This window comes from Rousettus aegyptiacus, unplaced genomic scaffold (assembly GCF_014176215.1).
Source record: "Rousettus aegyptiacus isolate mRouAeg1 unplaced genomic scaffold, mRouAeg1.p scaffold_m13_p_5, whole genome shotgun sequence".
Classification (NCBI taxonomy): domain Eukaryota; kingdom Metazoa; phylum Chordata; class Mammalia; order Chiroptera; family Pteropodidae; genus Rousettus; species Rousettus aegyptiacus.
The window spans coordinates 3,165,364-3,277,793 of record NW_023416308.1 but is presented as its reverse complement, the minus strand read 5'-3'; the positions used below and the strand labels follow the sequence as shown (position 1 = coordinate 3,277,793).

General features: G+C 50.8%; 6 protein-coding genes, 1 long non-coding RNA gene, 1 other non-coding gene and 2 pseudogenes across 15 annotated transcripts; 5 read left to right on the top strand and 5 right to left on the bottom strand.

Moving 5' to 3' along the window:
- The first annotated feature begins 9,019 nt into the window (after positions 1 to 9,019).
- SNRNP35 (small nuclear ribonucleoprotein U11/U12 subunit 35) lies at positions 9,020 to 14,689 on the top strand. Of its 2 annotated transcripts, none has more exons than XM_016153737.2 (2): positions 9,020 to 9,160; positions 12,908 to 14,689. In XM_016153737.2, exon 2 carries the CDS (start codon positions 12,911 to 12,913, stop codon positions 13,649 to 13,651), a length of 741 nt encoding a protein of 246 aa, XP_016009223.1. In that variant the 5' UTR covers positions 9,020 to 9,160; positions 12,908 to 12,910; the 3' UTR covers positions 13,652 to 14,689. The 2 variants fall into 2 exon arrangements, with proteins under 2 accessions (XP_016009223.1, XP_016009222.1); XM_016153736.2 differs by having other exon boundaries at positions 9,028 to 9,643.
- A 1,971-nt stretch (positions 14,690 to 16,660) lies between these two features.
- Positions 16,661 to 47,824, bottom strand: RILPL1 (Rab interacting lysosomal protein like 1). 3 transcript variants are annotated; one of them, XM_016153734.2, is made up of 8 exons: positions 47,367 to 47,824; positions 41,089 to 41,239; positions 35,208 to 35,326; positions 34,320 to 34,541; positions 26,033 to 26,205; positions 24,534 to 24,626; positions 19,080 to 19,167; positions 16,983 to 17,121 (listed from the first exon to the last, which is right to left on the bottom strand). In XM_016153734.2, the coding sequence occupies exons 1-8, from the start codon at positions 47,673 to 47,675 to the stop codon at positions 17,116 to 17,118; spliced, it is 1,161 nt and encodes a 386-aa protein (XP_016009220.2). In that variant the 5' UTR covers positions 47,676 to 47,824; the 3' UTR covers positions 16,983 to 17,115. The 3 variants fall into 3 exon arrangements, with proteins under 3 accessions (XP_016009219.2, XP_016009220.2, XP_016009221.2); XM_016153735.2 differs by lacking the exon at positions 19,080 to 19,167 and adding an exon at positions 18,781 to 18,796 and having other exon boundaries at positions 17,013 to 17,121; positions 47,367 to 47,818; XM_016153733.2 differs by lacking the exon at positions 19,080 to 19,167 and having other exon boundaries at positions 16,661 to 17,121; positions 47,367 to 47,814.
- LOC118603171 lies at positions 43,665 to 43,780 on the bottom strand (annotated as a pseudogene).
- Positions 43,783 to 43,855, bottom strand: TRNAG-CCC. Its single transcript has one exon. It is a non-coding gene; the product is annotated as a tRNA-Gly (tRNA).
- Positions 47,825 to 52,076: 4,252 nt separating the features above from the next.
- On the top strand, positions 52,077 to 52,195 carry LOC118603671 (annotated as a pseudogene).
- Positions 52,196 to 56,902: 4,707 nt separating this feature from the next.
- LOC107515205 lies at positions 56,903 to 61,115 on the bottom strand. The gene is made up of 3 exons (XR_001597965.2): positions 60,877 to 61,115; positions 59,200 to 59,258; positions 56,903 to 57,960 (listed from the first exon to the last, which is right to left on the bottom strand). It is a non-coding gene; the product is annotated as an uncharacterized LOC107515205 (long non-coding RNA).
- A 134-nt stretch (positions 61,116 to 61,249) lies between these two features.
- Positions 61,250 to 70,111, top strand: TMED2 (transmembrane p24 trafficking protein 2). The gene is made up of 4 exons (XM_016153731.2): positions 61,250 to 61,530; positions 62,967 to 63,159; positions 65,698 to 65,805; positions 68,601 to 70,111. Exons 1-4 carry the CDS (start codon positions 61,351 to 61,353, stop codon positions 68,723 to 68,725), a joined length of 606 nt encoding a protein of 201 aa, XP_016009217.1. The 5' UTR covers positions 61,250 to 61,350; the 3' UTR covers positions 68,726 to 70,111.
- A 1,504-nt stretch (positions 70,112 to 71,615) lies between these two features.
- On the top strand, positions 71,616 to 84,935 carry DDX55 (DEAD-box helicase 55). Its single transcript, XM_016153729.2, has 14 exons — positions 71,616 to 71,781; positions 73,821 to 73,871; positions 73,963 to 74,049; positions 74,951 to 75,042; positions 75,122 to 75,184; positions 77,110 to 77,259; positions 77,818 to 78,007; positions 79,641 to 79,723; positions 81,030 to 81,161; positions 81,951 to 82,043; positions 82,663 to 82,777; positions 83,226 to 83,394; positions 83,708 to 84,000; positions 84,222 to 84,935. Exons 1-14 carry the CDS (start codon positions 71,674 to 71,676, stop codon positions 84,384 to 84,386), a joined length of 1,791 nt encoding a protein of 596 aa, XP_016009215.2. The 5' UTR covers positions 71,616 to 71,673; the 3' UTR covers positions 84,387 to 84,935.
- On the bottom strand, positions 83,615 to 93,674 carry EIF2B1 (eukaryotic translation initiation factor 2B subunit alpha). Of its 2 annotated transcripts, XR_004950815.1 has the most exons (10): positions 93,524 to 93,674; positions 92,665 to 92,766; positions 91,444 to 91,580; positions 91,206 to 91,322; positions 89,517 to 89,629; positions 88,920 to 88,988; positions 87,994 to 88,069; positions 86,598 to 86,723; positions 84,027 to 85,943; positions 83,615 to 83,800 (listed from the first exon to the last, which is right to left on the bottom strand). XR_004950815.1 is itself a non-coding variant. In XM_016153730.2 (9 exons), exons 1-9 carry the CDS (start codon positions 93,534 to 93,536, stop codon positions 85,779 to 85,781), a joined length of 918 nt encoding a protein of 305 aa, XP_016009216.2. In that variant the 5' UTR covers positions 93,537 to 93,674; the 3' UTR covers positions 84,002 to 85,778. The 2 variants fall into 2 exon arrangements, 1 of the variants encoding a protein (XP_016009216.2); XM_016153730.2 differs by lacking the exon at positions 83,615 to 83,800 and having other exon boundaries at positions 84,002 to 85,943.
- A 71-nt stretch (positions 93,675 to 93,745) lies between these two features.
- Positions 93,746 to 110,420, top strand: GTF2H3 (general transcription factor IIH subunit 3). Of its 4 annotated transcripts, none has more exons than XM_016153724.2 (13): positions 93,746 to 93,827; positions 96,355 to 96,434; positions 98,611 to 98,717; positions 100,056 to 100,222; positions 103,138 to 103,200; positions 103,994 to 104,023; positions 104,164 to 104,192; positions 105,889 to 105,963; positions 106,718 to 106,771; positions 108,647 to 108,715; positions 109,086 to 109,221; positions 109,324 to 109,360; positions 109,445 to 110,420. In XM_016153724.2, the coding sequence occupies exons 1-13, from the start codon at positions 93,815 to 93,817 to the stop codon at positions 109,512 to 109,514; spliced, it is 930 nt and encodes a 309-aa protein (XP_016009210.2). In that variant the 5' UTR covers positions 93,746 to 93,814; the 3' UTR covers positions 109,515 to 110,420. The 4 variants fall into 4 exon arrangements, with proteins under 4 accessions (XP_016009210.2, XP_016009213.2, XP_016009212.2 ...); XM_016153727.2 differs by lacking the exon at positions 93,746 to 93,827 and adding an exon at positions 93,926 to 93,944; XM_016153726.2 differs by lacking the exon at positions 93,746 to 93,827 and adding an exon at positions 94,004 to 95,485.
- Positions 110,421 to 112,430: the final 2,010 nt, after the last annotated feature.

The window sequence follows — 112,430 nt, the reverse complement described above, 5'->3', positions numbered from 1 at the left end:
CAGCAAGGGTGCCAAGACCACTCATTGGGGGAAAGGACAGTCTTTTCAACAAATGGTATTGGAAAAATTGGATACCCACATGCAAAGGCATGAAGCTGGATCCTCATCTTACACCATATATACAAATCAACTCAAAATGGATCAAAGACCTAAACCTTAGAACTCTTAAACCTAAACTCTTAAAAATCTTAGAAGAAATATAAAGGGAGAGCTTTGTGTCATTGAGTTTGGCAATGATTTCTTCAAAAGCCAGGAAGCAAAAGTAAAGTAGATAAAACAGATAAACAAGATAGATCAACTAAGCAACATTTGAAACTGGTGTATCAAAAACCACAATTAGAGTGGAAAGGCAACCTACAGAATGATAGAAAATACTGGAAAACCACATCTGATAAGGGATTAATGTCCAGAATATATAAAGAACTCCTACAATGAAATAACAAAAAATATAAATAAACTGATTTAAAAAATGGGCAAAGTAAAAACAGATCCAAAATCTTTAGCATGATGTTAGAAACAGAATCTTGCACAACATAAAAAGTATTATATACTTATATTCCTGGGATGCAAGGCTGGTTAAAAAAATCAGTTTATGTAATCCATATATTAACAGGCTAAAGAATCCACACAAAAAAATATCAGAGCCAATAAATGAACTCAAGGTTGCAGGATACGATATCAATATACAAAAATCAATTGTGTCTTGTACATTTGCAAGGAATAATCTGAAAATGAAATTAAGAAAATGATTCCACTTGTAATGGCATCAAAAGGAATATAATACTTAGAAATAAATTTAACAAAAGAAGTGCAAGACGTCAGCACTGGAAACTATAAAACTTCATTGAGAGGAAAGACCTAAATAAATGGAAAGATCCCGTGTTCATCAGTTACATGCTTAATAGTGTTAAGATCGCAATACTCTCCATCCTACATCTCCAGCTGAGCTGCAGAATCAACACAATCCCTATCAAAATCTGTCCAGAAAGAGTTAACATAGCAGGCTTGAGAATGCTATCATCCGAAGGCCCTGCTTGCAGGGCTGGCCCTTGGCCAGGTCTTCGACCTCCGTCTGGGGAGGGTTCCCACCACCACAGCTGGCCAGAAGAGCTACTGAGCAAACACGGGGTTGATGGTGAACGCTGGCTCTCTCCCCTGGGAGACGGGGATTTTGGTATGTGTTGGGCAGAGGGTGCCTGCTGACCAGCCCCCAATAAACAAACACCTTTCCCATGGAGTCTCTAACAAGCTTCCCTCATAGACAGTATTTCATATGTGGTATGCTGAGTCAAAGCAGCCGGTCTTAAAAGACCTTGTCCTGTTTAAGTCCATTTACATGAAATGTCCAGAATAGGCAAATCCAAAGAGACAGAAAGTAGCTTAGGGGTTGCCTAAGGCTGGGAGGTACAGGGCTGGGGTAAGGGTAGGGGGCTGGGTGTGATAGCCAAACAGTATGGGATTTCTTTTTGGGGTGACGATAATGTTCTAAAATTGACTATGGTGATAATTCTGTGAATATACAAAAAAAAAGATTGAATTGTACACTTCAAATGAGGCAATTACATGGTACGTGAATTATATTTCAATAAAGCTGTTATTAAAAAATTAAAAAAAAATGGCAAGGGACTTAGACATTTCTCCAAAGAAGATACACAAGTGGCCAAATCACAGGAAAAGATTCTTGAAATCGCTAATCACTAGGGAAATGCAAATTAAAACCACGATTATCTCTTCACACCCATTAAGATGGTCACTATTTTAAAAAAAAAACGAAAATAACAGATGTTGGCAAGGATGTGTAAAACTCGGAACTCTTGTGCACTGTTGGTGGGAATGTAAAATGGTGACGCCACTGTGAGAAACGGTATGGCGGTTCCTCAAAAAGTTAAAAATAGAATCATCACATGATCCAGCAATAGTGCTTCTGAACATGCAGCCTAAAGAATTGAAAGCGATGTCTCAAAGAGATATTTGCGCAGCCATAAGTCACAGCAGCGTTACTCACAAGAGCCAAAAGATGGAAGTAACTCAAATGCCCATTCACGGATGAATGGATAAACGAAACGTGGTGTGTGTGTGTGTGTGTGTGTGTAACGGAATATTAATCAGTCTTAAAAAAGGAAGGAAATTCTGACACATGCTACCACACGGATGAATCTTGAGAACGTTATGCTAAGTGAAATAAGGCAGTCACAAAAAGATGAATAATATATGATTTCGTTTACAGGATTCTGGATACAAACTCATAGAATCAGAAAGTACAATTGTGGTTGCCGGGGGCTGGGGGGAGGGGGTCTGGGAAATTGATGTTTAGTGCATATAGAGTTTCAGTTTTGCGAGATGAAAAAGTTCTGGAAATTGACTGCACGGTAACGTGTATATATACATAACACTACCGAACTGTACACTTAAAAATGGTTAGGATGGTAAATTTCATCTTCCGTGTACTTGACCAAAAATAATTTTAAAGTACATAAGGAAGCTCTCTGGAGTGATAAAAATGTGCTACATCTTGATCTTGGTGGAGGTCACATGAGTTTATCCAGTTTGTAAAGAGCAGTGGAGCTGAACACTTCACCTTCGTGCCTTTCCTTTAGGTAAATTATTCTTTGATACAGCGCCGGGGGGTGGGGGTGGGGGGCGCGCAGGAACGCAGCACTGAGACACGCCACGGCGCGGATGAGGACGAGCGCTGGACACACTTTGCTAAGTGCAAAAGCTGGTCGCAGGAGGCCACGTACCGTATGATTCCATTTACATGAAATGTGCCGAACGGCAGATCTATTCTGCAGAGGCAGGAAGGAGATTAGTTATTGTCTAGCGCTGGGGGAGGATGGATGGCGAGTGACTGCTAGTGGGGACAGGGTTTCTTTTTGGGGTGATGAAAATGTTCTACGATTAGATTGTGGTGATGGCCGCACCACCGAATCGTGCACTTTAACTGGGTTAATTTTATAATATGTGAGTTACGTTTCAGTGCTGTAAAGTGGAAGCGGCCTTGCTGGGCAATGCTGCTATCACGAGGAATTTAATGGTGCTGAGTTTCTTTTTATCGCCTTCAGTATCCCCAGCCAGCACTGCTGGCGTGAATCTCTTCTGTACCATTGCATTTGTCAAAATTTCCTTCTGCCTTGAAATTTCCCTAGAAATTCACCCTCTAAAGCAACCTATCTTCCTTCCTCCCTCCTTTATATCTCTTTGCCACGTAGTGAAACCTAGTAATTCATGCCTTTGAAATGTCAAAAGGTCTTCCATTGTGTAGCTACGCTTTTGATATAAAAGATTCTTTACGCATTCATTGAATAATTTATTTACTGTGCATTTACTATGTGCAAAATCTACAACGTCATAATCAAAAGGGCTGTGGAATTCAGGTGGTCTCGACTTGAACCTCACAATTACTACTTGCCGGTACATAAATTGGATCAGATTCCCTAATCTCCTCAAATCCCCATATCCTCACTTTAAACTGGGGAAAATAAAAGTATTCCCCAAGACTGGTGTGAGGATGAGACGAGATAGTGCATGGAAGGTGTCTAGTCCAGCGTCTGGCTCATTGTATAAGAATCGATGGATGTCGGCTGGTATTATAAAGCGTTAATGATCTTGACTCTCAGATCCCTCATGCAATTCCATAATCTGTTGGCAGGGAGCAGGGACCCTTCTCTGCGTTGGGAAATCATGAAAACAATTAGAACTTACAGGAGAGGTTCTTAAGTGTGTTCCTCAGACCAGCTGCTTCCGCATCACCTGGAAACTTTTTAGAAATGCAAATCCTCGATCCGCTGAATCAGAAACTTGGGGGGTGGGCCCCAGCAAGCTGTTTCAAAGAGCCCTCTAGGTAACTCTGATGCACACTCAAGTTTGAAAAGCGGTGAGTGATGATGGCGGTGTTCAAAAGGATGGGTTCTAGACCAGACCGAGAGTGCTCGAATCTTGATTGGCTGAGCCACTCAAAAGCTGTGTTAGGCAGTAAATTACGCCTCCACTCTGGGGCTCAGTCTACCCAGCTGTAAGATGGGGACAAGGACAGAATCCACTTCATTATGATTGTCGTGAAGTGCTTCAGGACAGTGTCTGGCTCAATAGTCGTCAGCTATTATCATAAACTACTTTTATCACCAAAATACATGTTTGTAAGAAATTTCCGAAGTTCGTATAATTATCTGGGAACAAGATATGGACAGTTGTATCAGTAACACACAGAATATGTCTATAACAAAGCTTTTTAAAAAGTCCCAATGGTGCTTCATTAGACGAAGTTTTAAAAATAATTCCAAAGAACACTCTTCCCCTGAGATTTAAGATGGGCACGCAGCAGCACGTGGCTGCGTAGAAACCAAAGCGATGGCCAAAGGGAGTATGCAGTCGGGCCATGCCTCGCTCACAGTTAAACAAAGGGAAGAGTGAGCAAGGAAGCAAAACTAAATGGGTGGGTAAAAAAAAAAAATAAGTGGGTGGGTCACACTTAATAAACATGGGACGATCAACGGTTGGGGGCTAAATTAGAATAGGAAAGTTCCATGAGCAAACATCTGGTGGCCTTATTTGTGTACTTCAGGCACAGTGAAGTCCCATGCTCCTCTGAGTATCTGTGGCACCGGGCGTTTCCTGAGTGGCACACTCACTACGCCTTTCATCCTGTTCTCTCGACTGTTTCCTGGTCTTGTTACCCTTACATGCTGCAGAAACAGCAAGGATTTTGGAGGCTTTCCCAGTTTGGCTTAAACGCCTGCAATGCTGGGTCAGTGACTTCGTCTCTCGGAGTTAAAGGTCTTTATAAAAGAATCTGGTTGCCGGAAGGGTGGTGCCCAGGGCACTTGTTTTGAGTAGGGTTTGTGTAAGAGCACACTTCAAAAAAAAAAAAAAAAAAGTAGGTGAAATATTTATTCAAGGTTCTAGGGTGGTGAGTAGGGGGAGCATTAAAGGAGGTTCGGGTGGGGGAGGGAGTAAGGTCCTCCATCCTGCACCCCAGGACTCCTGCTCCACCTTGGAAGGTATCATACACGCCTCAAGCTGTTGAGAGTGAAATGAATTTAGCTCCACGCCCAATGCTGTTTGCTTTAAGAATGTATTAGTGTGAAACTTCTGCACAGATTTCCAGTGGAGTAGTCCATGTTGCCCTCCAGATCTTCTGCTTGGTTTATAAAGTATTTTGTTCTATAATTAATTTTTAATTATGCAGATGTGGCAGTCATGGAGGTGCCTTCTAGACGACCCATCGAGAGAGGACAACGGCACCATAATTAGAGAATTGCGAATCAAAACCACAATGTGATATCACCTTGCACCCATCAGGATGGCTATTATTAAAAGGAAGATAACAAGAAGCAGACAATAACAAGTGTTGGTGAGGATGTATATGGAGAAATTGGAATCCTTGTGTATTGCTGGTAGAAATATAAAATGCACCGGCTGTGGAAAACATTGTGGTAGTTTCTCAGAAAATTAAAAATAGGACAATCGTATGATTCAGCATATGATTATAACCAAAAGGCTTGAAAGCAGAATCTGGAAAAGATATCTGTATGCCCATGTTCACTGCAGCACTATTCACAACAGCCAATGAGCACAGGCAACCCAAGTGCCCATCAACAGCTGAATGAATAAAGAAAATGTGATTTAGCCATACAATGGAATATCATGCAGCCTTGAAAAAGGAAATTCGGTCACATGCTACAACCTGGATGAACCCTGAGGACATTATGCTTAGAGTGATCAGCCAGTCACAGAAGGACAAAGACTGTATGACTCCACTCATAGAAAGCATCTAAAGTCGTCAAAATTGAAGAAACAGAAAATAGAATGGTAGCTACCAAGGGCAGGGGAGAGGGGTAGGGGGTTCGTGTTTAGTGTCGGAAGGGACTCAAACAGACACGTGTTCACCATGCTTGTAGCAGCATTAATCAGTGTAGACGTAAGGTGGAAAGCCCCAAGTGTCCATGGACAGATGAATGGATAAACGAGATGTGGTCCATCCATACAGTGGAGTATTATTCAGCCTTGAAGAGGAAGGGAACTCTGACACACGCCACACCGTGAGTGAGCCGGGAAGACGTTATGCCACGTGAAGGAAGCCAGACATAGACACGTGCTGTATGAGCCCATCTCCACGAGCTGCCTGGAGCCGTCAACCACAGACACACGAAGCAGAGTGGTGGTGTGGGGGGAGGCGGGCTGGGAGGTGGCGGAAGGGGACTCGGTTAATAGGTACAGTTTCAGTCTTGAAAGATAAAAAGATTTTGCGGATTGGGCGCACAACAGTGTGGACATACTTAACACCACTGGCTTGTACACTTAGCGATAATTAAGATGGTGAATTTTTTTTTTTTTAATCACAATTTATAACAAGGGAAGAACTTGCCAGGCAGTATGAGGGGTGCGGCAGCTCCGGATGCTGCCGCAGGAAGCCTTCGCGCTGAGGACGCACTTTTCCCAGGCGCCCTCGGGTGATGACCGAACACGACGGGGACCCTGGGACCGGCATGAATGTCCGACACGGGACAAGGCCAACAGGCGATCTTTGCTCTGGAGCAATGCGACAGGCCGGTCGGGCCGAGGCCCTGGTGTCGCCACGCCGCCCTCTCTGACCGTCCGTCCGCGGGGGTCAGACCCGCGTCCCGCTCTGGCGTTTTCCCTGCGCGGTCCTGCTCCCCGCTCCTCCAGGCGTCAAGCCTCCAATGGCCCAACTGGCGAAGAAAACACGTGACTAAGAGCCCACTGAGAAAAATTTCAAATGTTACTTAAGTTGACATAATTAAAAGCGAGACGCCCTCCTCCACAATCCCACCGGCATCCCCGGAAGCAACCACTCCTGCCGGTGTGGTGTGAGCTGTCAAACGCGGTAGCCACCAGCACGTGACTAGCAAGAGTGGCGATGTGGCTATTCCGAGGAGAAGTTGAGCTGTAAGTATAAAGCACACGCTGGATTTCCGAAAGGAATATTTTTGAACTACCTAACAATGTTTCTGTCGATTACACATTAAAATGATAGACTTAAAATATATTATTAAAATTAGCTTCACTGGTTTCTTGTCACTTTTGTTTAACGTGCTTACTATAAAATCTAAGATGACGTATGTGGTTAACATTCTGTTTCTGTGGAACACTGTTCTGGACCAGCGTTGTCTGACAGAGCTTTCTGCAATGATGGGAATGTTCTGTGATCAAGATTGTCCAATGTGGTAGCCATTAGCTACTACTACGTGTGGCCACTTAACACTTGAAATGTGGCTGATGTGACTGAGAAACTGAATGTTTAACTGTTTAAAACTTTAAGTTGAAATTTATTTGGCCACAAGTGGCTAGAGGCAGCATCCATGTTGGACAGCAACAGGGCAGGCTCCTCCTGGCTGTTTCTAGCTTTCTCTGTTTTTCGTGAATTTGGCAGTTTTGGGGAGTACTGGTCAGTTAGCCTGTAGAATGTTCCCTGGGATTTGCCTGATGTTTTTGGGAGGAAGGCCACAGAGGAAAAGTGCCATTTTCATCACATCGTATGATATTAACATGACATACTGTTGATGTTGACTTTGACCACCTGGCTGAGGTAGCGTTTCTCCACAGTAAAGTTACTCCTCTCTCTCCCAGTTTTCTGTACCATATTCTTTGCAAGAAGCCCTTGTGCCCAGCCCACACTCAGGGGTAGAGAGTTACACTCCATCTTCCTGAGAGAGGACTTACCTGCCTAAATTACTTGGAATTCTGCATGGCAGATTTGTCTCTTGTACCTAGTCTATTTATTTCATCATTTATTTATATCAGTGTAGACTCATGGATGTTTATTTTATATTTTGGGTTATAATACAACATTAGTTTGTTGGTCAAATTGTTTTGCTTTGGTCTTCAGGAGCCTTCAATTGGTTCCTGTGTCCCTTAGACATCATCATTACGGTGGGTTTGTTCGTTTTCAGTACTTCCTTTCGTTCCAACACTACCAGTTGCTCCAAACTCATCTTGAGTATTTCTTCCCCCAGTCTTAGAACCAGCTACAAGAAGCACTGGTTACTATTACTGGAGAATGACACTGGAAACCAAGGTCTAGGTGTTAGGTTGTGCTTGTTGATACTGGGGCACGCATGTATATTTAACGAATTTTTTTTTAAAGTATCGTGGTAAAACACATAACGGTTACCATTTTAACTATTCCTGAATGTATAGTACAGTGGCATTAAATACATTCACAATGTTGTATAACTTAACCATCGCTATCCACCTCTAGAACTTTTCCATCTTCCTAAATTAAATCTCTGTACTCATTAAACAGTAACCACCCCCACTTCGGCCCCCAAACCTCCAAACCCTGGGTAACCACCATTCTTTCTGTCTCTATGAATCTGACTACTGTAGGTCCCTCTCATAAACTGAATCATGCGTTCATCCACGCTGTTACAGTTATTAGAATTTCCTTCCTTTTTAAGGCTGAATAGAATTCCATTGTGTGTATATGCATCACACATCCTTTTAAACACAAAAACTTTAAACTATAGCTATTGTTCATTTTTTATTCAATATTATATTTTTATTAATATATTTTAAGACAATGTACTATAAAGAAAATTGTTGGTATTTAGAACCTATGTTTCAACTACGTTTCAATATGTTTCAATTGTTTCAATTAAATAAAGACCAAGGACAATAAATACATCCTTAGTAATCAGATAAGCTTACCTTCCAAGAATAAGATTAGAATGAAAATGAGATCACGTGTCTGCCGAAACAACGCTCTTGTAAGGATTTAATTAGAAAACGAGTGGCTTAGGGCACCCATCACCAAATTTAAGAAACAAGAAAGCACGATTGTATAAACGTATTTCAGGTTATGACACAATCAAGTCGGAATCCACTTGAATATCTTGACCTATCAAAAAAAGAAACAGCACAAGCGGAACGCATAATCCTTCCGTTCTACAAATATTTATCGACCGCGCGTTCTTTCCTCTCCCTCCCACGCCCTGGTTTTACAATCCGGGCTTCGGAACCGCGACTCTAACGGCCGGGGTCCTTCCGTACGCTTCGACAATCACCGGGGGACTTGGGAGAAGATGCAAATTTCTAGAGTCTGAGGTCACGGATTCGGGCGGGGCCCAGGAAACCGCAGTCAAACGAGTTCCCACGCGACCCTGAAGTCCAAGTCCCCAGGCTCAGAAGAACCGTTTCGCTGGTGCGTAAGGTGAATTTATTCTATCTACGGGCTAGGAAAATTCTGGGGGAAACGTATCGAACTTCATGGGAACCGGCATACGCACTTCCTGATGACACCATAACATAACCAGATCCGCAAAGTGAGTCTAAGACCAAACTCCCGCCGCGCGGGCCGAGCCCCAGGCCACGAAGGGAAATTCAGCGGCTCCCAACAACTGACCGAACATTCGCCACTCTTTCAACCCAGGGGTTCAATTCGGCATCTTGTCTTCGTAGGGGAAAAAAAAATTAGAAAAGTGAGAATTTCATACTCTTCGAAAACAACACGCCTTTAGTGCTCAATACATGTGGTTATAATTCTTAAGAGCAAAAACGAAAACAGCGCCCGTGACGAATCTGCTCCTTCCAATGCAAAGGTCCGGTCGAGCGGGCAAGGAGACCCTCCCATCGCTCCGAGCCGGGCGCGGCTTCTCGTGCGAAGGGGAGCCCGAGCTTTGCAGAGGTGAGCGGGAGCGGCTTGGCGCGGGCCGGGCCCACCTGGCGAGAAGGACGAAGTTAATTCGACCCGCGCGGTGTGTCCGCTCGTGTGTGGGCCGCCATGTTGAAACCTGGCAAAGCGGGAGACCTTTGGGGTTGTGTTTCGGGGAGCGGAGGCGATAGCTGGGTTAGAAGGACGGCCCCTTCCGCTCCGCGGCCAGCCAGAAAGTGAGGGGCCCGCCGCTAAGGCGAAGGCACTGGCGGGGTTTGGGGGTACAGGCTTTTCCACCCGGACTTCCGCCTTAGCGTCCCCGGCGCCACTGCGCATGCTCGGGAGGTCTCTGTGGGGCCCGCCTTCAGTTTATTTCTCACGGGAATGTTTTGCTCTGCAGACTCAATAAGGAGAGATGTGTTTTGTTTGTCTGCATAATAACTTTCATTCGTATAACAACTCATAATTATAAAGCACTTTCAGAGACACTTTCTTATGTAATCTGGACAAAAATTTAGTGAAGTGGCATTTAGCTACATTTTACAGATGATTTACATTTTGCCCCAAATAGATCTCTAGGTTTTCAACTTTGGTGTCCTGACTCCCAATCCAAGGTTCTTTTTCACTTTCCACACCTTTGTCTTTAATGGTTAATCGCCCCACCCACCTCCAACCCCCAACATCTCTCACATCTCATCCCCCTTTATGAAATAATGATGAGAACCTAAAACTCCAGAGAGATTGTGGTAGGGAATGTCAACGTAATTCTGCAACGGAGGAAATAACACCCAGAAAAGATGACTAAGCCGTAAAGCCGCTGTTCTCTTGATATTTGGTGTTGATTGGTGCATGTAGAATAAGGCAAAAACAAAATCCATGGTTATCCCTTTGTAATTCTCTCCAGATTTTAATGTGAAGAACTTTTAAAACTTTGAACCGGAGCTCTGTGTACAGTAATATTAGTTTCATTTCTTTGTGATCTTTTCTTGTAGAATGGGAAGAAGGTTCTTTCCCACTTAGGGGGTAGGACCTCAGCCTCAAAGAACCAGAATCCTGGTCTCTCTTTTTTCCTGTCCCTATCTCCAAAGGTTTATATTTTATGACAGCCATCTAAGGAAATAGTTAAGATCTCAAGCTCTGGGGTTGGAAAAGCCCTTGGCTCTAACTCCCAGTCTGGGCTACTCGTTAGCTTTGTGATTTGGGGCAAAAGAACCTTTTTGCATCTCACCTTCCACATTTGAAAGGGCAGTAAAGGTTGTACCTGTTTCCTGGTTTTGTTGAGAGGTGAGGAGAGTTAAGTGCTGAGGACAGTGCTGGCATCTTCTGAGTGTTCAATACAAGTTAACTGTAACTATTATGGTCTTTGATTATTTTTTCCTGCAACCCTGTGATGGTGGGAAGTAAGATTAGAATCTAAGAATTTTAGGGTCAGTAGAGTGGGATCGATAATAGAGAATACCAGAGCAGAGATGCAAACGACGTAGTGATTATCTATCCTTTCTTTCACGTGGAGAAATTCCAGCCGTGAGAGAGAAAAGGCACCAAATGCGTTAGAAGCATAGGCCAGACAGGGATGGGGACCGGAATTGTTTCGCTGTGTCCGGTGCTCCTTCCGTAGCTCCAGCTGTCCATCATGCTTTTACCGATGAGGGTTCCAGAGATGTGTCTTCTCCAAAGTTGCTTGTTAACGATGACAAATAGACATGTTCTCCTTTTACAAGTCGGCAGCAGACAGCGTAATGACCTGCCTCTCATTTCTCAATGAAGTGGGCCTTCTTGTCTGATTTAGAGCCCCCAGAAAAGCTCATTGAGTTTTGGCAGCAGTTGGCTCAGTTCCGCAGCATTTATCAGGAAGCGTCCTAGGATCTGGAGATGAAGTGAGGCAGATCGAAGAACGTTGATTGTGCGTTGGGTACAACGTGACCCACGTGACAGAAGAGGTACCCTGAGCCGTGGGAGAGACGAATTTGCTTCACGGGGAAGAGGCTAGAAACGACTCCACAGGTGGAGCGGTGTGAGGCAGAAGGAGGAGAATGTCCCCAGCAGAGGAAATTGCACAGGGGAAGACCCGGAGCTGGGGGACTGTGGCGCGCTCAGGGCGTGAGGAACAATCCTGGGTGGAAAAGGTTTCGTGATGGCATGCGGTAGGAGGCCGAGCGCCAGAGGTCTCGAGTCCACTGACTTTGGAGTTTATTCTTTAGGTGTTTGGCTTTTTCACTGGGAAAAAAAACTCCATTGTACCCCCAGTCACTCCCCTTACATAACCCATAAACTGAAAAACAAAACTAAAAAGATCCTTGAGGGAAATTTGAGAAAGATGGGGGGACATTATAGATGTTATTTTAACAAATATGGAAAGATGCCGTTAGCCGTGAGCATCACTATATGTATTCCAGAGCCCTGGTTTCTCGGTAGCGTGTTTCAGCATTGGCTCTAAAGATGTACAGAATTGGTCACGTGGTTATTAGCAGTGTCCGAAATGTTGGTAGGATTCATATGAATCAGTTATCACGTGCTAGACTTAAACTTAGCCGCCCTCTTTCAAAAAAAAATTACGTGATCAGAATGAATGACAATTGCAGTGTGTCTGCTGGACTAAAATTATCCCTGCACCCAATTCTCATGCTTCAAGGCATAAACGGACAGTCAGCTAGGGAATCGAGAAGGAATCTCATATTATTTTCAAACCACAGAGCCGACTGCTGGGTCGCTGTCATTTTAGCTTTGCTACGTTTACCGACAAATGCAAAACGCTGTGTTCAGAGCACCATCTTCCCTTGTAGTTTTGCTTTTGAAAAAGCCCCACCTTTTCGTGACTCATATGGAAACGGAAACGTTTACAGATGAGCCACGTGGTGCGTGAGCGGGGTCCCAGAGGAGCCGAGTGGCCACATGCTGGTCGTAGTTGCAGCCGGGTGAGGAATTCCTGGCGGGCCATGCCGTTCTGTCGGTATGTTTGAAATTCTTGGCAGAGTTTTTTAGAACACCGTTTTCCGTAGCGGTTCCCAGGCTGGTTTTCCTATGACCATTTTAACATCTCCAAAAGGCGAGCCTGGGTTCGACCCTGGATTTTGATCCATGTCGCCACGTTATAATGTAGTTGGGTGAGTTTCCTACCGTGGCTAAGCTGGAGGATGCTGTCCCCACCGCCTTTCTATCGGGGAAGCCTCTGGGAATCCACTCCCTTCCCTGCCAGAGAGGGCGTGAATGACGGGACCCACTTCCCGGGGCGGTCCTAGGGGTTACGTGAGTAGCGCGTGTAGGTGCGACGTAAACACTTGCTGTGGTCCTTCCTAGAACATGAACGACTGGATGCCCATCGCCAAGGAGTATGACCCGCTTAAAGCTGGCAGCATCGATGGCACCGATGAGGACCCCCACGATCGCGCTGTCTGGAGGGCGATGTTGGCCCGATACGCCCCCAACAAAGGCGTCACGGGAGACCCGCTGCTCACCCTGTTTGTGGCAAGGCTAAACTTGCAGACCAAAGAGGAGAAGTTAAAGGAAGTATTTTCCCGCTACGGGGACATCCGGCGGCTCCGGCTGGTGAGGGACTTGGTCACGGGCTTTTCAAAGGGCTACGCCTTCATCGAGTACAAGGAGGAGCGTTCCCTGCTCAAAGCTTACCGAGACGCAGACGGCCTGGTCATCGACCAGCACGAGATATTTGTGGACTACGAACTGGAAAGGACTCTCAAAGGCTGGATTCCTCGGCGCCTCGGAGGGGGTCTGGGCGGGAAGAAGGAATCGGGGCAGCTGAGGTTTGGGGGGCGGGATCGGCCTTTTCGAAAACCCATTAATTTGCCAGTTGTTAAAAACGACCAGTATAGAGAGGGAAAGAGGGACAAGAGGGAGCGATCGCGATCCCGAGAGAGGCACTGGGAGTCGAGGCCGAGGGAGCGGGATCATGACCGGGGCCGGGAGAAGAGGTGGCAGGAGAGAGAGCCACCCAGGACGTGGCCCGAAAGTGACTGGGAGAGAGAGAGGGACTTCCGAGATGACCGGGGCAAGGGCAGGGAGAAGAGGGACAGAAGTAAGTGAGGTTGCCGCCACCAGAACCGGGCGGAGACGCAGCGTCGGTAGGAGCACAGAGCTCTGTGTCGCTTGTGTACAGAGGACCGGTCCAGTGCTGAATGAAACACACTGATGGTAGTGGGGTTCAGGGTAGTTTTTTTCAACCTGGAACCCGGGTTTCAAGCTGAACACTCTTCTTCACCTTATAGTTCTAAAGACACGTGACTCAATAAGCTTGAGAAACGATTCTTTACTTGCCGGCCTCTGTACGGAGGGCGCCTACGAGGAGCCACCGTTCTCATTCGACTCGGCAGCAGAGAACTTGTTCTGAGAACTCCATTTTCTCCCATCTGTTGGAAATGAGCATTTCGAGGTCCGAGCGGAAAGAGCCGAGGGCTGGCAGTCGTTTGCATCGATCTCTACTCCTGGGAACCCGAATCCGGTCTGAGCAGGTTGTATCCGTTCCATCTCAATGTCCCCAGTGCAAGAGTTTGTGGAATCGAAATAAAGATGGGACGGAAAAGTGAATCCAGGGAGGATGTCCAGAGACCTAACACCGGAGCCAGTCTGGGCAGCGCTCCGGGTCAGCAGCCAGCCGCGCCTGAACGGACAGACGATCGCCCATTCTCGAGCCAAGGGCCAACTGCCTTTCCTTCTGTCTTTTTTTTTTTTTGGGGGGGGGGATGGGAGGCTGGCATTTACAGTGAAAAGCCAGCATTGCGGGGCTATGAGGCGAGGGTCTTCGGCATCCCTCCGAAAAGATGAAGCTCAGAGAGTGAGTGAAATGAAAATGGCAGGAAATCAGCGTGAGGTTTGTACCTGGTTCTGAGGGGTCGATCGGTCTTTTTCCCTGCCGGTCGCCCAGGGGCTGGTGTGTTTGGGAGCTGGGTATATATATAGCCCTTAGCTGCTTCCGGGGGCTTTGAGTAAGTGCCGTACCGTTCACGTGGTATTCAAAACAGTGACACGTAGCATTTTTGTCTCATCGCTGGCTGAACCTTTGAAAGTTCGGGTGCTTAAAACTCAAGATGTTTCGTGTAAAATAAATGCCTGATTTAATATCAAGACTCACACATTCATTACCAGGTTTTCGCCTCAGGAGCATGAATCTCATTTTTATGTAGGGAGCCTGCCATGTCTTAAAATTGCTCTCAGCTGTTAGAACCGTTTTAGAAAAACATGCTCTTTTCTTTGTGAATTTCCAGTGCAGGATTTTACCGTGTCCCGTCTCAGAAAAGAGCCTTGTAGGAATACCTTCCTGATTTCACCCACATTTTATTTAGAGTGCTCCCTTTTATAGCACCAAAAGTGTGCCATGGGCTGGAGTCGGCAGTAATGTTAGCTGAACGAGGCTACTCTGCATCAGGGAAGTGTGTGTCGGGAGACAGCGTCAGAAACAAATCCCGCTGAGCTGCTAGTGGTGACAACCCTGAGCGCCAGCACTTGGACGGATTTAAAAATCATGCGTACTCGGACCCCATCCCCGTTCACGTGGGCTTTGCCTTGTGTGGTCCCCTGGTAACTAAAACAACGGGTAGACGCTCCAAGGTGGGGACTTCAGCGTTAGCCATCAGTGTGACAGGCGTACAGCCCCTGACCCAGCGATTCTGCTTCTGGCTTATTCTGCAGACGGACGCACAGGTGTGGAAGTGTGCAACACTGTTTCAGACAGTAAAGGATCGGCAGGAAGCTATCTGTCCATCCGGGAGCCTGGAAAAACGTGAACAAATTATGCACATGTGTGTTAGACCAGGGTTCCATGCTGGTGACATTCAGGGCTGGATGGTCCTTTGTGGTGGGGCTGTCCTGGGCATCGTAGGACATCTGGCAGCGTCCCTGGAGCCTACTCGCTGGATGGCAGCACTTCCCTCACCCCAGCTGTGACAACCCAAACGTCCCCACACAGTGCCGCATGTCCCCGGGGCAAAATCGCCCCTGGCTGAGACCCACTGTCTGCGTCCTGATCCGGAGTCATGTCCACACCATCTCAGAAAAGAAAGGTACAGAACAGCACATACGTGGTGTGCTGCCGTTTACGTAAAAGCACGGAAACATACGTGGTTGCGTTTCTTTTACGTAATTGCGTGCATGTTTATAAACTGTCAGGAAAGACCTGAACTGCCAATACTGGTTACCCGTGGAAGGCTGGCAGGCAGGGTGACTCAGTGCACATGCTTTTCACCCTCTGAGAATAAACTCCTAATTCTAAGGGCAGTCGAGGTTTGGGAACTACCCCTCGAAATCAGCATCATCCTGTCCGATCATTCTTTTCGGCAATCCGGGAGCAGTCTACGAACTGTAACACCGACCTGCCGGTTTCTTAGGAAACCAGAGCAGAATGTGTAAAGGTGGCCCTGTCGCGAGCTTGAGTGCTGTTAGGAAAGGCCGCCTCTCTCAATCCACGAGCACCCAGCCTGGCGCCCTGGGTGCCCGGTGGGTGGAGAGACAAACCGCCCACCCACCGGTTGCAGACAGGACGTCCGGTTCTCCGTCTGCGTCAGCCAGACGTGGTCCCCAAACCATCTTCACCCTCTGCCCTGGCTCTGGCAAGTCCCCCACGCCCACCCCCTAGGCTCCCACACCCCATTCTCAGCCCTGGGGACATTTGTCTTTGCAGGACACTAAGTATTTGATACAGTGAAGGTGAAATGTTTAACGTCTCGTCCTTAGCCACTCTGTTGGGTCAGGGCTGCAGAACTCACGGCCAGTCCCGAGGCGCGGCTCGACGCCGCTGCGCACGCTAGGCACTGTCGGCTGCAAGGAGCGAGAGAGAAGCGTGGGCCCGGGCAGCGCTGTCTCCGGCTTCGGGGGGCGGGGGGTGTGCCCGCCGTCCGTGTTTTCTGTTGCTTTGTGTCTGAGCTGCTCCAGCACGCCTGGTTACCCCCGAGACCCCGCGCGCGTAAGGGACGCATCCCGTGGAGTGCGCTAGCTCCACGGCGACTTCCCGGACGGAACTCATGGACATCTACCGCTCCCCTGCCTCCCACTTTACTGTGACAGACCGGCAGAATTTCATACCAAGCAGCCAAACAGCAGTGACAGTGGCAAGGGGTGTATTTGGCTTAAAGAAGCTTGTGTTACTGAAGTTAATGCAAAAGTCTGGCCTCCGTACACTTCGTGTTAAATATATATCCTAAGGGGTCAGAGTCATCTATTACAAACGGTGAGAGCCCTGGGTATAAATAAACATTTCCTTAGAGTTTGGCGTCAGTTTTTCCATGTGCTTCCTCAAAGCGACAGTTCGTCTGAGGGGCCAGTTCTGAGGGCGTACAAGGCCGCGGCACCCGGGGCTGCCGGCGACTGCGGGCGCTGGCAGCGGGCAGTTCCGGCCCGAGGGCAGAGGTGGCCACGGTCACAGGTGCTGCAGGGCTTCCTGTCCTTGCTCCGTGTAGCCGTCGTCGCGGTGGGAGTTGGCCCACTGGCCACAGGACTCCTGGATGTGCACGATCCTCTGCGCGTTGGCCAGACGCTTCTTGTCGCGGGAGAAGAAGCTAAACCTTCGGGAAGGAAGGAGAGAAGTGAGCGCCCGCCCTTGGGCGCGCGGCGCGCTCCGGTTTCCGCGGTGCCGGGGACAAACAGCAGCAAACGTGGAGGGAGGGGAGCAAATCAAGTCAGGGCGTGAAAGAAAAAGTTGGGGGTGCGGGTCAAAGTTATTCTAGAAAGCAGCAGGGGGTTCTGCGGGTCACCGTCACGGTACCTTGGAGGTGACAGCATGAACGGGGTGTGCATGTATGTGACGTGTGATGTGATCTCATCTCCTGCCGTAAACGCTACCGAGGGCTTCTCATGACCAGGGGGAAGAAAAGCTACTAACACCACAAATGGCATGAATTGCTTTGCCCCTCACGATGCAGAGGAAGGAGTAACTTGAACGCCGTGTGGAATGTAAGATCCTGATGTAACAGATGGGTGTTTTTCAGTAGCTATGTATCTCTTTAATGAACCAAGAAGCTACGTGAGTAGCACGCCGAAGGCCAGATCGCGTGGCTGTTACTGCTCAGGACGAGGCAAAAGCAGGCACTGAGGAAACGTGAGACAATCAAAAAAACATGCGAAGAAACGGCACGCGCGGCTCTCTGAGGAACACGGCGCGTCTGGAACGTGCGCGCCATCCGGGAAACGCCGTTTTTGAGAGTCCAAACCTGATTCGTGGGGAAAGCCTGTAGAGCTTCTCCCGTCTCTCAGAAACAGCTAATGTCAACCAAGGGTCTTTCGAAAACAGCCGTGACTAGTGATCACTGATCACAGTTAACCGAACGCGGACTGGAACCCTGGCCGGCAAACTCGAGTCGACCCACCTCGAGTGTTTCCCCCAAACCCTTTCTAAGCGGCCGTCTTTCAATGTCCCCAGCCTCTGATAAGATCCCTTTTATTCTCACCGGGTTTTCCTTCTCTTGAATTCTGATTTCTGAACTCGGTGAGAGATATAATTGCTATGTTATGCTTCCCGCGGGCAGAAATAGGAACGAACCACTGAGACCTCTAAGCTCTGGATCAACTATTTTTAGTTCCCTCTTTCTGTTCACCTATTAGCTGTGTGTGTGTGTGTATGTGCGTATGTGTGTACGTGCACTGTGTGTGTGTGTGTGTGTGTGTGTGCGCGCGTGCTGTGGCCTGTCGAGTTCAGTTTCAATTACGTTTAGGTGAAAGCGATTTTACGATTCTGCAGTTACTGGATCCTGCAATCACTTCCTACCAGGAATAAAGTGGTCTTTAATCATAAAGCTGGGGCAAGCCGGATCTGTCTGGAGCAGCTCTCCCTACCCGCTTCAGTCTCTTCTCTCCACGACGTAATGTGTAGCGGCTAACGAAGGCACGGTTTTCACACTGGGTTATTTGTGAGCTCTTGGCAGGCAGGGTGTAATCGGGGCAATTAGTGGACCAAAAATACAGCGGCAGCTCATCACTGCTACTCCTCACCTCTGCCTGGCTCGCAAGCAGAAAAGCCACTCGCCGCGGCCTGTCTAAGGGGACGCAGAGAGAGGCAAACACGCTCTCCTCGCCGGCTCCTCCTTTTCTTTTTTAACAAGGTCGAATGGCTTACCGACCACAGCGCGGCAAAACAGAGCGGATCAGAAAGCCGAGGCGTGAAGACTAAAAACACAGCGTTAGTGTCACTCGGGGTGGGGGCGCCACCGTGGGCGGTGAGTACTGACCCGTCACTTAGGGGACCTTCTTTACCGGATCATGGACAAGGTGGTTTTAGAACAGAGACAAAAAGAAAAGACAGGAAGAATCGTCGGTGACAGAGCCGAGAATTCCAAGGCCTCATGCAGCTCGAGCGCCGTGAGCAGCGACGTTTGGAATCGCAAGCGACACCCGCTTCCCGTGGGAACGCACGGGTGGCGGCCATGCAGCGAAAGTGGCCAGAGGGTGACGGGCCAGCCCAGCGGCAGCCGCAGCAGACATTCCGAAGGCACAGCCCAAACCCAAACCAGAAGAACACAGTGCCTACGAGGGGGACAAGTCGTCGGACGGGCAGCAGAGAGGGGTCATCTATTATCAGTCCAGCTGCTACCATGGGCATTACGGCCGTAAAGATCCTGGTCAGGAAAATGCAGACAGACACAGAAAAGATAAAAACAGGGAGGCATGAACGTGGGCACGTCTCTCACGCACGGCAGCTGAAGGCTTCGCCTGCGGCACGTGCTGGGGGGAACAGTCGGTCTCCCCCCTTCATCTGTCGGGGTCCCAACCACCCCCCATCGCCTCAGGATGACCTTTTATGGAGATGGGGTTCTTGAAGGTGTTACAAGTTAAGGTGAGGTCATACTGAAATAATGTAGGTCCCCCTAAGTGGGGGAGATCTGGACACACACGTGCACAGGGGCACGCCACGTGAAGATGAAGGGAGAGACTAGCCGGGGGCGCCGGGGGTGGCCAGCAGCGGCCAGCGGCCAGGACAGCAGCCTGGAGCAGGCCCTCCTTCACGGCCTCGGGGGGAACCGACCCCGCCGGACCGCGATCCTGGAATTCTAGCCTCCAGCACTATGAGAACACATTTGTACTGTTTAAGCCACCCAGGTGGCATGCCCAGCCGAATGCCACTGCACGTGACAGCCAGTGAACAAGGACAGCGTGGGCCGCGTGGGCTGAAGACGCGGGCTGGGCATGCGGAAGGAAGGGGCCAAAGCCTGCCGTGAGAGGTCGTGGGGACACCCGAAGGTGGCCAGGAGCGACCCGGGGCAGCCAGCGTGGGCCAGGCAGGACCTGAGCGGAAGCAGGAAGCCGGCCTCATCACCAGCCTGGGCACGTCAGAGCCGGCCGGAGGCTTGTCAGCCCCTCGCCCAGGCCGCCCCAGCTCGTCCTGAACAGCTTTGGTTTCTTTTTTTAGAGGCTGGCTGGGAAAAGACACAAAATGATGGTGTGAAATGAGGTCTGTGCTTAGACCCCCTCTGGTGCACTCCGCAGACTACGAGCACCTTGGCGGAACCACCTGGCCGGCTTCCTGTGGTGACAGTGAGAAGAGGCGAGACCTTTTCCTCGATGCTTGGGCGCAGTCCCCAGGGGCCGGGCTGGAGGGCACAGGTAGCTTTCCGGGGGCTCCAAGCCACACGGTTCTGCAGCCACCTTGGCCGGGACCCCGCTCTTAGCACAGAGGGAGCCCCCCAGAGACGCAGTGGGGATGGCCACCCCGCGGGTGGGCGTTTCGCCTGGACTGACGTTTGCCCACCTACCTGGACGTGATACACTTCAGCTGGATCCGGTTGGGGCCAGACTGATATGCGGGGGTCCTTGGGACACCTGCGGGGGTCCAGCCAAGTTACTGGCTGTGACGCTCACTCGGGGGACAGCCCCCTGCCCTTCCGATGCCAGGTGCCTCCCTGCAAAAGCCACCTCCTCTAGAGACAGCTACTTCCATGAAAAATGCTGGCTTGTTTCGCTACATGCTGACGTCATGGATATGGCGTAGGTGGTTTTAACTGCCCCCCGCCCCCTCGCCGAATACTTCTAGAAGACGAACCGAGTGACGCTGAGTGGCATTTCGGGCGGTGGGACGGGCGGCTGTGAGGAGGACAGGGACAGAACGCACTGTTGCCGCCGCCGTTCGACGCCTGGGTGGCTGCCTGCTCCGAGACCCAGCGGTGCGGTGTGGGGGGCCAGCCGTCCCGACCTGCAGCTCCTCCGCCTGTCCCTCTGCCCCCACGGCCTGCGTCCCGCCTCCTGGGCTGGCCCCTCCGCCCTGCTCGACAGAGCGTGCGCCCCTGGGACCCTGACGGAGCGCCGAGGCCGCACGAAGGGGGCGCTGGTGCCTGGCGTCCCCTGGGGGTGAGGCTGGCGACGCTCGGGCGCTCCCTCGTGACCTGCCGGGCAGTGCCAAGCCGGACTCTCCGGCCAGCAGCTGCTCCATCACGAGCTGTCCCTGGACACACTGTTTTGACTGGCAGCACGGTTTCTGGTTCCCTTGGCCGGTCCAGCCCAGAATGCAGCCTCTGCTGTCTCTGGCTCATGGCACTTGAGAGATAAGGGAGCCGGGCAGTCAGCCCACGGCTGGTGACTCAGGGAGCGGAGCTGGGGGAAGGGGGGCGGGAGGCAGACAAAGGCATGAGTCAAACCCTGACTGCGGCCCTTCCCACCGGCAGGGTCCAAATGCAGGCCACGGGCTTCTCCAAGCCCCGGTTTCCACACCTGAGGAATGGGGCTCCATGTCCCGGCTCTGACTCTGCCTGGGTGAAAGACGCCTCGGTTCAGGAGCTCCGAGCTGGGAACCCCTTCGAGCCTCCACGGCAGTTACTGCTGACGTGGGGGCGGTGGGGGAAGCCGGCGAGGGCACGAGGCTGAGCTGGACAGCAGCCAGGAGCTGCACTCGGCAGGCCGTGTGACTCATGGACGAAGGGACCAAACACACCACACGGGTGCCAGAGGAGGGAAGGATGGAAGGGGACAGGGGGTAGAACAGTCACAGCGGCGGCCACGCCCTGCCTGGCGCCCAGGGAAGATGTGTCTGTCTGTCCCTCCCCCTGCTCCGGGCTCTCAGGCCACGCGGACACTGCAGCGTCCAGGCGGCAGCCGAGGTGGACGAAGGCGACCAGTGTCCTGCCTGGGCCGCTCAAAAGCCTTCTGCGCCAGTGTGACCTTCTAGTTACCCCCCAGAAGGCCGAGTGGCCACAGGACTGGCCACCTGTACCCTGTGGCCAAGAGGTTCTGAATTCTCCCTCCCTCCCTGTCTGTGTCTGTCTGTGTCTAGCTCCTCGATTCCAGATGCTTCTCCTGCCAGGCTCAGAGCCCCAGGTCCTGCCGAGCAAGCAGAGGCCATGCTCACCAGGAGAAGGGCTTTGAGAACGAGGCCCAGGGTCTTTTCTGGGACAATCTGAAAAAGAGGCTCAGACACCACAGCCTCGTCAGGTGTGGGTAGAAGAACTGAGGGGGTGGGGGGAAATAAAGCTCATTCTGCTGACTTTCCTCTGGATTTTACAAGTTTGAGATTTGCAAAGGCCAACTCTCGGCTACCTGCTTTAGAGAAAGGGGGCCAGGTCAGAAGGACCCAGCCTCAGAAGGAATTCAGAATTACACACGGCTTAGAGTCACGGTGCTGGGAGGACCCGGAACGCAGCCGTCTTGAAATGGAGGTGCCAGAAAGGTCTGGAAATGAAGAGCTGAAGGCAGCAGAAAGCTGGTCTCCAGGTCTCACCGCTCAGCCCGCGCAGGGGCTGTGTGGGGGGCAGAAAACTTTCGCAGCTTCCCGAGGTTTTAACCCAGAGCTGTAGCTTCGAAGCACAAGATCGATTCTGCTGACTCTTACCTGCAAGCGGGCCTGGCAGGTGGATCAAGGTGCAAGCAAAGTCCATCCCAGTTCTTACCAAGCACTGGACGGCAAACCTTACTTAGGATGACGGGTTTTCCTGGTCACAGCAGAGAGACCAAGGCTCCCTCTCCCCCCAGAGGAGGCCGCAGTGGACACCTGCTACTCCCGCCTGCCTAGCTCTCTGATCCTGCTCGGCGCCCATCCTTCAGTCCATGTGAAGCGGATGAGGTTAAAGCTACTCTTGATTGCAGACATGGGAATGAGACTCAAACCTGGCCGATCAATGCACTGCCCTCTGATGGGCTTAGACCCGCAATCACGTGACCCCAGTCAGAGCCCAAGAGGCTCGAGTCTGACTTCTGGGGACCATTCTCTCTCCCCATGGGGTTTTAGAAGAAAACAGAACCCCGAGCTGATAGCTGCCACGTTGTCACCGAGAGGGGAGAGTGTGCCCTACCGGGGACATGGGACAGGGCAGAGCCCTGACGACAAGGCCCGGGTCCAGCCGAGCCTGAAGCCGGGGCGACCTGGGAATTTCCGGTTACTTAGCCCACAGCTTTTCCTTCTTTTTCTGAAGTTACTCTGAGTCTGAGTTTCAATGGCCAATGGAAGACTGCTGATATATGGCCAAAATGGTATTGGCTGGTTTCAGCCTTTCTGGAAAGTTCCAGGCTTCGCCCCCCAGGAACCATTTATCACTAGTCAGAACTGGGGACCACCTACCCCCCCCCCCAAATCCAGCAGAGACTGGGGCCCAACCTGAAGCAGGCAAGAGAGTCCTGGAAGGGAGTCAGGTGCGCACCCACACTCTGGAGTGCGCCCCACCCCCCACCCACGGCCACCAGGGCCCAGAATCGAGCAAGGCGGCCCACAGTTTGCATTCCCCGCCCGTTCACCAACGTTCAGCTCTCTCGGTCAATCCACGGGATGAGAACCAGCCAAGACTTGCCAAACGTAACAAACTTAAAGGTGGGGGCCTCCGAAGGACACCCCAGGCCCAGCCCTCACCAGCTGCTGGTGGCTTTCCGACCCACAAAGCTTCTGCCAGGGCTTGGGGAGAGAGCTGAGGCCTCTGCTGTGCTAGACCCTGGGTACAGCTGGGAGGCTGACAGCCCGGAAGGCCCTCCCAGGGGAGGTGACGAGGCTGCAAGCGGCAGGGTCCACTGGCCGCTCTCCTCCCTGCAGTCTAAAATGTGGGCTCTGGGGCCAGAACGCCCAGAGGGAGCCACGCTCTGCCTCTCAGGAGCTGTCTGACCCCAGGCCGGTGGGTGACCTCGGCGCCGTGGTTTCCGACTTTAAACTGAGAATGGCAGTGCTGTCACCTCACTGGACAATGAGGACAAGATGAGGTGCTGTGTGAGAACCACGCCCCGCACACAGGGGGTTCTTGGTGGGCGTCAGCTAACCAGACCAGAGATTCTCACCCTGATCTGGAGGGCTGCAGGGGTCGGTAAGCCTGAAGTTCTTTGCAAAACTGAAATTCTTTGTAAACCTGAAATTCTTTGCAAAACTGTACGGGTTTCGCAGGGGACAAGGCCTGCCAACTCTCATCGGAATCTCAAAGGGGCCTTTGGATGCCAAGGGCCGCTGAAGCAGCTCTAAGTCTAGCTGAGGGCAAGGATGAAGGTGCTCCTTCTTGTGTGTCCCCCACAGCGACCAGGGCCTGACTCTGCGTGTATCGTGCACCGATGAATACTTAACAGAGAGACTGAACCACAGGTGGATGGGTCAGCAGAGAAGCGCAGGTGGGGTGGGCCCGGCCACCCTGGACCTCGCGGTGCTGGGGTTTTGAGCCCTTAAGATGCAGGAACCTCCCCCGCTAGCCTTATGAGTTGTCCTCAAAGACCCAGGGAGAGACCCCAACCCGATACACTCAAGCAAGCCCTGAGTGACAGCCACAGGCCCCGCCCCCTTCCCACCCGCCTCGGCCTCCCCTAACCAGCTCTGCCCAGAGCCACCCAGGATGAACTCAGCATTCAGGCAGAGAGGAAGTCAAAGTCAGGGGCCAGGCCCATCGCGCTCTGGGGTTAGGCGGGTCTCGGCGGGAGGCGGTTAGTGACAAGCCTGGCCCTGGAGCAGGTGCCCGGGAGAAGTGCGAGGCCGTGTGCACCGGCAGGCCAGCCTCGAGCGAGCAGTGCCTCACCCCACAAGGGCGTCACTTACAGTCGCTTGATCCCAGACTCCGGCTGGGGGGACAGTCGCGGGTGGGCCATAGGCGGAGGCTGCAGTATTCGACTTTCCTCTTCTATTTCTTCACTGGAAGGGTTGAGAGAGGTATGAGACAAGAGAGTCAAAAGTTCTGCGAGAGCTGGAATATTCCAGAAGGGGAATGTCTGCTGTTCTGGGAGAGTTTGTACTTGGAATAAGGGGACCCAGGAGGTCGGCGACAGTGGCCTCTGCCCGGGAGGCCCGGTTCAAATGTCACCTCCCACATGAAGCCTTCCTGATTCGCATCCCATCCCCAAGCCAGAAGTGATCTCTCACTTCTTTGAACAGCCGGTGCACACAGTTATCAGCAAAACTTTCTTATATGCCAAGCACACAGTAGGTTTTCAATAAAAACGTGTGGCATTGTATTGTCCATGCATCTCGAATCTTCCCTGATGGAGCATGGACCACGTCTGGTGCATGTCTTTCCTTCCTGCTTTCCATCCAAGACATATTTGTCGTGCACCTACTCTGCGCTCAGCTCCATTCTCAGTGTTGGGAACTCAGCCGTGAACAAGACAGACAAGGTTTCTGGTCTCACACTGTTACAGTGTCGTATGGAAACAAATACGACAAGGACATTCGTGAGCAGGATGAACGGGAGAGGGAGAAATGGGCCACGGAGAAAGTGACCGGGCAGGGCGGGGGGAAGGGAAGGGAGGCTTCTCTGAGGAGGTGACATCGGCCCCGAGGCCTGCACGACCAGGGTCGACCAGGGACAGGGCCGAGGGCAACGTTCTCTCAGCTGCGGGAGCAGCACGGGGGGGGGGGGGGGGGGGCAAAGGTGTGAGGCGGCGTGGCAGGAGACGGTGGTCTCCGTGGGGATGGCAGAGGTCAGCCACAGGCGCCGGCCGAGCCGCTGACGCGTGGCCAGCGCAATGGGGAGACTGCATTTCGACTGTTAACCGAGCTCATTTAAACAGCTGCGTGGCTGGGGGGGTTACCGCGGCCACCCTGAGCGAGGGGTCCGCCGACCACGGACGGGACGCTTAGCTGTACGGCTCCACCATCCTACGCCTGCACCTGTCAACGCCACGAAGCTCTAAGAAAACACCCGCCTTCACTTTCTGGCCACTCGTTTGGTGGCAAAACCTGAAATGAAGTCTCGTGAGGCTGTTGGTAATCTCTACGTGCCCCGCTTAGCATGGACGTTTCCACCTTTGCTGCGCCGACAGTTCCGTGTTTGGCGTGGGGGAGCCGTCCCTGACCTCGCTGGTGACGGACGGTGACACAGACCATGTGATAATACTCCTTCCTGACAACTGGCGAGCTCAATTATAAAATGTACCTGAGCGCATGAGTTTCAGAAAGGGGCTACAATCTTCACGTGCTCAGGCCAGGGAGGGTCTCCAGAATGTTTATAGATACAATCGGCATCTTCCAGGAGCTTGTTGCCCCCAAACTCTGCACGGCCCCCCGAGAGAAGCCAGCCCGGGGCTGCCAGGGACGCTCACCTCTTGTAGTATGCCAGCTCTTCCTGCAGCAGAAACACCTTGGACTTGAGCTCGTTCCTCTCATGCAGCACGTCCCGCAGCTCCTGCAGCGTGAACCGGGGGCGGTTGGGGTCCTTGGGGTCCATGGCCGCCTTGTCCGCCTCTGAGACACACTCCTCTCCGCCCGGCTCCGTCTGGAGGAGGCAGAGATGCTGCTGATGAATTCCCGGCCACCGCCGCCCACCCGCCCGCTCCGCATCCTGCCACGGCCCGAACTGCCCACCCTCCCGGGGCCTTAGCGGCTTGCTGAGGACGCTGGTTTAGGAACAGTGGCCGGGAGTCCCTCTGGAGATGGAAGCCTGTGGCCACCTCCTCATTGCTGGCCCTCGTGGTGGCCAGACCCACAGTCCTGGCGCCTCCCTGCTTGACTCAGGGTTTCATTGCAAATAACGTCGACGGGTCCAAGGGGGGGAAAAGGCATCCAGGGAGAACAGCATGCATCCCCCTCCCCCCCCGAAACCTGCCCGCTTTCCCTTGCCTGTCTTCTCGCCTGGTATTTTTCCCGAAACCACTGCTCATTCGGCCAACGCCGTTGGAATCAGAGCATATTCTCGCTACTGGCCTTCTGGTCAAGCCCTTTGCCCCCCAGTGGCTGTGGGCATTTTCTCTGGAGTTCCCTGGAAGCCCCGGGGTGAGGGCAGAGGGGTCACACGGCTGGACCTAGGCAGGCCAAGTCGCCTGCTCCAGGCCGGACCCAAACCCCATCCTCCCGCCCTATTCCATAGCAAAAAGCGTTTCTCTTCTTTGAATCGTGGTAAAATGCGTCTAACGTAAAACTTACCACTTATCAAACATACGATTCCGCGGTGCTGAGCACACTCGGGGTCGTGTGGCCACCACCTCCAACCCCAGATCGTTCTCCTCGCCCCGAACGGGGACCCTGCACTCGTCGGCGGTCACTCCCCACGCTGTCATCGCCCCAGCCCCGGGCACCCGCCACCCGCTTTCTGTCTCTGGCTATGGCTTCGCCTTTTCTGGATACTTCCCACAGATGGAATCATACCACGGGGCCTTTCGCGACTGGCTTTCTCTGCTCACGTCTGTAAGGTGCGTCCACACCGTGGCCTGTGTCACGGCACCGTGTCTTTTCACGGCTGAATAATACTCCACGGGACGGACAGACCACCTTTTGCTTCTCTTTTTCTCCACTGACGGGCACGTGGGTTGTTTCTACCTCTTGGCGATTATAAACCATGCCGCCATGAACGTCAGTGTGCAAGGATTTGTCTCAACACCCGTTCTCCATTCTTCTGGGGACACGCCTAGGTGTGGGACTGCTGGCTCGTGCGGTCGCTCTATGCTTAACCTTTTGAGGAGCCGCCACATTGTCTTCCACGGCGCCTGCCCCATTCACATTCCGGCCAACAGCGTCGGAGGGTCCCGCACCCCCCACATCCTCGCCGGCACTTACGTTTCCCATTTCTCTGAGAGCAAGGAAGTTTTTGCAAGCTCCCTCTAATCCAGCCGGCCAGATCTGCAGGGGGCCCATACTGAGCCAGCTGCAAACATCCCACGACTGACTAGGAAGAGTGGACAAAAGCTCAGGACAGCAGCGAGAAAGCTCTGGAACAGGAGAATGAAGGATCGAAATGGACGGGTGACGCGAGGTCAGGGTGCTGAAGGGCTCCAGAGGGGAGAGCCGAGGTGCCTCACATCCTGGGGCAGCTGGGACAGGCTGTTCTGGGAAAGGCCACTTGAAAGGAGACACCACCCACCGGGGCAGATCCGGTGACAGTGCGGCCACCTGGCAGGCGCGGGCGGAGGGAGCGGATATGACCGGGAGTCAGCGCGGGGACCGGGGGAGGCACCTCGCTGCGGCAGGAACCTGACACGCGCTGACCCCCAAGTCATCTGGGCAACAGAATACGGCCTCTTCCCTTCCAAGAGCTGGGGAGGGCATGGGGGAGGGTCTACCCCCCCAAGAAGGGACTCGAGGTGTCTGCTGATGCCACTGTGTCTGTCCGTGGGCTGTGCTGTCAGGGTACACCTTCGGTGTCCCACGCCTGTGAAGCCACGTACCTGGAGGGTATCTCCTACCCAAGAACACACGGAACGGGTGCTGGTACACAGCAGGCGCTCACTCGCGCCGGCTCCCTTTCCCTCTCCTGCCCACAGAACATCCCTGGGCACCTAACATTTGCTCAGCACGCGCCGTGCATCGACTCTGCGCCTGCTGGTCGCTGCACTAAGGAGCCGAATCGGACAGGTCGGGGCAGAGGGACGATGCACACAGAGAGAGACCGACGAGGGGCCACAGCGCAGCGGGGTGAGGACACTGAGCTCCGGCTGCGGAGGGTCGCAGAAGGCCCTGCCGCAGGCGCGGTCTCCGCGCGCGGGGCCTTGACGGGCGTGTAGGAGTTTGCTGGGAACGCGACCGCACGGCCCCGGGTCTGCTCGACCTTCGCTGTTGTGTTCTGCGACTTTTCAACCAGCAGCCAGCAAGTTTTGGTCAAGAAATTTCGCACTGATGCTTGGGGTGTGGGCTTCTTCCTGGAGAAAGGACTGGAAGCTCGGGCCACGCGGGGGCCATGTGGCGACGTGCGGCGGGGGCCGCTGCTCCCCGTGGCGTGCTCTTCCCACGGCTGCCCACTCCCTGCCCCGCTCTCCTCCCCTGCCCGGGCCCCGAAGGCACTGGTGAGCCCTGCTGCGGACCCGAACCCCATGCTCACTCTCCCTCCGGGGCTCCCTTTCCAGACAGCTCAGGCTCCGCCTTTCCGTGTGGCAAGGGGCCATCGCCACGTCCTCCTGCCCTAGGGCGGCGGAAGGCCCTTCCAGAGGCTTCCCTGACCCTCGGTTCCCCAGAGGCCTTCGGGCAGCTGGCTGCCTGCTCCTGTCTGGCCCGTGTTTCCCCATCTAGCCCTTGATACCCTAACGCTATCTCTAAGGGCCCCGCACATCAGGGGATCCCTACGCGCACTCGTTCTCCAGCCAGAGCTGTTCCCTGCACATTGTACTTGTCCCGAAAGATGCAGAAAGTTTCCTCAGAACCTGAGTTCTTTCCTCTGGAGAATGCACGGCTCTTTTATAAGGGTGCGACCTGATCCCCTTAGAGCTTGGGGGAGTGATTCCCACACACGTTTGCAAGAAAAGTCCTGGCTTCTGGGACCACTGCCTGGGAGCGCAGAAGGGGGAGAGCCTGGGACCCCGGCTGTTCCGGAGGCCACCAGGCGCTGACGCCTTGCCCGGGGCAGCCGGGGATCGCTCTGTGCAGACCCAGAGTGACCGCGAAGGCTCTTCCCAGGGCGGCATCAGGCCGGTCGGCAGCGGGCCTTCTAGGCTTACCCCACGAGGGACCGGGGAGGTGGCCTGGGTTATCGCGCCTTGTCCGCCGGTCCCCTGAGGCGCTTTGGGTGCAGCCTGAGGGAGATGCGCCGAGGCTCCTGCTGCTCCCTGGGGAGGCCCAAGGGACCAGCCGACGAGCAATGGGGATGGTGCAGAGAGGCCTTCGGGAGGCCACGTCCTCCGTCACGGCCTCCTGGGTGTGCTCCCCAGTCCCTGGGCACGTCAAGGCCACGTCCTGTGCCCCTGGCCCAGCTAAGGGGACTGACATGTCTGGCCATCCTCGCTACCTCCAGGCCCGCCGGGCACGAGGTCACCATGAAAACCCTGACTCACGTGCCAGCTGTCAGGCTACGTGCTTAAAAAAAAAGAACTTGCTAAGAAATCACAACTGTAAGGCAAAGACATCGAGGATAACTTGTAACTTTACAATTTTACATAAAGTCCTTTAGGCGGGAACCTACCTCGTCTTCTTAAAGGGTGACGTGCCTAACTGTGAAAACCTTCAGGGAAGACCTGAGGAGCTGGACGAACCGGGAAATGTGCCGAGTGGAGGGGCCATTCGAGACCGCGGGCCGTGTGCCCCCATCTGCAGGCAAATCCACAGAGACAGGAAGCCGACGGGCGGAGGCCAGGGGCTGGCGCGGACAGACGGGAGTGACGGCCAGCGAGCACGCCGCTTCTTTTTGGGATGATGGAAATGCTCCAGATGGCGGCGATGACCGCCACCGACATTCGACATACTCACATGTGACACAGTAAACATACTAAACCCCACTGAACCACACACTTTAAATGGCAGGATCGTATGGCGTGTGGATAACATCTCGATAAACATAAAACTACGTGAGGAGCCGTGCCCACTGGAGACCACGCCGAGACAGTGACGCAGCTCGGAGAGGATCACAGGGACGAATCGAGGGGGAGTCTGGGGTAACCGAGACGGCCGATGCCTCCCTGGCTGCCCCGCCACCCCGGCCACACCCCGCGCATGCTCCGGTCTGGCTCCCGCGCTCCCCCAGGCCTGGAACGGCCTGCCCCGCGTTCCCCCCCGGATGCCCTGCCACCCCACGAGCCACCGCATCTCGACGCCTGCACCGCCCTCGCCTCCTGACTCGGATCCCCCGTGCCCTCCCCCGATCCCGCAGCCTCCGGGACCCCGGCCACGCCCATGGAGCTACTGGATCCAGTGGCGTTCGCTCCCCTCACTCGTCAGACAGGAAACTGACCGCCAGAGAGATGGACGGACCCCAGGTCACTCGACGGCATCTGGTACAGCCAGCACCCCCACCTGTGGTGGCCCCGTTGGAGGGACAAGCACCCTGAACTCCACCCAGCTCCAAGGGACAGAGTCTAACCCAGCAAAGCTGCCGTGGCTCGGGGAGCAGGTGCTGTGAAGCTCGGCGGGTCAGTCCTAACCGCCACCTGACTTCACTCCCCGTTTCTGTCCCTCCCCGTCGAGGCCAGAGTGGGACCGGGAACCGACAGGCAGTGTGACGGGCTGAGGGCTGTGAAACGTCCCTGTCCTCGCTCTCTTTGCTGAAGACATCTGGAGCAGGCTTGGAGCCCGCAGCTGGGTTTGGACCGGGCCCCGCCTGCCCAGGAGGAGACGGGCCGAGCTCCCGCGGGGCCCAGGAGGCCGGAAGGGGCGCGCCGGGGGGAGGGGTGACCGCCCCAAGCTGCACAAGCCGCCATCGGCGGCGTCTGCCCGCTCCATCCCACGGCCACAGGTTTGGTCCGGCCCTCACACTCCTCACCTGGATCACGCGAAGGGCTCCTTCCCGGTCAACCTGCCCCCCCCCCCCCCGAACTCAGAGCTGAGTCCGTCACCCCTCCTTGAAACCCTGCGAAGGGCCCCACGGCCCCAGTGCTCAGAGCTCTGTGTGTGGCGTCCTCGGCCCTGACTCTGACACCAGCATCTCTGCCCAAACCGCACCTGCGCCCACACTTCTCCGGGCCGAGTCGCCACGACTTTCTTCTGCGGAAAACCCACTCTCCTTCCTTCCTCTTTTAAAAAAATTTTTTAAATTAAAAAAAATATATATATATATATTTTATTTTTAGGTGAGGCGACCCTTCGTTGACCTCACAGAGTGCGAGGACCTTGTCAGCTTACAATCCTTTATTTATTATTTATTTTTATTTTTTACGCCTACAGCACCCCGTCTTCCCAGGCGGTCTCCCATCCAAGTCCTCACCAGGCCCGACCCTGCTGAGCTTCCGCGATCAGACGGGGTCGGGCCCGTTCAGGGTGGCGTGGCCGTGGACCCCACTTTCAGAAAAACTGCCGGGGCCACCCATGTGACCAGGGAATGGACGACGTCCGTATTTTAGGGCTCAGGCCACAGTGGCGGGGTTCAGTGCTGGGCCGATGACAGGGTCCCCTGAGATTTCTGCTGGAAATTCGGGAAAGAGGTACTTCCTCTCCACCAGAGCTGCAGAGTTGGTAGAGCGCCCGGGGCCGCCACATGGCAAGGGCCTACCTGCAAGTAAGACCAACTCGGAGGAGAGCAAAGCCGAGAGAAGATACGAAACGAACTCCTGATAGCGCCATTTGGGCACCTGGAGACAGCTATGCCTGAAGCCATCCTTAACGCGCAGCTTTTAATTACACGGCCCCAAATTCCTTTTTTAAAAAAATCCTCACCCCTCTTTAATTTAGGCTTCTGTCACTTCTAGCCAGGAGAAGACCCTTTAAGACTCCTCTCTCTGACCTCCCTGTCTGTACCCCAGGTTACCGTCCTTCAGACAACCCGGCAGTGTCTGGCCTGAATTCACAAGACACTTAACGAATGTGCTGGGACTTGAGCCAGCCCGACAGCAAGCCGTCTGTCTTACCCTCCCCACCTGTAACCCAGGAAACGAGCGCGGTGCCTGCAAACCCGAAGCAATCAAGAACCACGCACCGGAAGAAAGAGCAAGCCCCGAGCTCTTCACCATGCTTCTCACTGTCCTTTCTGAGCACATCCACTGTCTGCATGCACCTGTCAAAATCGGCCGAGCCCGCCATCCCACTGAAGGAACAGCTCTTCCGTCAGGACGACCCGCCTGGCCCCCTCCGGGGCCGCATCTGCGTGGCGGACACCTGTGGTGGCCCGTGTCACAGCCCCGGGCCCACCTGGCTCTTGGCTGCAGCTGTGTGGTTCTATCCATGGGACGGGGCCCCACCTCAAGCGCACACTGTGTGCCTTTCCATTTCTGTCCCGGGATTCGCTCCAGACGTTCGGCCCAGCGTCCTGGGCAGAGAGCAGCCCCCGAGGCCACCCTTGGCTCCCTGGGGCCAGGAGCCTGTGGATAAACGTCCCGAGCCTTCCCTCCCCAGACAGACGGTTCCGGGAGGTCCCGGCGGGACGGAGCTCCCCCTGAGACATCGGCGACATGCCCTCAGACTCACTTTTCCTGCTCCCCTGCCCACTCCTCTGATCTCCTCCCAAACACAAGTCTTGCCCATACGCCTTTTCTCCGGCTCTGCTGCGGGGGACCCCAGACTGAGTCTGCCTCCCGCACTCGGGCGAAAGCCCGTGGACTCCCGCAGCTCCCAGGTACAAGACCAGGCCCAGAGCACGGCCGAGCTGGGCTGCAGGGCCGGCCCGCCCCTCGCCCTCGGGCCGCACGCCAGCCGCCCCGGTTGTCCGCGCTCGCTCTCCTCGCCTGGGCCTCTCCCGCCGCAGGCCCCGGCACGTGCCACGCGCCCGCCCGGAAGTCACCCCTCCTTCGCGTGGAGCACTCTCACTCGCTCCTTCGGTCGCCCCTTCGCGGAAGGCTTGCCGACTCCCCTAGGTTACTGTGGTTATCACGACAGCAGCTGAGGCTTTAGGCGAACTAACTTGTTTGATTCTTACCATGACAATCTGGCGTAAGTGCTATCATTATTGCCATTGGAGAGATGAGGAAACCGAGGCACACAGCGGCTAAACGTTTTATCCAAGGTCACGGAAGCAGTAAGTAACGGAGGCTCGATGTGAGGGGAGACAGACGGGCTCTCCAGTGCGCGCCATTAACCGCGCCTGATGCCCCCCGCCCCCCTCCCCGCCGCCGCAGTTACGGGGCCTCCCGGCACCATGCCTCTGCCGTAGCACGAGTCGCCTTTCTTTAAAAATTGAGATATAATGCACGTGCTGTCAAATCCACATTTGAAAAGTACAGACTCCAGTGGGTTTTAGTACGTCTGGCTGTGCAAACACGATCTAGACCCAGAACACGTTTGTCACCCCAAAAGGAACCCCGTACCCGTTAGCAGTCACTCCGCAGCCTCCGCCGGCCAGCGCGGTCCCTGCCACCACCACCCTGCTCTCTGTCTCTGCGGGCCTGCCTGGCCTGATGTTCTGTGTCGGTCGAGCCACCCCGCACGCGGCCCTCTGTGCTGGCCACTCGCACACAGCACGTTTCTGAGATTCGTGCGGCTGTGGTGTGAGTTGGCGCTTCATTCCGTTTTATGGCCGAGCGACAGTCCACGGTACGGACGGACCACGCTCGATCCATCATCGGCCGATGGACGCGCGGGCGGTTTCCCCCTTCCGGCTGTCGCGAACGGTGCTGCTGTGAACGTGCGTGCTCAGGTTTTTGCACAGAGACAGATCTTCCGTTTTCTCGGGTATACGCCCAGGAAGCGGCCTTCCTGGCTCACGTGCTACTTACCGTGTGTGGCTATGTGACGCACGGCTGCCTCCCATACTAAACCCTAAGCCCCGCGCAGACGGGACCAGGTCTGCGTTAGGCTCTCCACTTCACCCCCCCACGCCTGTGTCACAGTCGACGATTATTTGAACGAGGGAACGAACGAATGAATGGCCGGAGCTGAACACCCTGGGCTGGAAAGCTGAGCACACTGGGCTCCGGGCCCAGCTCGTCTCTGCCCGGACGGCGGTCCTCCGGCCTCCTGTTTCCTTCCTTAAGTGTGATGGGGAAAACGAGGCGGCCCCCGGCCCTGCCTCGCCCTCCCGGTCGCCGGCGGCCGCTTCCCGCTCACCTCGGGCTCCTCCTCGCCGTTCTCGCTGTGCCCCCGCGGCAGCCGCTCCCGAAGCTTGCCGAGCTCCGCCCGCAGGCTGCCCATCTCCTGCTCCCTGGTCTGCAGCTCGGCCTCCAGTTCCACCTTCTGTTCGATCAGGGACTTGCCCTGGGCCTCCACCACCGTGATGCGGTGCCGCAGGTCGTGGTTGATCTTCATCAGCCGCGTCTGCTGCTGCTGCAGCTGCGGGGAGAGAGGGAGAGAGAGAGGCCACTGAACGGGGCGGCCGCACGCGGGAGCTCGCGGGGCGCGCTGCCCAAGGGCGAGCCGCCTCCAGGGCTGCCATTCGGACCGGAGACGGCGGGGTTCGTTTGAAATCTGGTCGGATAAGTACGCAGGTGCCAGAGATGGCCAATTTGTACGTGTACTCTACTTTTATGGAAGGTTGGTGTCTTGTCAGTATGTTACGACAATTTCACAGCAAACGGAAGGAACGGGCTTTGTGAAGGGAGTAAGTGGTAATTTTTCTCATTCAGGCAGACTCACCGCGTGGGTTCCTGGAGCGGCCTGGAGCGGCCTGGACCAGGCCGGCCTGTTCGCATAGGGGCCTGAAGGGGGCCTGGGGGAAGCCTCAGGCCCAGAGCCAAGGCTGACGGGGCCTCGGGACCCCCGCTGGGTGTGGAGGGGCTCAGGTCCCTGCATGGTGTCCTGTGCCATGGTCCCTCTGCCATTCCGGTGGCGACTCGGCTGAGGGGCCCCCACGGCCGCTGTCTCAGGCTGGGCCCGCCAAGCCGCGGGCAGGATCCCCGCCCCTCGGAGCCCACAGAACGCGACCCGGGGAGCCGGGGAGCCTCCCGGGTGGAAGCCGCCGGCCGGGAGGGCGGGCGGGGCCGGGGGCTCGTCACTTACGGCCTCGATGTCCTCGTTCTTCAGCCCGAGCTCCCTGTCCTTGGCACGGATCTCGTCCCGCTGCTTGTCCACCACCTCCTTCAGCTTCTTCATCACCTGCCGCTCCCGCTCCGACATGCCTGGCCGGGGGAGCGAGACCCGCGGGTGAGCCACCTCCCTGCCCTGCTCGAACCGCCCAGCGGCTTCCTGCTCAGACGAAACCGGCCCCCGGGCTCCTCCTGGCTGCTTCTCTCCACCCGGCCGCCCCAAGCTCACGCCCACCCGGGGCGCCCACCACAGTTACCCTGGTGCCCCCAACGCCCTCCCTCCCAGCCCCCCGCCGCCGGCCCCCTCGCTTCTCAGGCTTCGCCTCCCCACGGAGGCCTTTCCCTCTCCCCCACCACCCCATCTGCCACCTTCGCCACACTGTTTACGGTTACTCAGTGACGCGTACGTTCGTTCCTTCGCCTAACGAAAGCCGAGGGCGTCTGTCACTCGCTCGTTGTTGGTCCCCCAGCCCTTTGCCCCTCAGGAACACCGCGGGGGGCCCCGCGAGGCGAGTCCTTCCCCGCGCTGCTCGCTGTGCATGCCCTGGGCTAGCACGGGCCCGGCACTCAGCTAGGAGGCGCTCGCTCACTCAGGGACTGGGTGGGGTGACAAACCGCCAGGGTGCGCGTCGTAACGGGGTCGTGCGGCGGCTGTAACAAAGGACCAGCAAAAACCTGGCAGCTTAGAACAGCGCAAATTTATTTTCTCATGGTCCTAGAAGCTGTAAGTTTCAGGCCAGTGCCAGGGCCGGGGCCCTGTGGAGGCTGCGAGGGGGCGGGGGTGGGGGGTGTCCTGCCTCTTCCAGCTTCGGCGGCTGCTGCTTCCTCGGCTCGTGGCCACCAGCACCCCGGCCCCTGCCTTCTCTGAGGTCCCGTCACCCTCTTCTGTCAGCGTGAGATCTCTCTGCCTCCCTCTTATGGGGGCACTGGTGCCGGCGTTTCAGGTCCACCCAAACAGTCCGGGGCAACGTCCTCATCTCAAGAGCCGGAACTAAACCACACCTGTGAAGAGTTTACCACGTACGGTAATACTCCCAGGTTCCGGGGCTTAGGAGCTGATATTTTGGGGGACCATTAGTCAGAGTCCCACAGGCGCTGGGGCCGACTCCCCGGGAGACCTGCACTGGGGCTGGTGACAGTCAGGCTCAACTGCGGATTCATAGGGGAGAAACACCCCCCCATTTCCCTCTCGCCTAGGTCTCGGGACAGGCGGCCAGCTCGCCCAGGCCCCCGAGACGCCGCTCGGCAATTCCTCAGCCCTTTTCCCCATGTGTGACTCCCTCCCCCAAGGTGCTCTGTCCCATCTGAGTCTTCTTCCACTGGCCTCCCCTCTCCTGTCTGAGACAGTCCCAAGCAGGCGGCCGCCACCATGACCAGGCATTCCCAACGCCCGTGAGCCGCCCTGCCAGGCGAGGCCTGGGACCAGAGGGCACGGCTCACGCCTCCCGACAGTGCTTCTCAGACACGGTGTGCGCACGCGTGTGGCAGGGCCGAGGGGGACCGTGCAAAAGCCAGCGACGTGTTTGCCGTTTGCTGACTGGGCACCTGTCCCTCCACAGGCTCCGGCTGGGGACACTAAGGGCTGAGCTCATTTAATCCTCACTGGGGGGCGGGTTCCGCTTCTGGGGAAATCAGGCAGGAAGGACAGCTAAGTGGGGGTGGGGGTGGGGGCGGCATGAATTAGAGAAAGACACCTGGCTCTGAATGCCCGCTACGTTGATCCCCTTTATGGGCTCAGTAGCTGTGAGACCGAGAGGCAGAAACCACATGGTCCAGGGCTTGGGGTCTGAGTCTAGAGTTCAAGGAATCAGTCCTGGCTTCACGAACCTGCTGTAGACCTCGGCCTGTTTTCTCATTTGCAAATGGGGGTCCTGTGAAGTCTCCACCTGGGAGGCTCTTGTGGCAGGGCAGGGGTTAATCGGTGAGAAGTGCTCACAACAGGCCTGGCCCCGAGTAAGAGTCTCTAAGTGTTAGCTGTCATTTTTTTTTCATCCATGAAATGGAAATACCAGTTCCCTGTCCAAGGGTGGTAACAAAAGTGCCTTGAAAAATGAAAGGAGGGTTCAGTGTGTTTAATAGATTCGCAGACCTGGTTAAAAGCTGGAAGACTTCTGAGCAATCATCCAGTCACCCAGCAATTCAGAATCCTGCCCGATATCCGGATTTAAAGAGACATTCGGGCAAATGCAAGAACAAGTCCAAGGTCAGTCTCCAAGGAGCCACGTGTTTGCAGTAGCAAAAAAAAATGGCAATAATCTAAATGTCTGCCAGCAAGGAAACAGTTAAATAAACAAGGACCTTCCACACACAATGGGACACTGTTGCCAGTTAAAAGACTGAGATACACTGTTAAGTGAAAAAAAAAAAAACCGAGAGACGAAGTCACAGCCGCACTATTCACAATGACCAAATGTTACAGGAACGTTGTAGAAAAAGACAGAAACAGGCCAAGTGTCCATCAGCGGGTGCATGGACGAGCAACAGCGGTCCAGCCGTACGACGGAACATCGCTCGGCTGTGAAAAGGAACGACGCACCAACGTGACAGAACTTGAAAACGTGACGCTGAGAGGAGCCAGACACAAAAGGCCCCAGAGCGCAGGACGCCACTGGGACGCGCCATCCGGAGCGAGCCAGTCCGCACACGGGACGGAGGGTGCCAGAGGCCTGGGGGGAGGGGCAGCGGGGGCTGCCCAGGGGCGCAGGGTTTCTTTTGGGGGGTGATGGAAACGTTCAATTTATTTATTTTCAATTAGGATTGACAGTCGATACTATTTCGTGTTAGTTTCAGGTGTATGGCAGAATGCGTAGACAGTCATATAAGGAAGTATTTTAAAATGAGATTGCCACCATGGTGGTACAACTCTATTTTTCTTTTTTTCTTTCATTAGTTATCTTTTTTTTTTTAGGCGAGGCGACCCTTGGTTGACCTCACAGATTGCAAGGACCTTGTCAGCTTACAATCCTTATTTGTTTTACTTTTTACGCCTGGACTTCCTTGGTGGTCTCCCATCCAAGTACTCACCAGGCCCGACCCTGCTCAGCTTCCGAGATCAGTGTACAACTCTAAAAATTGACTCAAAATCACTTTCTTTCCTTTCTACGAAAGGATAACACAGCCGATTTTTTAATTGAGCTGAAATTCCTGCCAACCGCTCCCACGTCAGGTCCCATGACGGTGAGACCCTGGGGACACCTCGTCTTGGAGAGCTCCGGGTCAGATGCTGCACACACTTTTTCTCGACTCTCCTGGGAGTCGGGAGCCGTGGGTTCCCGTTTCGCAGGTGAGGAAGCCGAGGATGGGACCACACGGTCACTCCCAGCTCAGTTTTCCTCCTCTCCTGGTGATGGCGTTGTGTGTCCAGAACCCGAGAATTCTTCCAGACCCTCGAGTGTGTCTCAGGACCCCCATACCCCAGCCCGACGGCTCTGACGCCCTTAACTCATTTCCACAGCTAACGAGCAGTTCCTATCGTTGCCCTCCCGCTAATGAGATGGTCTCCGCAATCGAGGGGCAGGAAAGTGCTTTTGAATCTGGGGAATTCCGGGGAGGAGGGGACGGGAGCCTGCCGAGGTGGCTCTGAGCGCAGGGCCCAGCATTAACTGCTGAGGAAGCAATGCTGGGCCACGCAGGGCCGCTCCCAGGTGCTCCCGCCCGCTCTCGCCCCGTCTGGCGAAGGCGCCCGAGTCCTCATCTCCTTCCGGCTCACAGTCTAACTCCGCAGGCTCCGCCTTCTCCCGCGGACCCCTCTGCCCAACGTCTGCTCCTCTTACAGGTGGAAGAAACGCTTTCGTCCTTGGGTTCCCATGGTTTCCGGTGCAAAATAAAAATAACCGTGAAAGGCATGCCTGGCATCTGCCCCCGCTCTCCGCCCGGTGGGGGCTGCTGCCGGGCTAACCCTTTGGGAACTGCAGCCATGCTAGATGCCAGTTAAGAGTGTCTCGAATCGTGCCATGTGGGCTGTTTCATGACAAGCTGAGCAAAGCTCTCCCACAGGGACAGTGCTGCGTGCACGCAGATGCGACAGTGTGCCAAGGAGTGGCCCAGGGTGTCCGTGCCTGGGGCGCCTGGCAGAAACGTCACAGACAGAAGGATGGCTATGGTTCCTCAGGAAGCTCGGCATAGCTCCCAGATGCCCCAGCGACTCCAGTCCTAGGTGTGGGCCCCAAAGCACTGACCACACACGTCCACACAAACACCTGCTCCACGATGTTCTCGGCAGCACTGTTCACAACAGCCAATGGCTGGAAAACAACCAGAAAGTCCACCAACAGGTGAATGAGCAAGCAAAATGTGGTCTACCCGCACAGTGGAATATTACTAAGCCATGAAAAAGGAATGATGTACTCGCTCAACCTCTGTTCTTCTCAGCTGTTCAATAAAGACTTTGGACCAGGTAACAAAAACTCGCAGTAATAACAGCTCACACTGGTGGAGCGCAGAGACCAAGTACTATCCTAAACAGTCGACACATATTAATTCATTTAATCCTCACAACGACCTTACAAGGGAGATATGATTATTTATTTCCCCTATTTTTACATGGGGCACTTCGGCACATGAAGGTCAAGTGACTTGATCAAGGTCACTTAGCAGGCCAAGTACTGAGATTAGGACTCACCTGTGGGCTGTCTGGTTCTAGCGCCCATGCTTACAACCACTAAGACTTCGTTCCCAGTGCATGGATCCCATCTCAACAAAGGCAAACCGAACAAGAGAGATTCCAGCGCCTGGATCAAACATTTCCTCTTTTCTTGTTCCCTACAGTCCTTATCAGCGCTTCCTTAGTCTCACGGCGTTCTAACTACAGGTTCCGAACTTGAGGCGCCCCACGGATGTCCATCCCATCAAACGTGAGGAGGGGGCCTACGCGGGGACCCGAGGTGTTTGCTCAGAGTAAAGCAATGGGTCTGAGATTCTGCGGGGATCAGAGGCAGCCTCTGATTAGGAAGGGGGCCGCAGGGGCGCACAGAGCTGGCCGAACCCCATTGTCTGTCTTTGCTTCCCCAGCACCAGAAGAGGGCCTGGGGCGAAGGTTCTAGGCAACCGTGCGATGAATAATGACAGCTGAGGGCCTCCGGTGCCACTCAGAGCATCCCGGGTTGTTCCTTGTTAAATGTTTGTTAAATCTATGATAAAAAGTCTCAAATCTTATCCCTGCGCACTTAGAACGAAGTCCGAACCGTGGCCTCGAAGGGGCCGTGTGCTCAGGCCATGGCCGAGCCTTTGACCCTTCTGACCTCATCTGTCACCGCCCTCGGCCTTGATCGTCATTCCCTATGACACTGTCTTTCTCATTCCCCCATAAACACGCACACCCCGGGGCCTTTGCACCTGCTCCGCTCCCAAGCTAGCTCGCATGGCCCCCTCCTTCGCGTCACGAGGGCGCCGATGCCACCGGGTCGGAGAGGCCTCCTTCGCCGCCGCGCCCTAAGACGCCCCTCGGCAAGTCGCCTCGACTGCATCCCCATTTTGGTGCTTCCGCGGCGCGGGAACGGTACCCTGGGTCCGTTCGTTTCCAGAGTCATCACCAACTCCTCCACGCGGGGAACAGGCCTCGTGAGGCTTGTCCAGTGTGTCTCCCCGGGGCCCAGGAAAGAGCCCGGGAGAGGGCGGAATCCGTAACGGCTTGCCGAATGCACCTCTCTGCTTCATCCTCTGTGAACCAGGCTCAACAATCGGTCTCAGGCAGAGGGACTGTGACGGCAGGAGACAGAGGCTTCGGTCGTCCCAGAGCGCCGCACCCTTCCTTGCTCGGGAACCGTGACCCTTGCTGCGGCGGCCCGTGTGGGTGAGGGCGGCGGGAACAGCCTTCTCCTGACCCCCACACCCCCCGCACGGCCTCCTCCCCGTACCTTCGTGCTTCTGGAACTCCTCCTCCGAGAAGCTGACATCCTTGTGGGAGAGGTTGGTCAGCAGCTGTTTGTTCTCCTCCTGCAGCTGGGCGATCTGGGAGAGGAGGTCCTGCGCTTCCCCTCGCCACACGTCCTCCACCAGCTCCAGCTCCTGCGGAGGCGACCGGCCTGGGTGGGACCGCAGCCTGCCCGGGGCAGCGGCCTCACCCCCAGGCCCACACCCCCAACCCCCAGCTCGGGGTTGCCGGGGCTTCGGGGCTTCCCCTCTCCCCCAAGAACCCAGCATCGGGCAGGTAAGACACACGGTCACCCCTAGACCATACGGCAACTTTGCAAGTAAGAGAGGAGCCCTTCGTCTGTTAAGACCTGCCCAGGCTAGAGCTGCCCCCAGGACAACTACGGAGCTGGCGCTGCACCTGTTAGCTACCTAGACAGGAGACAGAGTGCATGAGTGGGGACCCCAACAGTCCCAAATTCTCCGGGGAGGTCACGTCCCTGATCTCTGGACAGACCCTCAGCCAAACAAACCTCCAAGAAAGAAAAAGGCTGCGAAGACCCCAGGAGTTGCCCTCTGGCCCCGGAATGCATCCTATGCCTGACACGGATGGGCAGCCCTTCGCGCGGCCTTGGGCACCTCACTCACGCTCTCGGCCTCAGTTTCCCGCAGCTGGGGAGCCCTCACACAAGGGCTCACAAGGTGCAGGTGGCAGTCAACAGGATCAGTCTACTGAAATGGTTCTGTGGGTGGCGGTAATCAAAGACTCCAGTGACGAGCACTGGCCCGGATGCGGAGAGGCCGGAACGCCCGTGCACTGCGGGTGGCCGCGCAACCCCGTGCAGCTGCTGCAGAGGCCAGGCCGCCAGGTCCTCGGCGAGCGAAAGGGCCGCCGTGGGACCCGGCGCTTCCGCTCCTGCGATCGGCCCAGGGGGGGTGAAAACACGTGTCCACACGAAGGCGTGCGCGTGCACGGCCGCGAGATTCACAACCGCCGAGAGGGCGGGAGCGGGTGTCCCACGGGCTGACGGAACGGGGCACATCCGGACAACGGCGTACAACCCCGCTTCGGGCGGGAACGACGCGCGGACACGGATGAACCTCGGACACGTCTCACGAAGCGGAGGCGGCCGGACACAAGGGCACGCGGGGCGTGTGGCTCCACTAACGTGCAGATCCAGAGGCAGAGGGCAGGGGGGCCGCTGTCGAGGGCCGCGGGAGTGCCTGTTAGCGGGGCTGGGCTGTCTTTTCCAAGTGATGAAAATGTTCTAAAATTGACTGCCGCGATGGTCGTACAATGCTGTGACGACACTGGGAACGCTGAACTGTAGACTTTAAATGGATGGATTGTACAGCCCGTAAATTATACCGATAAAGCCGTTACCAAAAAAAAAAATTTTTTTTCTAAAACCATAAACTAGGCAGAGTGCTATCACTGTTGCCGATGCAGAACGCGGGTTTAGAGCATAGACATTGGGACCCGCTGATCCCAGTCTGCATAGCCTTTTCCGCTGACCCCAGTTTGGAGCCTGTTTGCACCCCTTACTGGCTGATCTTGGACAAGTTATTCCATCTTTGGGTGTCCCGGAAATGAGGAAAATAGCGCCACATCCACCTCTGTGGGTCGTTTGTGGGGGGAGAATGGTTAATATATGCAAATCATCTGGAATCGGGCCCAGCACCCAGAAAGGGCCAAGGATGAGTGCAGACTTCCTCCTACAGCCTGCCACACGCCGGCCCGGGTGGCTGGATGTCAGCGTGATCCCCGTCCGACTCCTAAATGAGTTCCCAAGTCCCACCTCCCTGATCAGGAAGCTCGCAGCACTGGGGAAATGAGAGGCAATAAAGGTCTCGCACGGCTGGCTCGAGGTCACCGGGAGAGGCGCTGGGCAGCGCCGGTGGCTGAAGTGGCGGTGGGAAGATGGAGCGGGCTTGCGACCGAGTCACACACGGCGGCGGGCTGGGCGCACCAGCGGGCTCTCCCCACCCCAGGAGCCGCTCTGCTCCGGCCTGGCTCTGTCTGAGCACACCCAGGGCCCACGCCTAACTGGCTGGGGTGGGCAGAACGGCGGCCCCCAAAGAGATCCACGCCCTCGCCCCTGGAACCCGAGAACATGTGACCTGACGTGGCAAAAGGGACTCTGCGGATGTGTTTCAGCTGAGGCTCCTGAGATGGGGAGATTATTCTGGGTCATTCGGGTGGGCCCCATGGCGTCACAGGCGTCCTCGTAAGTGAAAAGAGGAAGGGAAGAGGGTCAGAGTTCAGGACGAAGTGGCGACAGCAGAAGTCCGAGCCGGAGAGGGCGGTGGAGGTGCTGCTGGCTGAGGCTGGAGAGGGGGCCACACGCGAGGAAACGGGCTCCTCCCTCGAGCCGCCAGGAGTGCAGCGCTTCTGACACCCCGATTTTAACCCAGGGAGACCGGTCCTGACCTTCGACCTCCAGGATTCCTTCTAGCGTTATCCATATTGATAGTATTCATAATATTCTATCACTCAGTATAACTGAATTTGCCATTAAGTCTGCGTACTTTGTTATATATCTGAAAGAGGAGATGAATACAGACTTTTTATTATTTTTTACGCCTGCAGCACCTGGTCTTCCTAGGTGGCCCCCCATCCAAGTACTAACCAGGCCCGACCCTGCTTAGCTTCCGAGATCAGACGCCGGGCTTGTTCAGGGTGGCGTGGCCGTGGACCGTGGCTCCACTGGGGCGCGAACCCAGGACCTCCTGCGTGGGAAGCAGACGTGCTCACCGCTGCACTATGGAACCACGCCCTGAATGCAGACTTTGACCCTCAGTTCCCTTCTTCCCTTCTCTCAGTGACCCAAAGCCGATGCTGGGGGGAGCTGCTGCTTGCCTCTGAGCTGGCCACAGAGAATTTTATCCCGACTCCACGCCAGCTGAAGAGGCCCTTCCAGGAGGCCTTCTTTGCCTTCTCTCGGCACTAATAGTCCTCAAACTCCTGATGCCGGCGGGTGAGGCCCGGCACGATCAGATCCCCTCACGCCCCTGACCTCATCTCCTGCCCCTGTTCCTCACTCACTCTGCACTAGCCACACTGGCCTTCTTCGCGTGCTCCTTGAACACGCCAAGTTCATTCCTACCTCAGGGCCTTTGCACGTGCCGCGGCTGCTGCCTAGGAGCGCCCCTCCCCCGGACCCTTTTGTGGCTGGCACCCACACTTCGGATCTCAGCTCAGATGCCACCTCCTTGGGGAAGCCTTCCTGACTGCCCCACCGATTAGATCTCCACCCTGGCTAGTCTCTTTGGACTTCCTTTGTGGCACTGATAAGCTGAAATTTTTAAAGCATAAAAAAAAAAGTACCTCTTTCACACTAGGATTGCACCATCCCACGGGACAGCCACAAGGCATACGTGGCTGCCGAGCCCTCGAAATGTGACAGGTCTGAATGAAAACGTGTAGTTAAGAGTTAAACACCCACTGGATTTAGAAGACATAGCACGAAACAAAAGAACGCGAAATAGCTAATCCATAATATTTCTGTAATCTCTTCTCAGCCTTTTGGCTAAGATCAAGTGTAATAATTTTTTTTTGTAACTATGTGAGATGATGAATGTTAACTACTGTGATTATTTTATCATACATGTATCATTATAATTAACGTACATTGAAACTAATACAATGTTACATGTCAATTATCCCTCGATACAATAATGTGTTGCACTGATCACAATTTGAAATAATTTTCTGGGTAGACTGGATTTGATATGTTGTTAAAATTAACCTAGTCGGTATCTTTTTATTAATGGGACAAGCGACATTAGATTTCTCTGGGATGGCACTGCATTAGAAAGTTGGGTCCATGAGGGCTCGGCCCTCATCTGCGGTGGTCACCGCTGTCCCCCAGAACAGTGCCAGGCACACAGTAGGTACTCAATAAATGTATGTGCGGAATAAGTGAACAACGTACGCTGTTTACATTACGTGCAACCGTCATCTGCACGGCCGCCTCTTTCTACGACCTATGCGTGTGCTTTTCCCGTCTCCCCCCCGTCACCCGCCCACTGCCTGAGCTGAGCACATGGCTTCCCTTTCCTCTTCACCGCACATGTCACCTGGGAGGGCACTCTGCGTGCTGTGGCTTGTTGACGAGGCCGCAGACCGGGGAACCAAGTAGAACAGGGAGGGAAAGAAGAAAGAAAAGAAGGGAGGGAGGCAAGAAAAGGCGGACGGATAAGATCAAGGACAAGCTAAGGTTTTCGTGGAAGTAACATTTTTAAAAGAGCCTTCGAGATCACAGGGGGTGAAAATCAGACCGCTACCCTCTCCGGATCCCAAGAGTATGGAGTGAAGGGGTCTGGGACCGTGATGAGGAAGCGGATGTTGGATGTTGTCCTTTGATTTGTGAGAGCCCCTCCCCCTCAGTGTTTACAAACAAGCCCTGCCTCTGAGCGCGCTGGTGTTGACTTCCTAGCTGAGAGCTTTCCAGAGGCGACAAGTGCAGCTGGCTGGGAATTCCACCCGACTCCAGCCAGGCCCAGTGGCCTCCAACGTCTCCCAGGGGTGCCTCTCAGCCCGGCTGCAGCAGAGTTAAAACGCCAGGGGTGGGGCCAGGGGTGCCAGGACTTCTGTGTGACCTGAGCTAAGCGCCTTGGTCCTTGTTGATACAAATCATAGTAAGCTTTCAAAGGTCCCTTCCCTCCCTGACTCTCTCGGAGAGGTGGAGGGGTCTGGGATAGGAGGAGGGGTGCCTGGGATGGGTGTGGGGTCCCCCATACCGGCCTGTAGACAGCTCAGTGAAAGCCTCTCCAGGCCTGAACACAGTAGTTCACACTTGTAAGGCCTCACGACAGGCAGGCTCTGCCCCAGGGGAACTCTTCCTTCTAATCGCCACCCTACCAGACGGGCAATTATCAGGCTGGGGTGACTTGCCCAATATCACACAGGCCAGACTGTGAGCCGCAGGGTTTGAAACCAGGCTGACTAGCTCCGAAGTCCCAGCTCCTGGGAGTCCTGACATTAATTACCCGGCTAGGGCTGGGGCTTTTTTAAGCTCCCCGGATGATCTTGGAAATGTTGCCTAGCTGGGGAGCTTGAGGTCCCTTCCTGGCCCCAGGGCGTTGGTACTTAGGGGGACAAACACAGTCCTACCACACAAACACTGGTCGCCCTTAACCCGCCCGGGGATCTGCCCTCAGGTTAAGACTGCAGACACAGCCATCAGACACAACAGGTGATGGCCTGCCAGGGAGGTTCAGAGAGGCCGAGTCTATTTCCTGAGGCCACACAGCAAGCCAGAGCCTGTCTGGCACCTGATCCTCCAAGGAAAGGCGTTTCCTTCTGTTCTCGGCTGGAAGGTCTGACAGAGGCTTCCCTGGGCTGAGGCTGGGGCAGGAAACCACTCGTCTCCCACTTCCTTTTCCCCAGGCACCTCGTCTGGACTCCCGGCCCAGCGGGGAGCCCAGATCCCTGCCTCCAGAGGATTCACGATCACAGAGCAGACGCTTAGCTCTAGGGCTGACCCGAATCATCTCCTTCCCCCAGTTTACACAGGGTGGGGAGAGACTGGCCGGGTTGGGGCTCTCTCAGCGCTACCTTGGGAGAAACCCCCACTCCCCGTACACGCCCTAACGCTGGGTTTCTTCGTCTGTAAAATGAAGACAGTAATTCCTACCTCGCAGAGTTCTGTGAGGACTGAAGATAACATCAAGGCGGGAGTGGGGGGAAGCACCTCAGAGCACAGGTTAGCACACCAGAAGGAACCCTGAGACGCGATTTGCAAAAAGGAACCCAGAGACTGGAGATCAGGGAGCTCGGGGGCTGGAGGGCACACCCCTTTGGCTCCCCGTGGGAGTTCTGAGGTAGGATGGAAAAAGAGGCCTGGTACCAGGTCTTGGATGACGCTGAAGGGCAGGAAGCTTATTAGATTTCTAGAAAAAAAAAAGTCCTACTATCTAAGTAAGCACTTCGGCTAAGGGCCCATTTAATTCTCATGAGGCGGGTCCTATCGCTGCCACCGTTTGACATGTGAGGAAATAAAAGCACAGAGAGGCTAAGTAACTCGCCCAAGGTCACACAGCCATTAAGTGGCAAAGGTGGCCCTGGAACTCAGGTCTGACTCCAAAGAGCGGCCCTTAATCTCGGGCCGGTATGTGCCGGGTGGCCCTGGCTGCTTACAAGAGGCCGAGGGCCTCCCCCGCCCCATCCGGCCGGCTCTCCGCTTGTCTCGGCCCCCCACACGCACGCACACGCGTGCCCGGCGCCCTCCGGCCCCGGCGGCCCCGCGGCCTGGCCCAGCCGGCGGCGGCCCGCGCCCACCTTCTGGTGCTTGCGCTCCTTCTCGATGCGGTCCATCCTCTCCAGGCGCAGGCGGTCCAGCTCGAGGCGCAGCTCGTCCAGCTCGGGCGCGACGTGGTGGCGGCTGACCAGCACCTCCAGGATCTCCAGGACGCGCACGACCTTGGGCATGAGGCGCGCGATGGCCTCGCAGCCGTGCTGGTCGATGACCCGCTCGAACTCGTGGCCCACCAGCGACGCGATGTCGTACACGTCCATGACGGTCAGCTCCGCCACGTTCTTCTCCAGCGCCGACTCGGCCGGCAGCGCCGGCCCGCGGTCCTCCTCCATGGCCCCCCGGCAAACTCGTGCAACTCCCAAACTTGACGCGGCGGCGGGCGGCGCGGGGTCGGGCCCAGGTCCGGCCGCGCCGCCGGCCGGCGCTCAGCGGGGCTCGGGCGAGGGCGCGCCGGGCGGGCGGCCGGCCTGGGCGGGGGCGGAGCCGCGGCCCCGGCGCGGGCCGGCGCGTCGGGCGCGGGTCTCGGCGCCCGCTCGGCCCCGAGCCTGCTCCCAGGCGGGGGGAGGACGAGGCGGCGGCGGCGGCGGCGGGGAAGGGCGCGTGCGCAGGCCCGCGGCGCCTCCCAAGTTGGGAATCCGAGTTGGGCGCAATGGAGGCGCGGGGTCTGGCTGGAGAGGGGGGCCCGGCGGCCCTCGGAAACGCTCCCCGCTCGAGGGTCGCCCCCGCGCCCGGGGCCTGGGCAGGAAAGGCGGCCGCCGCTGCTCCGGGAAACTTTGGCGGCGGCGGCGGCGGCGGCGGCGAGGCCGGGGGACCCGACCCCCCCGCGGGGATGCCGCGCGCCCCGCCCCGATCCCGGCCTGGCGGGGGGCGCGCCGGGCTTCCGCCGCCCGAGGGCGCACTGGGGTCCCCGCGGGCGCCGCCCCCGCCCGCCGGCTCCGCAGCCCCGCGCCTCCGGCTCCACCCGCCCGCGCCCCCCGCGCGCCCGGACGCGCCGCCCCCCGCTCCGGCCCGGTCCAGGCTCCTCCTCGCCCACTCTGCCCGCGAGGAGAGGGGGCGGCGGCAGCGGCGATGGGGGCGCTGGTCTCTGGACGCTTCGCAGCGTCAGGGGGCGGCCCCTGAGCTGGAGAGGAACGGAGGGGCAGGCAGGTGGGGGCTCCGGGATGGGGTTCGCCCTGGGAAGGAAGCGAGGACCCCCCCGCCCCGGCCCGCAGACGCCGCCCGCCAAGCCGGCCACGGGCGGACCTGGCGGCACCGGGCCCTGCGCTCCGGTAGAGGAGTCCCGCACGGAGCGGGGCGCAGGGGGCGAGGGGTCCTCTACGCCCGAGGCCGCCCGCTGAGCCTCCTCCGCCCCCTCCCCGGCCTCGTCACCGGGCTAATCCCACTCCTCATCGCCCCCGCCCCTCGCGAGAGCCTTTCCTGCCCCCGCGACCGCGCCCTTCCCCGCAGCCGGCGTTGGGGACCCCCCTGCGCTTTCCCCCACAAAACTGCGCCTAGCACAATTCCAAACGGTGCGGCCGCACGTAATGCCTCCCCAGGGAAGCTGGGAGCGCCTGGGAGGCCGAAAACACCTTCCCGCCGCTGCAGCCATACAGCCCACGCGACCTGGCACAGGATGAAAACTTTAAAAATATTTTCAGAAAAACGTATGGGGCATTTGCTTCGTATTTAGCGTAAATATATATAATGCTCACCCTCACTCGCCCTGTGCCAGGCATTCTTCTAAATAAATGCTTTACCAATATTTCCTCATTTAATCCTCACTCCGTGGGTTCTCAAAGTGTGGCTTGCCGGTCCCTGGGGTTCCCCAACACCCGAAAGGGCTCTGCGAGCGCGTCCCTCGTGCCCGCTGCGTGTGAGTGACAGGCTAGGTGCTGCACGCACTTGAAACAGCATTCCGCAGCAGGCTGAACGGGCAGAAGCAGATCTGAGGGTCCACCTCTCACCATGGGCATTGGAGAGACTTGCGGAAGTACAAGCCATGCTGCTCTTCTCCTTTGGTTCGGAGGCAGGATTATTTCTACTAAAAATAGTTAAAAATGTAATGCGTATTTTTAAATTGATTTTTTTTTCAAAACGTGATTTTAACTTTCTAGTTACAGTAGGCACTCATCGATCTAAACCATCAAACGAAATCCCTTTAGGGTCTTCCATAGTCAAGTGCCCTTGGAAAAGGGTTCTCGAGACCAAAAGGTTTGAGAACAGCTGCTTACGCTATCCTAATAAGTATTATTATCTCTGTTTTCCAAATGAGGAAACTGAGGCACAGAAAAGGCCACATAACTCGCTGAAGGCCAGGCAACCTAAGGGCTAACACCTAGGTCAGACGTGTGCCCAGCAAGCCTGTGCAGTAGGCCTCTCCCCACCCTGGATCTGGGCCCGCGAGGAATCCCCCGGGGGGCTTTGGCATCTTGTAGCCACCGTAACAAACTGCCCAGACTTGGTGACTTAAACCAACAGAAACTTATTCTCTGAGAGTTCTGGAGGCTGGAAGTCCGAAATCAGGGTGTCGGCAGGGCCCCGCTCCCTCTGAAGGGGCCCGCGGAGGCTCCTGCCTTGATTCTCCCCGCTTTTCGCTTCCTTGGCTGTGGCCGCATTGCTCCGATCTCTGCCTCTGTCTTCACGGGCCTCTTCCCCTGTGTGTTTGTCTGCGCTGTATCTTTTACAGGGACACTTGTCTTTAGAATTAGGGCCTACCCTCACAATCTAGGATAATCTCATTTCAAGATCCTTAATTTAATCATACCTGCAAAGACCCTTCGAATAAGGGCACATGCACAGATTGCAGGGATTAGGATGTGGACATGGCTTTGAGGGGTGGCTCCCTTCAACCCACTACAGGAGATTCAATAACTTGCTTAGGGTCCTACAGCTGGGAGGGATGGAGCTGAACCCACTGGGTACCTGTGGTGAAGACAGCAATAAATAATGACAAGTCAGGGCAGCTTTGCCCTGGAGGCAGCAAAGATGACCGAGAATCTGCTGGGAGGGGACAAAGGTCAAGGAGCCACAGCGCCAGCCTTGATGGCAGGAAAGGGATGGGAGGGTGGGGGGATGTAAATGACATTAGGGAGGGAACGGGGAGGCAGGAGTCTGAGGTGACCCCCAAACGGTGAGCTCGAGTGCTTAGGGGAATAGTTACAATCTTAAGAAAAGTAGGGAAAGGCAGTCAAGCCTGGTGGATAAGGGTCCAGAGCCTCTGTGTTCTAATCTTAGTGCAGTCACTGACCAAGTATGTGACCTTGGGCAAGTCATGTTACCTTTCAGGGCCTCAGCTTGCCTTCCTCTGTACAATGGGCTCACAGAGGGTAACTGTGATCATTAAATGAATCCACATACATGCTGGCCACACCAAGTGCTGCAGAAGAGTTAGCTTTATCGTTATTATTAAGGAAACCTGGAAGAGAGATCCTATCTGAGTGTCGATGTGGATGTCCAGCTGACAGCCAGAAATGCGGACGTGGAACTCGGGACTAGAGCGGTGGATGTGAAAAGACCAATACTGACATTCATCCATTCAGGAAATATTTAGCTTTTACTATATGCCAGGTACTCTGCTAAACCTGTGGGCTATGGCAATATACAATTACTGTTCTTGTGGGGAAGACAATAAACAAGTAAAACCTAAAGTAAGTCGATTTTAGAGAAAGCAGGAGGATTGAGACAGGAGTCCAGGAGTCAGAAACCAGGTGTGTCAGCAGTCTTCAACCGCGTTAAAAGTCCCGGACACATCTTCTCACTTATATTTTAAGATGTGTTTCTAAAACATATTGAAACTATGTTATCCACGGTACCATGATCACACTTGACAAAACTAAGATTTCTTCATGTTAGATATGCAAAATGTCAACTGTCTCATAATTTTGTTTTGTTTTACTCAAGATCCAAATATCTGTATATTGCGATTTGTTGATATGAAACTTCATCTCTTTTAATCCTCCATCTTCCCCTCCCCCTTTGTCTTTTTTTATTTTTATTTATTTATTTATTTATATTTATTTGCGGATAAAATGGGATTTTTTATCTTGTAGAAATTCTGTCTAGATTTCACTAATGTCACCACCGTAATGTCCTTTAACAACCTGTGTATAGTGTCTGTGTGTTCTGTTAACTGGTAGCTGGAGCAAGAGATTTGACCTTGTTTGAGTTCATTTATTTGGCAGTGGTGTGTTGTTCTAACATTTCTTCTTCCATTTTTGGAGGGGTTCGGTTTTTAATGTTTATTTAGACATGAATCACATGCAATAATAGCCGCCCTTTTAAAGTGTAAATTTAGTGGTTTTTAGTATTTTCACGGGTTGCGCAATCACCACTCGAGAGTCTCAGACCTTCTCATTAACCAAATTCAGAGAGGGCGTTCAGAGGCTGAGCAGAAAACCACACGCGGCCTGGGGAGGCGGCATGCAGAATCGGGCCTGAGCTGAAATGCCAGGACAAAGTGGATTAAAGGCCGCGCTGTTAGAGGGGGCCCCTCTCCTCCCCCATCTGCATCTTCAACCGATGGAGAGAGGACTCTGGGCTTCCTGAAATCTGTATGAACAAGATGACATGTTTGTGAATCGATTTCAAATAACCCACTTAGAGGGTGGGATGGTTGGGAACATGAATGAAATGGAGACTGGCCATTTCGTTAATAATTGTCGAAGCTGGTGATTGGGAATATGGAAGTTCATTATACTATTCTCCCTCCTTCTGTAATATTAGAAATTTTTCATAATAAAAAAAAATTTATTTTAGTCTACAGCCACGCCACCCTGAATGCGCCCGATCTTGTCTGATCTCGGAAGCTAACCAGTGTTGGGCCTGGTGAGCACTTGGATGGGAAACCACCTGGGAAGACCAGGTGCCTTAGGCATTAGCAAAAAAAAATGCACGAAATAACAACAACAGCAACAATTCTTTTTAAATAAAGGGTTCGAACTTGGAGGCGTGCCAGAGTAATAACTTGCCTGGGGATGACCACAAGTCTTGCTTCAGCCATGAATCAAAGAGGAGAGATCTGATGTCGCCAAGAGGAACAGCAGATCTGGAGTGGGCAGGGAGGAGAAGTGGGTGCTGGGGACCACCCACAATTATGGGCAGGAGGAAGAGCTGTGGGCAGATGACAGATGGTTCCTCACTCTGTGAGCAGTTGGGCTGGGCACGTGGCAGAGAGAGGCAGTGATTGTGTGCGAGAAGTCACCACTTCCTGGAAAATCAGGCCACAGGGGCCCAAGACCACACTGGACCTTGAGAGGCAACTTTGGGGCACTTGAATACAGCTTTCCTATGCTGTTGCCATAGACCGTGCGTGAACTGAATGCGTGCCCTCCCACATTCATAGGTTGAAATCTTGGTCCCCAATGTGGCAGTGTAGGAGGAGAGGCCTCTGGGAGGTAGCGAGGTAGTGAGGATGGAGTCTTCATCATGCATGGGATTGGTGCCCTTGTAAAAGAGACCCCAGAGGACTCCCTTGCCCCTCTGCCACGTGGGACCCAGTGGAAAGACAGCCAGCTACGATCCAGGAACAGGGCCGTCACCAGACACTGAATCTGCCAGTGCCTTGACCTTGGACTTCTAGGCCTCCAGAACCGTGAGAAATAAGTTTCTGAGTTCATAAGGGGCCTGGTCTGTGGTATTTTTGTTATAGCGGCCAGAGCTGATTAAGATAGACTATTTTATGAGCACCCCTACTTTTCAGGGTTCTGAGCAGTCTCTCCCCCAAGTCTGCATTACTCAGCCTGTGCCTTTGGCTTGATCCCAACAATTGACAACCCGAAACAGTCCTGGAGCCTCTCTGCTACCCAGGCCACCCTCCTGACTCCCTGCGATTGCTCTTCTGGCTTCTCATCCCTCCTCCTTCAATTTGACGGACTTGAGATGGCCATGGAGAATTGTGATGTCATGATTACATCCTTATTTTTTTTTAATTAAAAAAATTTTTTTTTTAGATGAGGCAACCTTTGGTTGACCTCACAGATTGCAAGAACCTTGTCAGCTTACAATTCCTTTTTTTTTTATTTTTTACGCCTACGGCACCTGGTCTTCCCATTCGAGTACTCATTATTACATCTTTAAAAACCAGAAATGTCACACAAGACTCCTGGTTTGTTCTGTACCGATCCTACTTGATAGTCACCCTCGCTCCAAAGAGATTGTACAGAAGACATGATCAGGCTCCCGAAATCTATCTTGGAAAACGGGAAGGTCAAACCTTAGCAGCCGGATTCTTCAAAGTGCATTGGGCGTGCTTGCTGAATGGCAAGGTCAGTTTCTACCGGATGAGCGTTTACCTGTAAATGCTCAGCTCTGGAGATGTTCCATTACGTTACGTGAACCTGGCAGTGCCTCTCTGCTTTGAGGGCCTCATCCACGCCAGGCTCTTGATTAAAGAAAATGTTTCAAAAAATATTTAAAAAGTAAAAAAATCACCCATTGCTTTTGCATGGGTCCCTCAAAAAAACTTCACGCGCTAACGCTTTATTAGAGAGAACGGTGCCAGGGGAGCAAGAACGAGAGGGAAGAAGAGAAGAGAAGAAAGGAGGAAGAGCGAATTCAAGGTGGCATGTTAGCAAAGCTGGCAGGAACCCTCGGCTGGTTGCTGGGGCCCGTGGGATGTGTCTGGGAGGATGTGCGAAACCACAGGATCTCAGAACCGGCCCGCAGCACGGAGTGGGCTGCTGGCTGGGGAGGGGGACATGGGGGAAGGCGGCAGTTTTTCTGCTCACAAGTGTCTCTCATTAGTCCTCCCCGTGGGCCGTTGACCTCCCCTCATTTCTAGGCGGACCCCCTCTTGCGGGGGTGGTCCCGGGTGCTGCAGCCCGGGCCCTTGTAGTCGTCTGAGAACGTCAGAAGTGTTAGGAGACGCGGTGACTGTGGCACTGTGCGGGGCTTGGCCGCCACGGGGACGGCGTGAGCTGGGGCTGATGGTGCTCGTGTTCCAGGTGGGGTTGGGGAGGGTGCGGGTGGGGTGAAGGGACCCAGGCCTGCCGTGCCCACGATCAGACCACTTACGAAACTGCGTATTTAGTAGCATGCCTCCCACCCCGTCTCCACTCCCAGCTAACTACCGTTGACGGTTTGGTCCGTGCTCTTCCTGATTTTTCCCTGAGAATAGGCATGTATATTGAAACACGCATTTATATCTTAAGCGGAAGCATGACATACATATTAGCATGCAATTAGCTTTTTTTCATTTAATATCTATAACCGTTTTCCAGCTCAGTATGTACAGACCAACCTCATTATTTTTTTTAAATAGATAATACCCGCCTCATTCTTTTAAACGACTGTGCGGTTGTTTCGTGGCTGTCATGTAATTTACCCGATCGTCTCTCCCTCGGTAGACATTCACGCTGTTTCCTGGTCTGGGCTATTTTAAACAATGTTGCTGTGCCAAGTGGCACTTAATTTTGGGTTCTTTCAACTTTATGAGAAGCGAGTGGCCAACACATGTTACATCCTCATCTGCCCAGCGCCTCTGTTCCTGTCTGTAAACCAGGCAGTAAGGAGAAGGCTGGGGGCCGCGGCGCACACCGCAGACAGCAGAGGCCCCACGGGGCCCATAGCCACGCATCCCTCTAAGGCACAGTTTTGCCCGTGCCCACGACCTGACTCAGATCCTTCCCATGGTTCCCAATGTTCTTCGGGGCCATGAGGAGGTGATCTGGTCCTTCCTTATTCTCCACACTTCAACCACGCTGGCCTTTTTTTTGGTTTTCAGACTTGCTAAGGCTGGAACCCTCGCACGATGCTTTAAGGGCTGTAATTGGTAAAAGCACTTTGGAAAATGGGCAGTTTTCCAAACCTAAACACACGCCTACCCTCTGACCCAGCCCATCTGCTCCTGAGTTTCCATCCAACATAAGTGAGATGAGAAAGTCTATAGCGGCTTCACTCAAATCATCCAAAACAGGAAATAAGCCGAATGTACTTTTTTTTTTTTTTAAATATGGCTTCTTTCACTCGATATCATGATTCTGATTTGTCCACATTGCTGTGTGTATAGCCCATTCTTTTTCATTACCGAGTAATATTCCACTGCATGGACGTGCCACAATTCGTTCATCCACTCACTTGTCGTTGAACATTCGGGTCGTACCTCGTTTTTGCCTAATTCGAACGCAGTGAACATTCATGTGCAAGTCATCGTATGCACAGGGGCTTCCCTTTCTTTGGCGTAAATGCCTAGACGTGGAATGACTGGGCAGCACGGGAAGTGGGTATGAACTTCTCAGGACAGTGCCAGACTGTTTTCCCAAGTGGGTGTGTCATCTTACAGTCCCAGTCTCAGCGGCGGAGCAGAGCGGCCGGCACCTTCCTGATTTTACCCGTGTCCCGGGGTGGTGCGACTGGTTACCCACGTTTGCGAGCCATTGGCTTAGACGGTGACGGACTGGTCGGGGCGGAGGGGGCTCTTCCTTCAGGAGGTGACACTGGAGCAGAGACTTGGGGAAGGTGAGGGAGCAGGCCACGAGGAAAACCGAGAGAAAAGGGTTCCAGGCCGGGGGACGCGCTGTGCAGAGCTGGAGTCGGGAGTGAGCCCGGCGTGGCAGGGTCAGCGAGGGGGTCCGTGGGGCTCGGGCGGGCAGGGAGGGTAGGCGAGGGAGGAGTCAGACAGTGCCCCGGGGGAGGGTACGTGCTGCGGCTCTAACTCTGAACGAGCGGGGAGCCACTCTGGGGTGCTAAGCAGGGGCACGACACGATTTCATAGCAGAGAGACCGAGGCTCAGAGAGGTAACTTAACTTGCCACAGGTCACACAGTAACTGGCTAAGCTGAGGTTCAACCCTGCTCTGTCCAAGGCCAGAGAGTGTGTTGCTGACCTCTATGCTCTCTTGGAGCTGGCTTTGGTGTCAAATAGATAAAAAGTGGGTGTTGGGGAGCTGTCGATGTCCCCCAAAGACCACCAAGAGCACACTGGTAGTGAAGCTGGGCAGGCTGGTTCCTCGCAGCCAGGGGAACACGTACTGTGGGGATGCATGTGGCGTCTCGGCGTCGGAGAGGAGCGATCGCAGGGTCTGGGCCGTGGTCGGGCGAGTCTGGGGAGGGTTTAAGGATCTGGGGGTGTGCTCTAGAGTGGGTGCTGTAGGAAGCAGGGATAATTCTGGGGCCTGGGGTCTGAGATGCGCTCTGCACAGAGGACGGGATGGAGCGAGGCCAGAGCTGTCGCCAGTCGGCCGTCACTCGCCTTAGTCCAGACAGGGAGGCGTTTGGTATTTTGTGTCCTGGACCATGTTTGTGTTTCATCGTGTTCCGCCACGGCCACAGGGCGGCCTTGCCTGGTGCTGATGTTCTGTGAAATCGTTATTTGGACGGGGAGATGCCAGAGGCAGGTGACAGAGCCAGGCCAGCGGACAGATGTCGGGCACCGCTCTGCTCTTTCTCGAAGACGTGACATCGCTTGGTATTCATGGTGGAAGTACGGCCCAGGCAAAAGCAAACCCGACCCCGACCGGCTCTGGCGCATGAGTGAACCCAAGACGCAGCCTCTCCGGCTGCCCTTTCTGCCGCCTCACTCCGGCTCTGCTCGGCTGGCCGTTCCTGGACTGTAGCTCGGACAATCGAAAACTCTTCCCCGTCGGTTTCTTTTAAACGGCTTTATTGAGTTATAGTTCACGTGCTACAGATTGTATGCGTTTAAAGGGTACAATCGGTGGCTTTCGGCATATTCACAGATACACGGAACCGTCACGACCACCTAGTCACAGAACGCGATACGCACTCTCAACAGAAACCCAATGAGGTCCCTCCCCGCCGCGCCCCTGCTCCCCGCCAGGGGTGGAGGCGACCACCGAGCTACTCTACGTCAATGGAAACGGACGACGCGTGGCCATTTTCTTGCACTCAGCATCGTGTCTTCGAGGTTCGTCCACGCTGTGGCGTGTCGGCGCTTATTCCTTTCTCACGGCCGAGTCGGACCCCGCCGTGTGAATGGACCACGTTTCGCTTATCTGGTCACCCACCCGTGTCGGACTCCGGGTCGTTTCCGCCCTCCCCGCCGTTCTGCCCGTGGTAACAGCAGTATCTGAAGCTCGGACCACCTCGGAGGAAGCTTTACGTCCTCACGGAGCTCCTTGTTCTGGGGAGATGAACCGGGCTCCAGAAGAGGGGGTGGGAAGGAAGAGGGGAAGGGTTCGCCCAGCCAGGAAGCGCCAGCCACCGAGTACCTGCGTGTGCCAGGTGGGGCTCTGGGACTGCAGAGCTGCGTGAGGCCGGAAGCCCCTGCAGTCCAGTGAGGAGAAGGGACATCTACTGTTCTGCCTGCTAAGATCCATCCCGTTGTTCTGATCTTCCCCAGGGGAACCACCTGTCCCCAGCTGCCTGGTTCCCGGGGAGGCCCAGGGCCTGGTGTTTGGCTCAGGGGTGGGTGCTGATCTCATTCAGTCCGATGCGAGTCCATGGGACTTCGCCTGGCCTCTTGGAAAAGGTTGTTATTTTGGTTGGCTGCTTTTTCCTAGCGGGTTGTTGAGAAAATCGGCTGGAAGCCCGGGGCTGCTGATGGCCACCTCGCCACTGTCTGGAGAGAGCCAGGCTGAGTAAGCAGGCGGGAGGGAGGAAGCAGGGCCACGATATGGGAACAACCGGATCGAGCTGTGCCTAATTTTCTGTCACCTCCAGGCTCTGTAGCTGACCCAATACTCTTTAAGATTAAAAAAAAAAAAAAAAAAAAGAATTATGGTGATATTTGCTGGTACCTCGGAGCTGGAGCCCTGAACATGCAGTCCCTAGAGGAGGTGCTTCCTAAAGCGGAGACCGGGACGAACGCCCTGGCTTCCTCCTCCTTCTAACTTCTGGTCCCCTGTTCGTACCTGCAACTGGCTGAACCTCCTGGAAGCAGAGAGCCAGGGAGCCTGCGATGCAGAGGGGAGCGGAAGAGGGCGGGGATGGGTCCCTCGAACGGGCAAAGGACTAGGATGGCTGAGCTGGTAATGTGGTGATACTGTGGTTAAATCTGTTTTGAATTTTGATTATTTTTCTATTTTAATGTTGTTCTCAATAAGGTGACACTTTCAAACTGAAAAATGAAAAACAAACAAACAAACAAAAAACAAATGGAAGAAAAAAATTCCCTAGTCTCCTTTAATCTTCCCTAATTTAGAAAAAGACTTCTGTGGGACCAGAAGGGAAGGGGAGGGCTAACACCCAGATCGCAGGAAGCTGGGGAGCCTTTCTGGGGAACGGCCTTTGTTATTCCCTTCGAAATTGTCAACCTCTGAGAACAGCACTATAGCCAAAAAGCAGAAACAACCCAAACGTCCATCAATGGGTGAATAATCAAAAGGTGGTACGTCCATACAATGGAATATTATTCAGCCACTAAAAGCAATGAAATACTGAAACAGGCTACAACGTGGATGAACCTTGAAAACATTGTGCTAAGTGAGAGAAGCTGGTCACATAAGGCCACATATTGTAGGATTCTATTTTAAATCCATAAAGACAGAAAGTAGACGGATAGTTGCCAGAGGCAGGGGGAACGGGGAATGCATGCTCACTGATACAAGGCTTCTTCTTGGGATGATGAAATGTTTTGGAATTAGATAGTGGGGATGGTTGAGCAACTTTATGAATATGCTTAAAACCACTGAATAGTTTTAAAGGGTGCGGTTTATAGTATGTGAATTATATCTCAAGAAGGAAGGATGGAAGGGAAAGGAGGAGGGGGGGGAAGGGAGGGAGAGAGGGTCCACTTTTGTTGCACCTCGCTGACCACCAATCGCCACCTGGCCAGACCTCAGTCGAGAGCGTCATTCATCATTCGACAAATATTTATTGAGTACCCACTATGCGCCAACTGTTTGTGTTGGAAGTATTCATGCACGCCATGACACACGAGCTCATGCCAATCTGTGCTGAGGACATGAAAGTGCGCACTTACTTTGGGTGACCTGGCAAGCCTTGAGAGCCTGTGCTGCTTTGAATTAATTTGTCTTCACTCTGAAATAATGTTGAGACAGCTGATGAGTAATTATGACAATGATGTTAAAAAGAAAAACCTGTACAAGGAAAGAACAATACCAAGAACTAATAGTGATTATTTTATGGTACTGCGATTAGAGTTACTTTGTCTCTTTCCCAATTATTAGGTAGTACATTGGCTTTTATAACATAAATTTACAGATGATTTCTGGTCGCATCTTTGATTTGGTCACCACTGTTTTCATAAATTGAGTTGAATGTATTTAGGTGGCGCATCTACGGGACAGTTTGCCGCAGTCCTCCCTACTCCCTATTGCCTTAAGCTGGTGCCGTCTCTCATTCACACATCTCTCAAAGTGCCTGATTCCTGAAGGCATTTGAATTCAGGTCCCTTGAATTATAAAATAAAACCCTCACGATATACAATGAATTAATTGTCCACACTTTAAATCCCTGATATGTGGAGTTAGAATACTATTTAATTAGTTAAAAAATAAAAATTAACATGTTTAATTTCTAGATAAAAACAGAATTGTTCTTGGCACTTTTCTACATTGTTGGGTTGCTTGGGAAGGTAAAAACCCTCGTCCATCAGTTTAATAGGAAACCTTTGTAGGTCTTTTAAGCAGAAAGAGATTTAATACAGGGAAATAGAAGCGTATAAATGAGTTGGTGAGTCTGGAGGAGCAGGGTCTGGGCTGAACCTCCCTCCGGTGATGGCTCCCAGAATAACCCTACAGAACTGACCTGCCAGGAGAAGCAGAGACATTGTCACAGTGTGGAAGGTGGGGAATCAGGAGACCATTGCTAGAACTCTTGGGGTCCATAACACATTGTCAGAGGCAGGAAACTTCCATCACTGTGGCTGTACCTGTTTCTTGACACCTGAAGTAAAAAGCTGGACATTGGGTCACTACTGCCCCCTATTGCCTGATGTCCTTAAGAGACAATATCTCAAACTTGCAGGCATAAGTCTCCACACATGGCTGTGATCTGATCCTTATGACTTTACCAGATAAACAAATCACACTGTTTGCCCCTATCTTTACAGAAAAGGAAAGAGGAGATATAACATAATTAAGATCACACAGCTATGTGCAAAACTGGAGTGACAACCTAGGTTTCCTCATCTCTTGGCCAGTTCAATGAACTCAACTAACAAGTCATGAGGTCTTTTGTGGCCGTGTAGCATGGCCGGAGAGTATGGTCGTGAGTGACAGACTGGTAAATAACTGTAACTCAGTAGGCATAAATCTCCATTGTAGGCACAGAGGACAGGGCTAGTATTTGGCACAAAGATGTTAAGGCGCATTTCAGAGAGGCGACAGGCAACCTCTGAGTTGGCTTTTCAGAGATGGGTAGGACTATGTCAAACGGCAAGGCAAAGGGCAGGGCGCGGGGGAAATCGTCCCGGCAGCCGGTAAGATCTAGGGGTGCCGTGTGGCAGCAGGGTTTGGGGAACTGAGAGGATTCTGATTTGGGAGGATTTGGACAAGGTGAAAACTTTTCTTTTTACAGTAAAATTAGGAGCATCAATCTTTATTCATCTTGATTAAAAAAATATATGTAAACACTCATGCACCCTTCATTCGGGTGAAGATATAAAGCCTCGTGTCCCCTCTCAGTCGGTACGTACCCGCCTCCATCTGTCCCCCTTTGGTTTTCGGGGGGTGACAGGTCAACAGGGGACCCCAAAGCTCTTGGCCCCGGCCCCCGTCTCCTACGGCTTCCGCTGCTGTTCCCTCCAAATCTTTCGCCATCTTTCTGAACGATCCTAAGCGGTTACCGCGGCCGGTCGGGGTGTCTTTCTCGGTAGCGTCGCTTTCGGCGCCGCGGAGCGGGGAACGGAGGCGCGGACGGCGCTTTCTGGCCCTTCGGGGCCACCGTCCGGGCCCCGGGCGCGCAGCCGCCGTGACCCTCGGCGGCCCCCGTGCGTCCGTTACGTGGCAGCTGGCGGCGCCCGCCAATCCGGGCCGCCCGCATCAGCCCCCGCGGGTGGCGCAGCCGGAACGGGCGGAGCTGAGGCGGCGGCGGCTGGGCTGGCAGCGGTGGCGGCGACGGCGGCGACGGAGGCCGCAGTCCCTGTCCTGGCCTCGGCCCCTGCCCCACCATGGTGACGCTCGCCGAGCTGCTGGTGCTCCTGGCCGCCCTCGTGGCCACGGCCTCAGGCTACTTCGTGAGCATCGACGCGCACGCCGAGGAGTGCTTCTTCGAGCGGGTCACCTCGGGCACCAAGATGGGCCTCATCTTCGAGGTGGCCGAGGGCGGCTTCTTGGACATCGACGTGGAGGTGCGGGCGCGCCGCCCGCGGCCGACGCGGGCTCTCGCGGCCGCCGGGGGGTTGGCGGGGCCCGCGGCGGGCGCGGGGCGTGGAGGCCGCTGTCCGGGTCCTGGCAGGGGCGCAGGCCGCCGCCCGGCCCCCGCCGCCGCGACCCGCCAACGGCCCTCGTCCCCGCGTCCCGCCGGGCTCCGGGCCCCGGGCCCCCCTCGGTTGCTTCGTGGCTTTGGGTCGGCAGCTTGCACGGCGGGTTCCCCTCGGAACCGTTCGCCGAGCTTTGTCGCCCGGGCGCCGCGTGTCAGCTCCGGGCCCGGAAGGCGCTTCTCTGTCGCGGCCGGCTGGTGGCGGGACTCCGGGCAGCTGCGTGCCTCCACGTTACGGATCGATGTCGGGACGTGGCATGAAAACTTTTGGAGAAGTAAATCAGAAGTTACCGAGTGATGCTAGGCAGACGGACGTTCGCGTTTGTTTTTCTTTGCTTATCATAGAAACGACCTGAGTGTTGTACCTGTTTTCCCACAAACCTCCGGATACGTCGTTTAGCCATCTGTGACTAGGGAGAGAGGTGGAGTCGGCTCATGCACTTGAGGAGTAATGAATGCAGTAAAATATCTGGAGAAAACGGAAATTTTTAAGAAACCAGCAGTCTCTAAATTTCGTCCTGTATCTCTTTTCTTTTTCTTTTTTTTAACCAAAGCAATGATTCATCTCATTTTTCTTTTTGGAAACTGTATGTAATTAATATTTAAGTTCATCTGTTAGCATGATTTATTGGGTTTAGGGATTTTCCACTTGATAGTGAACATTAGCAGACTTGGGCACAAATTACGCAGTACAAGTGAGGACCAGAAATAAGGGGATAATGGAAGGAGTGGCTAGTAAAATTAACTAAGGCCTTACTGATCAACTTTGCCATTGCCCATGTTTTACAGGTGGAGGGGCTTTAAAGCGGAAGCGACTAGAGCAAGGCCCAACAGCTGCTATGTAGCAGATGGGGCCAAGAACATGGGTCTGATTTCCAGTCCAGTCCTTTTCCTTAAGCTTCAGGCATCTCAGATAAAGCGAATTCCTTCACTGGTTGTCAGTAATCAGGAAAACCTAGAAAGGCACCTTGCTCAAAATTTTTAATTTTAAAGCGATTTCTCACTAATGTCAAAGGGCTACATGTTTGTGGGAGGTGTTAGGCTACTTGGAGACTGTGTATGTAAGGTGCAGGTTTTGTGTCTGAGTTTACATATTAGTTGAACAAATAAGACAGTTAGTTGAAAGATAGAGAGCCTCGTTTCATAGCCAGTGGGAGCCCAAAGAGGTTTCTGTCACTAACTGATGTGGAGCTCAGTGAAAATTACATTTTCTTAGCGAATGTCCTGCTGCCAATGAACATCACTTACAAAGTTTAGCATTTTAAATCTTTTGTGATATCTCATGCATTTCTCTTCTCCCTCCAGATTACAGGGCCTGATAATAAAGGAATTTATAAAGGAGACCGAGAGTCCAGTGGGAAATACACATTTGCTGCTCACATGGATGGAACATATAAGTTTTGTTTTAGCAATAGAATGTCCACCATGACTCCAAAGATAGTGATGTTCACCATTGACATTGGGGAAGCCCCAAAAGGACAGGACATGGAGACAGAAGGTGAGATGAACATTCGGAAGGTTTATATCACTTTCTAAGAGTTAATATTAATTCTGTACATTTTTAATCATCTGAATGCAGTATTTATTTTGATTTCTTATTCTGGGTTCACTCACTGTCTTTAAAATTAAAAACTTCTTGTGAAATGTGCTTTTTATCCAGATCGCCTAATTAACAAGTTTCTGGAAGTTCATGTTTATATTTCTTTATAATTATCCCTTCTGACAGCTTAGGCACTTTGTGCTCTTGTGAGCATGTAGATTACATGCGTCTTAGGTTATTTGTTCTGTTAATTTGCAAGTCTTGGTATATGTATCTTTATTGCTCATTTGTATACATGACTAGTTAAGCTAAACTTTTTATTTTGTGTGTGTGTTTAAATCTTAAACTTTCCTTCAGGTGGTGGAGATACCTGGGATGGTATGTGGATTGATTTTTGATAGCATCTTTTTGCATATTTTTGTTCGCTGTTACCTAATTTCTGCTTTCCTTTCTAATCTGTTTGTTAGCATGAGAGTGTTTTATATCTTAACTTTAAAAAACAGTCCTACAACTAATTCGAGTTTTAGAGTGATTGTTTTTGGGTGGTTTTTCTTTAGTCGATGGGAGGTACAGGTTAGGTCATTTTAAATTAATAGCACTGGGAACACAGCCCTTGACATTTTGATAGTACCTCTTAAGTGGATGTTGAAGGGTAGAAAGATTTAACCATTACTGGAAAGATAAAAGTCTTAATTAGACATAGCTAATAGCAAACGGTGCTGTTGACTTCGTAGGAAGTATTTTGTAGGTTTATTTTAACCATTATTTAAGTTTTCTAACCTGAAACTTGTTTGGGTATGAAATGTTTAGATATGGTGACAAAAATTCTTTCAGTCATATGTTACAGTTAGATTAATTTTTATTCCTCATCTCACCAGCACTGAACCCTGAATTGATTCTTCTGGATAAATTACCTACCAGGAGCCAGCACATTTGGATGCGTTGTGTGTGCGTGTTTGTGAAGGGCTATCACAGTTCACAGTAGGATTTAGGGAAAGTGGCAGTTAAACACATTTCATAGTGTTAACATTAACATGTCTTAGATCTTGAGCAATTAGTGGAATACTGAAATTATAAAGATGATGTGTTAGGTTATAGAATCTATAGAATTTGGAGAATCATACTACTTAGTATTCCGGTGCTTTCTTTTCAGGGTCATTTACAGTGTAGGACTTGGCTAATTTTCAAGGAGAAGTGGGAGTTTTGAAGGACCTTGTGTGTTTGTTCATTTTCTGGAAATTAGTCCTTCGTAAGAAGTTCAAAATGTTGGGTGATGAATGTGAATATTGAATCATTCTTACGTAATCCTTTAACACAATCTAAAATTCTTGCTTTTGCTTGTTAATGTCAGTGAATGGCAACTGTCAAGTCAGGCCTTCCTCTAAAGCAGTGGTTCTCATCAGGATGATTTTTGCCTCCCCAGCGGACATTTGGCAATGTCAGGAGACCTTTTGGACTCTCATGGCTTGGCGGGTGATCCTGTAGCGCATTAGATAGCTAGCTCCCCACGACACAGGATTACCTGGTCCAAATGTTAGCAGTGCCGCCCCCGGAAAATGCGATCTAAAGTTTCCACATAGTGCATGGTTCCTCCAAAATGAAGCCGGTGAGGGAGGGTTTGGGATTCCAGGCCCTTGGCTTCTCTCGAGAAATTTAGGATTATTTGGAATCCTAGATGAGGCCCAGTCTTGGGCAGAGATAAAGAGACTCCTCCTGTGGGAATCTTCCCTTGTGTTTTTTCCCTACCTGTTTCTTCATCGTCATCACATAGCACCACCTAGGAGCATACGCTGATTCTTCAGAACTGCTAGCTCATCTTGCATTCATGTTTGGCCGAGGAGAACACCTGGTGTTAGACCTGGCGCAGCCGAGAGCTTGTCCGTGCTTTCAATGCCTGCTGGTCCCCGCTGTAGTGAAGTCATTGCTTTGACGCGCATAGAAGAGTGTTTGAGTTGAATTTTCCTAAGAATGTCTTCATGTTTTTCTCTGCTTAGCGTCATAGAGATTAAAGGTCTTTTTGATACTGCTCCTCAATTAACATTAGAGTTACATGATTAAGAGTAGATTTTGATTTTAGTTTAAATGTTATTTATGAATTATTGTTAGGGTATTATTAAGGATTTTGTTTTTTCGGTATTTTGTGCTCTGTTTTTTCCTTCCCCCAGTTTTTCCCCCTTTTCTGGTTGGCGGACAGTATAGTGAACCTCACTCAGCTGCAGTTCATTAGGAATTCTTAGGGTTAATTGTTTTCCTTTAGTCAGTAAAAATTATATAGTGTGTTCTCTACCCCAAAAGAGATTTCTGTATTGAGAATGGACTTAAAAAAATGCTTTTGAGAATTAAATTGTCATCAGTAGTCCAAAATGATGCCTGACCCATTTCTAAAAAGTTACTCCTTTACATGCCTTCTCTAAGCAATGTTTTTATTGTTTTATGAGTACTTTTCAAAAAGAGATTCCCAAATATGTGCTAATTTGTTTGCAAATCCTTCCGTAGCTCACCAGAACAAGCTAGAAGAAATGATAAACGAGTTAGCAGTGGCGATGACGGCAGTGAAGCACGAGCAGGAATACATGGAAGTCCGAGAGAGAATACACAGAGCAAGTAAGTGGGCGAGCGGGCGGCCTGCGCAGCGCCGTCCGTGGCGGCCACCCAGTGCCGCGGGGTCTCACCCAACCGCTCGCTTCGAGTTTCCTCGTTGAGAAGTTTTGCAGACACAATCAGACTAAATCATTAACTTAAAAAAAGCACTCATGCAAGGGTATTTTATACATGTTCGTAGAGCTTTGTACTACACTAGTTTATCATTGGGACGTTCTTTCTAAACCACTAAACGGTATTAAGGTTCAGCACAGTACTAAGAGTTTTTAAAACATATGGTCAGCTATGGAATGAAGGAAATTATTTTCTTAAAGCAGAAAGGAAAAACACTGTAAAATGGCTATTGCATTGGTTTTTAATCACATGCCTAAAACTTTTTGTGTCAGTTTGATTAATAGTATATGCTAAGATTTAGCTTTTTTTTTTTTTTTTTTTTCTAAAACGGAATGTTTAGTTTAGTTAAAATAGCACAGAAATACAAACAAGGGCAGTCACCAAGTGAAGACCAGTTTGGATTTCCAAATTCGTAAACTAGAAACTGAGAACGTGTTTGTGGAAACAGTGATGATTGGAAGGCCATGTTCGATTGCAAAAGCCTGTTTAGCCCATGGTACAGCCTTAAGCATTCTGCTTTTGCATCTAAAATTAAGAGGTAGCATATGTTGACCCACAGACAAGATATCATATTTTAGATCCAGGTCCACACCTGTGGTTCAGTGTCTTCCATCCCCCAGGTAGTTCTGAGAGAGAGACCTCACCGGGAGCAGGCTCTTGTCCGTGACCACAGAGTGACCTGGGCCAGGCATCTTTGTGCTGGGGCGGAGTAGGGAGGGGAAGGAAGCGTGACCCTGAGAGGTCAGCATAGGTAAATTTCTTCAAGGTGTGGATTCTGTTCTTCCTGCCCCCTTACATCTGTACTTACCGCTGGGGGAAGGGAACCTGCAGGACCTGGAGCATGGACTTCCCCTCTCCATGGGAGAACGACTGAATATGGCAGATTAGAGAAGTGCCCCATTCTCGCTTTTTTGGGGTGGAGTGGGGCATGAGGTGGACCAACGCGTGTACACACACTCGTGCCTCTTACACCATGAGTCCTCCTCCTTGCCACCACTCCGGGATCTTTACCTTCTCTCCCTCACCTGGCAGGGACCTGTCTGTGGGCTACCTTCTCTCAGGTGAGGGCCAGCCCATTCTGGGATGAGAAGGGCACTGAACAGTGTGAAGGCCAAGATTTTCACTGTTTTGCAGGCCAGGTGGCTTTATAGGTATAAGAGGTTCTTGGGGAACATAGCAGCCAGAGAAAGTACCCGTCTTCCGGTCTCTGAGTGGCCAGCCTTATGCTTTCTCTGTTAATTTGACCAGAGAGACGTTCACAAACAAGTTGAATTTTAGGCATTTAGTTTAATTTTGCAAGTGAAATAGTTCCTCAATGCCGTTTGTTTTGTACATCCGCCTACAGCACCCTAAGACAGAGATGAACATAAGACTTCCTTTTACTGCAGTGTGATAATAACGCTGTGTTGCCTACAGGTCAGGCTGATAAGTGCGTGGCGTAACGACAGTGTCTGATAGGCACATGCTCTTCCGGGTGGCTGCTTCCTGTGCTAGTACGCTTCATTTAATCTTAAATGAAGTTTAAGCTTAAAGATACATTTTTCTATAAGTGAAGGGAGATAGAAATACTTCTTTTGACATGGTTACTCAATTTGAAGTATTTACTCAGCCATTCCCTTTCAGACACAATCTTAAAATGTGGGTCATTGGCGATTATGCTAGAAATTGGTTACAAAGTTTTCAGTAGAAGTAAATGTCAGGCCAGGGAATTAGCACTATAGTTTAAGTGTTGGTTTTTAGGGTTCTAGTCAAGGTCCTTGGGCACCTGCCTATTTTTACTCTGGGAAGGGATCCTTTTGGAAACAACGTTGCTTTCTTTTCATTTCTTTTTGAGTGATTATCAGTCCAATAGCTGTTACAATTCTAGTTAATCTTTTTACAAATTGTATACAAACTTTTTGTATGTAAAATATGGCACCTGTTTAGCTGATTACTATGTTACTGTATTGCTAATTATAATTATTTCGCATATTGGCTATTTGCAGAAAAATCAGTAATTTAAAAATGTTAAGTCGATAGAATTGGATCAGAAACTTGAAAGAAAGTGATATAAGTTGATCAGAATAAATTCATGTAGTTATAGCTGTTACTTTAAGGATCCGATGCTTAGTTTAAGAGTGGGATAAATCATGAGACTTACTCAAGTTTACTTGGTATAACTGCCATTTCTAGTCCTCGAAACTGAGAAAACTCCCCCCACCTAAAACAAAGGCTAAGTACATAGTAGGTGATCAGTAAATATTTGTCAGGTAACTGTTTAAAGAAAAAGACACTTTGCCACATTTTGACTTTGGAGTGCTTTTCGGGGAACTAATCTCTTAGTTTTTTAAAGTCTGTTTTCTAATTTGGCAAAAAGAATTATAATGTAGGACATTTCAACCTGAGGGAGAATGTTGGATTGGGTTTTAACCCTACAGGTGTGACCTTGGGCAATTCACTTTTCCTCTGTATTCCACATTCATAAGCAGAGTTTGCTTGACTATACTCCAAATTCATTTAAATATAGAATTCTCTGCATCTAAGTATGTTGGGGACAGAAATATTTAGACTACGATAAATAGTGTTTAAGTATTGCTTTCATACAGAGTAAGGCTAGGGGATAGTTTATGATGCCTTTGTGGGTTTTTTGTTTTTTGTTTTTTGTTCTTTTTGGTTGTTAAATTTTTTTTGTTTGTCCTCAACAGTCAATGACAACACAAACAGCAGAGTGGTCCTTTGGTCCTTCTTTGAAGCTCTTGTTCTAGTTGCCATGACATTGGGACAGATCTACTACCTGAAGAGATTTTTTGAAGTCCGGAGGGTTGTTTAAAAAGCCTTTTCCTGATGATCCGAAACTCATAATTCACTGTTTACCGACAAACATCTTGGTCATAATAATGTCATGAGTTTGTATGTTTTTATTTTCCGAATTGTACATTCACAGCTTATGTTTCTTTGTGATTAATAGATATTGAGGAAAAAACACCTGATTAGGAAAGTTACAATGAAAATATGACATTTGATCGGCACAATTTCTTATTCGCATTCTGCCTCCATTATACAGGTCCTTCCAGAGCTCAGACACTGTAAGTGAAACATAGGCAAATACTCCTTATGATATCTTTTGTTACTGTAATAAAATGCCAATTGTTCAGGATAGTACATTACTAAAATGACTGCATTCTTTGGACCCCTTACCCTGCAGTTCTAGTCATTAAAGATTCATTTTGTTGAATCCTTATGAGAAACAACAGTCTGAATCGTGACATTTTCTGTCCACCTAATGGCAGAGCTCTGTGACTTGGGAGTATGCTACCAGGTTGGTACTTTTATACTTCGTGTATTTGGTTTTGCTTTAAAAATTGGAATTAACCCAACAACATTTCCCCCCCTAAATTTTCACTTTGAACCTTAGGACTTCACCTTTACTTAAATTGATGACACAAGCAGCTAATAATCATATCTGGTTTCTGCCCGACTGTGTAAAAAGTCTCCGTTAAAGCCGATTCTCTGGGGGTCTCAGCCCACGGTCGCTCTTTCTCTTTCCACGCCGGCACATGTCCCTCTCTCCTCTTGGCGCGCAGCGGTATGCATTCACCTAATTGACAGCAATCTGGATGTCTGATGGCAGAAGGTTAAAGCCTCCGATTTCATCGCAGTGATATACAGCCACTATTTTATTTTTGGTCGACGGCATTTGGCCACTCTATAATTAGGGTACTGAACATCACTGTCAGTACTAGGGTTTTGGTTTTTGTTTTTCTTGGGTCTTTTTTGGCACATGTGAATTTTGTTTTGTATAAAACGAAATGACTTTATCTTGGTCTCTGATGATGGGTTTAAAATTAAAGGAGCATCTGGTTTTGGTGTGGGGACGATCCAGGATTATGTTGTGACTGATGTATATTAGTTACTTGTACATTATTTTTTTTTCGGATCTTTGCAAGGGTAAAACTACAAGTAACGAGTTTTATATAATTAATTTAAATTTGTTACAGGTTTTCATGTTCAGGATAAACAATTTTTCAACCTTGGGTGAAAATACTTGCAACAGTTTAAGGTGACTGTTTTACCTTAGGACAGCTGTTGTATGCCAATTTATTTTTTTTGTGTGTGAAAAAACATTTCAAAATTGAATTAAAACATGTAAATTTAAAATTGGTTGTGTATCTAATCTGCCCCAGGTTCAGTAAATAAACAATTCTTTTTAAAAACAGTTTTAGCATTCCGTGTTTTATATATTAATGATTAATTCACATTGTTTGTTTCTATTCATATTCAAAATGAGACATGTCCACGTTTCCTGAGTAATTCTGCCTGTTACAAATGACTGACTTTCTCTGTCTGAACTTGAGGACAGCGATAGGAAACAACCCAAGTTTAGATTTCCTGTGTGGGTTCTTTGATGGGTCAGTGATTACAAGATTAAGTTTTTGTTTTTGTTTTTTATTTGGAAAAAGTTTTGAGCGATTTTCACTCAATTACCTGATAATTTAAGACGGGTTAAGTGATTTGCCCAAGGCTTCGAGATGAAGAGTGATTGGTGGAAACAAACTAGTTCTCTGCCTTTTGAAACTATTCCTCCTCCTCCATGACACCAAGGGCCTGCTAGTAATAAAAGAAACTGCCACTTACAGAGCCCTGTGATGTCCTGGTGCGATGCTAAGTGCTTTTTACGCTCTGTCTCATTCCCCAAAACCACTGTTACCTTGGGTGCTATTATAATCCTCATTTCAGAAATAAGGAAACAGGCTTGGAAAGGGTCCCAAGTTCAGATAATAATAAGTGAAGCCCCAAGTGCAGATGCCGCGGCGTTCTTTCTCCTCTGCCTTTGCTTTGGGAGCTGTCTGTGGATCTCCCATTTTATAAAACAGTTGTCAAAGGTGTTTGAGGATGTGATGAAAATGTTGCCTCGGGCTTTTATTCCATTCCAGTCGACTGGAGTCTGCATGAGTACCATTTCCATTTATCCTAAAATACTGACTGCTACTAGCTGTAGCCACTGAGATTAAGAAAATAAAAATCCTCCATTGTCGGTATCTATCTTTTATTGGGGGAGGTGAAGTGAATACGTGTCACACAACATGCTGTGGGGAAGCGGTTGTAGCGACCCGGAATGGAAAACATCACTTAGGTGACATTGGAAAAGTCCTGATAAATGTAAGGAAGCAGGCCGCGCACATAGCTGGAGCCCCGCACATAATGTGAGCAGTGAAACCTTTCTGAATGATGGAAGCGCGTGGGCCATCACAGGTGAACAGAGGAATGAGAAGACAGTGTTCTTGGTTAGGACTCCGGCGTAACTTCCTCAGACCCAAACCCACATTTATCATGTAGCAGGCACTAGATCCCCACGTCGACCCGATTTTGCATTACAGTGAACTGCGGCTCCGGAGCTGGGGTACATGTCTGTCCTCCCTCCACTGCCCTCCGGCCAGCACGCGGTACGGTGCTGCCATCTGCCTCCAATTAGCGGAAAAAGCGGGAGCCGGAGCCGAATCCCTCCCGCCCCAACGCCTGCTGGGCGTGGAAAGGCGCCCTGAGCCTAGGCGGCAGCGCCGGATGACTGGCACCACTCCGGCCTGGCCCCCGCCACCGGCTTTCACTCTCCCGCGGTTGGTTTTCCACTCTCTCGGGGCGAGGGCACCTTCCGCGCCCCCCGGAACCTGGCTGCTGCGGTGCGGTTCCCGGCCGGCCTCGTTGGCGGCGCAGGCGGCCGGAAGCGGAAGTTCTAGCTGGCGACACTCCTGAATCCCGGAGCCGCGGGGTGTGCGCGCCATGGAGCATGTGACGGAGGGGTCCTGGGAGACGTTGCCGGTGCCGCTGCACCCGCGGGTGCTGGGCGTGCTGCGGGACCTGGGTTTCCCGTACATGACGCCGGTGCAGGTACTGGGCGCGGCCCAGGGAACGAGGGGCCGCCCCGCGCAGGGGGCAGATGGGGAAAGGCAGGCTCAGAGCCGGCCAGGCACCCGCCGAACGGGGCGCGGCCGGTCGGCCTTAGCATTAGCCCTCGCATCCAGGAGTTCTCACCCTTCCAGCGGGGACTTCTGCCACGTCTCCAGGCTGCCCGGACTCGGGCGATGCCAAGCTGCTAGTGACTCAGGCAGGCAGAGGCGGCTGGCGGCGGCGCACCTGTGCCGGGGTCCTCGCGCCCCTGCCCACCTCCGCCTTTGGGTGCTAGGATTTAAGTGCCTGGTGCATAGCCTGGCCCATCCCCTCTAGCTGTCAAACGTCAGGCAAATGTCTCAGTTTTTCTATGCTTCATCTCCCTGCACTGTGAAATGACGAAAATAACATTGCCTGCTTCATGGGGTTGTTGTGGGGATTAAGTAAGACAGTAGGCAGGTAATGGGAGCTAGCTCAATAAATGTTACCTGTTGCTATTGTTGTTTCTACCGCTGTTATTGTGTGGGTGAAGCGAAGTGCCCTGGCCCAGTTTATTCATTTATTCAAGAAATTTATTGAGGACATATCAGGCGCTCTCTTTTAGGCTCTTTGGGTTTTGTAGCGTTGGTCCCCACTTAGGGGCTTTATTTTCTAATGCAGGAAAGAGAATGGAGTCAAGGAATAAGATAATTTCAGTTGCTGATAAGTATTATGAAGGAACTGAAACAGACTGATGTGATGGACAGTGACAAGAAGGTACAGGATAGGAGGAATGATAGGGTGTCAGGAAGGATGTCACTGACCTGATAGCTGAATGATTGAGAAGGAGCCGCAGTGCAAATGCTCTGCGGCGGGAAATGGGCTTGGAGAAACAGCCCGTTGTGGCTGGAGCCTCAGGAAGGGTGGCCGAGACAGCAAAGCAGGGTCTGTGTTGTGCAGGCTCTTGTAGGAGCTTAGAGTTAATTCTCAGTGCAGTGGGAAGCCATCTTATATGGGAAGCTGTGCAACAAGGGAAGGGATCTGACTGCTGTGCAGAGAATGAACTTTAAAGGGGTAAGAGGAAGAGCAGGGAGGCCGGGAGGCCATTGTCACTAATAGATGGTGGTGGCTTGGAGTAGAGGGAGAGAGCGGTGGATATTGTGAAGTTGGGTTCAAGATTGCTTTAGGGTTGCTGAGGGACCAGATCGGGGGCTACGAAGGAGGAATGTAGATGGATCTGGAGCTTTCTGTCCTTAGCGTCTGGGTGGATGGTGGCTCCTAGAAGTGTTAAAATTGTGTATGCGGCTCACATATTTCTGCTGGACAGCAGTGATCTAGAGCAGAGTTTCTCAATTTCTGCGCCGTTGACATTTTGGACTGGATGCTTCTTTGTTGTGAGTGCTGTCCTGTGCATCATAGGCTGTTTAACAGCATCCCTGGCTTCCACCTGCTAGATGCCAGTAGCACCCCCGACACACAGACACACACTGGCATTTGATTACCAGAGTGTCTTCAAGCATTGCCAGGTGTTCCTTGGGGCCACCTGGATTGAGAACTGCTTGTGCAGAGGCCGTCGGAAAAGTCAGATGTGTTATGATGGGGTGAGCTCAGCCTCGGGGGAGCAAAGCAAGGGTCCTGGAGAGGTGACCTCGAAGTCAGGCCCTGAGCCTGTTTCAGGTTTAGCCACTGGTTCCTGAACCCAAAGGGCCAGGCTTTTCATAACCCCCGGAGGCCCGCACAGTGTTTACAATGAGAGGGTTTGTGGAATCATTGTTCTCTGATATTAGAGTTGGAAGGGACCTTCAAACCCTTCCTGGTCCAGAGCAGAAAAGCAGGTGAGGCAGGTCTAGAATTCAGGACTCGCGAACCCCAGCTCGGCTCGTGTTCCCCTGCACGCATGTGCAGACACTGCCGTCATGGTACCTCGGGGTGCCTAGCGGTGACTCTGCTCAGAGTCCGCTTTGGGGTGGGGCCCAAGGCGGCCCCGTACGTGCCCGGGGCTTTGGCTCATCTGTGCAGTCACAGATCTCTCTAACCAGCGCTTTGCCCTCTCTGCTCAGTCCGCAGCCATCCCTCTGTTCCTGAGAAACAAAGACGTCGCTGCGGAAGCGGTGAGTGCCCGGCGTCAGCGCGGCCCGTCCTCCTGTACCCCTCCAGAACGAACCGCGAGGGAAAAGCAGCCAACGCCTTCTCCCCTCGCAGGTCACCGGCAGTGGGAAGACGCTCGCTTTTGTCATCCCCATCCTGGAAATTCTCCTGAGAAGGGAAGAGAAGTTAAAGAAGAGTCAGGTGGGGAGAGCTAAGTGCCTTATCTTCACTTAGTCGTCGCAGAGGTCACAGTTGAGTAGGAAGCTGGTCGGAAGCTCCAGAACATAAAAATACAGCCTGTCCTCATCATGTGCAGATTCTGTATCTGCGAATTTGCCTCCTCGTTAAAATGGACTCGTGGCTCCACGGTCAGGACTCGTCGTGCTGCCTCGCTTACCCGTGGGCTTGCGCAGAGCGGTGACGGATTTGGGTTGCCTGCCGTGCACCCCCCGGGCGACACTGCGTTCCCGGTTCCGCTCTCCCGCTGTAAACGGGTCCCTCCCTGCCGAGGGATTCGCATTTTCTGGTGAATCACGGGTTAAAATGGCCCCAAGCATAGTGCCGCCCCGCCGTCCGGCGTCCCTGCGTGCGGGAAGGCTGCGGCGCGCCTCGCGGAGATGACGCGTGTCGTACCTCCGCTTCACCCCGGCGCGGGGTCTCGTTCTGGCGCTGGCTTCAATGGTAACGAGTCAACAGTACATGGTACACAAAAACGTAAACCAGGGTTATGTGCTGATGGCTGACAGACGTGAGCAGAGGCACGTGGGAAGCTCGCCCCGCGTTTCTCCGAGGAGCAGGGGTTCAGCGTCTACTAATTCATGTTCGCGGTGACTTCAGAGAACAGAAGTGCCGTGAATAACGCGAGCCGACCCGGATTCAGTCGTCGGGTGCACTGTGACCAGACGGTGCCGAGCGCGCCCCGGAAGCGCCGTTCCTCTGGGAGTCTCCCCTGCGCGGCGCGGGGCGCGTGTGTGCGGGGCGCGTGTGTGGGGAGTGCGTGTGTGCGGGGCGCGTGTGTGGGGAGTGCGTGTGTGCGGGGCGCGTGTGTGCGGGTCGCAGGCCCGTGCACTGCTCATCGTGTCCCTTCCCCCCACGTGGGCAGGTCGGAGCCATAATCATCACACCCACTCGAGAGCTGGCTATTCAAATAGATGAGGTCCTGTCGCATTTCACGAGGCCCTTCCCACAGTTCAGGTACAGTGGCCGCCGTGTCCCTGCCGGCCGCGGGCCGTCGTGTCGCCTGACCTGCTCACAGACCTGTCTCTTGTCGTAGCCAGATTCTCTGGATCGGAGGCCGGAATCCTGGAGAAGACGTTGCGAGGTTTAAGCAGCAGGGGTAGGTTCGCTTGCTCTGCTCATCTCTTTGCTTGCCCTTGGCACTGAACCCGAGAGGAATCGATACGTGATCCAGGCCTGACCGGAAGCTCCCCTTCCAGTCTTGACCTTCCCCCCAAAAGGTTTTCTCTCCTGATCAACCTGCCGTTTTGCTTGCTGGCTCCTTCCTTCAGCCCTGCTGAACACTTGCCTCCAGCGAGCCTTGCCCCTGCAAGGGATGGGGGGCGGGACGGGGAGTGGCCCCCCCACTCTCTCCAGGTGACTCTGGGGCCCTTGTCTTCCCTGGACTCTCTCTACGCGGTCTCATCCTTCACTGGGTGGTCTCTGACCTCGTCCTGAGCCCCAGACCTACGGACACTTGTCCGCCTGGCATTTCTCCTGGCCTCAGCGGCTGCAGGCATCTCAAATGGGAGCCTGGAGTTTTAGCCTCAGACTTGCACCTCACCTGCAGATCTCCGTTCTTCGGTCCACCCATGTGCTCCTGGAGTCTGGGAGTCAGCCCTGACGCCCCACCGTCCCCCCAGGCCCCGCCCCGCTCGCTGCTCACGTTAACCGTGACCGAGTCCTTTGCGTTGTCTCACCAAGGCGTGCCTCTGACCTGTGGCCGCCCGTCCCACTTGGTCCCTCCCGGGTCCTGCGGTAGCTCGCTCTCTCCCGCGTTTGTCCTCTTATGATCCACTCCACGGAGCGACCCAGAGTGGCCCCTTCAGAGCGCCAGTCTGATCACATCGCTCCCTGAACACTCTCGTGGCCCTGTAGGCTCTGATGTTAGTACGGGGCCTGCGAGGCCCCCATCCCCCACTGCCACCCCTTCCCTCCCCAGCCTGCTGCTGCAGTGACCTTGCTGGCTTCTCGGTATCGCGTGGGCCAGGTGGCCTGGGGCAGTCGGGACAGTGCCTCTTGCAGCGCTTTATCTTCAGAGGCTGGTGCAGTACGGAGCATGCCGCAGGTGGTAATAGATATTCGGGGTGCGCACTCCACTACGGGGTGCACGAGCCCTTGGCTTTCATTCGGGCCCTCTGTGCATAGGGCTTGCAAAGGGCAGTGATAGGTTTTGTGCCCAATTTGGTAGTCAATGTTTATGAAGAGAAGTCTCTTCTACTGAGTGCTCACTATGTCCAGCTGTAAGGTGAGATGCTTTCCATTGGGGTCACAAACCGGTTCCTCTGGGGGTCAGGTTGGGGGTGAGGATAATATAACTGCGTGAAGGGGGTTGGAGGGGTTGGGAAGAGCTGGCCGGGAGGCACCAGAATGCTCGACTCCAGCTGGTAGCTGCTGGGCAGGACTCTGGCTCGGTGTTGACAGGTTTTGGGTTTTTAAAAAGAACATGGAATTCTAGATTTTTGTGTGTTATCTCTCGATTTTTTTAACCATTGGCATGTAATTCACGTTTTTAAAGATCTTACTGGTCAGCCAGTCTTTGGGGCCACACTCGGTTTTCAGTCTGCCAGTCTGTGATCTTTACATAAAAGTATCTCGACTTCAGTTCGCGTCCTCATTTTGTAGATGAGTTAGTTACCTGGGGCCTAACGTGGCTAAGTGCCGTGTTCTCGGTCAGTGGTCTGCAAACCTCTCTGTAAGGGACCACACAGTCTGTCACAGCTTTCAGCTCTGCTGTCGTGGTGTGGAAGCCACCAGAGACCACGCGTGAATGAAGGGGTGTGGGTGCCTGCCAATAGAATGTCATGGGAACAGGCGGAGGCCGGACTTGGCTCATGGGCTGGAGTCTGCGGGCCGCCTTCGGTCTCAGCCCGGAGCCGGGTCTGTCTCCCCCGCAGCCCGCGCGGTCCTCACCCTGCAGCGTTCCTCCCTCGCTCCTGTCTCCTCTCTCTTCCCTGGGAGCTGGGTGACTTTGGGGGGATGGTATTTGGAAGCAGTAATGTGCACAGGATCAGAGAGAGTGGGCAACGTTAACTGTTTTCCAAGTGGGAACATCGTGGTGGCGACTCCAGGCCGCTTGGAGGACATGTTCCGGAGGCAGGCCGAGGGCTTGGACCTGGCCAGCTGCGTGAAGTCCCTGGACGTCCTGGTGCTGGACGAAGCAGACAGACTTCTGGACATGGGGTTCGAGGCAAGGTGCTGGACTTGGGGCTCCGTTGGCTTTGGGCGACACCGAACGCGGGAGGGAGAGCGCAAGGGAACGAATGCCCTCGTTCCCTCGTGACCGTCTGCATTTCGAATCATCAGGCGGTTGGGGCCCGCGCGCTCTAGTACACCGTAAGTTCCAGTTCTTCATGCTCCTTAAGGTGCATTTCCCTTTGCGGTTTCTTTAATTTTTTTAAAAAAAATAAAGAGCTCTGTTGGTATATAATTCATATACCATATAATTCACCCACTTAAAGAATATAGTTTAGTGGTTTTTAGTCTCAAGAAGTTTTGTTTCATAATTTCACACGCCACTTTTAATTGCCTCACATTCTGGAAGTATAATTATATGCTTCTTTGGAGAAACCTTGGGGAAATGAGGACATAAGGAGAAATGAAAATCCCCTGTAGTCCCACCTCTCAGTGTATCTGCTGTAAATATTGTGATAGTTTCTCCTTGTATTTAAAGACCTGTGCGGTTTCATAATGCAGTATTTTTGAATTATGCTGATGAATGAAGCACCCCTCCCCCCTCCCCCCTTTTTTTAGCATTAACACCATCCTGGAGTTTTTGCCGAAGCAAAGAAGAACGGGCCTTTTCTCTGCCACTCAGACGCAGGAAGTGGAGAGCCTGGTGAGGGCCGGCCTCCGGAACCCCGTGCGGGTCTCGGTGCGGGAGAAGGGCGTGGCGGCCAGCAGCACCCAGAAGACCCCCTCCCGCCTGGAGAACTACTACATGGTGAGCAGCGATCCGCTGTCCTCACGGCTGGGGTCTGAGGCGCGGCTCGGTGACTGCAATTAACTACACTGTGTTGTGTACTTGAAATTTGCGAGGAGGGTAGATTGTAAGTGTTCTCACCAAAAAATAAGAAAAAGCTAGCCACGTGACGGGATAGACGTGTTAGCTACCTTGAGTATCATTTCATTGTACACATGTATCAAATCATCACATTGCACACCTTAAATATATACGGTTTTTATCTGCCAATTATATCAATAAAGCCAGAAGAAATAAAACAAGTGTTCTAAGCTAAGGCAATTCAGTGAAAAATCTTTTTTTTTTTAATTTAAACTGTTTTCAATAAGCTTAGTTCTGTCTTTCCTTTTACATGATCAACTGTAATAATTGTTTTAGTAATGTATTTGGCTTTTGTGTTTTGCTTACTTGAAAAATGCTTAATTTTTTCTTAATCTTCCCTGTTTCATCAATATAGTATACAGTGTTTTCACTAATATGTTAACTTTTTGCAATTAAAACAAGCAAAAATTAGTAACAATGAGTGTTCTAGGGATTAGCTTATAGTTTTCTAGGAAAGTAAATCTGTAAAATGATACCCCGTGGTATATTTTAAAATGCATTTGGGGACAGAGCAGGACTATTGTTATGAGTGGTCATGCTTGCTGACTGCGTAAGTTAACGTGGGCATAAATGCATGTTAAGCATCGTCCCCAAGGACAGTGGTGTGGATCTCCTACCTCCAGGCGAGCATATGCTCTTAGCACACGTGTGTGGGGTGTGCCGGGTACAGGCACCGGCGAGCACTGGGTTCCCGGGCCTGTCAGAACGGGCCCGAGTTAGAGAACGGCACAGCCGGACGTGCAGGTGACACACACAGGTAAAGGGTAGACTCGCTCTCAGGGAGGCTGTGCTGGTGAACAGCGGTCTGCTGCTTTGTAACCTTGCGCACAACCTTGGCCTCGGGAGCCACTGTGGCTGCTGTGGACTTTGCTGTTGTGCGTCATTTCAGTGATTGCATTTAGAGATGTGTGCGTGCATGAGAAGAAATTCCAAACTGAGGATTTGGTTTTGGTAAAAATAGGGGGAATGCCTCCCGTGAATTTAAATGCTCCAACCTAGTCCCTGGTGGAGCTCTTGATTGCATTTGTAAGGTAGACTGGAGTCTGTCTCCATGGAGCTCTTTCAAATAATTACGTCCATTCCTTTCTGAAAACCCGTGTTCACCGCAGAGTAGTGATCTTGAACTTGGTACATCAGTCTCCTGGGAGTGCTTACCTAATGTGGATTCTTGGTCCAGTCTTAGACCTACTGAATCACCGTGCCCAAGAATCTGCTTTTTAACCCTCCACCCTGCTCATGGTGTTTGGCCGGCACGGTGCTGCCTGTGCATGGGGATTTGGGAACTACTTTATCACATGACCTTGTGTCTCAGGTATAAGATTTTGTGATTTATATGTCACAGCGGCACATCCTGATGTTTATTCTGAGCTCGGTGGACTGCTGAACATTCTGACAAAAGTGTCTTATTCATGTAAGAACCTAGATTCTTTAAAATTGAAGGCTGAAACTGAAAATGGCTGTGGGGATTATTATTGTCAATTGGTTTTTATTAGTTTGTCTTTTTATTTTGTAGGTGTGTAAGGCGGATGAGAAGTTTAATCAGCTGGTACATTTTCTTCGCAATCGGAAGCAGGAAAAGCACCTGGTCTTCTTCAGGTAATGAGCGCTCTGGACTCTGGCAGGAGTCAGGGCCCGGCCGCCCCTGGGACGCGCAGATGCGTGTGGCGCTCAGACTTGGGGTTGCTCTGAGGTGGAGGGAGCGAGCATGCGGCTGTCCGGCCTCGGTGGTGAGGGGGCAGAGGAGGAGGTGGTCGGGGATGGCATTCGATCAGCGCCCCGTGTCTGTCGCAGCGGGGTGTCCCTGCCGGCAGAACGCAAGGTACAGGACAGATGTGGTGCTTCTTGACGCCACCCGGAGGATATTTTTTCTTTTTCACCTGTCATTCCGCCAGTAAAGTGCATTAGCTGTTGACACGTGAAAGCGAAACAGAGTTCACAAAACCGCACCCGGCAAGGCGGGCCGCGTTCCTGATGTTCTCTGTTCTGGTCCCGACTCACTAAATTGATTTCGGGACCCGCCAGATTGCTCTCAGGATCTGTGGGTCGCGACCTTCAGTGTGTAAAACCACTTTATTACGTACTGTGTGACTTGTGGCGGGAACAGTGAAGCAGTCACGGAGCACAGGTACCTGAGACACGGGTGTTCACGTTGGAATCCTGCGGCCTGGCCTGGCGGGAGGGGCACCGCAGGACCCTGACCTCGGCTCTGGCCCTGCCGCTTGCCCAGTGCCTCTCCCTAAGCTGCGGTCCCCTCACCTGCACATGGACTTGACGTTGGGACCCCTCCAGATAAAGGGCCTTGGGGGTGAACGTTACTAGGAGGGTGCGGCACAGGGAGCTCACCGACCCAAAGAGAAAGTGGGGTGCCCAGCCCTATCGAAGATGGGGTCCAGGGGCCCCGGAGAGTGCTGTGACCGTGTGTTTAGAGCCCTTATGTTGTCGGTGACTCGAACCTGAGACCAGGTACCTAGGAGGGGGTGATGGATCTGACTTAGGTTGTCCCCTGAGCCCAGGGGTCACACTGATGGGGGAAGAAGCAGTTCCCCAAACGAGCAGGGATGTTTCGAAATCTTAACGACACTTTCAGACGTCATTGTCTGTGTTATGAGGGACAGCCTGCGTTAATTCTGTTCTCAGGGCAGGGAGAGCCCCCCTTGCTGGGACGTCTTTAGACAGTGAAAATACATCTTTGGGGTTTTAACTCATGTTTAAGGGGTTTTGTCAAAGGATTAGCTTTTCACTGCAGAGAGGGTTTGAGGTTCAGAGCCGAGCTGTGGGTGGAGTTCACAGCTGTCTCCATGTTTCCCAGAGGATGGGGTCATCACTGTCGGGGCTCACGGCCTCCCCCACTCACTGCGGAAGGGCCGGTGACCAGCGACCACATCCTCTGTCCCTCCTGCAGCACCTGCGCCTGCGTGGAGTACTACGGAAAGGCCCTGGAGGCGCTGGTGAAGGGCACGGAGGTCATGTGCATCCACGGGAAGATGAAGCACAAGCGGGACAAGATCTTCACGGGCTTCCGCGGGCTGCAGAGGTGGGGAAGCTTCGCGGAGGTGGGTCTCCAGCCACCGCACGCGCCTGCCCGTCCCTCTGCCCCAGAGCCCCGCGGGTGACGTGTCCACGGCCTGCAGCCCCCTCCGCCCCAGTTACCACATGCCCTCTGTGCGGACGCCCAGAGCCCGTCCCTCTGTCCCGACCCCACTGCACGTGGCGGCTCCCCTGCTCGGTTTCAGCTCCAGCAGAACGGAACCCGTGTGCTGTGTGCACGCCTGGCTCCCCGGTTCCGGCCCGGGGCCTGGCCGGTGGGCATCGTGGCAGCTGGTGAACGGGTGAAGCGGGCGGTCCGGAGCGAACCGTGGCGTCCAGCTTGCCGGCTGTCGTGCCGGCGACTGCACAGCCGGGAACGCGGGGCTCGGCGACCATAACTCGGTTCTGTCTGTGCATTTAAGTGATATTTTTCTGTTTTCCTTAATTATGAGCATCCCTGCTCTGTTAAAAGCACTCTAAGGCAAAGTGATACAACCATTATATCAGGGACGGAAAATTCCACTGGTTTTCTTAAACACCTGTGAAGCTTAGACCCTCTAGTTTTTTTTTTCAAGTGAAAATATGCTAATTTAAAAAACCCTTTCACTGTCTCCTCTCACCTTCTGTTTTCATTGGGGATTTCTAAAGCCCTAGAGCGTCTTAGGAGGAAGGAAAAAGGAAACTCGCGGGTCTCTAGAACCTGCGTGTTACAGCTGCTGTCGCCGAGGTCAGTGAAAGCTGCCGGCGATGGAAGCGGTGGCGCCCTCACGCAGAACGCTGTCTTCTCACTTTCCAGCGGGATCTTGGTGTGCACTGACGTGATGGCCCGGGGAGTAGACATTCCCGAAGTGGACTGGGTTTTGCAGTACGACCCTCCCAGCAACGCCAGGTACAGCACGGCGTCGTTCCCCTCTGCCTGGGGCCTCGCTAACGGGATACGAATCCCGAGGAAACAACGAGTGACGGTTGCCAGGCGTCATTTACCTGGCAAAGATAGGCGAATGGGTGACTCGCTGTATGTCAGTAGCGATTCCACGGCACACAGCAGTTAAAAAGCATTTTCAAATGAAAGGCATTTTTCAAGTTCTTGTGGAAACTTACATGATAGAATGTTTAAAGGAAAACAGTATGTCACACCGTAGATGAAGATTTGTTATTCTCCCAAGGTAAGCAGGCGTTCTTAGTAAGTGCTGTCAAACATGAACCCCTGAGCGGTACTAATGGTTATTTCTTGGTGGAGGCCTTACAGGGCCTGTTTTGTTTTTTTTTTTTTTAGACTTTTCATTATTTTCCAGTTTTTCTGTTAGGACCATCAGATCGTCAGATAGGAATAAGTTTAAAAGCTTTCTAGTTCATTATCTGCCTTACGGGATCCTGCCTGGTTTGCAACGTGCCAACCCTTCTGGTTCAGCGCCAGTGAGCGGTAGAGCGGGACCGAGCCGGGCGTCCGGCAGCCCCGGGCCCCGCCCGCGCCGTCACGTGACCGCGCCCCCTTCCTGTGTTCGCAGCGCCTTCGTGCACCGCTGTGGCCGCACGGCGCGCATCGGCCATGCCGGCAGCGCGCTCGTGTTCCTCCTCCCCATGGAAGAGTCCTACGTCAGTTTCCTGGCCATCAACCAAAAAGTAAGTTGTCATCGCCCTCCACGTGGAATGCCGTGACGGGCGGCTGGAAAAGTGCTTTTCCACAGGCGGTCTGGAACTCACGTCGGGGGCTGGCGAGGGGAGTGTGCAGCCCCGCGGGCTGTGGGGACAGACACCAGCCTCGTCCAGGGCTGCAGCCACCACTCGGCGGTGTCACCACCAGCTGAGTGTCACTGCTCGGGCACGCACGCTCAGTGTTGCCGTGCTTTCCAGCCGGAAATCAAGACTGTTACGCAAAATCCGATTGTAAAACTTAAAATTTAACATCCTTTTTTGGCCCAAGTAAAATACTTGGGTTGGATTTTGGCTTCACAGCCTCTGATCTGAGATTAAAATGACCTGTTTGCCTCTGGTTTTGTTGGCGCTGGCTGAGGGGCGGCTCTGGGGGCGGGGCTTTTCCAGCCAGGAAAAGTGACTGGCGTCTGTGCAGTGCCCCCTGCAGGAGATGAGCCTCCAGGAGAGCGCCGCGGACGTCCTGCCGAGGCTCCGGGCCCGGGCCCTGGCCGACAGAGCCGTGTTTGAGAAGGGCGTGCGCGCGTTTGTGTCGCACGTCCAGGCGTACGCGAAGCACGAGTGCAGCCTCATCTTCAGGCTGAAGGGTGAGCGGGGCGTCTCCACCTTCCGTGTCCGAGGGCTTCACAAGTCTGAAACTGCTTGTCCTGTAAAAGCCTCGGGCACGTGTCAGCCTTAACATTTCCTAAACATTTAACAGGGAGTCTTCCTGGGCTTTGAGTGGGCACAGTAAACTGGCTGTTGAGTAGTCCTTTTTAGTGAAAATGTAATTATTTTAATTCTCATTAAAATGAATCCATCAGACCATTTGATTAGAAAACTTTTATTGCTCGGAATCTTCGCAGGTTGATTCTCCTAATCCTGTTTTGGGTGCTAATGCTGATGTTTTGGTTCAACTAGATCTTGATTTTGCTGCTCTTGCTCGGGGTTTCGCCCTGCTCAGGATGCCTAAGATGCCAGAACTGAGAGGGAAGCAGTTTCCAGACTTTGTACCTGTGGACATTAACACGGACACCATCCCATTTAAAGATAAAGTCAGAGAGAAGCAGAGGCAGAAACTACTGGAGCAACAAAGAAAAGAGAAAACAGAAAATGAAGGGAGAAGAAAATTCATAAAAAATAAAGCTTGGTCAAAGCAGAAAGCCAAAAAGGAAAAGAAGAAAAAAATGAATGAAAAAAGGAAAAGGGAAGAGGTAAAGTTCGCAGTTTTGTTACTTACATAGTCAATTCAGAATTACGAACAGGTTTTGTTGAAATAGTACTTTTTAATAGGAATTGCGTGGGGCTCTCGAATTTCTGCACCGCAGTGGTGACCTGGGTCTGTGCGCCCGTCGCGCCTGAGTAAGAGCTGCTGCGTTCACTCGGGTCGCCGCCGCCGAGAAATTCAGTGTTCTGTTGGTCTCTCTGTCCCCAGGGTTCTGACATCGAAGACGAGGACATGGAGGAACTTCTTAATGACACAAGGCTCTTGAAGAAGTTTAAAAAAGGCAAAATCACTGAAGAAGAGTTTGAGAAGGGATTGTTAAAAAGTGGCAAAAAGTCAGTCAAGGCGGCAGATTGCGGAGTCACAGATTTGTAGGGTGGCTGCTGGTCCCCGGGCCGCGGGCGAGACGCACGTGGGTGCCCCGCACGCCGCAGGCAGCTCACGTCGGCAGGAAGCGTCTCACCTCTGCAAGCTGTCGGTTCAGACTGGGGCCAGATGGGGGAGGATTCGCACTCCTGACTGTTAGTAGAAACATGCCAGCCTCGAAGAGGTCACTCGAGTGTAAATAATGGATGTCAGTATTTATTTCGCGTGTCATCTATACTTAAAGAGCTCGTTTTCTGGGGCGACTTTACACTTATTTTTTAACGCGCAGATACCGGAGTAGACTCGGTTGTAGGCTGTGTACGGTTCCTTCGTGTTTTCAGGCATCTGACCTTCCTGGGTGTCTGAGCCCTGGACTTCAGTTCCCTCTCTGAGGCACTGAGCACCTGCGCAGGGTGGCCAATGCTGCTGGCATGTTTCTTTTTTTAGAAGAGTCCCCAGTGCTGTTTTAGGGGGGTGTCTAAGAAACCGAGGGAGCCGGTCATACTCTGGGAAAGAAGATTATTATGCCTCTGTTGAATAAACTGTATTTTCTTCGCACCAGCTGTATCTTAAGTGTGTAAATGTGGCTACAAGGTGCCTTCACCTCTGTGGCCAACAGTGGGGCTCGGGGCAGCGCTCAGTCCTGATGTAACACCGTATCAAAGTCTCATGTAATTTATTTGAAAAGTTGCTCAGGTCCCAAACCTGTTAAATGAAATTCACATCATTTGCAGATGCAGAATTGAAGTTTACAAATGTTCTGGAAGGTGTCTTAAGTGGCGAGCCACGTGGATACTCCCGCTGACTGCCGCTTGTGTCCTCCTGGGGCTCTTTGGGTAGTTTCCACTCCGCTCGGCTTGATGCTGGCCAGGGGTTGGCGGCCCCTGGCTTGTGTTCACTGGAAGCCCGAGGCCAAGTGAGCAAGTGTTTTCTACCTTTCTTACAAGGCGCCACATGTATCGTGTGTCCTGGGCAGCTGGTGGCCAGTGAGGAAGGGGTACCCGGCCGCAGTCAGGAGCACCTGCTTTTTTAGGCCTGCATCTCTTTGAAGCTTTTGGCAAATTCAGTCCAGAGAGCAGGGAAGATGGAGGGAGGGGACTCAGGCACATCTTTCATTGGTTAAATAGCCAATAATCTAACCTGTATTTCTGGAAACATGAAACGAATGGAAGTGTCTGGAAACCGGCAGCATAATTTGAGTTTTGAGGAACCATAAACATAAACGGGATGGAAATGAAAAAAAGAGTCTCCAAAACTTACTCACAAATTTAGGTCCTTAGTCCATTAATCTTGATTCAGAAAAAGAAATTCAGTCTTGGACTGGCTCACGCGGGTCTGCGAGGCCGCTCGCCCTGCCCGCCCGCGTCGGCTGTCCATGGCGGGGCAGGGGCGGGCCGGCGCTTACAGGTACAGCTTGATGAGCTCGTCGCTGACGGCCGAGGGCGTCAGCACGTCCAGGTCTGTGAACAGCAGTGTGATTAAGGACGGGGAGGTGTAGTCGACCCACGGGTGCTCCTCTTTGAGGTCCTGTCCAGTGTGCACAGACTTCAAGGTGGCGGCCTTATACTAGGAGACAGGAAGCAGATGTTAGTCTGCCCCCCACGTCCGGGGCGCTGCAGGGCCGAGGCCTGTGCGACCGCCTGAAAGTGCCCCCTGGAAACGGGGAGCAGCCAGCTGAGCAGCACGCTGGCGAGGAGGGCAGTGTCGCCTGGGCGGGCCCGATCTTGGCGGCCTATGGGCCAAGGGCACAGTGTCCCCTCACCAGCGTGCTGGATCCACGCAACAGCCTTCGCAGACGGCTGACGATGTGCCAGGCGCTGCGCTAAGCTTCCCCATGGATCATCTCAGAATTGTCACGACTGATAAGACCGTTATCTTGTTGTATAGACAACTGAAGTTCAGCGCTTACAATGAGCCCAAGGTCACACAGTCAGTAAGCGGCAGAGATGGGAGCTGAGCCCAGAGTACGCTCCAAATCTTGGACCGTTCGCCACCAGCCCTTCCCGGCTCCTCAGCCTGTACGAGAGACTGGAAGACTGAAAATCTGGGTACGAATTAGACTCTGCGAGTCTAACCACCATCACTTCATTTTTGTATCCCAACTGCTGGAGAAAGTAGCAACGGGAAGTGAATAACTTCCTGAAACATTATCAGCAATGCATTTTTCCCAAAGGTTGCAGGTTAGACTCAAATACCCCTTCAAATATGTCAAACTCTTACCTTAAACTTCTCCGGGACGTCTTCTTGGTTTAGTGGGAAGAGCCGCACAAACTTGAAACTCTCTGCAACCACGTAGAAGGGCTTGTTCTGTGCTTTGGCGCACACGGCCATTTGGTTGGTTCCAATCTGGGAATCAGAAAGGAGAGAAGGATGACATCTCATAGCATATCTGAAGAGGAAGCAACAAAAAGTGTACAGGGGAACACAATATATGTAATTCTGGCTTTGGAATTAAGGAGGATCTTTTAAAAAAAGAAAACAGACATTTTCTCAATGATATACAAATGCCAATAAACACATGAAAAGATGCTCAAGAGTCTGAGTCATTAGGGATGTGCAAGTCAAAACCACAAAGAGATTCTACTTCACACCTACTAAGATGGCTATAATTAAAAAAAAACCCCAAATGACAAGTGTTGACAAAGATGTATATAAACCGCAATCTTTGTACGTTGCTGGCTGGCATGCAAAATGATGCAGCCGCTATGGAAAAGATTGGTTGTTTCCCCAAAAGCTAAACACATAATTACCGTACGGGCCAGCAATTCTTTTCGGTATATACCCCAAAGAACTGCAACCAGGAACTCAAATAGGTAACTGCACACGCAAGCTCACTGCAGCATTATTCACAATAGCTAATAAGTGGAAACAACCCCAGCGTCCATCGGTGGATGAATGGAAAAAGCAATGTCCATCCCGACAGTAGGACATTAAGAAGTGTAGTAGTGCCACGTGCTGCTACCCAGGTGAGCTCTGAGAACAGCCTGCTGAGTGAAAGCCCAACTCGGAAGGAAAGACTGTGACTCTGCTCAGATGAGATGCTGAGACTAGGCAAAAATTATGGCGACAGAAAGGACGTTAGCTTAGGGCATGGGAAGGGGAATGGTGAGTTTTGCTTAACGGTGACAGAGTTTGGGGCGATGAAAAAGTTTTGAAAACTGGTGATGGCTGCATAACGTGCATGTAATTAATCCCATCGAACTGTATACTTAAAAATGATAAAATGGCAAGTTTTATGTCACATATACTTTACAATACACAATCATAAACATTTTTCCATGTTAACCAAACTGATAGAAAAAATTTAACATTATACCTGTCAAATATGCTCAATTAAAAAGAAAAACCAACCCCAAATCCTAATTTCAGTGAAAACGTGTTTTGAGGAAATAGAAGTTATGTTCTCTTAATTTATTCAGATTGGTCTCCAGGCAGAAGGAACTCTAACCAAGCTGGATGCCAACGCAGGGCCCTGTGGAACCCAGGAAGGATCGGACAAGATGGCACAGCCCTGAGGCAGGTGAGGGACCGAACGCTATCGCAAACGCCGGTGGGTGGCCTCGGCCCCCCCGGTCCCTACGCCGGAGCAGGAACTGTGGCGGGCTGACGCTCCTACCTTGTTGATGATGCCTCCGTTTTCAACGACTCCTTCAGCACCAACGATGACAAGATCCACTTTCTCCATGATGTAGCTAAGGAAATTAAAAGATAATTATGCTCTTTCCTTGGCTCGTTAGTAGCATCACCACCTGCAAAGACTAGTATTCCAATGTCACTGCGTTAAGTTCCTCTTGCGACTTTCTTCAAAAGAGCCCTTAACACGTGAGACAACCCGGGCACCGCTACTGGTTCTGCTACCAGGGGCGTTAAAGGCTGCTTTGATCACGACCCCACTGTAAGGTGTACACCTGACCTGCCACCTGGTACGTGCACACACGTGTGTGACAAGCAAGAACTTCGTGGCCTGGTATTTATCACCGCCTAAGGCACACTCTATAAATCTGACGTGACCTAAGTTAGAAAAAAGTGTCACGTAACTCAATCTTTCGGGTAGGGCGAAGGCCAATTTCCCTTTTAATATGAGCAATGGGCGGAATTCTTGACAATGCTTACTCTTAAACGTATTCTTAATTTCTTAATCATCTGCCTTTTGTTTTTCTTTCCAAGAGATGAGGATTCCCGTTTTCCCTTGTGAGGTGCACTGACAATCTGTGGGACGTGTGACCTTGGTTTAAGTGGCATGGGTGAGACGAAGAAGCCCAGAGTGCTACCAGGAGCACTGCTCAGGTACGCTGACCTTAAGCCGACCTTAGCACCGTGATACGACGTCACATTCTCCGCAGCACCCTACGGCCCTGCCTGCTGGTAACCGTCCAGACCTCACGAGCTCGCTGGTTTACTGCAGCTACCAATTAGAGGTGGGACGCTACCCAGTTCAGGTTTATGAATGGGACTCATTCTTCAGTCTGGAAACCCTGCTCCCAACCCGCCCTGGGAGTGGCTGAGGAAGCGTACTGGCGGCCGGGGAAGCCAGGGACTTACCCAACAGCAGCATCCAGGACCACCGTGACAGGGACGTTGAGGTGGCAGAGGGCTTTGGCCATTTTCTTACTGGAAATGACATTTGAGAACATTAGGGAAAAGCAGAGACAGTGCTCTAGTGGTGTCATCGTGAGTCACTTAACTGACAGTGATAAATCATGTTAGCCTGAAACTCAGTTAATGGATTAAGGGCTGATCCCAAACTCTGGATGAAGGAAACAAGAATTTGGGTTCTTCAGAAGGAAGTAAGTGTTTCAGGGAAACTATATACTCTTGGGGACTCTGGGTAAGATGCAAATTTAGAAGAAAAAATTTTTATTTCATTATCTGCTGGATAGTTCCCCGGTTAAAAAAAAAAATCTTTTGAATTGACACAATCTCTTGCTGTCCCCCTGATTTAACAACTAAATAGGCCCTGTACTGTGGCCCTCCGCAAATGCACAGTGGTCTCTCATCCAGGGGTGGGGACACGGTCACAGGCAATGCTGATTGACTGGTCAGGGGACACGTTCTGGCTCCTCTCACAGTGGATCCTAACCCTCAGTTTGGTCTTTAAACATGACTGCTGGGCGCATAGTCCAAGAGAGAGATACTTGCCCCGATAAGTCAGGCTGGGACTCTGTGATGTACACGCTGAAACGCTTCTTGGCTGCCACAGCTGCTTCCAAGACCCTGAGGACCACTCTGGAGTAGGCGTGAGTTAATATTCTCTGTGGACCGAGACAGCGCTGTCAAAGGGGCGGGCGAGCTTCCCATGGTCACCCACACCCTGGGCCCCGCTGATGCATGTGTCTGGGACCCGAGAGCTTTTCTGCCTGCTTTCCCACAGGTCAACTATCATCAGGAGAAAAGACGCTGATGGTACTCTGAGTTTAAGACCATATACCAGTCGGGAAGGATTTCTGCCGGAGGGATTTGTTACGGGGCCCCTCACCCCACAGCAGGCACAGAACTGGTGCCCACGCGGTGGACAAGAGCCTCCGTTAGGTTGGGTTTTCTAGTTCTAAGACATGGGTTGCACACCTAGGCTTACAGGTACTAGGCAGGGAGCAGGGAGCATAATAAATGCAGTGGGCTGGGCAGGGCTAGCAGCGACATGGAAAGGCTGAGTTCCAGCTGTTGTCACACGGTCCCACTGTTGCCAGATCATCTGATTTTTCTAGGGGAGCCAAAAACCCAATGTTTCAATATTGGCTAACTGACTTTTAAGAATCTATAAACAGTGTCTGCGGGAAGTGCAACCCACGTGGGCTGGGGACAGTTCGCAGACACTTACACGTAACCTCACCTCTGCTGTGCAGAATGGAGCCCAGAGGACCCCGCAACTCAAGATGGGTGGACACAAGTCCCTACCTCCTTTCTGGGCCTCGCCTGAGAGCTTCTAGAAATGCAGGTTCTCAGGACCCACCCAGACCTACTGAATCAGAATCCGCATTTAATAAGATCCCCAGGCGGATCATCTGTGCGTTAGAATTTAAGCGGCTCCGCCTTCAATTTAGTCTACATCGGCACCGACGCAGGTGGGGGTGTCACACAGTAAACGACACTGGGGCAAGCGAAACCCACGGAATGCCGATGGCCCAGAAGGAGGACGCCTCTGGGACAGCGGCCACAATCTTGCTTCCACTTGGCTAAGAATACCTTTGTCCGCAACCGGCTTTTGTACAAGCTCCACTCACGCCCATTATTATGTCATTTATTTAATAACATACTTCAAAGTTTGGGAAGAGGGTAATAAAACAGGACAAGATTTCGGAGTCGAAATGCAAGCAAATCATTTTCTGGTCAGTGGAGGCTTAGACGGCAGAAAGGGACGCGGTGGGAGAGACGTCATTAAGTTTTATTGTCCCTGCGCTGGGAGACTGACTCGACTTGCGGCTCCTGTCTTTCCTCACTTACAAACACCTGGCAGCTCTGCACGTCTGTAATCGCATTTGAAAGGAAGTGAAAAAAAAAAAATCCGAGTCCAGTGTTAACCTTCAGCAGGAAGGCAGACAGTATTAACCAGTGACAAGAGCTGTTCTGTCTTGATTTAAATTCAGATTAATTTGGTACGGATCCAATAATGAAAATGCTCCTTTAGTAAAAGAGTCCACGCACACCAGCTCACTCATCCCCAAGTCGATGAGGTATGTGCTGCTGTCACCCTGAGTAACCTGCAGCACAGAGAGGTTAAGGGACTTGTCCAAGGTTACACAGCAAGGTAAGTGGCAGAGGCGGGATTTTACCACAGGAGTCCCACTGCAAAGTCCTCACTCCCAGTCACCGCGCATGAGGTCTACTCACCGCCCCGTCTTTGATGAAAGTGTGGCACAGATCTGCAATTTTATTTCTCGACAGTGATATTCTCCGGAGGAAAAGCTCTCCCCGCTCAATCATGATCTTCTTACATTTGGAATAATCCTGGGAGGAAAGAGCAGAATGAGGGGAAGGGGACGATTCCGGCGGAGGGGAGACCACCTGCAGCCAAAACAGAGACGTGGGAGAGGGACGCGGGAGAGGGACGCCAGGGCGGGGCGCTTACGGAGTACTCGAGGGAGGCGAGGCTGATGAAGCGCAGGAAGAGCTCCCCGCCCGAGGACACGGCCACCGAGGAGTCCACGCCACACAGGGTTTCTATGGCGCTGGTGAGATTCGCTCTCAGGCCCTGGATCGTCTCCCCTGCATTGATCACATGAGCAGTGTGATGTTCATTTTACTGTATCACTCCCTGGGTGGGTCTGCCATTCATTCATTCATTCATTCATTCATTCATTCGACCAAGATTTATTGGGTGCATATTATATGCCAGCCACGATTCTAGATGCCAGATATATCGGTGATCACGACAGGAAGGGTCCCTGCTCTGATGGATCACCCTTTCTAGTGAAAGAGGCAGACAATAAACATGCAAAGAAATAAGCAAGTTAATTATAGATTATAATAAGGACCAAAAAAAGCAGGATGAGGAGGAAGGTGAAGCTACATCAGAGTTAACAGGGGTGGCTTTGTGACAGTACGGGCCGTTTAAACTGAGACCTAAGTAAGAAAGGATCGAGTGCAGAAAGATCCAGTAGGAAAGGTTCCAGGAGCAGACTCTAACAATGCACAGGCCCTGCGACAGGAACAGACTTGCTATGAGAAACGAAGAGAGGCTGGCGTGGCTGAAGCACCGCTCAGCCAGGGACAGCAGGGAAGGACTAAGTAGCAGTGGCAGATGAGGTCTGCGAAGCGGTTCGGTGAGGCTTAGGTGTTTGGATGTTATTGAACGTACAGTGGGAAGACAGTGGAGGTTGTCCTATGGACATATACATCTCTAGTCCAGCCCTTCATTTTAAAAAAAGCTTTAGTATTTCGCTTATACAAGATGTCATGCTATACTCAGATGCTTACATTTGGAATGCCTGAACGATGATAATACCAGAATTTATTCTGGAATGTTTTCTGTAGCATCTGCACATAATCTGGCACAAGACAGAAGCTCAGTAACAGCTGTAAAGCCGAACTATTGCTATAATTTAAGCTTCATGGTCAACCTGATATAAAATGGCCACTCGATTCCACGTATATTTCTTTTATGAAAGGGAATCCATTTCATGGTAGCTTGAGGACTCTCTCCAGGTTAAAAGGAAGACTGAAACGAAGAAGCTGGGCTTGGGGAGACATGACTGTACACAGGCACGCATACACCTGTCACTCCCACACTTCCGACAGTTACTAGAAGGCTTTCCCAGGGCGCAGCGTGTTCAAGGATGGCCCTCTTTACCTTTGTCTCGCTTCAAGAACTCCAGCAAAGTCCGTATGGCAGCCACTGCTGAGGCCGTGTCAGGATCTTCTTTCATCTGAGACTTAAAGTATTCGATTAACTCTGGGGAGAGAGAAAAAGTGATTCATCAAATTCATTTATCGGGATGTAAGGCCAGAGAGCTTTGTCAACAATTGTTGATTTTAAGAAGCAACATAATTTGAAAACTTCCTTTTCACGGTGTTTGGCTTTCAGGGGAATGATAAATGTCGATGAGAACAGAGATGACAGCTACTAAATGATAGTGAAAAGTTATTCTTCCTTATCCTTGACCCCAAGTTCTGAGAGAATCCCAGAGTTAACCACCTTATCAATTTCATCTGTACCCTTGCAGACAGTCTATGATAAGTCAAGCCTATTCACATACAGACTTATTTACTGTATGTAGAGGTCCACCACCCTTTACTTAACACAAAAGTCTGCCCTTGTATTTTACTTAATAAAACGCTTGATAACCACACTAGATGAGCACGTCAAACACGCTTTATTTTCTGATCCCAGTACCGGATCCCACAGAACAGGGAATCTTATTCCTACTCCACGTTATGAGGAAAGCAAGACTACGAAGACCTGCATACTTCGTCCAAAGTCTCATTTCTCTGGACAAAGGCGCTGGAAAGAAGCGCCTGGGGATACTCTCAGGGCCCTTCCCCTGGATACAGGAGCGAATGGGATCCGCTGTAACTAGAGGAGCCACATCCAGCCGAGCAGCCTGAGCTTGGAAAATGACCTCTCCCGGAGCCCGGCCTGGGCGTGCGAGGTGGAGGGGCCCCTGCGCGGCTCCGCTTTAGTCCCGCAGGCCCGTTCCATCCCGACTTACCCTTGTTGTCCATGGCGCCCTCCGGAACGCGGAGCCCGAGGGGCCCGGAGACGCCCGCGCGGCCTGGAGAAGTCCCGCGATCGCGCGCGGACTACGAGCTCCAGGGACTGACAGCGCGCGGCGCGGCTCCGCGCTCCACTTCCGGCGCGCTGGGGGCGGGGCCGTGGGTACGGCGCGGGGTCTGGGTCAAACCTCCGCGCGCGTCATTCGCTGGCGCCGGAAGTCGGACTGCGCCGCCTCCGGGATGCTCGCCTGACTGCGGCTGGCTCTGCGCTGAGGGACCCCGCCGCCATGGTCTCGGACGGTGAGGGTCGCGCGGGGCGGGACCCGGACCCCGGGGCTGGGCGGACCAGTCCCGGCCAGATGGAGGATGTGTTTTGGGCCGGGTGGAACCTGTCGGGTCCTCAGAGGAGTAGCGAATGTATTTATTCATTTATTCAGTGAATATTTTTGAATCACCTCCTGTGTGCGGGGCGTTATCTGGAACACAGCGGAGAACACGCCAGGCCCTCGTGGAGGTTCTCGTGGGTGGGACAGACAATAGGCAAGCAAACAAAAATTTCGAAGGGGGACAAGAGCAATGAAACGACATCATGGGGTGACGTGGTAGTTTGTGATTAAATGAGTCGGTCGCGGAGGAGCTTCCTTAGATAGCTGTCCAAGGAAGACCGGCGATATCGAAACTGAGGCGAGTGACTGTGTAAAGATAGAAATGGGGAACCCGGGGGTTCCTGGAGGAAAGGGGCGAGACTTTTATTCATACATTATACTACGGGTCATAGAGCCCGATGTCTTAAAGGACGCAGAACGAGGCCAAGTGGGCGGAGCACGGTGAGCGAGGGGGGCGAGATCAGCGAGCTAGCCAGGTGCAGGGCCGCCGTGGGCCATGGTAAAGAGCTCGAGCTTTATTTTTAAGTGCGTTACCAATCCATTTTAGGGTTTTAAGCAAGGAAGCGTTATGATCTGACTTGCAGTTTTAAAGGTCACTTTGGCTGATGTGTGGAAAATGGACTTTAGAGAGCAAGAACAGAAACAGGCCCTGTCGGATGCCGTAGCACTTGTCCACAGTTTCTTTACTGGTTTTCATCCATACCACAGCCCTGTGAGGGAGGCAGACCTGGCAGAGCCCCCGACTACAAATGAGGCAGAGACGCAAAGAAGGGATTCACAAGGACCTTGCACGTATATCGATAGACGCTTCTTGTCTTTTTATCAAGCTTCTTGATAGTAGCAAGAAATGGAAGGCCCCAGAATTGTCGGGTGGAGCCTGATTGAGAATAAAGCCAAAGCCTTAAGGAATTGTGGTTAGAGGTGTGAGGGCCTATGGGAGACACAATTTTTAAGTGCTTCTGTGCTAGGCACTTTGTTGTGTGATTTACGTGTGTTATTTCATCCCAGAATTAGCAGAAATTCTCATTCTTTAAGGAGTCCATGGCCTAGCGGGCTGCATTGGGAGGAGATCAGAAACACAGCTAACTGTAAAATGAGGTAGAGAGCACTGTCATTAGAAGAAGGTACTGTGGGTGGTCAGGGCGAGGCGTGGGGCTTTGGAAGTCACAGCCTTCACAGTCAGGCAGATCTATCTTCAGAGCAGGGCACACGACTTAGAGCAGATTACTTTCATTTGCAAAACACCATATTTCATCTAATCTAAAACTGTTGATTATGAAACGTGCTTTCATTTACAACTAAGAAAAAATGCTGCCAGTCTTAGTCGTAAGACACCGTCTTGATTTTAGCACCTGTTAAATGGAAAAAAAGGGGGTATATCTTGTAACTGATAAAAGGTGACAGTAATGTGTCCCTCTCTGGGTAATTGGCAGCGTGGAATGGGATCATGGGGCTCTTTACTCCAGGGCCTGATGCAGAGGAGGCTGATGTTCCTGCTCGCTCCTGAGACGGGAGCGAGGACCTGTAAGAGGCAGCACCAGTTTGGGGCCTTGAAGAGTAAATAGTATTTGGGTATGTAAACAAGTCGAAGAGGGGGTGGCGATTGTCCTGATACAGGAGCCAGGAAACTGTAAGAAGGAAGGCGTGAGGGCAGGAAACACGGCACTGCCTTTTGCTCTTAAATAAGCATCCTGAGTTTTTCGTGACAGCACGTGTTTATGGGTTTGTATATCTGTTACCTCAGTTAGAATGTGGGCTGTTTGAGAGCTTGGACGCAGGATCCCCAATGCCTGACACTGGTACTTGGTGTAAATGTTGTGTGAACTAATGCGTTAGCCCATTTACTTGTATTTGTGTTTGGAGAGTAGCCTAATTCTTTTCACAGTAAAATATCCTTTATATAGGAATTGTTTTTCACCTTTTTGAAATGGTTCCTAATCACAACGCCTTGCTGCTTGGTGATATGATAAACTCGGGGCCAGAGCAGTTCTTGGGTTCCCTTTAACCCCCCATGCCCACTATTCTGCTGCTTGTGGTTCTTAACTACTCGTTAATCAGCGCCTTTTGTCTTTGACCAGGCATTTAAACTGCAGATATCCTTGGGTTCATTTAATAGATATTTATTGTGCATCCTCTGTGGCTAGGTAGTGTGTCAGGAGCAGAGGATAAGCAGTGACAAAACAGACAAATGTGCCCCCTCGCAGAGCTTACATCTTAGTGATGAAAGGTGCAGCGGGACAGAAAGCAGGCAAGCACTGACGAAGGACCCACAGAGCTTTAAACCTTTAAAAGAACTTGGCCTTCTGTTAATCTCATGACTGTAGGATCATAACCACATAAAGGCTTCTAGTGCTTGTCTGGAGTTAATTTACAGATTGAGAGTGTTAGCTCTGATTCACTGTCATGAGGCTAATGGTTTTTATTTTCGTTAATATTTTCAGAAGATGAGTTGAATCTTCTAGTCATCATCGTTGATACCAACCCAATTTGGTGGGGAAAGCAAGCATTGAAGGAATCTCAGGTAAGATCGCTCGATGAGGCCTTTGGATAATTCTGGTTAAACTGAGTGAATGTTTATGTTACTTTTTAAAAAACAGCTTCAATAAGATATAATTTACATGCCATAAAATTTACCCTTCATAACGTATAGTTCAATGATTTTTTTAGTGAAAACCACAATAAAGTTGTGTAACCATCACTACAATTCTGTTTTAGATCATTTGTATCACCCTAAAAAGTTCTTGCTTGCCTGTTTATAGTTACTGCTTCCACCCCCTGCCTACTGCAATAACCACTGATCTGCCTTCTATCTCTGTATTGCCATTTCTGGACATTTTATATATTGATTTCATGCAGTGTGTGTGTGTGTGTGTGTGTGTGTGTGTGCGCTTTAAACCTCTGTTTTGAACTAACTCTTCAAGATGCCAAATTTTTCAACAGTGAGTACATCGTTTTCCATTCCCGTCAGCAGTGGATGAGAGTTCCAGTTTCTTCACATCATTGCCAGCACTTGTCTGGGTTTTTGTTTTTTATTATAGTAATTCTAGTGAGTAGGTAGTGGTATTTTATTGTGGTTTTAATTTGTCGAGTTTTTTTTTTCCATACGCTTATTAGCCATGATATATTTTCTTTGAGATGCATATTCAGATGTTATGTCTAATTTTTAAATTGGGCTATTTGTTTTCCTATTATTGAGTTGTGAGAATTTTTTATATTCTAGGCACAAGTCTTTTATCAAATACATGATTTACAAATATTTTCTCTTTGCCTATGACTTTGTGGCTTGTCTTTCATTTTATTAATTGTGTCTTTTTTTAAAAAAAAACAGCTTTATTGAGATATAATTAATGTACAATGAACTGCACCTATTTCAAGTATTCAATTTGATGTTTTCACATATATATATATTCATGAAATTATCACCACAATCAAAATAATGAAATAATGAACAAATAGATCTGTCATCCCCAAAAGTTTCTTCAGGTTCCTTTGTAACTTATCCCACCCATCTCTTTCTGCCTGTGCCCACCCCCAGGCAACCACTGATCTGCTTTCTGTCGCTAGATTAGCCTGCCTTTTCTAGATTTTTACATAAATAGAATCAAACAGTATGCAGTGGGGGGTTTTGGTCTTGTTTCTTTACCCAGCATAATTATTTTGAGACTCGTCCGTGTTGTTACATGTATTGGTAGTTCTTCCTTTTTATTGCTGAATAGTATTCCATCGTATGGTGAGTACATCACTGCATCTTACCTTATTACCCGCCAGAAGGTGTGTCTTATTTTGAACTGTCATCAATGTCAGTGGTATATGAGAATTTCTTTCTTTTTTTTTGGTACCAACACAAGATGCTCTCTTTCCTTATTTTATCTTTTGCCAATATGATACCAAAAAAGGTTATCTCAATTTACTTTTAGTATATTTGGGCATTGTATTTCTCTCTTGGGGCATTGTTTATTTTTCTCTTCGGGCATATAACAATTTTATTTATTTTTATTTTTTGTGATTTGTGGACACTCTTCATATTGAAACATTAACCCAATGCCTGTCATATGTTTAAATTACTTTTTTCTAATTTGTCATTTGTCATTCACTTTTGTTTATAGTCATTTTTTTGCCATATAGAAATTTTAATACGTTGTTTCGCTTTTTTAATAGAGCGAAATTTGTCAGTGTTTTACTTTCTGCCTGAGGCATTTTCTTTAAGAGAAACATGCCTTATTCCAGGATTATAAAAATATCCATCTGTGATCTGTAGTAATATTAGTCCTTTTGACAGTGTAACTTCCACGAAAGAAGGGCTATACCACATAACGGTGCTTAGCATACTTAGCGAATGAATGAATTGAAAACTTACAAATTATAATTTGATCAGTATGTACAATGTGGTCCATGGGTAGCAATAGTTGGCTTGTAATTTTATCACAGAAGATGTGATATGTTTGCTGTTCATAAATGTTATGCAGAAAATATTTGTGGAATATTGTACTGATGTAGAAGCGGTCCCATAGAAATAAAATTATAGAACTATAGTTTTCAAATGTTTTAGCGTATGACTTTAGAGGAGGGAGCCCCTGAGCAAATTTTTAGCAGTGAATAATTATCTAAAATTTAAATGAAATATTAAATGATTTCAAGACCTGAGGTGGTTATTCAATAGCTAATTTACCTTTCTAATATCTTCTGTTTTTCTACAGTTTACTTTATCCAAATGCATAGATGCAGTGATGGTGCTGGGAAATTCTCACTTATTCATGAATCATTCCAACAAACTTGCTGTGATAGCAAGTCACATTCAAGAAAGGTATGACCATTATGATTATTTTACCTATTCAGTGCTTCGCATTTGTGATATTTCTATGCCATTTAGCATGTGCTAGTCCTACTCTATGTTGCAAACAATTCCTGTCCCAGCGAACAGTATTCAGCATCAAGAATCAGTACGTGTAAACCTTGACAGGTATGCATATTGGAAACCTCATTAGCTGATATACAGTGGAGTCGCATTCATGTGCACACGTAACTTACACAGCTTCAGCTGTATACTCTGGGCATAGAGTTGTCACATCGAGCGGCTGCCCCCATCACTGCTCTGCTCACGGTCTACCCCAGGGGGCAAGTGGGATGGGGGGTGCGATGCTGCCTTCCTTTCGGCCACCCTTGGCTCCCGTGCACCTCTCAGCGGTGGGAATAGTTAACTGCTCTCTGTGTAATTTCGGTACTTACAAATAAAAGTTTTTCTTGTAATACCGTTTCCTAAACCCAAGCCGACTATTTCGTCTGGTGTGTGGCTGAAGACACAGTGAGCTCTCCTAACGCTGGTGTATAAACCGGCCATGTCAGAGTCACTGCAGGGTGGCGGGCGGTGTGCAGCGGATGCACGGGTGGGCCTCGCGTACAGCAAGGCTTTCCATGAACGAGGCTGACCACGATTACCGGTCCTGTTACACCCCGGCGTAAAACCTCATCCCCGTGTAAGATCCAGCTCCTTCGTCTTAATTAAACGTGCACACAGGGGAAGCAACTCTCGATTACCAGCATAGTTAGTGGATGGTTTCAAAGTTTTTCAGTTCTGCATTGAGAGAGCCCATGGGCCACCAAGTAAGTGTTCCTGCTCTCATCATCGCCATACCCTTTTCTCAGAATTGAATAAAAAAGATGACATTGAATTGATTAAGATATCAATAAAAGCTATAACAGTTTTCGTTTTTTTGGAAAAACCACAGATGGGTTTTACATGATTACTATAAAAGTCTTGAAACACCAGAGGAATCTTTTCAGGGACCAGATTTCTATTTCCGGGGAGCTACATATACCTCAAATAATAAACTAGTAGCAGCTCAGAATAGGGAACTAATCTCTTTCAACTGTCATCTGAGAAAGTGGAGTGAGAACCCCCTGAAGCATTTCAAGAGGCTATAGTCCAATACCCTCTCTTTTTTCTCTCATTTTCCATAAAACAGTGGAATCATTAAAACGTGCTGTGGTAGTTGACTCCTGTTCGCCAATTTGCCTATTTTACACATTTCTTTTAAAAATGAGATTTATTATAGGATTGAGTCCCACATTGGTGTGATCTTTGTTTTTCTCTGCTGAAATTGATTGTGATGCTCCCACCCCCACCCCGCCCCTGCCGTTTCAGTCGGTTCTTATATCCTGGGAAGAATGGCAGACTTGGGGACCTCTTCGGGGACCCCGGCAACCCTCCATCTGAATTTAATCCCTCGGGGAGTAAAGACGGAAAATATGAGTTGCTCACAGCAGCCAACGAAGTCATCGTCGAAGAGATTAAGGATCTGATGACCAAGGGTAACAGCTTTTTTTTTTTTTTTTTCCATTGTAGTTCGCAAACAGAGTTGAACGTGGGGGTCCTTGAATGCAGGGTCCTTGAGGCTTTCAGATGGAAGGCCTGGGGGTTCCCTCCGCTGCCTGCTCGCGTCTCTCGTTCCCTTTTTCAGGTCGTTTCCCCCAGTCCGCGCGCTCCTGGCCTGATGCCGCAGCATCGGCCGCTGCTCACCAGCCGCTTTTGCAAACACCCGTCGGCTTCTCAGGGTATCCCGTCGGCCTTGTTTTCCTCTTTTTTGGACCATTCTTTCTTCTATTTCTGACTTTTTCTTCATCTTGGCCTTTAAAAGATATATTTTTTTATTTTGCACTTCTGTTCTGTTCTTCCTGGGTATGTCCTCGTCCACCCTTACCTGTAATTGTCGTTCATGAGTGGACGCTTCCCGGTCTTCGCCTCCAATCCAGCCCCTTTATCAAGCCGCGGACGAGCGCCCCAGTGTCATCAGCATGGCCAGACCGTTCGCATTATTTTCTCTCCTCATTTACACCACCATTTTCACTCCTCTTTCGGTCACCCGCATTCACCCACTTTCCGCATTCGAAACTTCCAGCGTTAACTCCTTCTCACGTCCAACCTCCAATCAGCTATGAAACCCTATTCGTTTAGCCTCAGAAGTCGCTCAGAGTCTGGCCCTCTTCTTACTTGTCCCCTGGCTCATCCATCCATGGAACTGAAGTAGGGAGGCGGCGAGAGGACGGAAGTGCTGAGTCAGCCGCACTCAGACCGCCACGCGCTGGTCGGCCCTGCAGCCGGGCCGCCCGGACACCTGCGGACGAAGGGAGACTTCCGCTGGGGCCCTGACAGCCCTCTTCCCCACACCGTGAAAGGAAAACAGGAAAACCGCCTTTAAGTCGGCCCTGCACAAAATAAAATCATCCTTTCCCTCCGGCTAGAATCGTGGGGACCTGCGGATTCAGGGCTGGGGACTGCCGGCTGGTTTGCATGCTGCACAGTCTGAGCTTTTCACACTGCTTACCTCGTCCTTTCTCACTGCGTGCCCGTATCATCAAAGGAAAATTGGGTAAATAAAGTAAGTCTTTAGACTTTAATTCACAGAAACTAAGACTGATACACAGGATTCCCCTACATGGGGCTTTCTCTCGTTTTGGCTTTTTTTTTTCTTGGCTTCTTGTCTTGGTTTCTTATCTCTGCTTTCTCTTGTCTTTGCTTTTTCTGTCTGTGGAGCGTTACTCCTTCTCTAGTAAACTTTCTTTGTGACTCTGACTCTGGTGTGCACTTGAATTCTTTCTCATGCTCAGCCACGAATTCTCTCAGTGCAGGGTCAAACTTCCCCCCCCAACCCCAGGGAAATTTGCCCTGTCCCACATCTCTACTGACGTTAGGGCTGGGTAACTCTGTGTTGTGGGGACTGTCCTGTGCATTGCAGTAGTCCTGGCCTCGACCCGCTGCATGCCATAGCATTCCCCAGCTGTGACCACCAAATATGTCTTCAGACATTGCTGAATGTCCCCTGTAGGGCACAGTTGTTCAAGTTGAGAGCCAGTGCTTGAGATCGTTGTGACAGCTTCTTCACTGACTCCCGTCTCTCCCCATTCAGTCTTTCCACTCAGCCTCTAGAACTTTCCTCCTAAGAACCGGAGGTGCCATTCTCTGGTTCCCTGTTGCCTGCTGTGGTGTTTTTTTCCAAACCGTAGCTTGTGCCACAATCACCTGGAGGAGAAAGGCAGCAATACAGAGACAGACAGTACGTCACTGCTTGTCCCGGGCTGGGGAGGACCAGGACGTGACTGGGGGTGGGCTCGTGTGATCTTTCGGGTGAGGGCAATGTTCTAAAATTGGGTCGTGGTGATGGTTGACAACTCTGTAAATTTACCTGAAATGACTGAAATGTATACTAAAAAAAGTGAATTTCATGATCTATTAGTGACACCCCAATAATACTGTTAAAAATCACCTGGAGGTGATCGTGAAAACAAAACGTTGGTCCCCATTCTGCAGGCTTGGATTCCCTGAGGCCAGGGTGGTCCCAAGAATTCGTGTTTCTATTAAGTTCCCACAGCTGGTTCCAGAATCACACTTTGAGAACCTCCGGCCTGCGGGGCAGAATCCCAGCTTCTCGGCATAGTGTCCAAGTCCTTTGCTGGTCTGGGGGCGGGGGGGGTCAGTGTCCCTGGACCAGCTGCAGGCCCTGTTCTACAGGCTGTCACTCTGACCTCCCACCCTCTTAAGCTGCAGCTTTAGAATTTTGATTTTCTTAAGAGTTACTTTTTCTTGACCCAAGGCCCCAACCTGATTGCAGATTTTGTCCCTGCCTGCCACAGCCAGGGCAGTGCCTTCTGCAGTCCTCGCCCTGGCCGGGCGGGCCACCCTCTGATGGGCGGGGGGACGAGGAGGAGGTGGGGAGAGGACAGAGGGGCCCAGAGCCTGGCCAGGGCCACTGTCCAGGCCGCCTCCAGTTCCCGAGACCTTTCGGAGCCCGTAGATCATGGATAACACTTTTATGAATAACACTAAGGTATTTTTTACTCTTTATTTTTATTGTAAAATACACATAATATAAAATCGACCGTCTTAACCCTTTTTAAGTGTACGGCACAGTGGCATTCAGCACGTCGACCTTGTCACGCCACCGTCGCCACTCCCCGCTCCCGTTTCCAGAACGTCCTCCTTATCCCAAGCCGAAGCTTCGTGCGCACTCCCCCCTCAGCCCCTGACCACCAGGATGTTTTAAATTGAGAAAGTGTTTTGAAATTGCTTATTTAAGCATTACTGAGAACAAGTTGCTATTTTTAAAACCAGTTTGAAAATACTGTGTGATGTCATTCATGAAGAAGAATGCTTTCGTTTGAAAACGATTTTAGTCCAAGAAAATACCTAAACATTTCCTTTTTAATTTTTTTTTTTTTTTAATTTACAGGTGACATAAAGGGTCAACATACAGAAACTCTGCTGGCAGGGTCCCTCGCCAAAGCTCTTTGCTGTATCCTTGGTGTTTTAATCATTCAGAAGGTGTCTTCTGGAAAATACATATGTTAACTTGTGATATTTTTTAGAACATTGTGTACATATTAAGGGAAGACATAAGTATTCTAAAGTGGTGACTTTAAAATGTTTGTATGACGCCCAATAAAAACTTGAAGCGAGAATGCTGGGAAAGCTAGTTTCTCCAGTATGTTCTTCTGCTCACAGTTAGTTCTTCAGGAGACTTCCTCGTATTTTATTTAGACAAACTTGAACTGGGAGCACTGTTTGATGATAAAAGCCACTTACTGACCCCGATGGTTAATGAGTGGCTGTTTCCCCACAGGCCAGCGGGATATTTCGACGTTATCTGCGTTTGTGACGTTCTCTCAGTCGTATACAATTTAGTTCGTTTGGGGCAGTAATGAGTGATTCCTCCGTTTCGGGCTTTGATGGTGATAGATCACGTCTTCAAGTTCGTTTCTCATTTGATTGGCTTCTTGTCACTTGTAGTCTCAGTATGTAAGTCTAGGATGTGGTCGATACTCGTAGAACAATCATGTCTGGATAATTTTAATTTTGGGGACGAAGGTCGTTTGGTCAGGTTACAAAGCCCAGTTGATGGCAGTTGGTAGTCAGAAATCCCCAGTCTCTCTGTTTTGTGTGTTTATCATGGTAAATGGAGCATTTATCTTTTTCAGCTAGGTGGATGCTAGGTTTATTTAACTAAAATTTGAGATTATTTTCTGTTTATGATGCATGGTTATAAAATTAAATAATATTTTTAAATTCCTTAATGCTAAGAAAATAAGACATTCACAGAATGAGCAAGGAAGTTAAAGGTAGGAGTCTGGATTTTTCTGTTAGATTAATCCTATTTTACTACTATAATTTGGTGGACTGTTTAAAATTGGTTATAAAATCTTATAATATGTTCAATAAGATTCAGTTAAATTGTAATTTGTTTTTTAATCTCTTATAGATAATCAAGAAATGAAGTCAAGGATATTGGTAAGATTCAAAAAAATTAATACTATATTTATATGCCAATTACAGCCAATTAGAAAACACAGTGGGATGTAAGACCCATTAATAATAGAAGCAGTAAATATTAAATATCTGGAATTAGTTAATAAGCAGTGTGTAAAACCAATTATAATGAAAAACTAAAATTCTGAGGGACTTAAAAATTGAATCAATGGACAGCCTTATTTTCTTCTTGGATGTCAGTTTCTCCAAAATTAAACTGTAAATTCGGTGCAAAGTCAACCTCAGTGAGAACTCTTTTTCTAGCAAAGTGGGGAGATTTAAGAAAGTCAACAATTTATCTGGGAAAAGAAATCAATGAGAGTGGCCAGGAGCGTTCTGACAGAGAACGATGAGTAGGAACTGACTCCGTTAAGTGTTTAAGCACATTATGAAGCTGCAGTGAGTGCGGTTCTGGTAAAGTAGCAGCAAGCAGAAAATGGCGTCGGGATATGAAAGCAGGCGCCCAGGCGAGTCTGGTAATCAAGGAAACACTTCAAAGTAGTGGGAAGACGGGGGAAGTAAAAAAGTAAAACGTTAAAAAAAATGTGGTGGGAAGAAAATGGATGATTCAGTAACAGTGCTGGGCCAGTCAGGCACTCGGGGAAAGCTAGAAGCCTTTCTCAATGCTTGCACCTAAACACACTCTGCTGAAGATCACTATTTCAGTGTAAAAGTTCAAGTCATGGAAACACTAGAAGAAAACATCTGTTTATAATCTTAGGTTGGTGAGTACCTTGACGTGAAACTTTAAAAACATGACGTGAAACTTTAAAAGAAAGCTTAAGACCTCAAAATAAAATCAGTTAATCTAAAACAGGGACAAAATGAAACTATTAGGAAAAAGTATTTTCAGCATAACTACCTGGCAGAGAATTAATGTGATATTTCAAGAGTAAAAGAGCTCGTATAAATTAATTTTTAAAAGTCAGGGTTACTCTAAAAAAGAAAACATGAGCAGTCTGCAAAAACCAATGCAAATGGTCAGTTAACATTTGAAAGTACGTTTATTTTCAGTGTTTGGTTCATGATCAGCAGAAATGAGGAACCTAGCAATTCCTAGGGTTGATGGCAAATGCTGGGGGTCGGTTATTTTATAAACTGGTACAACTCTTCTGGGTGGCAGCTTGGTACTCTATCTTAAGATGAAATACGTATACACCTTAGCAATCTCACTGATTATTTTAGGAGGTAATCAGAGACTTGTGTAAAAGGTACATGATGTTCATCAGAGCATTGTCTACAACTGAGGACTGGCAAACACTTCAATGTCCTTAGGTAAATGGGTAAATAGTGGAAATCTATAAAGTCAGCACAAAGGATGCTACACATCCAAATTCATGGATGCAAGAAGGCTTCCTCCCAGATACTGTGGACTGAGAAAGGGCGCAGAGCACTAGCTCGGGGATCATTGTGTTCGTGTGTGTGTGTGTGGTGGGGGTGAGTGTGTATACACGCCCACACAGGTGCTCTCTAGAAACTTGGCAAGGATTCTCTCTTGAGCAGTAGGATTTGGGGGACATTCTCCCAGTCACGTTTACACTTTTAGGTATTTTTTGATGGTGATAACTAGGTAGACAAATTAGGAAACTAACTGGTTGCAGTGTGCCGTGCATCGTGATGGAGTTTTGAGTGAGAACCAGGATGCGCACACAGGTGTTGACGCGGATGTGTGTTTCAGGTGATTAAGGCTGCAGAGGACAGCGCGTTGCAGTATATGAACTTCATGAACGTCATCTTCGCAGCTCAGAAACAGGTGAATAGGCAGCCTTCTTTTTCAAGAGTATTAGGTTCGTAATGAAGGAGTTAATTTCACTTTTTTTGAATAACCTACTTAGAGAAGTATTCTGATTAAATAGGCTTACTAATGGATTAGGAATCTGGAATCCATATTTAGTATTAGTTGTTTCTCTGATTTGAATCCTGAGCCTCTAAAGAATCTGACGAGTCCCCAGAAAAATATGACTCAAACACGGTTTTGAATATAGTTTCATAGTATTCATGTGACCGTGTTAGCCCGTTCTTGGACCCCAGGTTAAGAATTTCTAGTTTTAAGGTTTGCTGCATACCTTGCCTTGATTTCTCTCTCTCTGCTTTAGGGAGGTCTTGTGAAGGTTTGATATTTTTACTTTGCAAACAACCGAAGTGTTCAGATGAATTATGAATACATTTTCTTCTCTGATATGTCAAAAAAAGAGGAAACTTTCTTAAAACTTTAGTTTTAACTGAAGATGCTATAACCATGTGTAATAGTCTCCATCTTGGAGTGCAGCACGGTGTAGTGGAAAGACCATGGGCCTTGGGCGAGGCAGACAGGGCGATGGGGGTGGGGGGTGGTGGGGACAGCATCAGGCTCTGTGACCCAGCCCGGCCAAGGCCTGGGCGCTTCAGCTGCAAAACACTGATCAAATATCTACCTTGCAGAGCTATCATGCATATCAGTAGGTTCTCAGAATAGGATGGCTGCTGCTGTTGTCATCCCTGTAATATTTTCGGAACGTTTGTTGCAGAACATTCTGATCGATGCCTGCGTTTTAGGCTCTGACTCGGGACTCCTTCAGCAGGTACGTGTAAACGAGTCGTGGCGGGGCCGTGACGCGCAGCGGTTCTGTCCCCCGTGTGGAGTGCTGTCGCCGGTCTGCATGCGTGCCGAGGGGTAGCAGTGCGGCGCTGCCGATCGGAGGACTGACGTCTCTCTCTGGTCCCTTCAGACATTTTAATATATTACGTAATGACTTGATTGACTTTGTAAAAGTGACTCACTCTCAAGTTAAAACATTCAAGCAACACAGAAAAGTATTTTTAAAAGGTTAAACAAAGTCCCTTCGAATCCTATCATTCACAAGTTATCTTTGTTAATATTAGGTGAACAGAATGACAGCTCTCTCTATATGTAGGTATAGATGGAAGAATAGATCACTAAGCAGAGAATTTTATAAAAATAGGACCATACTCTAGATCTGTGCTGTCCTACGTGGTAGCTGTGTGGCTGTTGAGCCCTTGAAATGGGCCTGGTCTGTGTGAGACGTGCCGTAAGTGTAACGTACACACTGAATTTTAGAGACCTCATGTGAAAAACAGAACTTAAAATGTCTCTTAATGACTTTTGTGAAGATTACATGTCAAAATGATAATACTTGGATATATTATGTTAAATGAAATGTTATTAAAATTGTATTTCCTTTTTATGCAGCTAGAAATTGTATTTATTTTTAGAAAATTTTAAACGTGTTGCTTTTGTTATATTTCTGTTGGACAGCGGTGTTAGGTGTTGCATTTTAATCAAAGATATGAAACTGAATTTTTAACCCAAAAAGAAAAACAGATGTTAAGACTGAAGAAATTACCAAACTTTTTAGAAAGGTTTTTTGATCACAAGAAATATTATTTCCTAAAAGGTCATTTAAAAGCGCCAAACTGCAGGAAACCTTGAGTGAGGTCGCTGCTGGAGGTGAGGGGTGAGGCAGGGAGAGACAGGGTACACCAGCCTCAGAGGTTCAAGCGCGGGCCCGTCTCTTAAGCGTGATGGTTGGTACCTGGTGCTCACTGGGAATGTGACCACTTTGAAAAACAGTCTGAAACTTCCGCAGAAAGTTAAACAGAATTACCATGTAACCCAGCAATTTCATTCTTAGATGTATATTCAAGAGAAATGACAACATGTCAACCCAAAAAATTGTGCATGAACATTCATAGCCGTACTGTTTGTAACTGCCAAAAAGTAGAAACAACCCACATGTCCATTCAACAGATGAATGGATAAGCAGATTGGTCCATCCTAACAGTAGAATATTATTGGATCATAAATAGAAATGAAGCACAGACACATGCTACTGCATAGTGAACCTGGAAAACATGGAGCCGAGTGAAGGAAGACAGACAAATGGACATGTGTCGTGTGATTCCCCTTCCAGGAAAGGTCCAGAACAGGCGAATCCGTAGAGACACAAAGATTAATGGTTGCCAGGACTGGGGGCAGGAGGATGGAAAGCCACTGATTAATGTCTGGGACTAGACACTGGGGACAGCTGCACAAGTCTGAATAACTGAAAACCAGAGAATTGTGCACTAATGAAGGGTGAATTTTATGGCATGTGAGTTCTATCTCAAGGCTGTTATTTAAAAATATGACAAAAATGGATAAGCGTGGCAAGAATACCCATCTATCGGTATCACACAGACAGGCGAGAGGACCCATACTGTCCTACACTGTAGTCTCCAAAGGGCCGAAGGATGTGGGCCAAGGGGAGAAATAAGACATTGGCACATCTTGAAAGGTAGCCGGAAGTTGATCCTCTCTCACTCTGGGAAAGCGTCCCCTTTACTTCGATGTTCATATCCTCCTCTTGGGGACCTGAAGAATTGCTGGAGAAACGACATCCGGCTGGAAAAACTCAGTAAGCGCTGGTTTGGCAGAGAGCCCTTTGCGTGTCTTGCAGGCTTGCGACATCACAGGGGGACTGTACCTGAAGGTGCCTCAGATGCCCTCCCTTCTGCAGTATTTACTGGTAAGGAAATGCCGGCAGTGAACCCAGTACCTCCAGTCAAGTGAGAACCCTGTGTCCTGGGGAATGAATGGGAGCCCGACGGCCAGTGCCGCTCACTGGAAGAAGGGAATAAGTGGGTGACCGAGGGGTCTCGAAGTAGAAAGAGTGGACCCTGTGAGTGGAGACAGAATGTCGTGTGACTTTGGAGCAGCGCTGGCCTGTGGAAGGGCTCAGAAATCGTTGAACGAAGAAAAATGCATTTCTCAGTAGACTTTTAAGGAAATCTCAATTTAGTATTCTCACTGTCTGCTGGCTCATATCTAATACCTATGTCTTCTGGTTATTTTTGCCCATCTTTGAAGTAACGTTTCCTTGCCTTTCTTTTTTGTAGTGGGTTTTTCTTCCCGATCAGGATCAGAGGTCTCAGTTAATCCTCCCACCCCCAATACATGTTGACTACCGGGCCGCTTGCTTCTGTCACCGAAATCTTATTGAAATCGGCTATGTCTGTTCTGTGTGCTTATCAAGTAAGTTCATGGGCTGAGTTTCGCTTTTTACTTGTGTTGGGGTGGGGCAGGAAATCACTACGGGGTTTTAAACTATCTTTTTTTTTTTTTTTAAATTTACAGTATTCTGCAATTTCAGCCCTATATGTACCACATGCGAGTAAGTACCCTTGAGGTGGTGTGGCCGGCTCACGCGTTAGTGACTAGAGCATTAAAGAATATTCCCCACTCTGTGTCATTTCAGGACCGCCTTTAAGATTTCTCTGCCTCCCATACTGAAGGCCAAGAAAAAGAAACTGAAAGTGTCTGCATGACGATAAAATTTCTTCTCCATTTTTTAGAGCTATTTAATCTTCGTTAGGGAGCCTCTGAAAAAAATACAGATATGTGTAAGATGATTTTTAGTGAAGTTACTTACAAGATATATTTTTAAAAAGTCATCATCATCCTACACGTGTGGGACTGGTTTATATGAGGGAGTCATTCTATACAGTGTATATACCCTAAAATGTTTTCCGACTGATTTTTGTTCTTTTAGAAAAGAGGAAGAAAGCACAGATTTGTGATATTGTTTTTTAATGGGATGATCGTTTGTCAAAGTCATGGTGTCCTGACAGGCTCAGTAACCGATTATCCAAGTCTAGGTTCTTACTGTGTCATGTAGGACACGTGACATTTGAGTGTAAAAAGTGACGATTTACAGAGTAATGGCCTTAAGATAGAACATCTCACTTGAATCAACTATTAACTTTGGCAAAGGTCACACAAATAAAAGCTTTATTGCCTAAATTGAGGTTAGGTTCAGATACTAGCTGTTCTTTTTTTTTTTTTTTTTTAATGTGTACATAGTTGGACAAAAATATGCAAATAGTAATACCAGTTCGTCATTGAATCACTACAAAATCTGATTTTAAACGAGTAAGGAGAATGAATACAGTGGTCTGCTAACACTCTTTCTTCAAAAACGGTGTGAAGAGCTTATTTGTAAAAAGTGATGTCTGGGTTCTGAGGGGGAGCTTCTCAGGGGAAATGGTTTCTTTATAGTTAAGTGTTGCCTGCAGATGGAATTCTTTCCTTTATAACTGAGGAAAAGAAAAAAAAAAGCATTAATGTTGGAGAACTGTTCTCCAAAAACTTTGGACTTAATACTGAAAACTTCTATAAGTTCAAAAGAAAAAGTTTTTGTAATTTTGACAATAAAAAACTTATGTTTCTATGTAGCCTTGAAGTGATTAAAAGTCCTTTTAAATTCCAACCTAGTGTAGGAAGAGTTTCCAGGAGCTTGTTTGGTATTGACAAATTGTGTATCCGGCTTTGTATGGAAAAAGATTTAAATTTTCTCTTTAGTCCATCTCAGAAGCTGAGTCTCATGTAACTTAGTGTTTGGTTAGATTGTTTCAGGTAGATTTTGTTTTCTGGAATTACAATTTCATTAATAAGTACACTTGGTGATCGCTTTGCAAGTATTTGTTAGTCCTCGAATGTGAGAATCTGTCTTTTAAAATAATATTTAATAATTCATAGCCTAATTAAGTATAATTAGGAAGTTACTATTTTAAATCTAGGAAATAAAGTATATATCTAAAAGATGAATAATTTCAAGCAAACCAATACGGTTTTTGTAATTTTTCATTTGAAATGTTTTATCTACTGCCAGTTCTGTTTTATTTTTAACTGTCATATCTGTGGTTTATTTTATATAAATTTTTATAATAAAATGATTTAAATTTTCATATTTGCTTGAATTATTTTCTCTTTTTTTTATTTTTGGAACTTCTCGTGACTAATACACTGGAATCTCATAGTTCATTTCACTCTTCACTAAATAGCTTACTGCAACTAAAAGCAGGGAAGTAAAGTATACTTTTAATAAGTAGTTTTTCTGATTATAACAGAAAATGATTACATGCTTTCTGAGGAAAAGAAAATCACAAAAGTAGGGGGACAGAATAGAAAATTCGCTGTCATTGTTCCCCCGCTACCCACCCAGAGTTGGGAGGGCAGGCCATCCCATTTAATATTTGGTGCGTGTTTTTAGCGTAGCAGGATGTCGCATCTGCAGGTGTGACCGGATTCAGATCCGTTGTCTGGTAAGTGAAAGGAAGCTTTTCAATTGGCCTAAGAAAAAATGTTTTTATCTTGAGTCTAACAGGTGACATTTGTCAATACAGGTAACCATGGTACTAATGACATCTATTTGAAATGCGTGACAACACAGTAAGAATGGAAAAGTCTAGAAAAGTAGAATTCAGTGAAATTAAAGATTTAGAGTACATTTAAAATACCCCATGAATGGTAGTGTTTGCCTAAATTACTTTATGTTTTATGTAAATGTTAAAGCATTTTGAGCCAAGGAGTAAAATAATTAAGCATGCCAATTTTCCTCACTGTAAATGGTTACTCTCTTAAGAAACGGTTAGTAAATAACAAATATTTAAGTTGTTGACAACCTTCCTTTTCATAAAGTTCTCCTAGGCTTTATTCCCAGATATCAAGAGGTTTAAGCACTTTGCCGTGTTTAACGGTGAAGTTCTCACTGCAGCAATTTTCAGTTTTTCAAGAGAGTGTAAGAAAAAGATAATGCTCAGAATATCGATCAGATTTGCTGATCATTTAATATGTAACCGGGAAAAATATAACAACATGAAGAGTCATAGGGCAAACTTTTACTCAGTGCTCACTGTTGGTCAGGCATAGCCTAAACCCCGTACCTGTGGCTTGTCAGCTGATTGGTACCCTGCCCCTCTGATAGCTAATGAAATGTATGAACCTTTGTTGAGTGCTTACCATATCCCAGGTGTTGGTCTAAACTCATGATAATATTACCTCATTTAATTCTCAAACAATCCTGTTCCGGAGGGACTGTTACCTCTTTTTTACAGAGGAAACTCAAGCTTAGAGAAGTTAAATTACTTGCCTAAGGTCACTTAGGGTGGAAGGAAGGGGAAATCCCAGACCCAGGGCATTCCAACCTCAGACTCCTGTGCTCTTAGTCACCGAACCGTAATAACACTGGAGATGCATCCAGGCTGTTGACATAAGAAAAATGAAATTTTTTCCAGGCAGAATTCTGATACTTTTGCATCAGTCTTAATGGTGGACCAAACTTTTTATGTGTTCTGTGATAAGATCTGCTTTCGTAGTGCTGAGAGCTCTGTGTGGTAAAACAACAACAACAAAAAAGCGAAATAATAAACCTTCAAAAAACTGGGAGGACAAAAACAATTCAA

Coding starts and splice junctions, on each gene's coding strand:
- SNRNP35 (XM_016153737.2), top strand. CDS start 12,911: ATGAACGACTGGATGCCCATCGCCAAGGAGTATGACCCGCTTAAAGCT.
- RILPL1 (XM_016153733.2), bottom strand. CDS start 47,675: ATGGAGGAGGACCGCGGGCCGGCGCTGCCGGCCGAGTCGGCGCTGGAG. Junction 41,240..47,366: donor AGGAGCGCAAGCACCAGAAG/GTGGGCGCGGGC, acceptor TCGCCTCCGCAG/GAGCTGGAGCTGGTGGAGGA. Junction 26,206..34,319: donor ACGGCGAGGAGGAGCCCGAG/GTGAGCGGGAAG, acceptor TGCCTCCTCCAG/ACGGAGCCGGGCGGAGAGGA.
- TMED2 (XM_016153731.2), top strand. CDS start 61,351: ATGGTGACGCTCGCCGAGCTGCTGGTGCTCCTGGCCGCCCTCGTGGCC. Junction 61,531..62,966: donor TCTTGGACATCGACGTGGAG/GTGCGGGCGCGC, acceptor TTCTCCCTCCAG/ATTACAGGGCCTGATAATAA. Junction 63,160..65,697: donor ACAGGACATGGAGACAGAAG/GTGAGATGAACA, acceptor ATCCTTCCGTAG/CTCACCAGAACAAGCTAGAA.
- DDX55 (XM_016153729.2), top strand. CDS start 71,674: ATGGAGCATGTGACGGAGGGGTCCTGGGAGACGTTGCCGGTGCCGCTG. Junction 81,162..81,950: donor GGCTTCCGCGGGCTGCAGAG/GTGGGGAAGCTT, acceptor CTCACTTTCCAG/CGGGATCTTGGTGTGCACTG. Junction 82,044..82,662: donor GACCCTCCCAGCAACGCCAG/GTACAGCACGGC, acceptor CTGTGTTCGCAG/CGCCTTCGTGCACCGCTGTG.
- EIF2B1 (XM_016153730.2), bottom strand. Junction 91,323..91,443: donor TCGCCTCCCTCGAGTACTCC/GTAAGCGCCCCG, acceptor CTTTCCTCCCAG/GATTATTCCAAATGTAAGAA. Junction 89,630..91,205: donor CTTTCATCAAAGACGGGGCG/GTGAGTAGACCT, acceptor CTCGGTCCACAG/AGAATATTAACTCACGCCTA.
- GTF2H3 (XM_016153724.2), top strand. Junction 106,772..108,646: donor ACTCGGGACTCCTTCAGCAG/GTACGTGTAAAC, acceptor CGTGTCTTGCAG/GCTTGCGACATCACAGGGGG. Junction 108,716..109,085: donor CCCTTCTGCAGTATTTACTG/GTAAGGAAATGC, acceptor TCTTTTTTGTAG/TGGGTTTTTCTTCCCGATCA.